Here is a 144,179-nt window from a genome sequence, read left to right on the forward strand (position 1 = left end):
CACCACAGTATTAGAAGAAATATTATGGAAGGTGTATACACTCCCTACAATAGTGGCAGTAATATCATCCTCTCTACATTTTGATATTAAAAACGATATTACAGATAAGTTGTACACTTGCTGCCATATTGGGAGTAATATCATCCTCTTGTCAACTGGGTATTAGAAACAACATCACAGAAGGGTGTACACTCCCTCACTCTCAATGATATAGAGATTAATAGCATTTTCTCCCTCCCTGGATATTAGAAACAATATAACATGTAAGGTGTACAGCCCCTGCGATATTGGGAGTAATCTTATTTGCCCACCCCCTGGATATTAGGAACAATGTCACAGGGAGTTGTACACCCTCTGCGATATTGAAAGTAATATCATCGTCTCCCTTCCTGGATTTTAGAAACAATATCACAAGAAGGGTGTACAAGCTTTGCAATATTTGGAATAATATCATTCTCTTCCTCTCTGGATATTAGGAACCATATTACAAGGGGGTGTACAATTCCTACGAAATTGGGAGTAATATCATCTTCTCCCCGCCTGGATATAAGAACAATATCACAGCGGGGTGTACCCAGTCTGCGATGTTGGGAGTAATATCATCCTGTCACCACCCCCCGATATTAAAAACAATATCACAAGAGGGAGCACACTACTTGAGATATTGGGAGTAATGTCATCCTCTCTCTCCCTGGATATTAAGAGCAATATCACAGGTGGTGTGTAGAGTTTCTGCGATAATGGGAGTAATGTCATCCTCTCCCATCCTGGATATTAGAAACAATATCAAAGGATGGATGTACGCTTTCTGCGATATTCAAAATAGTATCATCATTTTTTTCCCCCTGGATATTATGAACAATATCACAAGGGGTGTACATCCCCGGTGATATTGGGAGTAAGATCATATTCTCCCTCTCTGAATATTAGGAAGAATATCACAGGAAGGGTGTACACTTCCTGCGATATTGGGAGTTATATCACCCTCCTCTCTTCTGGTTATTAAGAACAATATCACAGTAGGAGTGTACACTCCCTGCGATATTGGAAGTAACGCCATCCTTTTTCCCACTAGATATTAGAAACAATATCACCAAAGGGGTGTACACCTTCTGTGATATTGAGAGTGACAGCATTTATTTCCCTCTTGATATTAGGAACACTATCACAGGGGGTTGTGCACCCCCTAAGATATTGAGAGTGATATCATTTTCTGCCCCTCCTCATATTAGGAATAATATCACAATGATTTGTACACCCCATGCAATATTGCAAGTAATATCATCCTCTCCCAAACTGGATATTAAGAACAATATCACAGTAGAGTGTACACGCTCTGCGATATTGGGAGTAATGTCATTCTCTCCTCTCCTGGATATTAGAAACAATATCACAGGGGGAGCGTACACCCTCTGCGATATTGAGATTAATATTATTTTCTCTCCCCAGATATTAAAAACAATGTAAAAGAGGGGGGTATACAGCCGTTGCGATATTGGGAGTAGTATTATCTTCTCCCCCCACCCCGGATTTTAGAAACAGTATTACAGGGGGGTGTACACCCCCTGAGAAATTGAAAGTAATGTTATCCTTTCCTTCACTGGAAATTGAGAACAGTATCACAGGGATTGTGTAAACCTCCTCAGATGTTGGAAGTATTGTCATCCTCTTGTTGGGATTCACTCCGGATGGTGGCAGAAATATTAAAGAGAAACATTAGGGGAGGTTATAGGGAATAGGCACAAACCTATTTGGAAGGCTGAAAGGTTACATAGCTTGTAATAATTGAACAGGCTGAAGGCGCCAGTTCTTACCTTAGAACATTAGGTCACAGGGTAAAGACAAGAGACAATAGAGGCTTCCCCAGTTAAGTCTGTTTACCCTACCTCTATAAAGTAATCTTTAAGCCAGATGGCCCTCTTGAGGGAAGGCCGACCAGGGAAATTGCCCCCTAATGGTATTTACTTTAGGCTGCCGTACCTGAGCTTTAATCATTTGTAGAACTACTCTCTTAACCATGTTAATTATCCTGAAGTGTGTTTACCCAAAGCTTCTGTTGTTAATTCTATACTAAATAAATGCCTGGAGTACCAGCTGAACGGGGCTGGCCAGCAGTGACAAACCTCTTTTGGTGTGTAGGCGGTCGGACACTCAGCAGGACCGGTAAAACAGAATATCTGTGTGTCGGTGTACGTTTATTCATCCGTCGCCAGTTTAGGAGTCTGCAAGGGACAGACTCCCCGCCGCTAGTGCCACCGTGAAAGGAGTGCTACCTCATCCTGTCTCCCCATGGATATTAGGAATAATATTACGGGGAGGGGAGTACAACCAATGCAATATTAGGAGTAATATCAGCCTCTCCTCCCCTGGATATTAAAAACAGTATCAAAGGAAAGCTGTACACCTGCTGCGATATTGAGTAATATAATCTCTTCCCTCCTTGATATTAGATACAATATCACAGGTGGGATGTACAACCTCTATTATAGTGAGAGTAACACCCTCTCAACCCCTCGATATTGGAAACAATATCACCGGGGGTGGTGTACTTTCCCTGCGATATGGAGAGGAATATAATTTTCTCCCAATCTAAATATTAAGAATAATATCACAGAGGAGGTTCCCCCCCGCCCCGACTTGGGATATTGAGATTAATATCATCCTATCCACCACTGTGTATTAGGAAAAATAACAAAGGGTGGGTGTACAACCTCTGGGAAAATAGAAGTAATATTCTCTCTCCACCTAAATATTTGGAAAAATATCAAAGGAAGGGTGTACAACACTTCGATATTTGGAGCAATATCGCTCCCTGTATATTAGGAAAAATATCATACAGTGAGCGTACACTTCCTGCAATATTAAGAGTAGTATAATCCTCTATTCCCCTGGATATTAGGAAAAGTATCACTGGGAAGGTGTACAACCCCTGCGATATTGAAAATAATATAATCCTCACCCTCCCTTCATACTATAAAAAAAAAATCACAAGGAGAGTGTAAACTCCCTGTAATATTGGGAATAATATAATCCTCTCCCCCACCCCCTTATACTAGGAACAATATCACAGGGGTGTGTACAACCCATGCGATATTGCAAGTAATATCATCTTCCCCCAACCTGGATATTAAAAACAATATCACCAGAGGGTGTAAAAGTCCTGCGATATTAAGAGTAATATAACCTCTCCTCTCCTGGATATTAGAAATAATATCACAGAGGGAGTGTACACCACCTGTGGCATTAAGAGTAATGTAACTTTCTCTTCCCCTAGGCATTAGAAACAATATCAGAAGGTGGGTGTACAGCCCTTGTGATACTGGGAGTAATATTATCTTCTCATCGCCCTCCTCGGATATTAGGAACAGCAGGGGGATGTACACTCCCTGCGATATTGAAAGTAATATCATCCTCTTCTTCACTGAAATTAAGAACAGTATCACAGGGGGTGAGTGGTGATTAATATTACCCTCTCTTCCCCTGGATATTAGGAACAATATTACAAGGTGGGATGTGTTCAGACCCTGTCATATTGGAAGTAATATCATCCTCTCTGCCACTGGATATTAAAAACAGTATCACAGAAAAGTTGTACACCTGCTGCATTATAGGGAGTAATATCATTCTCTCCCACCTGGATACAAGGAACAATATCACAGGTGGAGTGTACACTCCCTGCGATATTGAGAGTGATATCATCCTCTTTCCCGCTGGATATTAGAAACAGTATCACAACAAGCAATATCACACTTCCTGCGATGTTGGTAATAATATTGTCTCCTCCGCTGTATATTAGGAAAAATATCACAAAGTAGTTTACACCAGCTTCGATATTGAGAGTAATATCATCTCCTTTTTTTAACTGGATATTTCAAATATCCTCATAACCTGAATATTAGAAATAATGTCACAGAGGGAGTGTACACTCCCTACGATACTGAGAGTAATATTACTTACTCCCTTTCTGGATTTAGAAACAATATCACACGGGGTGCATACAGCCCCAGCGATAATAGGAGTAATATTCTTCCCACCCCTGGATATTTTAAAAAAATCACAGAGGTGTGTACACCCCCTGCGATATTGAAAGTAATATCATCCTCTCCTTCACTGGAAGTTAAGAACAATATCACAAGGGGTGTGTAAACTCCCTGCTATATTGAAAGAAATATTATCGCCTCCTTCCTGGCATATTAAAAACAAAATTACAGGAGAGTTGTACACCTTCTGCAATATAGAGAGTAATATTATTTTCCTTCTCCCTGGATATTAAGAACAATATCAAAAGAGGTGTGTGCATCCCCTGGGACATTGGGAGTAATGTCATTCTTTCTCTCCTGGATATTAGGAAAAATGTTACAAGTTGTTGGTAGAACAACTGCGATATTGGGAGTAATATCATCCACTTTCCCCCTGAATGTTAGAAAAAAGTAGCTCCCCCACCCCTGGATATTAGCAACAATATCACGGGGGGGTATTGGGAGTAAATATCAACCTCCTCCTCCTGGATATTAGGAACAATATCAAATTTGGTGTACACACTCTCTGAGATATTGGGAGTAATATCATCCTCTCCCCCGCCCCCCGGTTATTAGGAACAACATCACAGGATGGGTGTGCACCCCCTGCGATATTGAAAGTAATATCATCCTCTTCCCCACTGGATATTGGAAACCATATCTCAGTGGAGGGTGTACACTCTCTGTGATATTGAGGGTAATATCATCTTCTCCCCACCCCCACTCTGGATATTAGGAATAATATTACAGAGAAATTTACACCACCTGCAATATTGGAAGTAATAGCCCTTCTTTCTTAGAAACAATCTCACAGGGAGTGCGTACAACCCCTGCGGTATTGGAAGTAATATCATCCTCTTCCCCCTGGATATTAGGAACAATATCACAGGGCTGGTGTACACCCCTTGCATTATGGAGAGCAACATCATCCTGTCTTTTCCTAGATATTAGAACAATATCACAAGGGGGTGTATACACCCTGCGATATTGGGACTAATATCATCCTCTCTTTCCTTTGCTATTAGGAACAAAATCACAAGGGGGTTGAACACTTTCTGCGATGTTTGGAGTAATATCATTCTTTTCCTTCCTGGATATTAGAAATAACGTCACAAATGGTGTTTTCATCACCTGCGGTTTTGGGAGTAATATCAACCTCTTAGTCTTTGGATATTAGAAACAATATAACAGCGGGGAGCCGGGGATGTACACCCTCTGCAATATTGAGAGTAACATCATCCTCTTTCCCCCAGGATATTAGAAATAATATCACAAGAGAAGTTCTACACCCCCTGCGATATTGGGAGTAATATCAACCTCTCCTCCCTGGATATTAGGAACAATATCACAGAATTGGTGTACACCCCCTATGACATTGAAAATAATATCATCCTGTCTATCCATTCATATTGGGAACAATATCTTGGGGTGGGGTGTAAATTCCTGTGATATTGGGAGTAATATCATCCTCTTACCTCCTGGATATTAGGAACAATATCACAGAGGGAGCGTACACCCACTGCGATATTGATAGTAAAATCATTTACTACCCTTCTGGATATTAGAAACAATATCACAAGGGGTGCGCACAGCCCCTGCAATATTGGGAGTAATATTATTTTCTCCCCCTCCTGGATATTAGAAAAAAAAATCACAAGTGTTGTACACACCCTGTGATATAGAAAGTAATATCATCCTCTTCTTTACTGGACACTAAGAACAATATTACTGGGAGTGTGTAAACCCCCTGAGATATTTAAAGTAATATTCTCCTCTCCTCCCTGGGATATTAAAAACAATATTACAGGAAAGTTCACACTTTCTGTGATATTGGGAGAAATGTCATTTCCTTCCTCCCTGAACATTAAGAACAATATTAAAAGAGGGTGTACACCCCCTGCAATATTTGAAGTAATCTTTTCCTCTCCTGGATATTAGGAACAACATTACAGGTGTTTTGTACATCCCTTGCGATATTGGGGTTAATATCATCCTCTTCTCCCCTGGATATTAGAAAAAATATCTCAAAGGGAAGGTGTACACCTGCGATATTGGGAGTAATATCAGCCTCTTGCTCCCTGTGTATTAGAAAATATATCATAGGGGGGCTTGCACTGATGCAATATTGGAAGTCATATTAGCCTTTCTTCCACTGGATAGTAGAAACAATCTCACAGGAGGAGTGTACACCCCCTGCAATATTGGGAGTAGTATAATCTCTTCCCCCCACTTTACATTAAAAGCAATACCACAGGGCGTGTAACCTCCCTGTGATATTGACAGTAATATCATCCTCTCCTTATATCACTGGATATAAGGAATAATATCACAAGAGGGATGTACACCTCATGCGATATTAGGAATAGTATCATCTTTTCTCCTGAATATTAGGAACAGTATCACAAGGCGGTGTACACTCCCTGAAATATCGGGAGTAATATCATCCTCTCTTCCTCCAGGTATTAGGAACAATATCACACGGGGAGTGTCCACCCGTGGTATTGGGAGTAATATCATCATCTTTTTCCGTGGATATTAGAAACAATATCATGGAGTGGGACTTACACCCCCTATGATATTTGTGGTAATATCATTCTGTTCCATCCTGGATATTAGAAACAATATCACAAGAAGGTTGTACATCCTTTGCAATATTGGGGTAATATCATCCTCTCTCCCCCTGGAAATTAGGAACAATATTACAGGAAGCCTGTACACCTCCTGTCATATTGGGAGTAATATCAGTTTCTCCCTCCCCCCCCCCCCCACGGATATTTAACGCAATATCCCACGGGTGGTGTATACCCACTGAGAAATAGGGAGTAATATCATCCTTTTCTCCCTTGATATTAGAAACAATATCAAAAGGGAGTGTACATCCCTTGCGATATTGGGAGTAATATCTTTCTTTGGAAATTATGAACAATATCACAGAGGGTGTGCACAGTTTCTGCAATGATGGGAGTAATTTCATTCTCTCCACCTGGATATTAAAAACAATATCACATGGTGGTTTTACACTCCCTGCTATATTGAAAGCAGTATCATCCTCTTTTCTCCTGGACATTAAAAACAATATCACAGGGGGCTGTATACCCCCTGCAATATTGGCAGTAATATCCTCTCCCCTTCTGAATATTAAAAACAATGTATCACAGAAAGGGTTTACACCTTCTGCGATATTAGGAGTAATATCATCCTCTTCTCTTCTGGATATTAGGAACATTATCACAGTGGGAGACTACACTCCCTGCGACACTGGAAGTAGCATCATCCTCTTTCCTCCTCAATATTAGAAACAATATCACGGGAGATTTACACCCGCTGTGATATTGGAGTGATATCATTTATTCCCCTTCTGGATATTAGTAATGATATCACAGGGTGGGTGTACACCTCCTGCCGTGTTAAGAATGATATCATCCTCTCCCTTTCTTGATATTAGGAACAATATTACAGGGGAAGTGAACACCCCCTGATATATTGAGTGTAATATCTAATTGGGTATATTATAACAATTTATGCTAGAACAATATACCCTAAGGAATATAAATTGTTCTACCACAAAGACACATGCACACATATGTTCACAACAGAAAAAACATGGAAGCAACCTAAATGCTTATCAATGGTAGACTGGATAAAGAAAATGTGGTACATATACACCATGGAATACTCTACAGGCATAAAAAAGAATGAGGTCATGTTCTCTGCAGTAACATGTATGGAGCTGGAGGCCATTGTCTTAGGGAAACCAACACAGGAACAGAAAAAACAACATGTGTTCTCCCTTTGAAGTGGAAACTAAACAACAAGAATACATGGACACAAAAAGGGGAACAGCAAACACAGGGGCCTACTTGAGGGTGAAGAATAAGAAGAAGGAGAGGATTAGCAAGAACACTTATTGGGTATTATGCTTATTACCTGGGTGCTGAAATAAACGGTACAACAAACCCTCATGACACACACTTTATCTATATAAGAAACCTACACATTTGCCACTGAACCTAAAATAGAAGTTCAAAGAAAAGGAAAATGAGAGTGCTAGAAGAGAATATTTTCAAAATTCTTTTTCATGCAATAGAACTCATGACCTTATTATAGATTTTACTGAGACCACAGAATATTTATGGGGCACTGCACTACAAAGAGAATATATCTCTCCTCATTTTTACTGTGCAAATTTTGTATATTTTTCTATATGTTGTGGATATGGACTAAAACAAGGGAGAAATACTTTAATATCAGGAAAAACACAAAATATATTCCAACTAAACTTTGGAAATCAGATTTGCGATTCCATTCATGCTATGATCTGCACTAAATTGTATATCAGGTGCTGGGTCAAATATGAAGATCCAAATTACTCTACTTTTAACTTCAAGGAGCTTGCAATTTACCACTAGGCCCTGTGGCAGGAGGGGAAGATAACTTGAGTCTGGAAGGGCTGAGAAAATTCTACTATCTGATTGTAGTTAGAATCTTACCTCTGGTTCCACTGGCTTCACTTTATTTTACTTAAAATTACTCATCCCAACTCTGAAGTTAATGATGTATGTCTAACACCAAACATCAATTGTTCTTATTCATCTACAGCTTGATAGTGAACATTGACATATGTGGGCAAAAATAAACAAGACTTAATGAATGTTAAAATTGAACCGTGACCTTGAAGGGCTTGCACAATGTTGACAATTTATCATTTTTAAGTTGAGCAGTATTGTAATATAAGCAAGAGGATCTGTACATGGAAGATAACCTGCCATTCCTAAAATACATCATTTGATAGTAACAACACTTAGTAGACACCCACACCAACCTAATGACAACCATTTGTTACCTTGAAGACAAGAATGTTCTTTTATGGGAATACTTGTTACTATGAAATTAGTTTTCTCTAAATTGTTGTTATTCACTTTTTTATTAGTAGCTGACATTTATTGCATGATGATCTATTCGTTCATGAATTGCATGCTGATTTATTTAGACATGATGAATTGAAAGCCTTGAGTGTAGTCTCTGTCCTTAATGCTCCAAGTTTCCTCCTCATTGCATGCAACATACATTTAGAATTACCCAAAAAGTAAAATTCATGTATAGTATTCTTTATGCTATGAGGCACTTCAAAGCAAAATCAATTAAACTCAGTAAATTATTATTTAAAAGTGACTTTGAACTCAGGATTATATCAGGCAAGAGGGCCTGAATATAAAAACAGGTTAAAAGAATTTACCTGCCATTTGGAGTTTACTCTTATATTGGAAAATAAATTATATATATATATATATATATATATATATAAAACATATATTCACATCTTTGAATTTACATGTGAAAACATATATGTGTGCACATCTATATGTGTTATATTTTCTAACATATACATATGCATGTACACATATGCTGAACATTTCAAGATACTGAAAATGTCTTTATTCCAAAATCAGTAAAACAGGTTTGTTTTATTTTTCCCCTTGTACTGTATTTTGAAAGGGATTGCCATGCCAAGGTTATAGCAATGCAATTGTTTGCTTCTAGTAGAGTCTTCAAATGTATGTCTTTCATCTCTCACCACTGAAAATCTGAATAAAATACTCTAATTATAAATTTTATGAAAATGTTTTTTAAACCAAAAATACACAGAAAAATGTTTTCATTATTGTAATACTTTCTCTTTTGCTGAATTTTCTCCACCATAAGGGTGATGTGTGAATCTTATACTTTTCACTTTGAATGCTAACATGTCTTAGGCAAAACGTCCCATCAGACTTAGAACTCATTAATCATTCATAGCGCAACTAGCTTTCTTCACCTCCTCCACAAATCCAGGATACTGGTATGGAAACATACATTGAAAGATGTCCAGGTCATAAATTAAAAGCTTAAACTAATGATATATTTCTAATGATTTCATTAATCATAACATTTCCACATTGGAAGAGAATTTTAATCTAGTCTCAGCCCCCATCCAAAGCAATAATTATTTTCAGAACATTTCAGATATATTGCTATTTAGCTTTTGCCTGAATTGCTTCACAAAATAATCCTTTCCAATATTAGATATCTCAAATTGTTAGGAATTGTTTAAGATCTATCTTGAAATTTCTTCCCGTATGTCCTAACCCTAACATCCATATAATGTCCCTCAAATGCTAAGTCAATAATTATATTCCCTTTTGCGCCTCTCAGGCTAAACATATCCTGTATCCTTAACCATTCATTGTGTGAAGCAAGAGCTTTACAAATCCTTTCAATGTCTCTCTTAGTTAGCTTCCTGGGGTTATATTTTAACTGCCTAATATCTTTATAACATGGAACTTGTAACTCGACCTAATACATTGTTTTTTGTGGAGTGTGACTTTAGATCACAAAGAAACTATTACTTCCCCTTTTTGGTACTTGTATTTGTTCAATATAAGCTTTCACTGTTTTTTAATGAGTATTTTATATTGCTGATTCTTAGTGTGCTTTGTGTCAAAATAAACCCTTTCACATAAACTTATGCTAAGCCAAGATTCTGCCCTACTATGGTTAAGAGATGAGAAGTGAACAAAGAAAGAACAAGAACAATACAATAGAGTTTAAAGAAGGAAGGGTGGTTCACAGCATTCAGTATAGCAGGGAGAGTGAGGAAGGTGAGGACTGGAGAGAAAGAGAAGACTGAGCCCATGGCGGTCAGTATTCACTCAACCTTAAGATAGTAACTTTAGTATGAATGAGGTAATAAAATATGGATATTAAAAGATTAAGAAGTGAGTAGAGTAAGTATAAGAAAGTCCTTCGAGGATTTGGAATATGAAAGTGTGAAAGAAAGCAGTTCTGAGGGGAAAAATGCTCAAGTGGTTTGTTTTTGTTTTGTTTTGCTTTTTTTAGGATAGAAGAAATAGGGAATAAGTTTTGGCTAAGGAAAAGGAGCTAGGGATTATTCCCTCTTCTTTTACAGTTAGAGTTATTTGTGTACTGACATTCTCTGTGCACTGTCATAAGCATCTTGAGAGCAGGACTGATTCCCATTAGGCTTTTTAGCACTCCGTTATTCACATCACAGGCACTACAAAGATATTTGTTGAATTGAATTGTGTCATTTCTCCCAATAGGCATATTTCTTCAGAGGTTACTCTAAGTAATTCTGCAATCACAGCGCAACTTTGTTTCATTTTCTTGTTTGGTTTCTTCCTTTGTCTGTGAAAGGTTAAAAAAAAAAAAAAAAAAAAAAGAAGAAGAAAAATTTTAGATACATATTAGCAATTTTTTTGGTATATCTGGTTAACATATAAAGACAAGAGACAGTAAAGATTACCAAAGGAATGGTTGTAAATAGAGAAGACAAGAGGAAAAAGGATTAGGCCTAGAGCACTACAATATTTCATTATTATTATTATTATCATCATACTTTAAGTTCTGGGTTACATGTGTGGAATGTGCAGTTTTGTTACATAGGTATACACGTGCCCTGGTGGTTTGCTGCATCCATCAACCCGTCACCTACATTAGGTATTTATCCTAATGTTATCCCTCTCCTAGTCCCCAACCCCCTGACAGATCACGGTGTTTGATGTTCCCCTCCCTGTGTTCATATGTTCTCATTGTTCAACTCCCACTTATAAGTGAGATGCGGTGTTTGGTTTTCTGATCTTGTGATAGCTTGCTGAGAATGATGGTTTCCAGCTTCATAAATGTCCCTGCAAAGGACATGAACTCATCCTTTTTTATGGCTACATAGTATTCCATGATGTATATGTGCCACATTTTTTGAATCCAGTCAATTACTGATGGACATTTGTGTTGGTTCCAAGTCTTTGCTATTGTGAATAGTGTGGCAATAAACATACACGTGCATGTGTCTTTATCGTAGAATGATTTATAGTCCTTTGGGTATATGCCCAGTAATGGAATTGCTGGATCAAATGATATTTCCAGTTCTAGATCCTTGAGGAATCACCACATTGTCTTCCACAATAGTTGAACTAATTTACACTCCTACCAACAGTGTAAAAGTGTTGCTATTTCTCCACCTCTCCAGCACCTGTTGTTTCCTGACTTTTTAATGATCACCATTCTAATTGGCATGAGATGGTATCTCATTGTGCTTTTGATTTGCATTTCTCTAATTACCATTGATGAGCATATTTTCATATGTCTGTTGGCTGAATAATGTCTTCTTTTGCGAAGTGCCTTTTGCCAGTTTTTGATGGGGTTGTTTGTTTTTTTCTTGTACATTTCTTTAAGTTATTTGTAGATTCTGTATGCCATCTCAAGAGAGTGTTAGCCCTTTGTCAAATGGATAGATTGCAAAAATTTTCTCCCATTCTGTAGGTTGCCTGTTCACTCTGATGATAGTTTCTTTTGCTGTGCAGAGGCTCTTTAGTTTAATTAGATCCCATTGCCAATTTTAACTTTTGTTGCCATTGCTTTTGGTGCTTTAGACATGAAGTGTTTGCCCATGTCTGTGTCCTGAATGATATTGCTCAGGTTTTCTTCTAAGATTTTTATGGTCCTATGTCTTACATTTAAGTCTTTGACCCATTTTGAGTTGATTTTTGTATAAGGTGTGAGGAAGGGGTCCAATTTCAGTTTTCCGCATATGGCTACCCAGTTTTCCCAACACCATTTATTAAATAGGGAATCTTTTCCCCATTGCTTGTGTGTGTCAAGTTTGTCAAAGATCAGATATTTGTAGCTGTGTGGTGTTATTTCTGAGGCCTCCTTTCTGTTCCATTGGTCTATACCTCTGTTTTGGTACCAGTACCATGCTGTTTTGGTTACTGTAGTCTTGTAATACAGTTTGAAGTCAGGTAGCATGATGTTCCAGCTTTGTTCTTCTGGCCCAGGATTGTCTTGGTATGTGGGCTCTTTTTGGGTCCCATATGAAGTTTAAAGTAGTTTTTCTCCAATTCTGTAAAGAAAGTCAGTGGTGGCTTGATGGAGATAGCATTGAATCTATAAATTGTTTTGGGAAGAATGGCCATTTTCATAATATGGATTCTTCCTATCCATGAGCATGGAATGTTTTTCAATTTGTTTGAGTCCTCTCTTATTTCCTTGAGCAGTGGTTTCTAGTTCTCCTTGAAGAGGTCCTTCACATCCCCTGTATGTTTTATTCCCAGGTATTTTATTCTCCTTGTAGCAATTGTGAATGGGAGTTCACTCATGATTTGGCTCTCTGTTTGTCTATTATTTGTGTATAGGAATGCTTGTGATTTTTGCACATTGATTTTGTATCCTGAGACTTTGCTGAAGTTGCTTATCAGCTTAAGGAGATTTTGGGCTAAAACAATGGGGTTTTCTAAATATACAATCATGTCATCTGTAAACAGAGACAATTTGACTTCCTCTCTTCCTATTTGAATATCCTTTATTGCTTTCTCTTGCCTGATTGCCATGGCCAGAACTTCCAGTACTATGTTGAATAGGAGTGGTGAGAGAGGGCATCCTTGTCTTGAGAGCACTCCAATATTAAGAAGTGAAAGAGAGAACAATTAAAGTAGCTTGAAAGTAAATCGCCAATGAGAGAGAAAGCAAACAAGAGAGTGTAATACCCTGAAAGTCAAAAGGAGAAAGTGTGTAGGGAGAAGGAAATGATCTAAAGTATCATACACTATTCATGATTCAAGTAACACGACTGGAAACTGATCATTAGATTCAGCAACTTTGAACACATGAGTGACCTCAAAATAAAGTTCCTGAATATCTAGCTCTTACATACCCTTTGTGTTTATTCCCATTTGTTGTTGTTGTTGTTGCTGCTGCTGCTGTTGTTGTTGTTTTAGACAGGGTCTCAATCTGCCACCTGGACTGGAGTGCAGTGGCGCGATCTTGATCTCAGCTCGTTACAGTCTCGACCTCCTAGGTTCAAGGGATCCTCCTTCCTCAGCCAACCAGTAGTAGAGCTGGGACCACAGGCCCACTACGTCCCTGTAATTTTAATATATTTAGTAGAGGCATGGATTCTCCATGTTGTCCAGGTTGGTCCGGAACTTCTGGGCTGAGGTGATCAGCCACCTCCATCACCCAAAGTGCTCAGATTACAGCTGTGAGCCAGGGTGCCTGGCTAACTTTGTGTTTACTCTGTGAACCCTAAATATGTGAGACAGGTCTCAGTCAATTTTGGAAATTTATTCTGCTAAAGTTAAGGACATGCACCTGAGACACAGCCTTAGGAGGTCTCCAAGATGTGCAGGGTACAACAATATATGTAAGATGTACGTTGGTTCTTTTTGGAAAGGTGGGAGAACTCGAAGTGGGGATGGGGCTTCCAGGTAATAGGTAGAGAAGAGACAAATGATTGCATTCTTTTGAGTTGCTCATTAGCCTTTTTAAAGAAGGCAATCAGATACACATTTATCTCAATGAACAGAAGGATGACGTTGGGTTCTGTCTGTCCTTTGTCCACAAGGAAATTCCTTGTGAGGGAGGTACATAGCATTTTAATTTGTGTAGTTATCTTTAGGAATAGAAGGGGAGGCAACTTTGCCCTAAGCAGTGTCCAGCTTGGCTTTTCCCTTTGGCTTAGTGATTTGGGAGTTCCACGATTTATTTTTCTTTCACATTTCTTATAGTCTCTTAGAAATTGTGGTTATATGGCTTCTATTCTGCCTTCAAGGACTATAAATTAGTATTCTCATAAATATTAGTATTTGCATTATTCAGAAATTTATTTCACAAATCTGATGAGCACCAACTGTATTCCAGGCTCTGTATTAAGCCTTTTACATACTGCACTCAATAAGAAATGTATGAGATTACCTTCATGGAGCTTAAAGTCTGTGGCAGAAATTGCTAATTTATTGCCTATCCCAATGCCATTTTCCTCATATTCCTTGCACATAGAATCTTTTTTACAGATATTGGGCAGCCTTGTGTTGGACTTCTTCTAAATTACCAGAAGAGAATGCTGAATAGTTATTGCTCACTATAGTATTCCTTTAGCCAGCAACTGTTTGAAGAATGGCGTACCATCCAACTGTGATCATGAGACTTAAGGAGAAGTCTAGGAATAGACTTCTGTTTTTAAATGGCCTCATTGTCTGTGATAGTACCTGAGGTTCGTTGTCTCACAGCCATCATGGAAAAGTAGGATGCAAACACACCAGGAGTAAGATTAAGAGTGGAAGTTTAATAGGTGATGGAAAGGGACTAGCTCTCTCTGCCGCAGAGAGAAGGGTCCCAAATGGGTTTTCTGCTTCCGTGGTGAAATGAAGGGGATTTTATAGATGAGCTTGAGGAGGCAGTGTCTGATGTACACAGGATGCAAAAGATTGGTTGGATCAGGTGTGTTATTTGCATAAGGTGCAAAATACTTGTTAGGGCTACATATGCCATTTGCATAGAGCACAAAATTCTGGCCACCCTCACCCTAATCTTTTATTCTGCAGATGGGTTCTCTGCCCGGCCTGCACCATGTTGCCTGTTTCTTTACTGTACATGTGGTGACAAAGAAAAGGGAAGATGGAGCCTCCATGTTGAACATACACGGTCCCCAGGTAGCCTTCTTCTATTGGTACAGCTGCCGGCATTCACCTGTGCAAGCTTTCAGCTTGCTTATCTGTTGGCAACTCGATTTTTTAGGCTGCTCTTTGTTAGAAAAAAACATAATTTCTTGTGCTGCTTTTTGTTAGAAAGGAAGACTTGCAGAGGACTTTTTTAACCTCATTATCTTCCTAAATATTTATTTTTTATATCTCCTGTATCAATATGAGAAAATGGTGAAACTTGTTCTAAAAGCAAGGTATAAGCACATATCATTTATGACAGTTTATACAACTCACCTGCTGGTCATCTTACCTCAAAGAAGAAATCATATATGGGGATTCTTGTCACACATGCAGCCTCCATTTGAATAATAAATGCTAGTATTAACCTGGAAATATAAAAGTTAGATTAAAGTTTATGTAACTTTAAAAGCTAGTTTAAATAATAAATTTATGCTGTTATCCTCAGTTAAGGTAAGTAATAACATAAAGGAAGATTTGTTCATTCAAAATTAACATCTGAAAAATCTATTTTGGACCTGCAAGACAAAGTGAATGTATTGGGAAAGGCCACATACCAAAAGTAAATAAACATCGAAAGAGGAAAAGAAAACATAAGGAAGAAGTAGAATAGCAAGAGAATGCTGAAAAGAACTACAAACTTAACATGCCATTTTTTCGATGTTCGTATTATATATTCATTCTTTAGATGTAAAATAGCCCAGATTGAGATCCTTGTCATGGGAAGTGACTTTTTTTTTTTTTTTTTTTTTTTTAAATACATACCATTCAAGTTCGAGTTTCAACAAGAAAGCTTTCTCATTTGTAAAACAGCTTATCACTTTTAGGAAGCCTACAAAGTCATGTGATGATCTTTTCTTAGTGTAACATCAGTAGTAGGATAAAAAAAGTTAAAGAAAATTTATTATTTAGTTTCACTCTCCAGAAATTTCCATCTTGATTATGTTAAATGTAAATATATTTTTAGATTTTAAGGTAAATATTTTTAATCTTCAGCTCTTTCTGAATGACTTGTAGTAAACATCAAGCTAACAGCAATGGATCACAGTGTATAATTGCTTATAAGAACAAATTCACTATCTGAATGTATGGAATCAGATAGAAAGAACCGAGTAATTCGTAAGGTGATATACCTAAAATCACAAAATTTAGTAGGGAAAAAGAACAGAAATTTTGAAATACTCTATTTTAAATAGGAAAAGGATATGTTTACATTCAGTCTCTGTCCTTTTAAAACGATTTCATAGGCTGGGCGCGGTGGCTCACGTCTGTAATCCCAGCACTTTGGGAGGCCGAGGTGGGTGGATCACGAGGTCAAGAGATCAAGACCATCCTGCCCAACATGGTGAAATCCCGTCTCTACTAACAATACAAAAATTAGCTGGGTGTGGTGGCACACCACTGTAGTCCCAGTTTCTCGGGAGGCTGACACAGGAGAATGGCTTGAGCCTGGGAGGTGGAGATTGCAGTGAGCCCAGATCACGCCACTGCACTCCAGTCTGGCAGCAGAGCGAGACTTCATCTCAAAAAACAAAAACAAAAACGAAAATTAATAGTTCTCATTCTCATTTCAAAACTTTATTGATATTAGAAGTCTTTACAGAAATTTGAAAGAGAAAAGCAAAAGCATTCTAGAGTATCTCCTACTTAAACACGACCTAAACTAATTACCATTCTGCCTTGCACCCAACTTCTTGACTACTCAAGTCGACAGTGGCAGAATACAGGAAAAAACAGGATGAAGTAGAAATAATGATCTTACCTAGTTCTTTCTCAGGGACAAGATAAATGACATTTCGTATGTTATTTACTTGCTATGTATTTCCAATTATCACACAAAAATCACTCACATTTTATAAACACATTTTTAATGTAGGCCTATTTATGTTAAACAAATTGTGTTACTGAAAATTGCACAAGAAACTATAAAAATTTTTGTGAAAAGACTATTCCATGTAGAAAGAGGTGCCTCTCAGGTAGATATCCTAATTAAATATTTTTGACTAATTCTGAAAAGGCATCCAAACTGAATGCAGTCAAATTGATTTGGTGAATTTCCCGGCATGTAGGAAGTCATTTATTCAATATCTCACAAAGGAACTGACTGATGTATTCAATTTAAGTGAAAGGTGGAAATGAGTCTGGATTTTTTTTTTTTTTTTTTTTTTAACGGAGCTTTGGTTAGCTCTTGTTGCACAGGCTAGAGTGCAATGGTGCAATCTTGGCTCACTGCAATCTCCGCCTCCCAGGTTCAAGTGATTTTCCTGCCTCAGCCTCCTGAGTAGCTGGGATTACAGGCATGCGCCACCATGCCTGGCTAATTTTGTATTTTTAGTAGAGACACAGTTTCTCCATGTTGGCCAGGCTGGTCTCGAACTCCCGACCTCAGGTGATCCACCAGCCTCAGGCTCCCAAAATGCTGGGATTACAGGTGTGAGCCACCATGCCTGGCCATGAGTCTGGAATTAATGGGTTCTTAGAGACTAAGAAGTTTGATCAACTCAATGAGCACTTTGATGACCATTGCAGTTTGATTGACAAGCAAATGAATGAGTTATTTTGGTCAAAACTTTGCACTAATTACATCACTTTCTGTTTCATTTTGCATCTATGTGAATTAATACTAAATAATTAATTTTCAGTGGAAATACATTAGCAACACTTAGAGAAATATCCTTCAGTGTACCTAGGGAATCCCACAGTCTTCCTGACCAAAAAAAGAAAAGAAAAGAAAAAAAAAGAATTTAAATGAAGAACAACAAATATAATAATGTATATTTATAAACAGAAAAGGAGTCCTGAGTGTCTTTTGAAATATAAATACCAGAAATTCTAGTTTTGCAGAAAATTTAATGCCTATCTGGTTTGAAAGATTTAACAACTGTTAAAGTAACCAGTATTTCAGAGGATATGGGGGAAAGTAAACCAGCTTTTTCATTGTGCTGCTTCAGGAGGACTAATAAAATAGAAACAACAAAAGCACTTTTAGAATATGATTCCAATGCAGTGGTAGTACATGACTCATTTTATTGAACAATTTAAGTGTGATAGCCAGAAGGCAGACTGAAAATTTCTGTTTAAATGGTCAGTCCTAAAGGAGAGTATAAAAGGAAAACAGGGAAGAAAACTCAGAGATAGGTCAGAGGATAGATATTTAGGACTTTTTTCTTTTATCTGCCAAGACTATATACATAGTAATTTTATTTAATTGTTCTTTAATGTTTATAAGAATCTTGGTCACAACACATCAACAATAAAGACAATGGAAAAGAGTATTTGTCTACAGATACACACACAGATGCACACACATACATATACACACATATAACTGAATTAGTATTTGTTATAAATTGAATGTTTGCATTGTCCCCAAATTCATATATTGAAGCTGTAATTCCAGGTGGAATGGTACTTGGAGATGAGGCTTTGGGAGGTAATTATGTTATATGAGGTCAAGTGGGTGGAGTCCCTATAAGACGACTAGTGCCCTGTGAAAAGAGAACATCAAAGAAGACAGTTGTCTAGAAGCCAGGAGGAGGGGATTCACCAAGAACCAAATATGGTCTTGAACTTTTCAGCATCCAGAACTGTAAGAAATAAACGTCTGATATTTAAGCTCCTCAGTCTATTGCATTTTGTTACAGCAGGCCACACTAAGTCAGTAATACAAAACTTGAGTTTCTCCTCCACATAATTTGTTCTCGTGGAGTGAAATAAGTTTTTAGAGGTGATATAAACAACACAACTAAAGTGCTTTAGACCTCAGTTCTAGGACTAGCATTGATCTGTCCATATAATTTAACATTATTTATTTATATTTTTATTTCGCTTATCTGTAAAACATATTGTACTTAGATAAATTTTAAAGTACCTTCTTGCTTTTAAAAATTGTTTGATATTATGGGAACCATTGATAGAAGATGAATTAGTTTTTTTTTTTTAATTCCTAGGTACAATAGAATATGCTGGCTTGAGTTTGAACAAAATAGTTTCACAAATTTTGAAAAAATTTTCTCACCAAAAATCATAGTTAGTTATAATTTGCTTCTTTTTTTCCTTTTATTCTGCTTTGTACATATAACTATATATGGCAAGTATTAAGGTATTAAGGGGGTTAATAAATGATGTATGTATGTATACTTTTCAAGTTTGCAGCTATTGAACTTCATTAATGATAAAGCTGCTTAAAACAAAAGGCTTTGATCTCTGGCCAAACTAGCTTTCTGTTATAACCTGCCCATGCCAACATCCTGACCCCTTACCCTTCTTATGTTATTCAGTTACATAATACGCCTGAGATTAAAAAAAAAATCTGTTTGTAGATAAGACACATGCTGCCTCCCAGAGTCTATGGAAATGAGGGCAGCAAATTAAGTGCATATCTTCTGCAGAGTTTTACTAAATTACCTCCAGCAAGAAATGTGTTTCAATAGATGTCACTAAACAAGAAGCAAACTCTTTTAATAAGGGAGTGAGTGAGTCAAGTGGCCAGTAATGTTCCTCTAGTAGATATCACTTGGCATGAAAACATGAGGAGTGAAAAGTATTCCATATCTTTTGCAAGCAATAGGAACTCTTACATTGGGATCCACCTTTAATATGCTCATGAGCATCCTGTGCGTGTGTGTGCACATGAGTGCATGCATTTTTCTGGAAGTGGGTGCAGAGCCTTTGTTATAGTCTCAGTGGAATCAGTGGCCTGAAAATATACCATCCATGGATATGGACAGTTGAATTGGGCTATTTATCTTGTCATCCAGTAAAATAAATAGTGGGAATGAATTTATTTCCTCACTGAATCAAAATGTAAAGGTCAAAATTTTCAGTTATTTTGATATAAACTAGTAAGAGAGTCAGTATACATCTAAGTACTTGTCTTTACATTCCTTTAGTTGATTTCAGGAACACGTACATCTTATGCTATATGTTAACCCTTTCCCTAAATTGATAATGTACCCTGCATCTCACACACATAGAGTGGAGCACCATTATTACAGTAGAAGATGTTCAGCTAGATCTACCCATAAACATTAACATGAGTTCATCTTTATAGTAAGTTTAAACCAATAATCCTTGATAATTCTTTAAGTGGATAATAAATAACATGTATAAGAGGTGACACAGAAGGGATCTGGGAAGAATAATGGAAGTTGAAGTCATGCCAATGATTACCACGTTGAAATAGTGGCTTGCTGTTGCTTTCCTCTCTCTTCCCCTATTGCTTTCTCCTTTAGCTATCATTCCTCTGTTTGCCCCCTTCAATATGTCAGTACAAAAACGTATTACAAAAAGAGACATATTGAAGACTTTTTTATTACATGAAAAAGTGTACTTTTCCATTTCACATTCAAGTAATACATTATTTACATAATTGCAGATGTCATAAGTCAGGTCATTTTGCCCATTAATTCATTGAATGAACATTTGTTAAACACCTTCTAAGTTACAGATGCTGAACTATGTTCAGGGAATACAGAAGTGAATAAAAGATCATACCTTTGGATAAATCTATGGTTTTGTCATCTCTATGTGTATACATATATACACATTTATTTTACAATTATATATAAAATATCTAAAAATAAAAAGGTAAATTAATAAATACATATAATAAAATAAATATAAGTATAGTATATATAAAATATTATCTGGAAATACCCATGCTTTTGTTAATATTCAAGTTAATGTAGTCAATCTTATTTAAATTTAAGTTTAAATGTAATATTCAGCTTTTTAAAACAAATTAGGTATGAGAAAATGCCTTACTAAAGATAAGGCAATGGATACTTAGTGAAGCAGATATGTTGTTCCATCATTGTCAAATTTTTGCATAGCAAAAGAAAACTATGTATAATTTCTTTGTGATATATTCAGCCATGATACAACATTGAGCTATGAGCAAAATCCTCCTTTTGCCGAATTATCCAGTCAGACTGAGGTACAAAGAAGGCCAGCTTACTTTCCAAGGTCAAATTATGAGTCAGAAGCTGGTTAGTCAATAGAAAAGAAGACACTTCTGATTTGTAAATCCTTTACTGTAACTACTTGATAATCCACTTATACTTGACAAGCATTCAGTACTACAGCTACTAGTCTTTTTACATTTTTCATCCAAAAATATAGTAAATAGCAGTGACTACATTGCTGTGAAATCCTGTAAACAGGATTATCCTCAAGTACTCTTTCTGCAAACCTCAACCCATATAAAATTTCCAAAAGGAACAATTTAAATTTGGTGAAATATATAGCTTTTAGTGAAAAAAAAAAAAAAAAGAGTAACAAAGGCTCCCATAAATCACAAGTTAAGGCAATTTAGGAAGAATACAATGACCATATGGAGCCTTATTGTATTATGTAGATGGAATAAAAAATATCAAGAACAAAATTTGACACCATAAACAGGACATAAAATTAATTATTTACTAATTGAAAGAATCTGGGAGGTCTAGTGGCATAGGTAGTAAATATTATATTTTATCTTCTTTACTAAAGGCCAATAACGTGTACCTATAGTGATGTTTTATTCTGTGCAATATGAAGTAGAGTCCAACAGACCTAATGTTTTCAATGAGAGAAAAGAGTTGTCAAACTTGGAACAGCCTGCTGTTCCATTATGATGTGGACTAGAAATAATGGTTACTTCTATATATAGATAAAAGATCATTTAATTTTCTAGTTTTATGAACTATTTAATATTTACAAATTATTAAAATATTCAGAACACTACCAGAAACAAAAAGAACTAATTAACATAGACTTGGAGAATTGGATTGGGGAGACTCTGAATGTTTCCTTGGTGAGGTGATGATGACCTGGCATTATATTTCCTTTCCAATACTCCAGCTTGGTTGGGGGAGGGGCATCCACTATGACTGAGGCTTGAGTAGGCTATTTTCCCCTCATGGTGTAAACTAGGCTGACAGGAAATTTGGACTGGTGGAGTCCACCACAGCTCAGCAAAACCACTGTAGCCAGACTGCCTCTCTGTATTCCTCCTCTCTGGGCAGGGCATCTCTAAAAGAAAGGCAGCAGCTCCAGTCGGGGGTTTATAGGTAAAACTCCCATCTCCCTGGGACAGAGTACCTCAGGGAAGGGGTGGTTGGTGCAGCTTCAGCAGACTTAAACGTTCCTGCCTGCCAGCTCTGAAGGGAGCAGCAGATCTCCTAGCACAGGGCTCCAGCTCTGCTAAGAGACAGACTGCCTCCTCAAGTGAGTCCCTGACTCCCGTGCCTCCTGAGAAGGAGACACCTCCCAGCAAGGGTCGACAGACACCTCATACAGGATAGCTCCAGCTGGCATCTGGTGGGTGCCTCTCAAGGATGAAGCTTACAGTGGAAGGAACAGGAAGCAACCTTTGCTGTTTTGAAGCCTCTGCTGATGATACCCAGGCAAACAGGGTCTGGAGTGAACACCCAGCAAACTCCAGCAGACCTACAGAAGAGGGGCCTGACTGTTAGAAGGAAAACTAACAAACAGAAAGGATTAGCATCAACATCAATAAAAAGGACATCCACACGGAAACTCCATCTGAAGGTCACCAACATCAAAGACTGAAGGTAGATAAATCCACAAAGATGAGGAAAAACAAGTGCAGCAAGGCTGAAAATTCCAAAAACCAAAATACCTCTTCTCCGCCAAAGGATCACAACTTCTTGCCAGCAAGGGAACAAAACTGGATGGAGAATGAGTTTGACAAATTGACAGAAATAGGCTTCCGAGGATGGGTAATAAACTCCTCTGAGCTAAAGAAGCATGTTCTAACCCAATGCAAGGGAGTTAAGAACCTTGAAAAAAGGTTAGAGGAATTGATAACTAGAATAACCAGTTTAGAGAAGAACATAAATGACCTAATGAAGCTGAAAAACACAGCACAAGAACTTCGTGAAGCATATACAAGTATCAATAGCCAAATCGATCAAATGGAAGAAAGGATATCAGAGACTGAAGATCAACTTAATGAAATAAAGTGTGAAGGCAAGATTACAGAAAAAAGAATGAAAAGGAATGAACAAAGCCTCCAAGAAATATGGGACTGTGTGAAAAGACCAAACTTATGTTTGATTGGTGTACCTGAAAGTGACAGGGAGAATAGAACCAAGTTGGAAAACACTCTTCAGGATATTATCCAGGAGAACTTCCCCAACCTAGCAAGACAGGCCAACATTCAAATTCAGGAAATACAGAGAACACCACAAAGATACTCCTTGAGAAGGGCTTCCCCAAGACACAAAATTGTCAGATTCACCAAGGTCAAAATGAAGGAAAAATTGTTAAGGGCAGCCAGAGAGTAATGTCAGGCTACCCACAAAGGGAAGCCCATCAGACTAACAGTGAATCTCTCTGCAGAAACCCTATAAGCCAGAAGAGAGTGAGGGCCAATATTCAACTCTCTTAAAGAAAATAATTTTAAACTCAGAATTTCATATCCAGCCAAACTAAGCTTCATTAGCAAAGGAGAAATAAAATCCTTTACAAGCAAGCAAATACTGAGGGATTTTGTCACCACCAGGCCTGCCTTATAGAGCTCCTGAAGGAAGCACTAAATGTGGAAAGGACAAATGGTACCAGCCACTGCAAAAACATACCAAATTGTAAAGACCATTGACACTATGAAGAAAGCGCATCAACTAATGGGCAAAATGACCAGCTAGCATCACAATGGCAGGATCAAATTCACACATAGCAATATTAACCTTCAATGTAAATGGGCTAAATGCCCCAATTAAAAGGTACAGACTGGCAAATTGGATAAAGAGTCGAGACCCATCAGCGTGCTATATTCAAGAGACCAATGTCATGTGCAAAGACACACACAGGCTCAAAATAAAGGGATGGAGGAATATTTACCAAGCAAATGGAAAGCAAAAAAAAAAGCAGGGGTTGTGATCCTAGTCTCTGATAAAACAGACTTTAAACCAACAAAGATTAAAAAAAAAAAAAAAAGAAGAAGGGCATTACATAATGGTAAAAGGATTAACGCAACAAGAAGAGCTAACTATCCTAAATATACATGCACCCAATACAGGAGTACCCAGATTCAAAAAGCAAGTTCTCAGAGACCTACAAAGATACTTAGACTCCCACACAATAATAGTAGGAGACTTTAATATCCCACTGTCAATATTAGAGAGATCAATGAGACAGCAAATTAAGAAGGATATTCAGGACTTGAATTCAGCTCTGGACTAAACAGACCTAATAGACATCTACAGAAATCTCTACCCTAAATCAACAGAATATACATTCTTCTCAGCACCACATTGCACTTATTCTATAATTGATCACATAATTGCAAATAAAATACTCCTTAGCAAATACAAAAGAACTGAAATCATAACAAACAATCTCTCAGACCACAGTGCAATTCAATTAGAACTCAGCATTAAGAAACTCACTCAAAATCACACAACTACATGGAAACTGAGCAACCTGCTCCTGAATGACTACTGGGTACATAACGAAATGAAGGCAGAAATAAAGACCTTCTTTGGAAACAATGAGAATAAAGACACAACGTACTAGAATCTCTGGGTCACATTTAAAGCAGTGAGTAGAGGGAAATTTATAGCACTAAATGCCCACAAGAGAAAGGAGGAAAGATCTAAAATTGACACTCTAACATAAAAATTAAAAGAACTATATAAGCAACAGCAAACAAACTCAAAAGCTAGAAGAAGACAAGAAATAACTAAGATCAGAGCAGAACTGAAGGATATAGAGACAGGAGAAATCTTTCAAAAAATCCATGAATCCAGCAGCTGGTTTTTTGAAAAGATCAACAAAATAGACAGACTGCTAGCCAGACTAATAAAGAAGAAAAAATAGAAGAATCAAATAGATGCAATAAAAAAGATATAGGGGCTATCACCACTGATCCCACAGAAATATAAACTACCATCCAAGAATACTATAAACACCTCTATGCAAATAAACTAGAAAATCTAGAAGAAATTGATACATTTTTTAAAGCCCAGTAGTTATCCAGGTAAATTTTTGGTTTGAATTAAAAGTCCTGAACCTTAAAGAAGCTTTGAAAATTAATTTCCTAGGAGTTGCATTTCTTTATTTATAGTAAAGTTCACATTCCATAAAGTCCAGGTGATTGAAACTAATGGTGTAAAATTGTCCAATTGCCTCTATCTTATTTTTTCAGATGTTTACTGCATTCTTTTGTTCATGACATTGTGTAAAAATTATAGTAAGGGATTCTAAGACTATCAGAAAGAGACTTTGATTTCAAAGGTCAATAATCTAGGGGTGATAAGATCTTAATATTGAAATGAGGGGGAGACTTTTGCTGTAATAAAGGGTAGGATTTGAACAGATGAAAGGGAAAAATGGTAATCAAGAGCACAAAATTAGGACACTTTGCAGTATATTCAGAAAACCTTATACAGGAATTGTTTGTCTGACATGTGAGTCATGTAAAGGATATTGTGGACAGGAGATAAAGTAGGAAAGACTGGTTGAGGCAAGACCACAAAGAGCCTTAAAGATCATACTTAGAGGAATTTGAATTATATAGTACAAGAGAGTACTAGCTCTCAGTCTCTTCAATAGCCTTTCTCTACTCTGCCTTCCTGGGCTACAGCGGCTGCAAAGTTAGATATCATGTTTCCTATACTGCTATGTAGCTAGGATTCTCATTGAAAATTACATTCTACCAATTTGATAGACTTGAGTGAAATTTGAAATTAGAATTTTTTTTTTTTTTTGCAATCATGTTCATCTTTCCAGGTTCTTGCTTCATGGATGCCAAGCAGCCAACAGTATGCCAAGGAGAGAATAGCGATGATTTCATTGCTAGGTGATGTGTTCTATGGGCATATCTCAATTCCCCATCATCCTGAGTAGGCAGACTCCCCTGGTTAGTCAATTTGCTAGTGTTGTTATGGAGATTATTTCTCAAGGCCCTGCCTGTAATCTGTTCAACCATTTTGTAAGCACCCAATTCTTCATCTTAAGTAAATTTGAGATAGAGACATTTATGTGTCAGGCAACTGAATCCTGACAGAAACACTGAATTTACTAGACAATGAGGAGACCCTGTATGTTTAAAGGATTTTGAATGAATTATATGTAATACCTTACACCTTACTGACTTTCTCAGTTATGTTTCATTTAAGCCAATTAAGACTAAGTTACATTTTATGCTGGATCTATAAGATGAAGAATAACCACTATTGAAGTTAAAAACAGATGAAGCTCCAAATGCAATGTGCACCCTAGTAGTAGAGAATTGATTGTGACTTTGAAATTTCACAGGCATTGTCTTCCTAATGTAGCAGCCCATTAATGCAAGGAGGACAATGTACAAGTCCTCCTGGCATAGGAACAAAGTAGTTGAAAAAAACAGTTTTGTATCTCCATTTTTGCCTAGAGAATTCTAAGCCATTTATTTTTGCATGGGGAAGCAGAAATAAAACATAGTGCAAATCTGTGCATGTGAGTCTTTCTGGTTTTTAATTGTTTTCTTTGGCTGAGAAATAATACACATCAATGGGAAGAAACAATAATGATGAGCTGGTGAGTTACTTTTTTACTGTTTTGAACCACTGAGAACAACACTGTCTGAAAGAAACAATCAGTTGTGGATTATCAATTTTAACTCTTCTTAGCCATTAAATAGAAACTGGTAAAAAGGAAACACATGAGTGAGGTTTTCTTTTTGTTTGTTTGTTTTCTTTCTTTTTCTTTTTCTTTCTTTTTTTTTTTTTTTTTTTTTTTTTTTTTTTTTTTTTGAGATGGAGTCTCACTCTGTCGCTTGGGCTGGAGTGCAATGGTGGGATCTCGGCTCACTGCAACCTCTGCCTCTCAGGTTCAAGCGATTCTCCTGCCTCAGACTCCCGAGTAGCTGGGATTATAGGTGCCCGCCACATGCCCGGCTAATTTTTGTAGTTTTAGTAGAGACAGGGTTTCACCACGTTGTCCAGGCTGGTCTAGAACTGCTGACCTCAGGTGATCCACCCACCTGGGCCTTCCAAAGTTCTGGGATTACAGGTGTGAGCCACCGCACCCAGCCTTGAGTGAGGTTTTCAATCCATCACTTTTTAAGCTTCTAGGTTGGAAAAAAAAAAAATTGAATCTAGTCCGTGGCCATCATATCAAAAGAACATCAGATTGCTGGTGCTAATAAAACTATGAACAGAAAAATGGAGAAAGCCAGCATTCATCTTAAAGAGGCTTATTTTCTCCATTCCAGCCTGTTTTATGTCAGCAAAATAGAGCTGCCAGGAGACAGCCTCTACCTCCAGCTGCCTGGACACTGTGACTGAAGCTGCCATATACTTGCTCTCCTGATGTGACCTAGATCAGGGGCCACACTTCACCAGAAGACCCAACTATTTCTGGGATGGAAGACTTTCGGTCTCCCATCACTCTCCCTCCCTATACGATTCATAAGGCCTAGAACACTTGCTTAGGGTCTTAGTTCACACAGGTGGAAAGGAGAGAAGTCCTCATTTATGTAATGGAAGGTTTGCAGGGACGTTAAATTATAACATTCTGTTTTCAGAGTAGGTGAGGAGCCCAGGAGACTAGAACTCATTATGTTTCTGTGTTCCTATTAAAAGGTTATATTCTCTAGAGCAGAAAATGGAAACCTTCACATTTCAGGATAAATACTTTATAAGAACCAAAATTACTTCAGACTAAGAAGAAGGGAATTATACATTAGTTATGATGGTTTTCACAATTAAAAACAACCAGCCAAGATAAAACAAGCTGGATGAGGAAAAAAGGAACATACACTTCACAAAAGTATATTGATATTCATTATTTGGTTGAAGGACATTCTTAGTAAAAAATGATGTACCAGAGATTTAGAATATAAATAAAGAACATCTACATTAATCTATTAACACATGCTCCTTTGGAAATTAGAAATAAAACAAAAGGAAATTTAAAAAAAAACGGTAAAATTACTTTTCTAGCAACATAAAGAGTTAGTAACAAGCACAAGAGTCTAAACTTTGTGAATGAATGGGCTTTGAGGCCAACACTAGCTTTGGCATTTGCTAGCTGTATGTCTTCATGCATATTGTGCAATCTCTCCATGCCTCAATTTTTTAATCTACCTTATATTCCCCATTTTCTTTTCTCCTCCAGAGATAAGCACATAAGGGTAGAGAAAATATATCTTATTATTAATGGGTAAACTTAGACACATTTATTTCAAATTTTGTAATTTTCTCAAACATAAAAATTTAATATGGCTACTTTAAAATTAAATTATTTAATATTGCTTGTTTTAAATAATGGAAAAGTATTGACTTACAGTTATTAGAGTCTTTTCTTCTTAATAATCAAGGAAATAATTACCCTACTCTAACTATGCTAACCAAAATAAAAGCAACTGATATTAATATCAGTGCCTTTTTACTTTTTCCATTCTGTAATAATTTTATAAATCAGGTTTTTAAAATTTATTTTAATTATACAAAAAATATACCTTCATCACAAAAATTCAAATAATAACAGTGTCTATTCCGCATGTAATGGTAAAGATTCTAAAATTTTAGCATTAATTTCTCTGTCTGCTAAGGCTTTTGTTAGGTACCCTTTATCAAGCTAAAGAATTTTCCTTAGCCAAGCCTTAGTGAATAGTGTGTTCTTTAAAATGTACTTTAAACTTTATTAGTCTTTTTGAAATACTTTTCTCTTTTATTTGTAAGTCTTATTAATTACATTAACAACTTTTTTGATGTTCAACAATTGTTACATTTCTAATATAAAACCCACAGTTCATGATGTATCATTCCTTCATTACACGTATTATAGCTGGATCGAATCTGTTCGTATTTTATCATAGTTCAGTTAGAATATTCTGTCTTTTCAAGTGAGATTAGCCTATAACTTTTGCTTTTATGTCATTCTTGGAACCATAGTCATGTTGATCTTAATGAACTGGGGACATTTTCCCCTTTTTCCTGCTCCAATGCAGTTTATTGGAACGCAAAGGACTGATTGGTAATCCTCACTGTTGAACACCTCGGGCTAATGCTCCTATTTTAGGTGAATGCAGCAATGTTTTCACTTTCTTCTATGTTATTGCTCAGAGTTTCCAATTTTTCTTGAGCTTTTATGAATATTTTTAAAAATCTTATTTCTCATTTAGACATTCAAATTTATTGGTATAAAATTCCATACCATGTAGGGTACAATTAAAAATAAATGAAAACAAAACAAAATTCTGTTCTATAAGCATTTATGCTCTTCTCATTCTTAATAGTGTATATTCATCTTAATAGTATCTTTTTTTCTTGATAAACTTTGCCAAACTATTGATTTTTATATATTATTTAAGATCAGCTTTTTATTTTTTAATCAACTCTAATAAGTTATTCTTTCTGATTCATTAATTTCTGTCCACATTTTTATTTACAGCTTGTATTATACCATCTTTGTGTTTCTTTCATTGATATTTTCCTAGTTTATTAAGTGAGAAATTTTTGTTCAATTATTTTAAAGCATTCTTGCATTTCCACCAATATACTGATGCTCTAGCTTTACCTTTTTTCCCTGTGTTTATTGGATTCAATATGTAGGGAAGTCATAGAAATTTGTTTTCAATTTTAATTTCTACTTTGATTGACTCTTGAACACAAGAGCTATTTAAAAGAGAATTTAAAATTTTTCGAGTGAATAAAGTTTTTAAAAATTTCCTTTTGTTTTATTTCTAAATGTATGGTTTGTGGGAAGTAAATGTGATTTTTGTGAATTTTGCATTTTGAAAATTTTAGAAATATTTTTCTGGTGTACTAAGTGGTCACATTTAGTGAATAGCTCAAGTGAATTTTAAAACAATGTATACTTTATATTTAAGGCTTATAAGGTATAAGGAAATATGTATCTCTATATCTCCATCTGGCTCTACTTTTACTTCTATATCTATGCATTGTAACTTAAGTTCTGTCTCATCATCATGATTTCCTGAAATAATATTTTTAAATCTTCTATTATTTTGAATCATAAAATTTCACCTCTTGTTTCATTCAGTTTTTGCTTTAAATATTTAAGCTGTGTTTTAGGTGATACTTTGTTAGGTTATATAAAGATTTGCTTTACCAGATCTTTGTGAATCAACGTGAAATATTCTACTACTTGTAAATAAGCACAAGTTAACATTAGGCGAACATCACTCCAGACACTCTCTATGAATAACTAGAAAAGTAAAATGTATATGGGTGGTAAATACATAAACAGACAGAAACAGATAATTAACTTTTATCTGAGTGATATATTATACTGTATTTACTTTAACACATTTGGTCTTGAAGTTTATTTTTCTATCTTTTAATATTCTGAAACATGAATAACTTCTCATTACCTTTTTCCTGGTATATCTTTTTGAAAATCCTAGATGATTAGTCTCACTCTGTTGATGTATATTATGAATGTCGTGATGTAGTTGATGTATAGTTGCACTTGTAGATTGTGTCTTGGTCTTATTAGATGTTTTGTCTTGCTAATAACATATTGCGGGGTATTTTTCCAAACCAATGTGAAAATGTTTCTCTCTTTTTTTTTTTTTTTTTTAATAAATCTGCTTTGGCATTTGAAAAAGCTATTCCAAGTTTTAGTAATTAAAAAAAATTTTTTTTATTATTATACTTTAAGTTCTAGGGTACATGTGCATAACGTGCAGGTTTGTTAAATACGTATACTTGTGCCATGTTGGTGTGCTGCACCCGTCAACTCGTCAGCACCCATCAACTCATCATTTACATCAGGTATACTCATTTACATCAGGTATGTTTCTCTTTTACCCATCAACTTGTCATTTACATCAGGTGTGTTTCTCTTTTAATAGTAAAATTTAATACGTTCACATGAGCATATTTACATTATTTTGATTGCTAATGTGTTTTCACTATTCCTACAATTTTATTTTATTTTACATTATAATGGTAAGTTTGAGTTCCCTTATTTTCTTTCCTTCCTTTCATCTTTCCTTCTTTTCTTCCAGAGTTTTACCTGTCTCATAATTATACAGTTAAATAATTCTAATTTTTATATAATTATGGCCTATAAAATGTATCATCTTTGTTGTGCTACAGTTCCCATTTCTACAATTCTATTTTTATATTCTAATGTATTTTATGTTTTCCTCTAGTTCTTTTACCATAGTTGTCTTTTTCTTTCATGAATTATTTAATTCATTTTTTATTGGTTGTATTTTGCCTTTTGTAATTTTTTTTTCTTTTTTTCTTTCTTTTTTTTTTAATTATTATTATACTTTAAGTTCTAGGGTACATGTGCATAACGTGCAGGTTTGTTACATATGTATACCTGTGCCATGTTGGTGTGCTGCACCCATCAACTCGTCAGCACCCATCAACTCGTCATTTACATCAGGTTTAACTCCCAATGCAATCCCTCCCCCCTCCCCCCTCCCCCCTCCCCATGATAGGCCCCGCTGTGTTTACAGGGCCTGAGGTTTGAGGTTGAGACACTTATATCTGTTGTCCTTATTAATAATTCTGAAATTCAAAAAGAAAATTAAAAGGTGTGTTTGTGTTTGTGTTTCTATAATTTTGAACCAATATTATTAGGCAGCAAATTCTGACGTAAGCTGATGAAAACCTATTTCTAATCTATATTTACTCTCTTAGGTGTGAATATTAATAAATTTTTCTGAAGAAACATTAATGCATGTGATAAGTCATTATGTGATCTTAGCCTGCTGACAAGCTTATGTAATAACAATATATGTGTCATAAGATTATATCATATAATCTTTCTGGAATCTAGCAAATTTTGAATTACAGAACATTCATTTTGGAAAACAAATTGTGGACCTATACACAAAGCAAGACCTATACACATTTAGGGGCTAAAAAAAAAGAAGACAAAGTAGAGTTTTTTTCTCTCAGAATTTTGTAGATACTGTTTTAATGACTTTTGTTACTCAACTTTGGTATATCAAAGACTTAAGCAACGTATTCTAATTTATTTTTATCTTCTATGTAATTTACATTTTCCTGCCTGAATTTATGAATAATTTTTTTAATCACTGGAATCCAGTAACTTAAAGAAAGCATGTGTCAGTGTGTATCTTTCCATATTAGCATTATAACAGTTAGCATTAGCTATATTAGAGTTACCTGTTAGCAGTGAGCCTATTTGATTCATACTTTCAGCTTTTTTTCCCTCATTTTACAGAAATTTTTATTTTCTAAATATGATTCAGTGATTCTGGAGTTTTTATGATCTATTTTTTGGTTTCTCAAATTTAGGAACAATAATCTTTATGCTGGATCATTTTTACCCTTTTTAACTTATTTATTGTAATTATTTCATATTTCTTTTATTCCAGAAATTATTTGACTTTGTCTATAATCAGTATATTTTGTCAATTTACATTTACTTATTATTTTTGTAAGGGTACACTGATTAACTCAACAGTTTCTATTTTCATTGCTTTCTGTTACCTAATTAACTCACCTATGAGGTCTTCATAAAATTCATTGATATTGTAAGTGCTTATCTAGAATAAATATCTACACAGGATTCCACTTTCCCATTTTTGTGACTGTTCTTTTAGAATGGCTTCTTGACAGGTCTTTTGCATGTTATATATTCTTTTCTCAAATTGTTTCGGTAAGTGTGGTTTCAATGTCTTTTTTTTTTTTTCTTCATTTTGCTCATACTTCATGGGAAAGATTCATTCACTCATTTTTTCTGATTTAATGATGATAAAGTCTCAGTGATATGCTCTCTACTTTTTGTTCTCTTGTCTTCCTAACTAAGCTAGGGATTGAGGATTGTGTTCTATCTACTTTTTGGGAGCCTGAGGGTAAAGATACTGAGTAGAAAAATCTCAGCAGTCTTTGGCATTCTTACTTGAAGAATCTACTCTCTGTTTTAGATTTTTCCTTTTCAGGTCCACTTTCTTGTCTAAGTAATCTACCTCTGGAGGACTCTCCTCACATGTCACATTGCCTTCCTGGGAAAACGGGAGCTCTGAACTATGGCCAGATCTCGTCTTATGTTTGTTGTTGTTGTTATCTTCTGAGATTCTTGGTGACAGAGGTCAGAAAATTTGTTTTTAATCCCTAGTCCTTTCTTCATTCCTTAGTTGCACGATTTGGGGCAACTGTTTTTGCCTTCCCTTGACTGTTTCTTCATCTGTAAAATTAGAATAATATAGCATTTATTCATTTTCATAAGAAAGTTGATCATGTCAATATAGGAAATACAAAGTGAGAATTAGCTATTTTATCAGTTGAGGAAATAAAAGTCCTACCAACAAAGACAGATCTTTTTGTAATCAATACGGGATGAAAGAAAAATCAGTGTATTTGTATGCGGCCTACAGGAGTCTAAAATGTCAGGATGAAATTTCACATTTCATTTATTCAATGATATGGTTTAACTTTGTGTTCCCACCCTAATCTCATCTTGAATTGTAATCCTCATAATCCCCATGTATTGAGGGAGAGACCTGGTGGGAGGTGAATGTATCATGGGCGCAGTTTCCCCCATGCTGTTCTTGTGATAGTGAGTGAGTTCTCATGAGATCGGATGCCATTATAAGTATTTTACAATTCCTCCTACATGAACAATCTCTCTCTCATGCTGCCATGTACAATGTGCCTGCTTCCCCTTCTGACACGATTGTAAGTTTTCTGAGGCCTCCCCAGCCATGTGGAACTGTGAGTCAATTAAACCTCTTTCCTTTATAAATAACTCAGTCTCAGGGAAGTTCTTTATAGCAGTGTGAGAACAAACTAATACGTACAGCAAACCAAACAAAAGAGGCATAAAACTCATCTCTGTAGGAAACACATGATTATTTCAGGAGATAGACTCCCAGGTTAACTGCAGAGGTATGTGATTACATTTTCAGGGCTGATGAAGTCCATGATTTTGGAGATATCTCTGCATTGTATAACTGGAGACTGGGTTTATCTGGGTCCTGAAGAGACTGATTTACATTCTATAATGTCAATTAAGACTTAAGACCATTATGTTTTCAAGGAAACCCTTACAGTCACCACATTATAATTATTCAACCCTGAATCTGTTCCTATTGAAATAGTGCTAGAGTGATAAAGTGGGATTATTTTCTACTTCTGCACTGCTTCTAGGATTTGGGAGTAGGAATAGAAGTCACACTAAGCCATATCACAGATTATGTATAAGATTTTGCACCATTCCTAATTTGTTGTTGATGAATTGTTTGTTCATTATTAAAATTCGTTTTTTATTTCTTGCTTTTTATTTTTGGCATTGAGAAAGAGTTTTGTGATCCATCTTCACTCTGCCATTTTGCCTAGAAATGCAACCTTTAATTTTTTTCTACTAAGAAAAATATAACCCTTAGATTCATATTTAAAAGAGGTTTCAATGGGCTGAAAAGTATGTTCAAGAGAAATCAAATTAAGAGATCTTACTAAGCACATGTACTGACATTTATATGTAAACAATTTGTTTTAAAGGAAACTGCAACTGAAAATTGTTGCTCTTGGCAGCATGTAGCCCTTCACTGCTTTCATAGCTTTGTGCTGACATCTAAGTGTTATTTAAAATGACCAGACCAAAACTGGTGACTCTCTGTTGAAGGGCACGAGCTCATCAGCCCGCATTAATACAGAGGGCAATTGAGCAACCAGTGTTCTGTATTCAGTCACCTGTAACTTCTTATACCAACACATTTCTCACAATGGTGCCATCTCCAGTGAAATTTAGGAGGGAAGAAAATCTGCAAATTAGCAATGCGTCACTTAAAACTTCCTGCTTGCTCTTTTTATAGCTTCCCTCTAGAAGCTCATCTTTCTTTCTGTAATCATCAACAGAATGAATCACTTGCTCATTGTTAACCTTTTATCTCCATGAAGTGAAGGTGACGATGAAACACTTCTCTGTAAGACTTCCTTGGCAGCTGTCCCACAATGCCTGCTGGCCTGTTTTGATCCCATTCCATATGTCCACAATTTAAGTGGCAATACAACTCTCTCTGAATTGTATCATACAGCACTGCAGGGCCCAATGCTGTGTTACCTGCTTTTGGAAATAATCTTTTCAGCTTATTTCAATTTTCACATTAAAGAACTGGCTGCCTGAAACTTGATGATTACAGACTTGTAAGGACAGGATCAAACAGAAGAAGATGCTAGCAGGAAGTCAAATGTGAGAGCATTATTCTGCATGCATAATAGAGTCTTTGTCCGCTTTTAATAAATTTGAAGCCATTGGTAGTATTATTGACTCAGACATATCACTGCAGTTAGCTATTCTTACAAACTAATTCTAATGAAATGCTTAAGTGTAATACCTTACAGAGAAGTAATTTCAAAGGAGTATTATCAAATATTTATTAATTGTTGAAGAGCTTAAAGAGTTAATATATAAATGGATTCTTCTCTAGAAAACTTCCTATTTAATGAATCAAAAAGAAAAAAAAAGTAGTCAATTATTTGTCTCTTGATTAAAGACTCTGAGTAATGATTTTCTTCTAGGAAGAATTTCGTTTTCTTTAAATGAAATTAATGTTAGTGAACAGACATTGTTATCTTTTTGCTTAATCTGTTGTGTGTTTATTTTGTTTTTATCTGTAACTTTCTAGAATGACTGTTTGTTAATTTAGTAATTAATCAGTGATGAAACAATTTTTCCTGTCAGTGTATTTATAAATGAGGAAGTAAAGATCCATTACTATTGTTAAGGATTTATTTTTCTGTTCGGTGAAAAACAATTTACTTGAAAGCCTGTTTATTCTTAGTCACCACAGGTTAATAAACATAAATTTTGACACTCAAAGCTGGTAAATTAAAAGACTTGTTAGTTTAATATTTAAAGCAACCATTTCACAGTGTATTTCCCTGTAAATACTTTGAATATATTTTAGTGTGCTAGTGATTGAAGAAGAAAATTATTCATTTAATGATCATATATTTTTTTCATGAACACAGCAGCAATTCATTTTAAATTTTGTCACTACAATATTTTAGTTCATTTGTTATTAATTCTTTTTCCATGGTTGCTATCAAACTCCATTTGAAAAGTTACCTTAACTTCAAAGTTAATCAAAATGGTATTAACATACAGCTGAATACCTCTTTACAAACAAATCTTAATACTTTCTTTGGGCCCATGAGTACATATAGGTATGATAAAACTGCGTATCTATATATATTACTTTAAACATAGGATGCCCATCTTTTTTATCCTCACAACTTGTATCAAGTTGAATTTCCTTAGTAGAGACCTGTCTTAGTCTGTTTATCCTATTATAATAAATTGCCACAGACTGGGTAATTTATAAGTAACAGAAATTTATTTCTCACAGTTCTGAAGGCTAGGAAGTATACCAAGGCACTGGTATCTAATGAGTGCTTTCGTGCTCTGTCCTCACATGGTAGAAGAGCAGAGGAGAGCAAACCCACTCCTCCAAGCCCTTTTTATAATGGCATTATTCCATTTCTGAGGATGGAACGTTCCTCACCAAAGCACTTCCCAAAGGCCCCACCTCCCAAAAGTGTTGCCTTGGGGATACCTTTTCTAATAGATGAATTTTGGGTGACACTTTCAGTCCATAACAAAACCATTTAATTCAGTTGTTTTACAAGTGGTAGGCATTCAATAAGTTCTGGTTAAGTTATTGACTTGAACATGTGTGACAACATTGCCAAAGAGGCACTGAGCATAAATTCATTTGAAGACTTTTCCAAAAGTCATAACTAAGTTGAGTGTGCTATATTAACATAAACTTAGTGTTTGCCTATCAGTTTCTTACACTCAATTATCTTATCTCTAAAAATTTGTCATTGCATACTTATCCTCATACCCGACAAATGATGATATGAAGGCCTTCCCTGAAAACTTTCGCTTTGTCTCTTCTAAATTTCATCAGTGTACCATCTTCTTTTATGATATATTGGAGCAATCAAGTGAAAGGCTTACATTGTAATTTGACTTGCATATTTTCATGGAGCTTTTCATTACTTTTTAATAATTTACCCCAAATCCATTATTTCTCTGCAATATAGTGGGTCATGAATAAAGCAACCTCCCTGATCTCATAAAACTTGCTTTTTACTCCTATGTTTTCTTAAACACTCACAAAAAATAGTAAGTAGTAAAACATAAAACTTATGAATGAAATAGAGAATGGAAGACAACTAAAACTTACCCTTTCATTAAACATTAAACATTAACAGGTAACATTAAAATATTATAGAAACCATAAAATAATAATAATAATAATGGCTGACATTCATTGGAAACTTATATACAGATTTACTATATACAAAATAAACCATACCTAGATATTGATTGCTATTGCCACTTAAGAGATACAAAAATCTGGGACCCAGAGAAAAGTGTGTTTGAGATTCTTGGATATTAAAAACTATGATTACAAAACTGAATTATTACTTGAGTAAAATTCAATACGAAGTTTTAAGCCTGACATTCAAATCTTTTTATAATCTACTTTTTAAGTTATTATTAATTTTCTACTTGATATCTCACATGATGGTCATTTTCTTCATCGCACTGAGCTAGTGTGTGATAGGCAGTGGGAAACCGATTTAGTAGTAAAAAGACTTGGAGTCTAGTTTCTATGTGACCTTGTGAAAGTTTCTAGGTTTCTAAATACTCCTTTGTGAAATGAGAAGATTGTACCATTCTCTGATGCTATTACCAAATCTTATCATCTGTACATTTTCTTTCTCCTTTTTTTGTTGTTTTTTATTTGTTTTGTTCTTCTTTAGCCTAAAACTTCACCTTAAAGTTTATCTCAATTTCTCAGATTTCCAAATCACCATAGCATAAGATAACTACTTTGATTTGTAGTGGTATGAGCTTATATACTTTATTGTCATTTCAAGTTTCCCCTACTGTATGACCTGTGGCAGAGGAAAAGTAGTGGAGTGAGAAGTCAAACCGAAGCCAATGCTTATGTATTTGGAGTGGGAAGTGAAGCATAAACTGTGAGATGAAAAAGATAGTATATATAAAGTAGCAATAAAAGCAAGTCAAAAATCATGGAATAGCAAGCAGGAAATAATGAGATATGACTTTGGAGATTTTGAAGGACAGGATGGTGATTATGAAGGAGAATATGTTGTTGCGGGCCAGGTTCATGCTTATTGTAGAATTCCATTAGTTCTTAGAGTGATTCTGTGTGGTCTTCAATAGAAATTGAAGGTAATTTTGGTGAGGAGTCTTGTGTTACAGATAGTTAACCGGTTAGCTCTCAGCTGCCTATAGGTCAGAGTCTCCAAGAAGCTTCTTAAAAATACTCAGTTTAAATTATTTTGTAAATGCTATTTTTTATACTTTTCAGTCTAATGAAATTTTTACTACTTTTTTTAGGGATTTCTTTAAACTTCTAATATTGGAATAATTCCAGACTTACAGAAAAATTGCATGAGTTTTGCAGACAGCTGCCTTACAGCCTTCACCCAGCATCCCCCAATGTTAACATTCCACATGACTGTGGGAAAATTAATAGAGGAGTTAATATTGGTACAACCATACTGAAGAAACTATAGATCTTTAGCAGGTTTTGCCCATCTTCTCTATCAACATCATTTTCTGTTTGAGAATCTGATGCAGGTCATGTCTTTAGTTGTCATGTCTCCTTAGTATCCTTTAATCTTTGTACATTCCTCAGTCTTTCCTTGCTTTCATGCTTTTAAAGAGAACTGGCCAATTATTTTACAGATGTCCTCAGTTTGGGTTTGTCTGATGTACTTTCACGATTAGGTTGAGATTGTGAATTTTTGACAGGTACACCACAGAAGAGTTATGCCATTCTAACAGTGCTATACCAAGAGTACATGAAGTTAATATATCATAACACTGGTGATGTTAACTTTGATTAGTTGGTTAAGATAATGTCAACTCAGTTTCTCTACTGTGCAGTTACTAGATTTGTCTGTAATTAATAATTATGTTGAGTGAGATACTTTGAGACTGTGCAAACATCCTGTTTCTCTTCAAATTTTCACCATAAATATTAATATTCATAGCTGGACCTTGCCTACAACAATTAATACGGTGGTTTTCTAATGATGGTTTTATATTTCCCTTATTCATTCTAGATTTAACCATTGAAATTTTTCTGTAAGGAATTACTCTCCCATATCCCCCATTTATTTATTTATTAAAAAGTTTATTGATATCACTATGATCTCATGGACATTTATTTTATGGAATTTAATCCAATACTTTTATGATTTATTGTGTTGTCGAAATTATTCTACCTTTAGCTAATAGATACTCTTTCAGAATAGCTTCTGTGCCTTTTTCACATGCTCTCATCCTTTACTGTGCATATATTTATTCCTGATGCCACATAATATTCCAGGTTTCATCTTGCATTTTGCCTGCTCATAGTCTGGTATCAAACACTTCACAAAGGAGATCTGGTTATTTATATTGGAGAATAATGTTTGGAAGCCAAGATATAGGTGTCAGTATGCTTGTGGCAACTGTGTCATTTTTTTCAGGCCCTCTAGATGAACAGAGCTCACAAATATCTGCATGCATACTAATCCATGCGTACACACACATAAATATGGATCTATGTAATTGTACATATGTATCTATCTGTCAAAGCATGAATTTACTCTGATTCTAATCCAACACAACAGAGTTAAGGCTTTATATTTAAAGTAGACTTCTTGGAGGGGAAAAATGGTGGTTGAGAGGCAGGGCTAACTTGCAGCTCCCACTCAGACAGGCAGAACAGCACATGAAGGCTTGTATCATAAACTTTTGCTCCAAGAACTACTGCAGGAACATATCAGAAAAACTGAAGTAATTCACAGATCCTTTGAAAGAAGCCACTTGCCACTGTAAACTCTGTGTGACAGTTAAAAAACTATGAGTGCTCAAAGTGTGAAACATGGGGAAAGTTCACTTCTGAACACACATCCTCACTGGGGAACCTGAAAATTCAGATCATGGGAGAAGGATTTAACCATATGTAGGGTTGAAACAAATTTAGAGAGCTGAGCAAAATATAAAAGTAAAAGCAGCAGGAAGAGCCCTGTAGGCACTCCTGGTCCCCAGGGATGCCTAGGGAAGCCATTCCTGACTTTATGTCACAGAGATCCTTGGGGAGGACTGACAGTGGAATTGTCAGTAGAAAGACTACAGGTAAAATAAAGCTTCCATCTGAGCTTTGTAATAGTTTGACCCAGCACAAATTTTCCAGGGCAGAATTGGCATGGGGGAAGTGAGGGCAGGCATGCAAATAGGAAGTGCAGGCAGGCAGGAAGGGGCAGGGCCTGAGAGTCCTGCTTACTTTCTCAGCAGAGAGACTTGTAGCCTGCGGTAAGATCTCAGCCCTCCTCATCAGCTGTCTGGATGTAAACTTGGTGCTACTGGGGAGGCATGGTGGGAGTGAGACAGACTGGCTGCATGGGAGCAGGGTAAAGTCCGTCTCTGCCAGCTTTCCCACATTTTCCTAGCAACCAGTATGATGCAACAGAGGCAGCCATAATCCTGCTGGGAACACAACTTCATTGGCCTCAGAACTCACTCCCATCCCCACAGCAGCTGCAGCAAGCCCTGCCCAAAAGGAGTCTTAGCTCAGACACACCTAACACTGCCCCCACCCGATGGTCTTTCTTTACCTGCCCAGGTAGCCAAAGACAAAAGACATAATCTCCTGGGAGCTCTATGACCTCACCCATCACATGAGAAACGCGAATACTTATCCAGGTGACCTTAGGGCAAGTTTGTATACCCCCTATACTACCACAGCTCATGCTTTCTTGAAAGTGCCACCTCCTGGCTGGAGACCAATCAACTCAAGTCGTTACAAAACTCGTAAAAGAACAAACCCTGCTCCAAGAAAAGAGAAAACATCTAATTTTACCACGTGTAACATCCTGGCTAACCAGTGGTCCTGAGTCTGTTCACATGACAACTTCACTGCTTCACAGGATTCCAGAAAACCAAGGAATCACCCTTAGTCCGGTTTACTCTGCTGCTACCTCCACCAGAGCAGGTGCTGGTATCCATGACTGAGAGACCTGAAGAGGCATCATATCACAGGACTTTTTGCAGACACTCCTCAGTACCAGCCAAGAGCCTAGTAGCTCTGCTGGATGGCTAAACCCAGAAGACCAATAACAATCACTGCAGTCCAGCCCTCAGGAAGCCACATCGCTAGGGAAAGGGGGACAGTACCACATCAAGGGATCATCCCATTGATAAAATTACCTGAACAATATCCCTTGAGCCACAGATCTTTCCTCTGACATAGTCTACCCAAATGAGAAAGAACTAGTTAAACAATTCTGGTAATATGACAGAACAAGATTCTTCAACCACTCCCAAAAGATTCCACTAGCTCACCAGTGATGGATCCAAACCAATAATAAATCTCTGAATTGCCAGAAAAAGAATTCAGAAGGTCGATTATTAAGCTATTCAAGGAGGCACCAGAAAAAGGTGAAAACCAACTTAAAGAAATTAAAAAAAAAATGGACTAAAAATTCTCCAGAGAAAAATATAGCATAAATAAAAAGCAATCACATCTTCTGGAAGTAAAACACACAATTAGAGAAATGTAAAATACTCTGGAAAGTTTTGACAGAAGAATTGAACAAGTAGAAAAAAACTTTCAGACCTCTAAGACAAGACTTTGGAATTAACCCAATCAGACAAAGACAAAGAAAAAAATTTAAAATAAATGAACAAAGCCTCCATGAAGTTTGGGATTCTGTTAAGCAACCGAACCTAAGAATAATTTGTGTTGCCAAGGAAGAAGAGCAATCAAAAGTTTGGAAAACTTATCTGAGAAAATATTCATGAAAAACTTCCCTAGCCTTGCTAGAGATCTACATATCCAAATACAAGAAATTCGAAGAACAACTGAGAAATCCATTACAAAAAGATAATCACCTAGGCACATAGTCATCAGGTTATCTAAAATCTAGATGAAGAAAAGAATCTTAAGAGCTGTGAGGTGAAAGCCTCAGGTAACTTATAAAGGAAAACCTACCAGATTAACAACAGATTTGTCAGCAGAAATCCCAAAAGCTATAAGGGATTGGGGTCTTACACATAGCCTCTTTAAACAAAACAGTTAACAGCAAAGAATTTTGTATCTAGCAAAACTAACCTTCATAAATGAAAGAAAGATAAAGTATTTTCAGACAAATCCTGAGAATCTGCCACTACCAAGCTAGCATTAAAAGAACTACTAAAAGAAGTTCTAAATGTTAAATAAATAAATAAATAAACTTCATAAACACACCAAAATTGAACCTTCCTAAAGCATAAATCTCACAGGGCCTGTAAAATAACAATACAATAAAAAAGGACAAGGTATTCAGGCAACAGATAACACAATGCATCTCAATACTAATGGTTAATGTAAATGGCTTAAATACTCCACTTAAAAGATATAGAACGACAGAATGGATAAGCCATCATCAACCAAGTATCTCCTGTCTTCAAGAGACAAGCTTGACACATAAAGACTCACATAAACTTAAGGTAAAGGGGTGAAAAAATATTTTCCATGCAAATGGACACCAATAGTGAGCAGGAGTAGCTATTCTTATGTCAGATAAAACAGACTGTAAAGCAACACCTGTTAAAAAAGAAAAAAAGGGACATTACATAATGATAAAATATGCAGTTCAACAAGAAATTTTCACAATCCTAAATGTATATGCACCTAATGCTGGAGCTCCCAAATTTATAAAACAATTACTACTAGACCTAAGGAATGAGAGAGACAGCAACACAATAATAGTGGGGGATGGTCAGTACTCCACTGACAGCACTACATAAGTCATCAAGTCATCAACAAAGAAACAATGGACTTAAACTATACTCTAGAAGAAATGGACTTAACAGACACTTACAGAACATTCCATCCAACAACTGTAGAATATACATTCTGTTCCTCATTACATGAAACATTATCCAGGATAGACTGTATCATAGGCCACAATAGAAGTCTCAATAAATTTAAGAATATCAAAATTATATCAAGTACTCTCTCAGACCACAGTGGGATAAAATTGGAAATCAGCTCCAAGGGGAACCCTCAAAACCACATGAACACATGAAAATTAAATAACCCACTCCCGAGTAACAGTTAAGTCAAAAATGAAATCAAGGCTGGAGTATGGTGGCTCAGGCCTGTAATCCTAGCACTTTGGGAGACTGAGGCATGTGGATCACTTGAGGTCAGGAGTTTAAGATCAGCCTAGCCAACATGGTGAAACCCTGTCTCTACTAAAAATACAAAAACATAGTGGGGCATTGTGGCACATGCCTGTAATTTCAGCTCTTGGGAGACTGAGACAGGAGAATTGCTTAAATTCAGGCGGCGGAGTTTGCAGTGAGCCAAGATCTTGCCATTGCACTCCAACCTGGAAGGCAGAGCAAAACTTCATCTCAAAAAAAAAAAAGAAAAAGAAAAAGAAAAAAAAAATAGTAGAAATCAAGATGGGAATTTCAAAAATCTTTGGACTGAATGATAATAGTGACACAGCCTGTCAAAACCTTTTGGATACAACAAAAGTGTTGCTAAGAGGAAAGTTCATGGCATTAAATGCCTACATCAAAAAGTCTGAAAGAACACACATAGACAATCTAAGGTCATACTTCAAGGAACTAGAGAAACAAGAATTAAACGAACCCAAACCCAGCAGAGGGAAATAAATAATGAATATCGAGCATAACTAAAGAAAAATGAAAAAATATATATATATAAAAGATCAATGAAACAAAAATCTGCATCTTTGAAAAGATAAAAAAAAAATTGATAGACCATTAGTGAGATTAACCAAGAAGATAGAAGATCCAAATAAGCTTGATTAGAAATAAAACTGGAGATAGTACATCTGATACTACAGAACTACAAAAGATTATTCAAGGCTACTATGAACACCTTTATACCCACAAACTAGCAAACCTAGAGAAGATGGATAAATTCCTGGAAATATGCAACCCTTGTAGAATAAACCAGGAATAAATAGAAACTGTAAACAGACCAATAACAAGCCACAAGATTGAAAGGATAATTTAAAAATTGCCAAAAAAAAAAAAAATCCAGGACCAGATGGATTCAGAGCTGATTTCTATCAGACATTCAAAGAAGATTTGGTACCAACCCTATTGAAACTATTATAAAAGATAAAGAATCCTCCTTAAGTAATTCTATGAAGCCATTATTATTCCTATACTAAAATCAAGAAAGGTCATAGCAAACAAACAAACAAACAAACAAAAACTACAGACCATTATCCCTGATAAACATAGATGAAAAATCCTCTACAAAATGCTATCTAATCAAATCCAATAACATAGTAGAAAGGTAATTTGCCATGATCAAGTGTGTTTCATACCAGGGATGCAGGGATAGTTCAACATACACAAGTCAACAAATGTGAAATATCACATAAACAGAATTAAAAGCAAAAATCATATAATGATCTCAATAGATGTAGGAAAAGCATTTGACAAAATACAGCATCCCTTTATGATTAAAACGGTCAGCAAAATTGGCAAGAAGGGACATACCTTAAGGTAAAAAAAGCCATCTATGACAAACCTACAACCAACGTTATACTGAATAGGGAAAAGTTAATAGCATTCCCCCTGAGAACTGGAACAGACAAAGATGCCCAGTTTTACCACGTCTATTCAACATAGTACTGGAAGTGTAGCCAGAGCCTTCAGACAAGAGAAAGAAATGGCATCCAAATCACTAACGAAGAAGTCAAACTGTCACTGTTCACTAATGATATGATGTATACCTAGAAAATTCTAAAGACTCATCTATAAAGCTTCTAGATGGGAAAACTGAATTCAGTAAAGTTTCAGGATACAAATTCAATGCAAACAAATCAGTAGCTCTGCTATACACAAACAGCAATCAAGCTGAGAATCAAACCAAGAACCCAATCCCTTTCACAATAGCTAAAAATAAAATAATAAAATAAAGTGAAATAAAATACTTAGCAATATACCTAACCAAGGAAGTGAAAGACCTATACAAGGAAAACTACAAAAAATAAAAATAAAAACTGCTGAAAGAAATCATAGATGAAGCAAACATATGGAAACATATCCCATGCTCATGGATGGATATAATCAATGTTGTGATAATGATAATGACCATACTTCCAAAAGCAATCTACAAATTCCACACAATTCCAATAAAAATACCATCATCATTCTGTACAGAACTAGAAAAAATAGTCCTATAATTCGCATGGAACCCAAAAAGAGCCCACATAGCCAAAGCAAGACTAAGCAAAAAGAACAAATCTAGAGACATCACCTTCCCTGAATTTAAACTATACTATAAGGCCATAGTCACCAAAACAGCATGGTACTGATATAAAAGTAGACACATAGACTAAGGGAAGAGAATAGAGAACCCAGAAATAAATTCAAATGCTTACAGCCAATTGACAAAAACATAAAGTGGGGAAATGACACCCTATCCAACAAATGATGCTGTGATAATTGGCAAGCCCAGTTAGAAGAATGAAACTAGACCTTTATCTCTCACCTTATACAAAAATCAATTCAAGGTGGATCAAAGACTTAAATTGAAGAATGAAACCATAAACATTCTATTATAGAAGAGAACACTGAAAATACCCTTCTAGGCATTAGCGTAGGCAAAAACTTCATGACCAAGAACTCAAAAGCAAATGCAACAAAAACAAAGATAAATAGATGGGGCTTAATTAAATTAAAAAGCTTCTGCACAGCCAAAGAAATAGTCAGCAAAGTAAACAGGTCACCCACAGACTGGGAGAAAATTTTCACAATCTATCCCTCTAATTATATCCCTCTGGAAATAACTAATATCCAGAATTTACGAGGAACTCAAACAAATCAGTAAGAAAGCAACAAATAACCCAATCAAAAAGTGGGCTAAGGACATGAACAGACAATTCTCAAAGGAAGATATACAAATGGCCAACAAACTTGAAAAAGTGCTTAAAATCACTAATTATCAGGAAAATGCAAATCAAAACCGCAATGTAATACCACCTTGCTCCTGCAAGAATGGCCATAGTTAAAAAATAAAAATAAAAATAAATTAAAAAAAAAAGCGCAACTATAAAAAGGAATCAAGTAATAGCATTCCTAGCAACCTGGATTGACTTTGACTTGCAGTTGGAGACCATTATTCTAAGTGAAGTAACTCAGGAATGAAAAAACAAACATTGTATATTCTCACTTAAAAGTGGGAGCTAAGCTACAAGGACACAAAGGCGTAAGAATGATACGATGGACTTTGGAGACAGACTCAGAGGGAAGGTTGGGAGTGGGGTGAGGAATAAAAGACTACACACTGGGTACGGTGTACACTTCTCGGGTAATGGGCACACCAAAATCTCGGAAATCACCACTGAAGAACTTATTTATGTAACAAAACACCACTTGTTCCCAAAAACCTACTGAAATAAAAATAAATAAATGAATAAAATAAATAAGAATAAAGTAGACTTTTTATAGTCAGTATATAATTGAATATTGTTTATTTATCCCAACTAACAGGTTTAATTCATGTCTTTAGATAATTTACATTTAAGTAATTGATATGGTTTAGGTCTGTGTCCCGACCCAAGTCTCATGTCAAATTGTAATCCCCAGTATTGGAGGCAGAATCTGATGGGAGGTGATTGAATCATGGGAGTGGATTTCTCATGAATGATTTAACACCATCTTCTTGGTGCTGTTATCATGATAATGAGTGAGTTCTCAGGAGATCTGTTTGTTAAAGTGTGTAGCACCTCTCCCCTGTCTCTTGCTCCTACTCCTGCCATGTGAGACACTTGCTCCTTCTTTGCATTACACCATGATTGTAAGTTTCCTGAGGCCTCCCCAGAAGATGAGTATATACCAGCATCAAGCTTCCTGTACAGTCTGTGGAACCATGGACCAATTAAACCTCTTTTTTTGTGGATTACCCAGTCTCAGGTATTTCTTTATAGCAATGTGAAAAATAATTAATAGGGTAATTATTGATATATTTGGATTAAAGGTATATTTTGCTATCTGTATCCTAGTTATTCTCTTTGCCTTTTGTTTCTTTTTCCTTCTTGGTTTGCTTTCTCTAGATTTAGTTAGATACTTTTCTGTTATTCAGATTTATATTCACTCAGCTTATTTATATTATGTTTTGTATACACCTGTGTTTATAAGACACATCTTTAATTAATGAGATGCTACCTTCAATTATTTTTTTATTTCTTCACATGCTATGTAAGAACTTTACAAATTATATTCACAATCTACCCTACCATTTTTGCACTATTGTTGCCATGCATTTTATGCTATAAACACAAAATATATTGCTACCATTTTCACTTTAGTTTTTAAGGATAATTAAAAATAAAAAGGAATATTATTTTTAATGTTTTTATTACATTTATACATATCTTTATTTCCTTGTGTTGATTAGCTTCTCTCTGGTACATGCATTTTTCCAGAACTTCTTTTAAGCATCTTGTAGCATATGTCTGCTGGTGATAAATTCTTCATTGTTGTTTCAGAAATTCTTTGTTTTTCCTGTATTTTTGAAAACTGTTTTTGTTGAGTACAGAATTCTGGTTTGAGAGACGTTTTTCTTTTAATATTTTAAAGATTCTACACCATTTCCTTTTGGTATAAGACAAGAATTCTGCTCTATTGATTATCATTTGTTTTTTCTCTGCCTGTGATGCGTCTTTTTATTCTGGATGCATTTACATGTATACATACATGCATACACATACACATACACATACACATACACACATACACACCTAGGGTTATGATATTTAAACCACAAAAACAAAATAAACAGATAAAATTTTGTTACTATAAGGTATTCATACTTCCTGTGAAATGGTATAATGTTTTTTGAAAGTTAACTTGTTTTAGTTGTAAATCTATATTGCAAACTCTAGAGTAACTACAAAAAAAAGGTAAAAGAAAGAAAAAAATACAACTGATATGTAAAAAGGAAGAGAAAATAAAATCATACAAAATTACTCAACTAAAACCATAAAAGACAGACAAAGAGTGAAAGACAAAAATAAGAACAAAAAACAAGGCCAACAAATATAAAACAGTAATAAATATGATAGATATTGTTTATATTCCACTTTGTAGGATCCTATTATTGAATTATGCTCCAGTGCTATGATTAAGCCTCAAATTTTAGAAAGGGATTGCATTTCCTGCATCTCAGGTGTATAAAATTCACAAGTACCCCTCCTCCTCCTCCACCTTTAGTTTGGGGCCCATCACATGCTCTAATCCCTCTCCCAGTAGGGAACTTTTATTTTGTTTTTTCCCTCTGTTCTTATGCACTGAATGCAAATGAATTATCAGCAATATCCTAAAGGTGAGGTTTTTTTTTAGTTGCTTTTTCATCACAGATTAAGAAGTTTATCCCATGAAAGAGAAAAGGGAGAAAGGTCTGGACAGTTTCATGCACATCTTGTGATGGCTTCTGTTTATTCACCTGGTCTGTATCTAGAGGCAATTTTTCCCAGGATTCTCCTTAGGTTTCCTGGTGAGAAACTGGAAAGGTTTGTGGGGGAAAAGGGTTTGACCTGCTCCTTATATTTGGTTCACAGGGACTTTACACTCTCCCATCAGCTTACGCTCAGCCTTTCTCAATATGTTATCTTTTAAAAATCAGTGTACAGAGATATCTCTTCCAATCATTTGCATGTAATCTTGGCCTGTAGGTGCCTGCACTCCTACGATTTTGGGTTACTTGTTTGTCCTACAATTGCAGCTCTCTGAAAGTTTCTAAAAACATCATGAACTTGCATTTTACTCAGATATTTTTTTTTTTTTTGAAGCAAGGATGAAACTAATGAATTTTCAAGCTCTCTACTTCCCTGAGCAAAAACCCAGAAGTCTTCCTTGTTGTTTAAATCCAGTATTTTTCCTGTACTCTGAAACTCATTTCTAATAACCGCCCCTGGGATTTCCCTTTAAACATTACCTTATTTTTACTTGCAGATCCACCACCTCTCTTTACAGGCTATCCTCCTACCATTTAAAAATATTCCTGGGGCTCCCTTTTCCTAATAACAACCAATTTTGAAACTACCTGCTTTATTTTCCTGATATTATTGAATCTCTTCATTCATTATGAATTACTAACATCTGATTTCTACCCTATTCACTCCTTTATGGATACTAATATCTGGTTTATTTATGTTTACTGGCCAAATGTTTTAAAATATTCTTCTTTTGAAATTTCTAGACATGGCACCTACCAGATTAGTCTCTTTTTTCCAACTGTTACTTTTTCTGCCTTACTCCAGACTCTTTGCTTGATTTTCTAATTTTTTTTCTCTCTCAGAAAATTCTTACCTTTGTAGTCTCTATTTTCATCATTATTTGGTGCATGCTAGATTCAGGTGAAATCAGACTTTGAGACTGAGATATACTTTTAGGCATTTATTATGGGAGGGTCTTGAGATCAAAACTCATGGGGGAAGAGTAAAAATTAAGTTTGGACAGAATGAGAAGTTGGGCTGTAGCATAGATTTCACAAAGACATCCGCATTCTATATGGCTCTAGCAAAGATAATTGTTTAGGATTGTCTCTCAATGTGGAAAGTGGAGCCAGGCCTTTGGCACCACCTTTATCTTTTCTCCACCTCACCAAAAACATCCCCAAACCCCACAGCCTAGGCAAATTCATTAACCAGTCATTTTATTTTATATGCTCCAGAGAAGAAGCTATGACCCTGTGTATGGCAGTTCTCTTTAGCCAAAGGCAATCTGTGACTGAGGTCATTTTTCTATAATCTCTTAGTTGTCAATAGCCTCAGAAGCTGGAGGTATTAACGTTTTACTCTGAAAATAGAATTTGGATGCACACCACATTGTCCATTCAGGTGGATGACCTCAAATCTACATAACAAAGACTTATCCCTCACCTGATTTCTTGTTTCATGCTTTCTATATGTTACATGGAACAACTACAGAAGGTATAATATACACATAATGAAAATATTAGAAGAGAGAAAGTAACATAAAAAAATTGGAACAATTATGACTGAAAATTTCCCCCATATAATATGAGACACCAAACCACAGATCAAAAAAGCTCAGAGAATCTCAGGGTGGATAAATGCCAAGAAAACTACAACTAGGCATGTCATTTCAAATTACACAAAACCAAAAATAAAGAAAACCATAATGAAAGCCAGAGGAAAAAACACCTTACCCATAGAGGAGCAAAAATAAACATAGCATCCAACTTCTCTTCAAAAACTATGTACGCAAAAAGTATGTCGAGTGACATATTTTGAAGCATTGAGAAAGAGAAAAAAATCGAACTTAAATTCATGTTACTAAGTAAAAGCAGCTAATCTGAAAAGAACACATACCCTGTGACTACAACTCTATGACATACTGGAAAATGTAAAATTATGGAGACAGTTAAAAGATCAGTGGTTAAGGGTTAGGGGAAGGATAAATAGATGGAGCATAGAGGATTTTCGAGCTAATGAAACTATTCTGCATGATACTGTTATGGTAGGTACATGTCATTGCACATTTTTCAAAACCCATAGAATGTACAATACCATGATTGAACCCTAATGTAAACTACGGACTTTGTATAATGACATGTCAATGTTGATTAGTCAATTGTAACACATGTATCATTCTAGTGGAAGACTCTGATAATTGTGAAGGCTATACATGTGTTGGGTATATATGGGTATATAGGAAATCTCTGTAACTTCTGCTCAAATTTGCTGTGAAACTGAACTGCTCTAAAAATATAACCTATTAAAATATATATAGATATATTTACTATAAAGCAACAGTATTCAACACAATTTGTACAATGTGAAATCGACAACAGAATGCATGAATCTTTTTCTCACTTTCTCTTTCAGATTAGAAAATTTTTCAGATGAGATTTGATCAATATTATTAAGTTTACTCTAGAGTCATATTCCTGATTTTAAAGTATTTAATCCTTTAAATATTCTCGGTAATTTGTTTTGGTTTAATAAATAAAGAAAGCACCTAAATTGCAACTCAGTAGTTTTTCGTTGCTTCAATGCCATTAATTTCATAATTCTCACCATCTTCATACATTTATAATGTTTAGTTAATGATATAAAAATTATATACACAAGTGTAGAAAACTGAACTGCTAGTGATATATGTCTTGGTCATATCCTTGTCAGAAAGAATAGCCCACTGAGACATACTGATATTTCTGACATCCACCTGCTTCCAGGATGAACTATATTTGTGAAGTATGTTTAACTATGTTTCTTTTTTCTTTTTCTTTTTCTTTTTTTTTTTTTTTTGAGAAGGAGTCTGGCTCTGTAGCCCAGGCTGGAGTGCAGTGGCGCTATCTCGGCTCACTGCAAGCTCCATCTCCCAGGTTCATGCCATTCTCCTGCCTCAGCCTCCTGAATAGCTGGGACTACAGGCGCCCGCCACCATGCTCGGCTAATTTTTCGTATTTTGGTAGAGACAGGGTTTCACCGTGTTAGCCAGGATGGTCTCGATCATCTGACCTCATGATCCGCCCGCCTCAGCCTCCCAAAGTGCTGGGATTACAGGCGTGAGCCACCCTGCCCGGCCTAACTATGTTTCTTAAAGAAAGTTTTCATTGTTGAAGCACAAATGTTTAATAAAACTTATCCTATTTGTTTACAGGATCAAAAAAGGAAAGTCTTAAACTGCAGTATGGAATACTAGATACTCACTGTCTTCCGTTCCTGCAGGAGAGTAAGATAAATTCTGATGTATGTGTATGTAGACTTGGGAGTGTTATGGGCTGAATTGCATTCCCTCAAAAATTTGCATGTGGAGACCCTAACTCCAGTACCTCAGAATATGACTTTCATTTGGAGAAAAGGCCTTTGAATAAGTAATTAAGTTAAAATCATGTTGTTAGGATCAGCTTTAAACTGGTATGACTGGTGTCCTTATAAGAAGATATTAGCACACAGAGAGACACCAGGTCTGAGCATGCACAGACCAAGGGACCACCATGTGAGGTTACAGCAAGAAAATGGATATTGGATATTTCCGGGACAACAAGAGAGACATCAGAACAAATTAAGCCTGCCAATATCTTGATCTTGGACTTCTAGCCTCAAGCATTATGAGAAAATTAATTTCTATTGTTTAAGCCACTCAATCTGTGGTGTTTTGTTATAGCAGCACTAGAAACTAACAGGGAGTCTGAATGAATATATTATTAACATAATTCAGGAGAAGTACTTACTTGTTCTAAATCATCTGGTATTAGGCAAGGTGAGATAAAATAGGTGCTATACTTATAATCATGCCTGGCACATAAAAACATTCAATAAAATTGTTTCTATCATTACAATTAATATTACCTTCATTTCAAAGGTGATTAGTGAGCTGTGTTGTTAATCTCAACAAGGAAGGCAGCTGTGTTTAGTGAGCTAGCATTGTCCAAAGGACAATAACAGACCATTCAAAACAGTGAATCTGAATGGAAGCAAAAGGTAATATCTACAATGGCCTGTTGCTTTCCTCTGTAGCATTTATCAGACAATCTCCCCTTTGCTTTGTGAAACCTCACCTGCATAGGATTCTCAGAGAGTATATGTATAGGGCAGACAAATGGAGATGTCATTGGACTTGTTTCATCATGTGGGCCTTGAGAGGGTTTTAAATAATTTGGAGAAATAAGTCATGTAACTGAGGGCATCTCTGAGCCTTAGGTAGGTTCATATTAGTTTGACTGATGTCTATTTGGGAGCCATTTTTAATAGATTTTTATTGATCTTTTATTAATATATAATTCCTTGGTGGGTTACTGATAAAATTAATAAATCTTAACTTACATCAAGGACTGAAAGAACATTTGGTGGATATTTTAAATAATATATTAAACTGTAGACAGAAAAATGTGATTCCTTATAATTTATAATGCTTTCATTATGAATCAGAACTGCTGATATCAGAACATTTCTTTGTATTATGTATCACTAAAATTAAACTTCTGTTAAATAAATACTAGCAAAATGAAAGCATGTTATATTGAAACTTATTTTGGTTATTTTCTTCTGAAATATTATACATAAAATGGACATTACTAAGCTAATGTGATGATTCCATATGTTCAGAAAAAATAAGCTTTTCATTCCTTTTCTTAGTAGAAAGGGTCTAGAAATGCCAGGTTTAATCTAATATAACTAACTTTTATTATTAAAGGAGCTTAAACTTCAAAGAAATGAAACAATTAAATAGATTAAGAAACAATATGTGAATTGAATCTCATTTGAGGTTAAACAACTGCTTTGGGTTACATACATTAGCTATTTCACCTATTTCTTACTTAGGAATGGGCTTGCCTAATTCATTTTTTTTTTTTTTTTTTTTTTTTTTTGCAATCGCCAAAAATGTGACAGGAAAACAATTAATTTTACTTTAATGTCTCTTCATTACTGTCGATCCTATCAAAGCATTATGCAACATTTGGAAATATTTCAAATGCCCATGGATATTGTAGAATCTATTTGCGTTTTATCATGAGACAAAAGTAATTGACTAAAATACTCGGCTAAGGGAATTATTAACTTTTTCTCTCAACACTTATTTAATTTCATTTGGTTATTCATGACTCAACTGTTAAACAGCTACATAACTCTAAAGCTTTCTGACCCTGGATCTAGATCATTTGTTAACAGGTAAAATAGGAAAGAAGAAATATCTATGACTGGCCAGTGGCCTGGAAGAATTAGCCAATCACATCATTTTCTGGGGTTGCATTTCTAAGTGAAAGGTGGCATGTCTATAATGGCTAGGATGTATCGTACACAGGATGATGTCTCCAAAGCACTTCTGCCACAACTCTAATACTTGGTTTGACTGTCATCTTCAGGAGTTGCTATGACTTTAGAGAGCAACAGTAATACAAAAATAATAACCCGAGCTAAGATTTATAATTGTCATTTCCTGTCACTGCCATTTTGAAGAACTGATGTCACAATAAAGAATGAAACATTATCTAAATGACATATTTCTCAGTATAGGTGAATATATAATAATCACAGATATTGATTGGGCACCTAACACCAATTTTATGATTATTAATGGAAACTTTTTATGTAAACTCAGCAAACAGTTTGAAAAGAAAAATAAAGGATTTTAACATTCAATTTCTGGTATCAATTTTAGCTTGCTCCTAGGTCTGTTTGTATGCGATCATCTTTATTTTACCCTTGGTCTAAGAAAAACTTAGAGCTTTTCATATAGAAGCTTTTATATACATAAATGAAATGGCATTTAACATAGTAGCTGCAACTTTTTTTGTCCTGGAAGAAAATTTGTATAAATAAGTAGAATAAACCATTTGGTTAACCTCCCTGAAAATCATAGCTACTCCAGGAATGTTCACTGTGCACAATGGTGCCAGAAAAACAAGTTGTTTGCACAAAAGTGTGACAGCATCATCCAATTCTCCATAACAAAGCAAACTATTTGCTTTCAAGCAAACATTAAATAAAGAGAATGTCGAATTTTCCATTTCAAGAATAAAGGTTTGAAAGTTACAACAAATTATTCCATGTCAAGATAGAATTTTAACATTTCTCCCTAATTTGTATATATAAAAGGAATTTTGGAGTGTATCTTGACAAAATATGGCTTAAAAAGTGAAGAATTCATTACCTGACAAAAGTGTCAATTTAGAGACATCATACATTAAGATTTTTGTGTATTTTAGATTTGCTTTCTGTATTTTTATCTTATTCCACTCGTTTTCTCCTCATTTCTTTCATTTAACAAAATATTTTGAGAGCCTAGAACTAAGGTAATATTTTTGGAGAAGATATATAAAACCATGGTGTACTGGATATTATTGCCGTGTAATAAATTACCCCGAAACCTAGCAGCTTAGCACATATTTATCATTTTCCTGTTTCTGTGTGTCAGGAATCTGGGCATGGCCTAGGTGAGTGCCTCTGTTACAGTTCTGTCATATGATTGCAGTCAAGCTATGGGCTGAGGCTGTAAACCCCAGAAAATGATGTGATTGGCTAATTCTTCCAGGCCACTGGCCAGTCATAGATATTTCTTCTTTCCTATTTTACCTGTTAACAAATGATCCTTTCTTCTGAAGGCTCAACTTCAGGAAAGACTCATTTCCAACTTCACCATATGTTTGTTGCCAGGTCTTAATTCCTGACCTAGTGGTCTTCTTTGGTAGTTGGAGTCTCCTAGGGCAGGTGACCCAAGACAGAGTGAGATAGATTATAGTGTGCCTGTGAGAGAAGGCACAGTTTTCTTGTAATCTATCGATGGAGTGACATTCTATATAACTTTTATTGTTTTCTGTTATTTGAAACAAGTCCTTAAACCCGGAGACCACGGTAAGGGCAAGGTACTACGTAAGGGCATGAATACCAATAGGTGGGGATCACTCACAGCCGTTTTAGCATCTGCCTGACTATAACGAGCTTATCCATTAGATATTTTCAGCTTTAGGTTCCTTGGTACCTAAATTACCATGTACACAGGATAATATTAATAAGTAAATTAATGAACATATATAAAATATATAATAATAATATATTATATAATATATCTATATATTTTGCCCAGACCTCTCAGGGATGAACAAATAAATGTTTTATACTGCAGCATTTTTAAAAAGTAGGCATTAAATATGTCTTAAGATATTTATTTCCTGCAATATCATACTCAAAATTCCTTATCATCTTTCCATTTCCAAGTCTTGCTTGGGGTTCAAATGTCACACTGCACTAGCTACACGGAAGAGAAAGGAGAGGAGTACTACACAGAGTGCTTTAGGAAAAAAATTTGTTCTCTTTCATTTGTGTTGAAGCTTTCCATTCTATTCTACTATGGTTGATGTTAGAGAATAATAGTTTGTCTTCATGCTCCTGACATTTTCCTTCCTTCCATTGAACACAATAATCACTCCAGTGTCGGTTTATTATCTTGGTACTTTGGGAAAAATGGGTTTTGTAATTGGAAGGAAGTTGGATAGGTGTGTTGAGAGGATATGTTGGGGTTAGGACTGATATTAATTTCTCTTCTGTGTGGAAGGTCATGGACTTATACTGTGATCTGCCTTGACTAAAAAAGTAAAGAAAAGTGGTATTTTTGCACATTCTGAGCTTGTGGTTTAATGTTCATACTCACGATACAGCCTTAAACCTGGCCCCCCTTAGCTTTCCAAGAATGAGACTGCAACACAAATAAGAGAAAATTCTAGACATTTGTTCTATAACATCAGATACCTTGGAAGAATGGAAAGTTTCAGCTACGAAAATAGTTGAAAAACATAAAGTTGCCTTCTCCAGTTCTCTTTTTTATAAAACTGTCCTTCCTTCTAATAAAATTCCACTTATTTATTATAATAAGTAGTATGCTATCTTTGTGACTTGAGGATAATAATTATGTTATATGAAGAAAATACATGTTGCTTTCTTCTAGAAATTAATTGAATAAAAAAGTCAAGCAATGTTTTTTTCCACACAATTACATCAATTGTATTTTTTATGGTTGCACAGTAATCCAATAATTTTAAGTGCTATATTTACTTAAAAATCTCTCCTACTGCTGAGCATTTTAGGTTATGGGATTTATTTTGAAAGAGCTGACTGATACATAAGAAAGAATAAGTGTGGGTTTGCATGGTGGGGAGATATCAATCTTTAAAATTTTTTAGAACAATTCAAATGTCATATGTTTCTGCTGATGAGTGTTCATTTCCTTAAATGATTTTTCTATGACTATGTGGATTTAATTTGCCTGATACATTTCTTTGATAAACTCAAAGGAGTATAAGTTAAGGTGAAGAGACCTGAAATCTCAAGCAAAAAGAAAATAAAAAATAATGTAAGTTTTTTCTTTGTACCCAGTCTAAATTTAGGTGAAATGTGTCATTGGGGGGTTAAAAAATAACTTGGTATTAAAATAAAAACAGATATATATCAAAGGCAAAAATTTGAATACAGATCTCCACAAGGTTTCCAGAAAAAGCTGCTTAAACTTAGTTAAGCATGAAACAAGCACATGTCCAAACATAAGATGGTCTTAGCTGTTATAAGACTTTGTCCAACCAAGGACTGTGCAATGAGTATTCTGTTCTGAATGTATTAGTGTAATCAAAGGAATGACAAATATTATTGATTCTGTTCACTTTTTCCAAAAATCACAAGCATTCTTATACACCAGTAACAGACAAACAGAGAGCCAAATCAGGAATGAACTTCCATTCACAATTGCTTCAAAGAGAATAAAATACCTAGGAATCCAACTTACAAGGGATGTAAAGGACCTCTTCAAGGAGAACTACAAACCACTGCTCAGTGAAATAAAAGAGGACACAAACAAATGGAAGAACATACCATGCTCATGGATAGGAAGAATCAATATTGTGAAAATGGCCATACTGCCCAAGGTTATTTATAGATTCAATGCCATCCCCATCAAGCTACCAATGAGTTTCTTCACAGAATTGGAAAAAAAACTGCTTTAAAGTTCATATGGAACCAAAAAAGAGCCCGCATCGCCAAGACAATCCTAAGTCAAAAGAACAAAGCTGGAGGCATCACGCTACCTGACGTCAAACTATACTACAAGGCTACAGTAACCAAAACAGCATGGTACTGGTACCAAAACAGAGATATAGACCAATGGAACAGAACAGAGTCCTCAGAAATAATACCACACATCTACAGCCATCTGATCTTTGACAAACCTGAGAGAAACAAGAAATGGGGAAAGGATTCCCTATTTAATAAATGGTGCTGGGAAAATTGGCTAGCCATAAGTAGAAAGCTGAAACTGGATCCTTTCCTTACTCCTTATACGAAAATTAATTCAAGATGGATTAGAGACTTAAATGTTAGACCTAATACCATAAAAACCCTAGAAGAAAACCTAGGTAATACCATTCAGGACATAGGCATGGGCAAGGACTTCATGTCTAAAACACCAAAAGCAACGGCAACAGAAGCCAAAATTGACAAATGGGATCTAATTAAACTAAAGAGCTTCTGCACAGCAAAAGAAACTACCATCAGAGTGAACAGGCAACCTACAGAATGGGAGAAAAGTTTTGCAGTCTACTTATCTGACAAAGGGCTAATATCCAGAACCTACAAAGAACTCAAACAAATTTACAAGAAAAAAACAAACAACCCCATCAAAAAGTGGGCAAAGGATATGAACAGACATTTCTCAAAAGAAGACATTCATACAGCCAACAGACACATGAAAAAATGCTCATCATCACTGGCCATCAGAGAAATGCAAATCAAAACCACAATGAGATATCATCTCACACCAGTTAGAATGGCGATCATTAAAAAGTCAGGAAACAACAGGTGCTGGAGAGGATGTGGAGAAATAGGAACACTTTTACACTATTGGTGGGATTGTAAACTAGTTCAACCATTATGGAAAACAGTATGGCAATTCCTCAAGGATCTAGAACTAGATGTACCATATGACCCAGCCATTCCATTACTGGGTATATACCCAAAGGATTATAAATCATGCTGCTATAAAGACACATGCACACGTGTGTTTACTGCGGCACTATTCACAATAGCAAAGACTTGGAATCAACCCAAATGTCCATCAGTGACAGACTGGATTAAGAAAATGTGGCACATCTACACCATGGAATACTATGCAGCCATAAAAAAGAATGAGTTTGTGTCCTTTGTAGGGACATGGATGCAGCCGGAAACCATCATTCTTAGCAAACTATCACAGGAACAGAAAACCAAACACCGCATGTTCTCACTCACAGGTGGGAATGAACAATGAGATCACTTGGACTCGGGAGGGGGAACATCACACACCGGGGCCTATCATGGGGAGGGGGGAGGGGGGAATGATTGCATTGGGAGTTATACCTGATATAAATGACGAGTTGATGGGTGCTGACGAGTTGATGGGTGCAGCACACCAACATGGCACAAGTATACATATGTAACAAACCTGCACGTTATGCACATGTACCCTAGAACTTAAAGTATAATAATAATAAATAAATAAAATGACTAATTCAGAATATTAGAAAAATACCATTTAATAAAATTAAAATTACAAATATGATTTTGAAAAATGTAAATCAAATTATAAAACATACAATGTACAACACTTAACAATTGCTCACTAGGTAGTCCTCAAGAACCAGACACATACTACATTCTCTTTGTATTCCCTGCATAAAGTAAATACAGGACATAAAACAAGCATCAGATAAATATTTAGTGAAATCAAGAGTAAGATGGCATTCAGAAGATCCAAAGATGTATAAATTGTAATAGTCACAACTGCCATTTAAGAGATCATTCTGATTACAGTGACTGCGCTCTGCATTTTAGAGGTTTCATCCCATTTCATCATCATCCCAATTAGAGTAGGCATTATTATTCCTATTTTAATAATAGAAAAGTTGAGCCTCGAATAGATAAAGTAACTCAACAGGGTGATGTAATAAGTTTAGGTACAGAGATTCAAATGTAGGTATCTGAGTCGAAGCCAGCACACTGGAGTATGCCATGTGGCCCAATATGTAGGGTCCTTATCCTGTAGGCAGTATAGTCTTGCAGATGACCAGTTTTTTCAGTTCTTGCTTCTAGTTTCTAAGTTATGAAAAATTTTCTCTATGCAATTTGTTATAACCCTTTATAGGTTTATTAGAAAGCTGAGAGTGGAATATTATGTCATTTTAGTATATAAATAAATCAAACATAGATGAATTCAGAGTAAATAATACTGAATAGGCAGCAGAAGCAAATTATTTAACCTAGTACAAAAACTTTTGCTATTTAGGAATTTCTTCCCTTCATTTAGATTTGGTTAAACCAAATTAGGACTAAACTCATTTTGAATTGTGTTTAATCTGCCCCTGAAAAGTTGACATGTATGTGAGTAGATAGGCCATGACAAACGGTCAAGAACTAAGTTTCCAGGTACCCATTCCAAACACTAAATCTCATTAACTTGAAAACGTCTATACAAAAGTGTGGTCCTTGTTTCTGAGTCTCAAATAAAAAAATATGAATGGGAAAAAGCTATAAAAGGATCTTTTAACACAGACATTTATAATTTCAGAATTTAAATTTCAGTTTCATTTTTAAATACTTGTTTTGCAAAACATGGTCCTAACATAGGAGTCCTGTCACTGTAATTATTAATATAGTAGTACAAAAAGAGAATCTTAGAATAACAAGAATATTTGTGTGCATGGAACTAATGCCTAATTTCATGGGTTGATCTTTCCTTTAAACATTTGTAAAAATTTCCAAAAATTATGTCTTCTTCATTATAAAAATATAAAGACCCCTCTTCTTCATATCATATTTAGCTGAGTTAGTTATGTAAATTGATGAACTCTCAGTTAACTGTCTTTGGTTGGCTTAATGATTCCAGTTTATATCAGAACACATTTAATTAAAACTAATTATAACCACTGCAACACTATTACAAAGGTTCTGAGGCAGTCTTATCAGTTTCTTTCCTGAATTATTCCTTGGATCATAAAATAGGAATTCCTCTTAAACGTATGCAGATTATCTAAATTTAAATAGATACCTTTTAATAAAGCATATCCATGTAAAGATTGTCCTATATTGGGCTGCACACATTTTTTTAAACCATATTCATTGTCCTCCACATTAAATATGGGGAAGACAAGGGAAAAGAGATTGAATTTTTTCTCTTCATCTTTTCAAATCCCTTCTTCAAGGAAAATAATGGACATACTGCGTTAGGTGTGTATTATTCCCTCTGCACTGGAAGAAACATTTTTCACAGATGCAAGAAAGGCTTTTTTCTAAAACTGCACATCCCTGAAACCATACTGAAGCCTAATTTTGGAGCTGCAAAAATGGGCCTACCATACATTTGGCAGTATTGCCTAAAGCCTATTAACCTTAAAACCTGTGTTCAGGTGACTACACATCTCCACTTTCCAAACATTCAGTAGTCCCCTACTGATAAGATATTTGAAAGAGGGTAATGAAAATTAACTTCATAATAATGACCTGGAGACTAACATATGCCTGAAGAAGAGGGCTTTAAAAAAATTATACACATGCCAGGTGCGGTGGCTCACGCCTATAATCCCAGCACTTTGGGAGGCCGAGGTGGGCGGATCACGAGGTCAGGAGATCCAGACCATCCTGGCTAACACGGTGAAACCCCGTCTCTACTAAAAAAAAAAAAAAATACAAAAAACTAGCTGGGCATGGTGGCGGGCGCCTGTGGTCCCAGCTATTCAGGAGGCTGAGGCAGGAGAATGGCGTAAACCCGGGAGGCGGAGCTTGCAGTGAGCTGAGATCCGGCCACTGCACTCCAGCCTGGGTGACAGAGTGAGATTCCGTCTCAAAACAACAACAACAACAACAACAAATAATTAGCCAGGCGTGGTGGCGGGCACCTGTAGTCCCAGCTGCTCGGGAGGCTGAGGCAGGAGAATGGCACGAACCCGGGAGGCGGAACTTGCAGTGAGCCGAGATCATGCCACTGCACTCCAGCCTGGGCAACAGAGCAAGACTCTGTCTCAAAAATAAATAAATAATAAAATAAAATTATACGCAAACATTTGTACATTTTATGTTTACTGGACAGAAGAAATAGTCTTAAATAATTATCAGGGTTTTACTTCCTCATTGCCTTTCTCAAACACTAGCAGCCAAGGGTTGATTAGGCTACTGCTAAGTATGGCTAGAAGTGTTAAACATGAGCATGGACGTTTGTTGAAGACTTGTTGCTACTCTGAAGCATTTCTAGAATCTACTTATTTTAATGAAGAATTATTCAGAATGTGTCTTAAAGACTATGCCATCATTTATTTGCTTTCAACAATGTATTATTTGTGTGAGTAGGGAGGAAAATTGTTCAAATAACTCCTGCTGAAGAGTAGGAAACATCTCCAGGGACTTTGAAATGTCTGTAGCTTTAACTTTGATTTTACTCCAGCCATTCTGAAAATGAGCGAACTTCTTAACTGAAAGAAAAGAACATAATAACAATCGTTTATGTTTATCCAGATACACTTTTAACCAAGGAAGAGAGACTCCAAAGTAGTAATTGGCTTACTAAACAGTAATGTTGAGCGATAATTCAGCTTCACATGCCAGATACAGACTGCTTTTGCTTAAGTCTTGACTTTTCCACTTATTTGGCTCTGTGCCCTGGTGATTTATTTTATTGCTATATCTCTATTTCTCAAATGAATACTTAGTGTGGATTTCTCATGTTTCAGGCTATTGCTTTAAGCACTTTATCTCAAGTAATTTAACTGACAAAACAATGCAAGAATAGAGGTAGTATATTTATGCTGGCTTTACAGACGGGGAACTCAAACTCGGAAGTTGTAAGTAACTTGTGAGAGTCACATAGCTGTGAAATAGGAAAGTAGAGATTCTAACTCTAGAAACTAAGGTGCTAGGGCAAAGTCTGTGATCTTAACATTTTCATAGAGTACCTATCAAGCTCTTAGCTTAGATCTGACACAAAATGTATGCCCAATCAATTTCTTATAAGGACAATATTTTTAAAAAATTCATTGGAAATAGCATAGGCTGCCTTATTCTATATTTTGTTCCAAGATGAAACTGTTTACAAACCAACAAAATGACAAAGTATAATAAAATATCAAGAAAAGGTTAGCAATTTTTTTTCACTAGATTATGCAGTTTAAGATAGATTGGGGGGGTAATAAAAATTCCCAGCAACTAAGTCACAATTGTTAAAAAATTTCATGTATGAATCCCTTAATTTGAAGGAGAAAGGATTGTATGCTGGAAATAAGATGGGTTCTGGTATTAAACCTATTTAGGCTCCAATCTCTCTCTCTCTTTTTTTTTTTTTCTTTCTGAGACAGAGTCTTTCACTGCCACCCAGGCTGGAGTGCAATGGCACAATCTTGGCTCACTGCAACCTCTGCCTCCCGGGTTCAAGCTATTCTGATTCTCCTGCCTCAGCCTCCCAAGTAGCTGAAATTACAGGCACCTGCCACTACACCTGGCTATTTTTTTGTAATTTTAGTAGAGATGGGGTTTCACTATGTTAGCCAGGCTGGTCTCAAACTCCTGACCTCGTGTTCTGCCCACCTTGGCCTCCCAAAGTATTGGGATTATAGGCGTGAGCCACCATGCCCAGCCTAGGCTCCAATCTTAATTTACTAATTGTGTGACTTGGGAAAGTTATGCAGTCTACATGAGACTTGGTTTCATCGTCTGAAAAATGGGATTAATAACACTTAACTAATGGACTGGTTAAGTGATCTAATGCATAGTATGGAAGATAATGTATACAGAATCGATCCTAAGTATGTCCTAAGGGGCAGAGAAATAAACACTCTAGCAGGGCCATACATTTTCATAAACACAAAGTGAATTTTATGATCTGTGTTACAATGTTTAATTTGAAAGACAAAATGAAAAGCAAAAACAGAAAGAATCTTCACATGGAAGCCCTGTATATCTCTTCCCAAATTCTTTTTTAGAGTTTCCTTTGTTTAATTTCCGCTTTCATAATTTGTCATCTTTCCAGCTCTTTTATCTCCTCTTTAAATGTAATTAGGACACCACAGAGCTTGGACTACATAGCCGTGGAGTTAATTTGATTGCGGCTCACATAGGCCTACTGGAGTTCACTCAGCGCACCTCCAACTGGTAGCAAAATGCCCACTGCAAGCTAAGAGGCCCTTAGTGGTTTCCAGGAAAGACAGAGATTTTCAATAATAACGTCCTTAATATAATTCAATTACTAAGATATTTTAATGGAGAAACAATCTCAGTTATAGCTATCTTCAAATTTGTGGCACAGACATTTTTTCCTTGTTTACTTTCTTGACTACTTGTCTCCTTCCAAATTAATGAGAGTTTTCAAGTGTTAACCACCAGAGGGAGCCATGCATTGTTATCAATATATTTCAAACTTATTTATGCTGACAAGGAAAATGAAATCAGTTGAATGTTTTATTTACAGTACTATATAGTCCTATATCCAAAATAAAGTCACTGCTAATTTATTTCAAACACTAAATTCATGCAAAATTGAACAATTAACATGAAGTCTTTTTATTGTTCCATGTTTACCGTTTCATCCAAAAGAGAAAGTCCCCTAAGGTACTATTTTGTGCTTGAATAAATGAAATATTTCTGGAAAGAAGATACAAGAGAATATTACTTTCCATTTATAAATTCATTGAAAAAACATTCACATGTAAGAGAATAAACTCTAATGAAAGGGAACCTAGGATGACTGTTAGCAGGAAGTCAGATATTTGTGTCTGTCCTGTTAGAGCAAAGTCATTTATTTGGAGCTACAAAAGAAATAAAAGAATGTGGTTCACTACCATTATTTACAGCGTCCATGAAAGAAGGGAAATTGGGCAGATATAAAGCCACTTAGGGAAACATTCCATGTTTTTACGAGGGAGGAAAAGAGGATACATAACTCTCTCCCAACCCCCTATCTCTACCTTATGCTCTCTATCATCCAACCTTTCCCCTTCCTCTCACCTTGCACAGAAACACTTTAGGGATGTTGTGCAGAAAGGTCTGATGTTTTTCTTTGCCATCGACATATAGCACCAAAAAGTATGTGAACAGCAGATGCCTCCATGTAAACTCATTTTTTCTGTCACTCACAAAATGCTCTTTGACTCCCTGAGTTGAAGCTTAGACCTAATAATTGTGAAACTTGTATAATGGAGTTTATCCATCAGTCACCCCATAGGCTCCTGCAGCAATGCATCCCTTCAATTCTTTTCTGCCAGCAGTAAGAAAGACATAGATGGAGGACTATATTTTTCTGTTTACAGAGCTCTTATCATTATGAAGAACTGGAGACAATTAGGAATAATTTAACACACAAATATAAATTTTCATATTTATTAAAAACAATGTTTTGGTGGGGTGTGATGGCTCATGTCTGTAATCCCAGCACTTTGGGAGGCCAAGGTCGGGGGATCACGAGGTCAGGAGATCAAGACCATCCTGGCTAACACGGTAAAACCCAGTCTCTACTAAAAAAATACAAAAAAATTAGCCGGGCGAGGTGGCGGGCACCTGTAGTCCCAGCTACTCAGGAGGCTGAGGCAGGAGAATGGTGCGAACCTGGGAGGCGGAGCTTGCAGTGAGCCGAGATCGTGCCACTGCACTCCAGCCTGGGCGACAGAGCGAGACTCTGTCTCAAAAATAAATAAATAAAAATAAAATAAATAAATAAATAAACAAACAAACAATGTTTCAACCAAAAATAGATGTTAAATAATTTCTTAAAAGTGAACTGAATTGAAATTGCATTATCAAAGTTAAGGGAACATGTTACATGGACTAGGTAAGTATTATCTCACTAAAGAGGAATACATAATTTAAACAATTATTTTTGGAATGTTAACTCAACCGAAGAGAAAATATATTTAGAGTACTCTCATCTTGTTTGGCAGGGGTGGAGCAGTATTTAATCTAAATATCTTCTCTTGGACTAAGTATACAAGTTTAATTACTTATTAAAATTATCAGCTATACTGATTATGTAAGTCTGTAGGTACAAGTGAATCACAATATTGCATCTTATAAAACCTTCCAAGCTGATCATCCTTCGGTTTAATTCATGAATAATTAGCTGAAACTTGTAAGTAAAATAAAATGCAACTTATAACAAGAAAACCAGTTTCTGTTTCCTAAAATAAGTAGAGCAGTATATAAGTTTTGTTTTCTCTCTCAGGTAAAGTAGCAATTGAAGTGCATAACTATTAAATGGGGACTCTCTATTTCTCTTTAGGGGTGTCTGTATAGCCATATTAGCTATTTGTGTTATCTTGCATAGTAAATTATAAAAATAGCTTTTATTGTTGAGCTCAACTTGGAAGACATTTACTTACAAACTTGTGAAATTTCCTCTTTCCATAAAAAAGTCATTTTGGTTAGATATTTGTCAAAGTTATCTTTTCCTAACCTGCCTGGTATTAGTTCTGTTACCCCCTCATTTAAAAAATCAAAACAAAAACAAAAACAGAGATTGTGTTTTGTTAAAATTAACTTGTGGTTGGTGTTGACTTGTGGAACAACTTGTGAAAGGTGTCAGCACACCTTCGAGTCCGGATAAGACAATATAAATAAAATACATACATTGAATAGTTATTTTTCCCAGTTGGAATAATTTTTTAAAATCTTATTTTTTTCACTTAGGATTTGTTATTACACTTTATTTCTTTTATCTTTTATATTTATTTTGAATGAGAACATATACCATTATTTCCTTGTTCTGTTATCTGAGGAGCAGATTGTCATATACTTGTTTTGGAGGAAAGGATACTAACAGATTACTTCGGGGAATAGATATCACAGACAACAAAGATGGGCTCTTTGACAAGAAAGTCTACATATTTTTAAAAAACAGCCCATTTTTAAAAACTCAGTAAATAAAAGTTTATGAAGTATCATCTTAGATTGGATTTCAAACTTAAAGCCTCATCTCCCGCCTGATAGATATTTTAAGTGTTGTTTAGATTTCAACAGTTTAACAATTTTGGCTATGAGGAAAATGCATACATTAAAGTTACAGTTCTCCCTTATAAATTAGTGGAAAACACTGAGATAGGAAATTAACATAGAAAGCCACAATTACCTGAAAAATTATAACTGAAGAAACATCCTTGTCTGTTTTAGAAGTCTGTCATTGTTTTATAAATCCAATTCATAGCTTCCAAAGGAATTAAAATGCAGTCTTGGAGATGAGAAAAAATGCTTTCATATAAACCTGAACCCTGATATTCAATGAGATGGAGATGTAGTAGTCAGATTATATACATATTCAGTACTAATAAATATGTGGGACATAGGTTTCTGTTAATTTATAAAAAACTATCTTTTTATTAATATTATTTTTAATTGATAAATCATAATTGTATGCATTTATGGGGTGCAATGTGGTATGTTGAATTTCTATATAATGTGCAATGATTATCAACAGATGACTGGATTTTAAAAAGTCATATACACATATATGTATACAATGGAATACTATTCTGCCTTACAAAAGAGGAAAATTCTGTCATTTCAGACAACATGAATGAACCTAGAAGATATTATGCTAAGTGAAACAAGCCAGGCACAGAAAGACAAATACGTCATGATCTCACTTATATGTGGACTCTAGTAAAGTCAAACTCATGGAAGTAGAGAGTAGAACAGTGATTACCAGAGACTGGGGATGGAGGAGAGTGAAGGATTGAGGAAATGTTGTTCAAAGGGTATAGATTTCCAGTTAGATAAATATTTTCTCAAAAGCATTATTGATAGGCGATTTTCAGGTTACACGGAGGCTAAAGGGAAAAGTGAATAGTTGGAGAAGTAAAATTTCAGTAAATTCTGCATTGACAGGGAGTTGGCACTGGTTGGAATCTTGTTATAGATGAACAGTAGATCAAATAACCTAAAATGAGTGTCCTAATTGGTGTGACTAGTAGTAGCTTGATATCAGACAGAATGAGATTGGGAAAAGTGAGTATTTCTTTGGGAATGTAGCAGAGAATTCATGTCCAGATAATCAATACCTCATAGAGTATCTATCTATCTATTTATCTGTCTATCTATCTATCTATCATCTATCTATCTAATATTTATATATATGAAAGACTTAGCAAAAAGTCTGACACACACTAAATTATAAATATTAAAAGAATAGTAATAAAATACAGGTATTTTTATCATGGGTATTATTATTTAAAGAGCCTCTCTCTCTCTCTCTCTCTCTCTCTCTCTCTGCCACCCAGGCTAGAGTGTGGTGGCTTGATCATAGCTCACCGTAACCTCAAACTGCTGACCTCAAGCAATCCTCACACTTCAGCCTCCTGAGTAACTGGGACTACATGCATGCACCACTATGCCCAGCTAATTTTACTTTATTTTATTTTTGTAGAAACAGGGTCTTGCCATCTTGCCCAAGCTGATCTTGAATTCCTAGGTTCAAGCAATCCTCTTGCCTCAGCCTCCCAAAGGACTTGGATTACAGTTGTGAGCCACCATGCCTGGCCTATTATGGATATTATTTAATGGTAAGTTCAAAACTAAATATAGAAGTCCAAAGTACCTTCCTTCAAGAGAATAAATACTTTGATAACTGTTCAAGTACTGGGGAATAAAGAATAAAGAGGTAAAGTTTAGGTTTAGGTACTAACTCTGAAATTTACTAGATCTATGGTTGGTCATTAATTTGCAAAAATCCTCTGAACCTCACGTTCTTCATTTGTGAATTGTAAATAGAATTTCACAAAATAATTCACCAAGAAAGCAGTTTATTGTGAGAACTCAATGACATATCATTTGTGAAAGGCCTCAATACAAGTTAAAGCTCTGTACAAATGATCTTCTTCATTTTTATAACTATACAAAAGTGCCATCTTGACATAAATTAGCTGATATAAGCACTGTGGTCCTTTTCTGAGAGTCTTGAAAATCTGTTGTTCAACATGGTCAGGATCATATCCATTTTTTATTCTTTCCTTCATTCCATGTAAGGCCATATGAATCCATAAAAAGGCCAAGTAAGTAATTTCACACTTAGAACATTTCTTTGTGTTGCTGTATAAATATGGCACCATCTGAAGAGAAGACAGGAAATAAGAAAAGTAGATATTCTTCCTATGGAAGTAACATTGTAATGTTTTATGAAAAAATGTACCTCTTAACAATTGCCTGCATTGTTTATTTCAATCATGATTCCTATCAGAAATACCTTACCTTTCATTCCTCCTTGATATCACTGATTTAAAACTTGCCTTATCAGTTCTCTGCCATCTTCCTCTTTAAATGTAATTAAATATACAGGGTATGTTAGTGAACACTATCTTCAGTTATCTTTGAGATGTTTCCTGTATTGTTTATTCCTGGGGAAGGACATCACATCTGTTTTAGTTAGCTTGAGCTGCCATAACGAAACACCATAAATTAGGTGACTTCAACAACAGAAATTTACTTTTCACAGTTCTGAAGGATGGAAGTCTGGGATGAGGGTGCCAGGATGCCTGGGTTCTGATGAGAGCTCTTTTTGACTTGCATATGGACACCTTCTTGCTGTATCCTCACATGGCAGAGAGAGAATGAGCAAGCTGTCTTGTGTCTCTTCTTATAAGGAAACTAATCCTATCATGTAGGTCTCCTACTCATAACCTCATCGAAACCTGATTACCTTCCAAAGGTCCCATCTCCAAATATAATCACATAGAAGGTTAGGTCTTCAACATATGAATTTGAGGAATTCAGTCAATAGCATTCTGTTTTGGGCCCCAAATTCATGTCCTTCTCACATGCAAAGTCTATTAATTCCACCACGACGTCACTAAAACTCTTAACTTGTTTCAGCATCAACTCTAAAGTCTAAAGTCCAAAGATTCATCCAAATATCATCTAAATCAGACATGAGTGAGACTCAAGGTAAATTCATTCTGAGGCAAGATTTCTCTCCAGCTGTGAACCTGTGAAACTAGATAAATTATGTGCTTCCAAACTTCCATGGTAGGAAAGGCATAGAGAAGACATTTCCAGTCCAAATGAGAGAAATATGGAAGAAGGAAGAGGTGACGTCTCAAGCAAACCCAAAACTTAGTAAGACAAGTTTCATTAGCTCTTAAGGTTGCATAATACCCTTTTTTGGTTAGATGCTCTGCACTCCAGTCCAGCTAGGTTGGCATAATTATCCCCTTGGCTCTTCTGAGGCAGACCCACCCCTTAGCCTTGGTGGGGAAACTCCATCCACAGCATTGGTCCTGCTCTTTTAAAACCAAGATGGAGGATGAAGCCTTGCTCCTGGGATCTGTATACTCTGGTTTGTGGTGGAATCAGTAGTCGTGATGATTTCTAAATGACCATTGGGGTACTACTTCCTTTGACTGAATTCAGTCCATAGTACCATATTCCATACCTTCTTCTCCTGATCACAACTCCTTACTTCAGATCAGTATCTGGGTTAAAATTTTTATTAAATTTCTGATTAAAATATTTTTATTCTTTTAGGAGTGTGCCACATTATCACTGTTAAAAATGCTATTTGTTCTAATCAAGGACTCATGAAGAATCTATGAAAGAAGTTAACTATGAATAACCTCTTCCCACCTATAGGGAAAGCAAGTCAAGCCAACCTACAACAAGATGATGTGGTAGGTTTTTTTAATTTAAAATTCTAATATTATTTTTAGAGAGATTAAATATATGTTGTATAGTATAAGCAATACAATATGATCACCATACCATGGTATATATTGTTTCAGTTGTAAAATTAAATCTGAAGTCTAAATTTTTTTTTAATGACACATTGTAATCCCAGTAGTGAGCTGGGGTTGATGGGTCATATGATAGCCCTGTTTTTAATTTTTTGAGGAAATTCCTTAGTATTTTCCATAATGGCTGTACTAATTTACAATCCCACCAACAGTGTGCAAGTGTTCCCTTTTCTCCACATCCTCACCAATGCTTGCTTTCTTTTTTCCCTATGGTAATTACCATTCTAACTAGAGCAAGGTATTATCTGATTGTAGTTTTGATTTGCATTTTCCTGATGACTAGTAATGTTGAGCAATTTTTAATATATCTGTTGGTCATTTTTATGCCTTCCTTTGAGAAATGTCTGTTAAGCCCTTTTGATCATTTTTTTAATATTTGTCTTTTTGTTGTTGAGTTGTTAAAATTCTTATATATTCCAAAAATTAAACCCTTATCAAATGTAAAGTTTGCAACTATTTTCTCGCATTCCGTAGGTTGCCTGTTTATTCTGTTAATTGTTTCCTTTGCTGTGCAAAAGCTTTTTATTTTGAGGTAACCCTATTTGTCTATTTTTTCTTTTAATTGTCTGTGCTTTTGAGGTCTTATTTTAAAAATCCTTGCACATGAACAACACTTCAAGGCCATGAAGCATTTCCCCTGTAATTTCTTCTTGTGTTTTCATAGATTTTTGGTTTTACATTCAAGTTTTTAACCCATTTTTAGTTGAGTTTTTTATATGGTAAGAGTAAGGATCTAAACTCATTCTTCTGCATGTCAATATCTGATTTTCTCATAACCTTTTACCGAAGAGACTATCTTTCCTTCACTGTGTATTCATGGCATCTCTGTTGAAAATCAGTTGGCTGTATGTATGTTGATTTATTTCTGGGATCTGTATTCTGCTCTACTGGTCTATGTGTCTGTTTTATGCCTGTACCATGATATTTTGGTTACTGTGTCTTTGCAGCATATTTTGAAGTCAGGTAGTGTGATGTCTTCAGCTTTGTTCTATTTTCTCAGGATTGTTTGGCCTTTGGGGGTCTTTGTACTTTTGTAAGAATTTTAGGATTTCTTTTTATATTTCTGTGAAGAATGTCATTGGTATTTTAATCCAGATTGCATTAAATCTGTAGATAACTTAGGGTAGCCTGGTCATTTTAACAATATTAATTCTTCTAATCTATGAACATGGATTATTTTTCCATTTATCTGTGTCTTCTTCAATTTTTTTATCAACATTTTACAATTTTCAGTGTAGAGATCTTTTACCTCCTTCGTTAACTATATTTTTAGATATCTTATTTTCTTTGTAGCTATTGTAAATTGAATTTTTTTCTTGATTTTTTTCAGATAGTTTACTATTAGCATATAGATAAGCAACTAATTTTTGTATTTTTTGTATCTTGCAACATTACTGAATTTGTTTAATAGTTCTAATAGTTTTTTTGCAAAGTTGAAATCTAAACTTTTATTATCTATTTATAGATTTTCCTTTTCTTTCATCACTTTTTTTCCATGCTTTCAACAATTCAAAACAAGGAATTTAAATACAATTCAACTTTTTTGTTGTTTGAACATTAAGTTATTTTTAAGTTTGGTCTCCTGAGCTAACTTTCAATAAATGAAAAAAAGGGCTTAAAAATATTTAGAGAGGAAAAATTATAGGCAATTGAACAAGAGATACTAATGTGGGGAAGGAAAAAAAATATGGGAACACTTTCCTCCTTAAGTTTGCATTTTTTTCTATATATTCTAAATTTTATATAGCTTTTTCTTTCATTTTCCACCATTGAATCACCAACAGGGAAGAAAAGTGATTGTTAAAAATGAGCACAAAAAAGAAGTGTGGCTGGGAAAATAAAGATGTTAGGAAAAAACAGAAAATGGAAGAAAAAGAGTTAAATCAGGTGAAAGGCTTACAGAAAAGCATGTAAGCTAATAAATTCATCATAACATAAAATTTAGAGGAAAAGTCAGATAAAAATTTATTCCTATTTGTCTGAAAACAAATGTGGGAGAGTTAAGGGTTTATGGAAAACACTTCCCATATAGAATATTTTATTAGTTTGTCCATTCATTCTTTTATCTCTTTACCTATCATTTATTCATTAGTTTATTTTCCTGTCTCTTATTTCGTGAATCAACTACACAGATGCTTCTCAACCAAGGGTGGGGTTACAACCCAAGAAACTCATTATAACCTGAAAAAATTGTAAGTCAAAAGTACATCATCAACTTAAAATATTTTTAACATTTGATAGGTTTATCCAGGCTTAACCCCATTGTAAGTTGAAGAGCATGCTGAATGCCTATCACTTTTTGTACCATTGTGAAGTTAGTCAAACCCATCATAAGTCAGGGACTATCTGTACTAAAAAGAAGTATTGATTTATAAAAAAAATTGTGCTTCATTGGAAAATTATACACTGCCTAGAGCATATCCTTCCAGGTCATCTGATTCTATAGGATTTATTTCACAACTTTCTAAGTTTTAGATAACTGATGGCAATGCAAAATAATTCTTACCTATAGACATGTAAATTTTGTCTATTGGAGGTTCAGTCATCCCCAATTGTGGACATCCACCCATTCATTTTAATATTCTTGATTTATAATATATCTGTTCTTTGGATTCTCCTTTGACTTGATTGTAGCATCTTAGTAGTTCACTTATTATTAAGTTAAATGAAATTTTTTTAACAGATGTTCATTTATCACAGTATTAGGTTGGTGCAAACATAATTGCAACTTTTGCCATTACTTTTAAAAAGTTCAAATTTTTTTTTGCCATCACTCTTAATGGCAAAAACCTCAATTTCTTTTGCACTAACCTAATATATGACAATCATGATTTACTCATCTTATGAAAATTTTCTTTTAATAGTCATCTTATTTTATAAATATTACCTTTTCAGATTTTCTTTTGGTGACCAAAGGAGAGGTTAGTAGGGTGCGAATTTGTTATTTCAGTTGTAACCTCATGCTTTATTATTACTAAGGAGATACTGCTTTGGATTTATCCGTTGACAGTGTCTTTAACGTTCAAAATGTAAAGCAGTGGATTAGCATTAATTTATCAGAATATATATGGAAACAAGTGGGTTTCACAGTACAGAGACTTCATATCTTATTTCTTAAAGCCAGGAGACATCTTTCAACTAGACAATTCCCTGTGGTCCTCAATCTCTCTTCCACTCTTTGTGATTTCTTTAGTGTTACTATAATTTTAAGCCAGCTGATAAAACCACTGAGTTAAATCCATCTACATACTATCAAACCACCTGATTGTCCCCTAACACTTTACCTACTGGGGTAGGATAGTATTATCCTTCCCAGTTTTCTCCTTTATCCTTTATTAATGAGGACAAAGCTCTGATTTTTTTTTTTTTTAATCTTGCCCAAATTCCTGTTTAAAGGTTCTGGGGAGCCATGCCCTAAAAACCATAAATTCTCATCAGATGGATTTTATTTGACCCTATATATTGTGACTTACTTTCCAGTCTGACTCTGGCATAACATTATGAGACAAGGAAAGAAATCAAAATATTTAACCCCTAAACATGTTTCTCTGCTATATCTTCATCCTTTGTGGGGAAAAAACCTACATCTGTAAAGACTCTCTAATAACATAATTAGATTTTTTTTTTCTGGGCTCTCCCGGTCTTGGAGAGATTAACTAAACGTCTAGCACCTTTTAACTATCTGAAGAAGAAATATTTGCCATCTGTTGTCTCTAAGGGCAGCCACTGTAAGACTTTAAAGGAACCTTGGTCTCTGCTATCTTTTATCTTAATCTGAACATTTCTTTCTATAGATCCCAGGTCTTTCGACAAACTCAACCAATTGTCAACCAGAAAATGTTTAAATTTACCGATAGCCGGAAAGTCCCCACCCCCACTACTCACCCCCACACCCCGCCTGCTTTGAGTTGTCTTGCCTTTCTGAACCAAACCAATGTATTTCTTGAATGTATTTGATTGATATCTCATGTCTCCCTAAAATATATACAATGAAGCTGTACCCTGACCACCTTGGGCACATATTCCTGGGACCTCCTGAAGACTGTCATGGGCCATGGTCACTCATATTTGGCTCAGAATAAACTCTTAAAATATTTTACAGTTTGACTCTTTTCATTGACACTAAAAATCACATAACATTTAAAGCAACTCCTAGAGACATTCATATTTTTCTAAAATATTAAAAATCCATATTTACATTTAAATATGGCAATTGTAGTCTTTCACTTTACTGTATGCTACATGTAGACTCAATCACAGTTTTATAGTTACATTTGAGGAAGGGGGAATGCATATTTTGGTAATATGCCCTCTGTGCTGACTTCATTATAAAATTAATTTTGTCATAATGTCAGCAGAGTTAACAAAAAAGTAGAAAGGAGATTTAAAATAAAACAGAAAAAAAAAGGAAGAAGAAGAAAAGTAAACATTCTGCAGCTCCATGAATAAATGAAGACAGATCCTCTCATCATTTTAAATCCAGAGGGGATTTCCTCCTGGTAATTTACAACTGCATCAAAGAATTAGTTGTTATTTTAAAAATTACCTTAGGCAGAGAAGCATAATACCTTAAATTAATATCATTAGAATTGCTATAACAATGGAGCATTTTAGAGAAATCTTTATTAATTTATAATAAATAAGACCTTACTTGCTTGTGATCTGCAGAATCAAACATTGATTTCTGATTTAAAAATGTTATTTTGTTGTTTCATTTCAAAACTGCTAAAGAAAGAAAGGAGAACAAAAGTATATTCAGAAGTATATTCTGAATGTTGTATTATTGATTCAGATACTCCTGTACCTAACTGGCTTTCATTCTGTTCAATAATCCTGGAGCATCCTGGTCATGTTTTTCAAAACCGTACTGAAGGAATGCTAACCTGTCCATTAAGATAAAAGGCCCCAAATGTCGTTCCTAACACAAAAGGATTAGGGTCTTTCTGTGTAGCATCACAACTCCTCTCGGCTAAGCAAGGAAGCTGACACTGAAGTGATGGATGACCCCAATGTCTATTATGCATGGCAGCACAGTCCATAACCTCTGAGTCACAGCTTGAAATAACTTTTAACTGCATATATGAATTTTCTTAATAAGACTACTTCTCAGGATATCAGTTTTAAAACAAGTTCCCACATTTTAATTTCAGCACTCAGACTCCTATTTATGCATAATATGGCATTTTGATTTTTACCAAAGAGCAAATTCAGATTCAGGAGGTGAGAGAAGGTCAGTCAAAAAATCAGTGTGAAAATAAAAGGCCTACTTGAGAAGTACTTTAATAAATCTGTAGTTTTTTTGTTTAACCTCTTCATATCTTAAATAGCTTAATATCTCATTTTAAGTGTTCTTACCACCAAAACACAAAAGAAAATCAAACAAACTGTATTAGTCTGTTTTTACATTGCTATAAAGAGCTACCTGAGACTGGGTTATTTATGAAAAAAAAGAGGTTTAATTGACTCACAGTTCTGTATGCTTAACAGGAAGCATGATTGGGAGTCCTCAGGAAACTTACAATCACAGCACAAAGTGAAGGGGAAGTAAGCACTTCTTCACAGGGTGGCAGGAGAGAGAGAATGGCAAAGTTCCACACACTTTAAAAGCACCACATCTCATGAGAACCCACCCACTATCATGAAAACAGCATGGGGGAAATCCACCCCTATGATCCATTCACCTTCCACAGGACCCACGTTCAACACATGAGGATTACAATCCCACATGAGATTTGGGTGGGGACATAGAACCAAACTATATCAAAAACAAAACAAACAAAAACCAAAAGGACACAAAGAAAATTTCAGACGTGTCAGACATGTCTTTTACTTTAACTGCGGTGGTAGTGTTCATGGTGTATGTATATGTAGGTACAAACTCATCAAATTGAATACATTATATATGCAGGTTTGTGTTATCAATTATACCTCAATAAAGCTGTTAAAAATGTTATCCTTAAAAATTAAAATATTTTAGCCAGATTCATTTTCAAAAGGCCAATAATTCTGATATGTGTCTCTTTTACGTTAACATGGCATGTTGAAACTGGTTTGAAGCTTGTGTTACTAAATTTTGTTAAGTTTTTCATTAAATTACAACAACAACAAAAACTTCAAGGAAGGATCATGAACCAGCTTTTCCACAGTTTGGCTAAAACCAGCTGATCCTGATAGCTTAAGCCCTAATCAGTGGGTGCTCAATAACCAAGAAAATTAATGAGACTTACAATCTGAGAAGACTAGTCGAATAATTTAAAAAAAAAAAAAACTATTTCTAGAAAATGCCACCACCCTAATGCAATTGGTAGTAGTAGCAATCTGAAAGGTTATTTAGAAAGAATTGGCATATCCAAATTGATTGACAATATATCACATTGATTTTTGGTTAATTTGTATGCCTGGACCTAGACGACAACAACCAGAAAGATTAAATGCTTCATAAGCTAGAAATAATAAACTAGAAAACTATTTGGAAATAAGAATTATGTCGCTAGTAAAAACCATGTGAACTATAAATACACCCACATGCATTGAAACCATGTATTTAAGATAAAAACAGTATAGAAAAAATTTATAATTTATACTTGTCATAATAGCATACACTATTAAAATAAAAAGATAATTTTAATATGTTTCTAATTTGTAGGCTGTATTTCAAGAAATCAAACACTGTTTCACTGCTAAAGACAAGCATTATTTTGCTAATATGGGAAAATCACTAATGTAATTACATTCATGCATCATTATGATCCATAAAAATAATATACTTCTATGCTGAGACAATTAGATCAAACTTCATGAATAAGAAATTTGGTAATGTAATAAATTGATCTTCTGGGAGATGCTGATTTTTCCTTGTATGCTTTATGGCTTTGGTCTGTGTTGCAGGAATATTTTCATATTCCTCCTGAGATTGAGTAGAATGACAATGAGAAGAATAAAAAAAGAATACAACATTACATTGGCATTCTGTGTTGCATTTGTTAGTTGTCTATATCGGGACACATATTGTTTTGACTTTTTCTACATTTATATATTTGTTTTATATTGCACGATACATGTTTGGACACCATGCTACACATCCCATTATTTGATATTAAAATGATCAACTCTGACAGTGACCAACAGATACATTCTTTAATCTTTCTCTCACCTTTGTTAATGCATGCAATTATACTAGTCAATATTTTCATGAAATGTGAACAGTACAATTGCAACATCATTCTACAAAGACCTCAGAGAAAAACTACCAAACCCAAGATATCAGTTAAAATTCAAATCTTTTGGTTTCCAACTAAAATTTATAATTTACTTGTGTAAAAAATAAGAATAAAAATTCTCACTACACACAATGTGTAAGAATACAAAAGACTTTGATAGTTTGGTGCATTACTGCTAGGTTTGATAGCAGAGTAGACTTGTTATTTTGTGGATGTTTATTCCCAAGTGGGTTGGATGATTGCTTGTAAGTCATTTCATTCCTTGTAAAAGCCCTAGGCTGCTGAGCACCAGGCCTCACCTTCTGTTGGCCTCTTGCTTCTGCATACTTATTGACAGTAAGTTAGAAATCTTTTCTTTATACCACAAACTATATTAGTGGTATAAATAAAATAGGTTATTTTAAAGAATAAAATTTATAATAGAATTATAAAAATGCACAAAATGTGTTTGATATGTTTACTCCATATACTTGTAACTAAAGATAAAAATGCCACAGAAGATATAAATGTGGAATATTATCTAGTTATCTGTAGTTACATTTTAATTCAATTTAAAGAAGAAAGCTTTAGTTTTAGAAACCTGGAAATGAGTTATGAGTTTCAAAATTTAAAATACTTTTATGGCCTTCAAATTCCATTTCCACAGTCTGACTGCTCCCTTCCTGATTTTATCATTTCAATAATCTTTCACCTGCTCTACCTGCATATAAAATCCTAGCTCTCCATCTTTAGGCTGTTGCTGGAGTTATTTTATTAAAATCCAAATCATGTCTAATTTCTACTCTCTTTAAAAGGTTTGGTGGTTCTCAAATGCTGATATAATGAAAGCCAGATTTCTTAGTTGGCTTCAGAGTCTTAAGGAACTAGTTTCAACCTGCCTATTCACCTGTTGTGACTTTCAATAAAGCACCAACCACATCAGACCCTTTTCCTTCCTTAATAGACCATTATGCTCTTAGTCCCCAATTCAAGCCATTACCTTCATCTGGAATAACCTCACCCAGCTTTTCCCTTCTCTAATTTGCTCATCTTCCTATGCCCGGTTCAAATGTGCCTCCACCCTTATGCCCCCTTCTTCTCTACAAAATGCAACAATAGTTCTTTACATATGGAATGCTAGGAGCATATGCCACATCCTTTAATTGTCACATCTAGTAATTGAGAAAAATAGAGTATTTTCTACTTGCATGAACTCTACAGTCTGGGAGAATTAGGAATAAACTCATGACTGCTCCCAAGAGGGTGACCTTGGGAACTTAATCTCTAATCTTAAATTTTCTTATCAGGAAAACCAAGGATAATATGAGAAACCATTTTATTGGGATTTTCTAAGTATTAAATTAGTTCATGAATGTAAAATATTTTGCATAGTGCCTAGTATAAATATCCATTTTTTATTTATTTACAATTATTATCATCCCAGGAATAAAATAAGCCATTGACATGCCTATCTCCTGAATCACACCTGTAAGTATTGTTGACTCAAGGAACATAAATTATTCTGCACACATGATGTGCTCTGTTTTATAAAGTGTGATTCAAGAAATATTTATTGAATGAATCAATTAATCATTGAATGGCTTATAGAAGGCAAAGCATTTCTGATTTTTTCCCAAAAATAATTCAGTGTAATCATTTTTATATTATATAAATTATTTTATTAAAATAACCAATAATTTATAAAAACCTTGAATAAAATGCTTTTAGTATTTCTTGAATTTCACATAAAATAAAATATGTCATAGCATTTATAGTCTAGTAGGATGCAAATAAAATGCCTGGATTGCATTTGATCCATCAAAATAAAATAAATTCTTGAAATATTGACATCTATTAGATAAGTTCTGAATTTTAATTTTAGGTATCATATAATATGAGTAATATATATGATTAATTTCAATACTAATAATGATAAAATTGTCATTTATTAAATACATGTTATTTTGCAAGAACTAACTCAAATAATCTTCATAGTATTTGCCCAGGATTGTTATCTTTATGTTAAGGATATAAGTTAATTCAAATCATAAACTTAAAAATAATTAGATTAAAAATATAACAACACTTCTGCTTTTGTCAGTCTGGCAAATGAAAAGTCTCACTATGAAAAAGCTTCTTATGCAAAACAATTAGTTTCTGGATAAAACTTACTTTTAAGACGTTTCTGGGCTGGCAGGAGCATGGAAAACTGCAGAGGCTTCTTCTGTGTAAACACAGGCAAACAGAGCTGGAGCAAAAAGCCTTTAGTGTTAACGAAATGCTAACAGCCCCACCCAAGAGCAAATGCCAATGCCTGCACTGTATTTTGGATTCCTAGGCTTGGGCCAGGAACAAGTTGTTAGAGCTGAACCTGATACTGCTTTAAATTTGAATCCTGTAAAAGAATTAAGAAATCCAAGGTTGGAAACATCTCCAGGTTTCTGACAAAAGCAATTGCATAGTCATTCTTAAGTAAGGGCCTCAGGATTACCACTGATAAAAACTAATGGCATCTGAGCTTAGAGGCAAAAATCACCAAGCACAGAAGAAAACTTTCATTATGAGTGAAAATCATCAAGAAAAAAAGGAGATTTAAATCTCTCAGAAGACTTCAGGAATTAGAAATACCCAGAGCAGAATAGAATATAACTATGTATAGACTTTTTAAGTTTTCTTTTGACATATATATATATTTGTCATGTACAGTATGATGTTTTGAAATAAGTATATATTGTGGAATTAATAAATTGGAAAGCTGGGATCACAGAAATGAGCAATAGAGACTATCCACAATGACTAGGCAAATTTGAAAGAGAATGAAATGAAATCTTAAGAAATAAGAAATAAGGCATTTGAAATTAAGAACAAAACAAAACAAGATAGGGTGCTTAGCTATCAGCTAAGACACAACTTAAAGGAAACTGATAAATGGAATATCGGGAAAAAAAATCTATAGGGTAACATTTAGATAAAGGAGGTTGAAAGTATTTTTTTTAAAGGTTCAAAGATAAGAAAGAAAATTATGAATGCCTAGCATTTGTCTAATGAGTGTCTTCAGAAAGTAAGATAGAATAAAGGCAAAGTTACATTTATAATTATAATGTTAAGAATTTTCTAGAACTGAAGGAAGATAAAAGTCTATAAATACTGAATGACAATGTATAACAAACAGGATAAACTAAAGCAAAAAGAAATGGAAACTCCGCAAAACTATAAGAAAAAAGTGGTTTGAAATTAAAAAAGAGAAAAAAGTTCATGTATAAAAGAATGAGTATTAAACTGACAGATTTCTCAACAAAATCAAAGGATGTTCAAAGAGTGAAATAATAAACTCATGAGAGAAAATAAATGCCAACCTAGAATTCTGTACTTAGCACATTTGTTTTTTCACCCTTCAACCTATGCCAGAAGTATTGTCATCTTAACAGTAAGTCATTCTGATCCACCAGTATAAAATCTTTTTTATTTAAGTCTCATTTAATTTTTAAACAATTTTAATGTTTATTCCTGGGTATTTTAATCTTTTTGACACAATTGTATGTGGAATTATTTTCTTAATTTTATTTTGTTTGTTCATGGCTAGTACACAGAAACACAATTCTTTCACACAACTGATCTGCAGATTTAAGTCAATCCCTCTCAACATCCCAGAAGACATTTTTTTGGGCAGCGATTGACAGGTTGATCCTAAAATTCATTTGGAAATATAAAAGAACCATAATAACAAAAAGAATCTTTAAAAAAATCAAAGTTGAAAGATTAATACTTTTCAGTTTAGAAACTTACTACAATGTTCAGTAATCAAAACAGAACAGTATTGGCATAAGAGTAGACATCGAGAATTATGAAATAGAATTGAGAGTCCAGAAATAAACCTTCACATTTATGGTCAACTGAATTTTGAATTTTGACAAGAGTACCAAGAAAATGAAGAAATAATAGTTTTTTCAACAAATTGTATTGAAACACCCGGGTATCCGCATGCAAAAAAATGAGGCTGGATTAATACCTCACACCATACAAAAAATATTAGGTGAGAATGAACCATATTCCTAAAAGTAAGGACTAATTCAATAAAATAAAACATACAGAAGAAAATCTAGGAGTAAAATGTCATAACCTTGAATTATTATGGTTTCCTAGTTATGACATCAAAAGCACCAGCAACAAAAGAAAATAGAAGATAAATTTGATGCTATCAAAAATATTACACTTCAAAGAACACTATCAAGAAAGTGAAAAGTAACCCAGAAAGACAATATTTTAAAATTATATGTCTGACATGATACTTAGATTTAGAATATATAAAGAATTCCTACAACTCAACAGTAAAAAGACAAATAACTGAATTTTAAAATTGAGAAAGGTTTTGAATAGACATTCCTCAAATGAAGATATACAAATGGTCAATAAGCACATGAAGAACTGCTCAACACCACTAGTCTTTAGGAAAATACAAATCGAAACCATGAGATATCAATCACACCTACTAGTTTAGCTAGAATAAAAAAGATAGACAATAACATATTAATGAGGATGTAAAGAAATAGGAATGCTTATACGTTGCCAGTGGCACTGTAAAATGGTATAGAGACTTGGGAAAACAGCCTGGAAGTTACTCAAAATGTTCAACACTGTTATATGACCCTGCAAGTCCACTCTTTTTTCTTTTTTTTTTTTTTTGTTTTGTTTTGTTTTTTGTTTTGTTTTGTTTTGTTTTTTGAGACGGAGTCTCGCTCTGTCGCCCAGGCTGGAGTGCAGTGGCGCGATCTCGGCTCACTGCAAGCTCCGCCTCCTGGGTTTACGCCATTCTCCTGCCTCAGCCTCCTGAGTAGCTGGAACTACAGGCGCCCACCGCCGCGCCCGGCTAATTTTTTGTATTTTTAGTAGAGACGGGGTTTCACCGTGGTCTCGATCTCCTGACCTTGTGATCCGCCCGCCTCGGCCTCCCAAAGTGCTGGGATTACAGGCGTGAGCCACCACGCCCGGCCTTTTTTCTTTTTTTGAGACGGAGTCTCGCTCTGTCACCCAGGCTGGAGTGCAGTGGCGCCATCTTGGCTCACTGCAAGCTCCGCCTCCCGGGTTCAAGCCATTCTCCTGCCTCAGTCTCCGGAGTAGCTGGGACTACAGGCGCCTGCCACAAGTCCACTCAAAATATATGCCCAAGTGAGTTGAAACATGTCCACACAAAAACTTGCACATGAATCTTCATAGCAGCATTATTTATAACAGCCATAAAGTGGAACTAACCCAAATGGCCACCAACAGATGACTGAATATAGAAATGTGATATAGCCACAAAATTGATTTTTTTTTTTTTCTTTTTGAGACAGAGTCTCGCTCTGTCGCCCAGGGTGGAGCGCAGTGGCACAATCTCGGCTTACTGCTACCTCCGTCTCCTGTGTTCAAGCACTCTCCTACCTCAGCCTCCCAAGTAGCTGGGATTACAGGCGCCTGCCACACACTGCCACCACATCCAGCTAAGTTTTGCATTTTTAGTAGAGATGGGGTGTCATCACTTTGGCCAGGCTGGTCTCAAACTCCTGACCACAGGCTATCCACCCACCTTGGCCTCCCAAAGTGCTGGGATTACAGGCATGACCCACAGAGCCCAACCAATGGAATATTATCTAACCATACAAAGGGGTGAAGCATTGATAGCAATACAGTGTGAATGCACCTTAAATATATATGTTAAGTCGAATATATAGAACATTACTTTTTAATACAGAGGCTAAAATATAGTGTGAAACTTAGGGTAATAATTTAGGTGTAATATTTTGGCCAAAACAGATTTTAAAAGAACCGATAGCTTCTTGATTGGGTCACAAAGCTGCCTTAGGTTTTTAATGTACAGAATTGACCACTAAGTAATGAAGTTACTTCATTGTGATATAAAATTCATGATAGAAAGTGAAAAGTTGTCCCCTTTGTGGGAAAGTTAGCATGAATGCCAAATAATGTACAAGAAGATCTATATTCAATATTCAAACACTTACCCTTCTGAGCCAAGAAACTCAAACAAAAAGATACACTCAGATGTGAGTATTTGTAATCTAATTACCACTTTATCTCTTTTATGATTAGTAGTTCTGGTTAAAAAATGTTTTCTGTTAAACAACTCTGCATTATAACATTACATTTTCAGTCTGACTTAGGGATGGGGTATTTATTTAAGAGATATAAGCCAGATTTGTTTAAAAAAAAAAAACAAAACAGGAAAACATCTCTTTTTTTTTTTTTTTTTTTTTTTTTTTTTTTTTTTTTGAGACGGAGTCTCGCTCTGTCGCCCAGGCCGGAGTGCAGTGGCCAGATCTCAGCTCACTGCAAGTTCCGCCTCCCGCGTTCGCACCATTCTCCTGCCTCAGCCTCCCGAGTAGCTGGGACTACAGGCGCCTGCCACCTCGCCCGGCTAGTTTTTTTGTATTTTTTAGTAGAGACGGGGTTTCACCGTGTTAACCAGGATGATCTCGATCTCCTGACCTCGTGATCCACCCATCTCGGCCTCCCAAAGTGCTGGGATTACAGGCTTGAGCCACCGCGCCGGGCCACATCTCTTAAGTCATATTGACTGAAACCAAAATTTTTTTAAATTTCCACATATGAATTTATACCTTAATTCTATAAAAATTGTTGTGTGTTAGCCATTCAGAAAAATGTACCAGCGCACAGTCAGTAATATAATCTCTGCCACCATAACCTAGAGAACACATACCAGTCAAACAAGGCATAATATCTAACTGAAAATAGCAACTCGATGCTGGCATTTTGCAATTCCGGATGGTGTCTGCGGATCCCGATTTTAGTGGAGAATTGTCAGTTTTCATGTGAGAGGCTCTTGAATGATTGCATCAATATTTCATTTCTAACTATTCACCATATAACCTTTGAAAAAAAGTAGTTATATATTCTGCAATGAAAAATGAATGGTTAACAGGATTCATCTAGTTCTTTGAGTGACTCTATGCAATATTTCTTTTGAGAAAATTAAATAATATATTTATTTTCTATAAAAACCTATTAGTAGAGAAGTTTTCTTTCTCAGAGCTAAAATATCAAAGGCAGTTTAAGATTATGTAATTCATAAATACAAAAATATCAATAAAATTTATAGAAAATCTTAAGTAATTATTACATAATCTTAAGTATTATTACATAAGCTATGGTGAATCTGATGATGGAGACAGGAAACTTGAGAAATATTCAAAGTCATGGAAATCTTCAATTCAGTGGTTAAATTTATAATGCATTCTGCCTACACTATGTAACATTAATAAATCTATTATTAAAATGTTAAGCCAAATTTTCAGTGTTTGTTGAGACAAGAATAGAAAAAGCAGGATAGAATGTCATTTAACATGCACTGTTTTGTAAAGATCAGTACAGGCCCCTTACATTGGAATGGGTGCTTTGGTTCCACACTAGACTTTCTGACTCCAAATATTTGGGCATAGTAACCAAAGAAAACTTCAACAAACTTCCCTGGTGATTATTTTGAACCCTTATATTTGAGAGTAATGGGTATAGGGAGATATTCCTTCATTGCTTTAAGGAATTAAAGCAATATTCTTTCATAGTTGATATTCCTTCATAGTTGATATTCCTTCATTGTTTTAAGGAATCTTTATGCACAGTTAGCTATCAAACCATGAAAGTACCTTATAATGCAAAAGAATAAAATGAAAGATTTTATTGACCTTGGACAAATCACTTTCCTTCTTTAGGCTTTAGTTCCCTCAACTATTGAACGAGGCATTAAGCTAGGTGACTTCTGGTGAGCCTTTCCATTTTATCATTTTACTGAAATCTGGTGCTAAAAGGTATGTAAGCTTGTCATATGTTATGTTCAAGGGATACAAAGCTTCTATCACGCATATAGGCATATTCAATTCATAATCTTATTTCAAATGAAAATTTAATAAGCCCTAAATTTATAGAAATCAGAAAATGACATATGTAAAGATATATGAAAGGAAATAGCACTGTCATTAATCAGTACAGAGATTTCACTTCTGCTCCCTCTAGAATAATGTAATCTGGTTGCTTCTCCAGAAATATTGCACCTGAACTTTGGAGCAGTCACTAAGAAATGGTAAAATTTCTTCATTAAGGATCACTGCTTACTGTGGGCTCTTTCTCTCTAGAAGCAGTTATCTGAAAACACTGGATTAATTTTTTACTCAAAATCTATTAAAAAATAACTTTATGTTAAAGCATCCACTTAAAACTTATTGCATGCTACGAACAGGATGACTTGGAAATAAAAATATACAAATATTAAAACAAACAAAAAACACTCCTACATAATTTCTCCGACTATGTCATTAGATTTCACCTTGCACTGATGAAGAAAGTGATGCTTTATGCAGTTACCACAAGAAATTGCTCAAAAACATGAAACAACTGTTATGGCCTAGGTAATACATGACCAGAATGACACTTGCCTTATTACATAATTCATAAGCAAAGAAGATTCCTTCTACAGCTGAGATCTATAATAACTCAAATCTCTCCTTTGGTTTAAAAGGCTTGCTGAAATTTACACACATGGAACCAAAGCGCTACTAAAGTGACTACTTTGGTCTCTGTATGGAAACTGGATCATTCACTCATTAAAATTTCCTGCTTTTTTCATAAAGAGACCTTTGAGAGTCTTTGCTATGTGTTGGAGACCAATAGTATTTCTTGCCATTTCACTTGTTTCCGTTTATATGATAATATTAAATTCCCACTTCTAGGCTTGTGAGAGCATATTCTGAATTCCAATGTATTGATTCAGGTTTACAATTTCCCAAATAGCCTTTGTGGAGCTCTGGAAATATTCCACTCACAACTCTGAGCTCTCTATTTCCGTATTTGTTTTCTTTTACTGGATTTCAACATTACACAGGTGTGCCAGGAAAGAATAATAATGCCCTAATCTATTTTCATTTTGACAATATAGACTGGGTATATTTTTTCCTCTTTGATGGTAGATTTGTAAATTTTCATCTTGAAAACATTAAATTGATTAGTGTCATATGGGTCTGTCATTTAGAAGCCTCTGATCTTTCTCTTTCTCTCCATGTATTTCTCACTGACCCATTGGAACTACCTTATCAAATTTCTAAACTTTTTCAAATTTCTTTTTTTTAATTTATTTTTATTTTTATTTTTTATTTTTATTTTTGGAGATGGAGTCTCACTCTGTCTCCCAGGGTGGAGTGTGGTGGCGCAATCTCGGCTCACTGCAACCTCTGCCTCCCGGGTTCAAGCTATTCTCCTGCTTCAGCCTCCTGAATAGCTGGGATCACAGGCGCCTGCCACCACACCAGGCTAATTTTTGAATTTTTAGTACAGATGGAGTTATACCATGTTGGCCAGGCTGGTCTCGAACTCCTGACTTCGTGATCCACCCTCCTCAGCCTCCCAAAGTGTTGGGATTACAGGCATGAGCCACTGCACCCAGCCACTTTTTGTAATTTCTTTTGATTTTTTTTAGTACTCTTCACTTTTTTGTTCTTCCCTTATGTTGAATAATTATCAATGACTCATAATTCAACTCTAAACAATAAAACTAATAAAAACGAACAAATAAGTCCTTTATATATGTCAAAGATCAAAAGACAAGGCTTGCAGTGAAAGCATCTTGTATTAGGAAACTACGTAATAGCTCTTATAACTAACACATCTTAAAATCTTAGTACCTTTCATAATAAACATGTATCTCTTTCTCATACAACCATGCCAAGAAAGGGTTCTTCATCAGGGTATGGGAAAGTTTTTTTTCATAAGCTATCAGACATCAAACCAAGAGATTCACTTTTTGCCAGACAGCACATAGAGGAAGAGATGGTGGAGAAAGCACATCTGCCTCTTATTCATTTTGAGACAGTGATATATGTCCCTTCTCTTATTCCATTGGTGAAGACTAGTCAACTGGCTTGATCTAGCTGCAAAGGAGTCTGGGAATTATACTTCCTCTCTAGACAGATGAGTCTTAGCAGCAATGAATGATGCTATGGAAAAGAAGCATGAATCTTTGGTAGACAGATACTTTTCCTATTTGGCAGAAATGAATGGGAGATTCATAGCAAATGCATCAATTCACATTTCATTTCCACTATTCTAAGGTATATTTAATCATAGTCACCTTTTTGAAGTCAAACACTTATTCTCCATTGTAAAGAGGGATGTGCTATTCAAAATTCATGTAACTCAGAGCATTAGTTTTATTTTGAATATTTTATACCTCTCAAAATTTAGAAATATAGTAAGATATATTTAGACATTTTGGAAACACTGAGTATTGTGGGGCTTTATTATTTTACTTATGAGCATTAATTAACTACCTAAATGTATATTACTCTGTGTGATCCTTTCATTATGGTATGGTGAAACAGAAAAATTAGTCTGTTTACCGTGTGAAGATTTTACCCCTTTTGGTTTCATTTACTCAATTATAAAATGACACTAATAATGGCTCATCCAACACAGTTGTGCTGATACTATAGTACACAGCTTCAAAGTTTACATTATGGTTTCTTGCACAAGAAAAAATGTCCCATAAGTTTATGTCCTATTTAAAAGCTTACATTTTAAACGACAAAAACAAGAAAGCTATAAAGGAAAAGAGAGAGAAAAAGAAAAGAGAAGTAAAACAAATAAGTTAACTGCAATCTTGAGCAGAGAGCTTCTATTGTACATTATGGCCCTTGAGATGAGGAACCTTTGTCATTCATTTGCACCTTGGATTCTGCTGCAGTGCCTCAATAGTGCCACAATACTTAATAAGGAATTGTGAACTGTTTATTGAATTATATTATTTATATCATATTCACAATGAGAAAATGTATAATAAGAATGCTGGTCAAGTGTATAATTTATGTGTTTTTATATACTCATAAAGTATTGTAGAGAGTTTTGCTGCCTGATCAAGTAAATCTTCTGAGAGAAGATCGTAGTTCAGAAATGATTTTTTTTTTTTTTTTAAATAGGGTCTCCCTCTGTCACCCAGGCTGGAGTGCAGTGGTGCAATTAGCTCAGCTGTGACCTTGCAGGCTCAAATGATTCTGCCACCTCAGCCTCCCAAGTAGCTGGGGTACAGGTGTGCACCACCATGTCTGGTTAATTTTTTTGTATGAAACACGGGGTTTCATCATATTGCCCAGGCTGATCTTGAACTCCTGGGCTCAAGTTATCCACCCTCCTTGATCTCCCAAAGTGCTGAGATTACAGTGGCTTGAGCCACTGTGCCCAGAAATTCTTTAAGCTATACAAATAATTCTACAAATTTACATTCAGATTACAACATAAACATTGCTATAAATACATTTCAGCAGAGCCAAGAAGCAATTAATAAAGTTATAAGCAAAACTGGTTTTTGTACTCCTTGATCATCTTAGGCAAATTTGATGTTGAAAGTAAAATTTCTCAAATATAAAGTTACTTTGTATTGAGGAAACAATCTGATCACTATCATAAGCCCTGTTACTTACATGCAATTAAGTCTTTCAATCTTGCAAATGATGGATAATCTTAAATATTTCATAATTTAAAAGTTGTTCATATATAAGGTTTAGTGAACTGCAGAAATCACGAGCATATTCTTGTGTGAATGTTACTGCATTCTTCCCTAAAAATAGGAATATTTCCTTTTTATTTAGAGTAAAATAAAGTGGAATTTTACAATATATTGCATTAATTTTATAAAGGTGGACAGAAACTTTAGTTACTTTGCATTAAAAACATTTTCTTAGGAATATATTTAAAGGTATAATCCATATAATATTTACATATTCAGTTTTCGAAGGTAACCATTGTTCACTCAAAATTTTCTTTCAAATATTAGAAATATAATTATTATATTCTTTCAGTTGCAACCAAATGAGTGCTTTTTCTTTTGGAAATACACTTTTTATCACTCTGTAAGAAAACCTGATGAATAAAATTTTTTTCCAGTTAATTTAAATTCTCTGTCAAGATTACGCTTTCTTTTGCACACACATACACACACAGAGAGACAAGCACAAATGCATTTATTGTTTTATGTAAAATAATTATATTATCAGACTAATACAATGAATATAGTTAGTTACACCCCTCCCTATTATACCCGAATCACCCAAACAATTGCTTTTGCACAAAAACACAGAGCCTGTTTAACAAACACATAGGCAGAATAGTGTATGTTTTAACATCTCTGTACGTATTTTTTTCTCTTCAGATTTACCAGGATATGTGATTCACTAGCTATAGATTTCAGGACTATTGACATTGCTTTAGAGATTTTCTGAGAAAGACATTTAGTCTTCAAGTGTTAAATGCAAACATTTAACACAGAAAGATGAAGTATCATCCTGAGAAAAGCAAAAAACTCATCTATCTTTATTTATATAAGATTCTGATATTTTCTTATGATAAGCAACTACAAGCCTCAAGGTTTCATTAGATAAGTAATTTATATTCAATGATAAGGATGTTACCTTTTAATACTATTCTCAATTATAGCTCTATCAATTTAGATGACAGTTAGTAATGTGTCATTTAAAATTAATGGCTTTGTCAGTGTTTCTCAATTATTCTGAGATTAATATTTCCCAAGGTAATAGTAGGAGGAGAAAAATATATTTTGAGACATTTTATGGGTACAGCTGAAAGCAAATTATGTCAAACAGGATTTGGATAGACATTTAATGTCTCCTTTCTATGTTAAGAACATGGCGTCAGGCCGGGCGCGGTGGCTAATGCCTGTAATTGCAGCACTTTGGGAGGCTGTGGTGGGCAGATCACTTGTGGCCAGGAGTTCAAGACAAGCCTGGCCAACATGGCAAAACCCCGTCTCTACTAAAAATACAAAAATTAGCGATTTAATAGTGAACCCACCTGTAATCTCAGCTACTTGGGAGGGTGAGGCAGGAGAATCGCTTGAACCTGGGAGGCAGAGGTTTCAGTGAGCCGAGATCACACCACTGCATTCCAGCCTGGGCAACAGAGTGAGACTTCGTCTCAAAAACAAAACAAAACAAACAAACAAACAAACAAAACATGCCGTCTCCAGTTAGTCAATGTTGAGATAAATTAATAAAAATTAACATAAACTTTTAGAAAAGAAAAATATATTCACAATTATACAATTATAATGAGTTTGAAATTGAAATTGTCAGTGGAAAGAAGAAATAACGATTGTTGTGAGTTAGTTTTAAATATATTATGTATACCAGATTTTCTTCACACAAGAAAAGATGCACTGTACAAATATTGATGACTAAGAAAATAAGTGCATGGAAAGTTCTTATTTAAGAGAAGATGGCAAAACAGGAAATGCTTCCCTCACTGAACAATCAAGAGATGCCACAGAACAAAAAGATGTTTTATGAATAATTTCTCAAACTATGAGAAAGGCTTGTGGAAGCAGAAATGTGCAAGAAGTAGAGAGGGAAATGGCAAAGAAAATACCTGAGTGACACTGAAGGAAGATAGGTATTGAAGGAGTTTCCACATATTCTTGGAATCATTTTTAGGATCATTGCTTTCACTATACCATCTTAGTGCAAAAAGCTGAAAGTTAATGTCAATTACCTCTGCCAAAAAAATTAGAAATAAGTAAAGAAAATCAAAGAATGAGACAAATATGTAGAGATATGGGTGACAAAAGTAGACATAGTAGAGCACCAGAAAAAGATAAAATGATATGGTGAAAGTAATAATTGTGATAACAAATAATAAGCAAGAATTTTCCAAATTAAAGACAAATTGAATTATGCCAAATTGAATAATGCCAAGCATGACGGAGAGAACAGAAAAAAAAAGCAAAAATGAAAATAATGACCAAACCACATACATTTTATTAAAACCTATATCAAAGAAAAGTAAAAATTCTAAATTCCTAAGTAGAAAAAGCAGATCACTTAACAAGAAAGAGAAAGTAAATCTGACATCAGACTTTTAAACGACAACACTGGGAAAAAGAAGACAATGGATTTTTGGCTTTAGAGTTGAAGAAAAATAACCTTGATTTCAAACTTAGAATTTTATATGTAGCTAAATATTATTAAATAAGAGATTATATAATCTTAGGTTCTGAAAAACCTCAGAAATATTATTACATAACAATTTTGTTTGAATGCAAAAGACAAGAATTATTCTATGAGGAAGAGTATTTAAACTGAGGCATATTAAAATATATGGGAATGGAAGATGAATATAAAATTAGTCAGATTTTCCATTATCTAACTGAGAAACTTTTTATATATATATGTGTGTGTGTGTATATATATGTATGTGTATATATGTGTGTGTGTGTATATATACACATACATACATATATATATATATATATATTTTTTTTTTTTTTTTTTCTGAGACAGAGTCTCACTCTGTCACTCTGTCGCCCAGGCTGGAGTGCAGTGGCGCGATCTCCACTCACTACAAGCTCCGCCTCTGGGGTTCACGCCATTCTCCTGCCTCAACCTCCTGAGTAGCTGGGACTATAGGCACCTGCCACCACGCCTGGCTAATTTTTTGTATTTTTGGTAGAGACGGGGCTTCACCGTGTTAGCCAGGATGGTCTGGATCTCCTGACTTCGTGATCCACCCGCCTCGGCCTCCCAAAGTGCTGGGATTACAGGTGTGAGCCACCGCGCTCAGCTACAAAATATTATACTTAACAATCTACAAATACCATTTTAGGTAATACTAACATGGCAGGTGTGGGACAGAAATATTAATAAAGGTGGGGACTAATGAGAAAAGGGAGATAAAATTATAGGTATTTGCCCTGAGTGCAGATGGAGGTAGAGAAGATAGAGTGGGATAAATAGTTAAATTTAAAACATTTTAAAGTAAAAAACAGAAATAACTGTGAGTTATGATAATTTAAGAATAACTATAATGTGTCTAAAAACATAATATATAGCTCTTAAATGAGAAAAATATTTGATTGATCTAATGAAAGGCAGGCATGCAAGTGGTGAACCCTTGCTTCTGGAGACAGCCACAAAACATTCCTTCTGCCATAAAAGCAAAATGAGGGAAAACCTCTTTGATATTGCAGAAAAGTGGGAAACCTTTTCATGTTCAACATTTTGCACTGATGTAAAGAAGTTTGCTATTTCTGAAAGAGGGACAAAAATACCCTAATGCACAAATGCCATCCCAACTTCCATTCACCAAAATATAGGGGAATGTTTGGCTACCAAGTCTGGGAGGAAAAGTCATTCTGAGAAAACCCTGCCCTTGATGCTAAAGTACACAAGTTTTTCGTGTGACTCAACCTTAGGAGAAATTAAAAACACTTTTTAACTTCACCACAAGCCTTGCACTGCACAATAAGCAGCAGCAGTCTGTTGTTGTGGGAGACAAATGCGGAGAGAGACTGCCATCTATGGCACAGTCAGGGAGAGCAATTGGAAGCCTTTTGGTGGCAGAGTAAAACCACTTAAAAAAACTCTGTAATATCCAAGGCCTCAAGCCTTACATAAGCACCTGTGCTCCATCTGTGGAGAAATCTGAAGTCTGTTGTTCACTGTAGGAAACTATAACAACAATAAAACTAACCATAATTCAAGTACTGCCAAGGTTGATTCAACCATCCACACTAATTATCTAACAGAAGAAGTGCCATTTCTATTTATGAGGAAAAATACTATTCACTTGTTTCCACTTTTTTTTTTACACAAAATATCCGAAAGTCAAGAAAGATTTATAAGATGAACAGAAGAGCAAGAAAAAAGATATCAGAACAGACACAGAGACTGTCCAGATATCAGCATCTAAATAACTGTGATTAATACATTTAGTGTAAAATGTGAGCAAAATAAATCAATAAACAGGAAACTTAAGTAGAGAAAAGGAAACACACACACACAAAAATAAACCATTTTAACTGATGCTCAAAAAATATAATATCAGAGATGAAGAAATTCCTGCCATGGGATTTTTCAGTAGATTCGGTCTAGCAGAAGAAAAAATCAAAGAACTTGAACTTAGGGCAATAGAAATCATCTATGTCAAAGCACAAAGTAGAAGGGAAAAAAGAAAAGAGAATAGCAGGAACAACACAGAACGTTCACGACCTGTGGGACACAGGCAAGTGAGCTAACGTGTAATTCAAATTTCAAAAGTAGAAAATAATGAGAACAATGAAGAAGTATTTGACTATATAACAGTCACACTTTTTCAAAAATTAACAAAAAACAACAAAAACTACAAATTCAAGATGCTCAGAGATGACCCGAGTAAAAGTACACAGAAAAAAACACATACATTACCATCAAACTTCTGAAAACCAAATAAAGAGATAAGTTTGAAGGTGGCCAGAGGAAAAATGTAATATTGTTTACAAAAGCAAAAAGATAAGAACAATGAGAGGCTTGTGTGCAGAATTATCCAAGTCAGTGACAACAGCCAGCCAATTTTAAAGTAGGAAGAAAATAAAAATAAAACATGGCCTGCAAATATCTACATCCAGTGAAAATGTCCTCCAAAGTGAGTGTGAAATAAAAATATTTCTATATTTAAAAGCAGAATAATTAATGGCTAGAAAGCTTGCCCTAGAAGCATGTTAAATTTTTATAGGAAGAATGAAAATGACATCAAATGAAAATTTGAATATACACAAAAAATTGGAAACTGCCAGAAATGATAACAATATTGATAAAAATAAAAGTCAATTTTTACATTTTTAATTTATTTGCAGCCAATAAATATAAATGTTTTGTGCAGCTTCTAATAACTGTAGAAATACAATAATACAAAGGCTAGAGGGAAAATAGACAACACTTTTGTAAGATTCTTATTCTATACATGAAGTATATGTACACGAAGGGACAAAAATTCAACCAGATAACAAACTGGCAATTTAACATTACCTAATGATGAAAGGGCTAATTTCTCAAGAAGAAACAGTAATCTTTGCACCTAAGAACAGAAGTTCCAAAACATAAAGCAAAACAGATAGAAATAAAAGGACAAATAGATGACTCTACAGTAACTGATAGAAAGTAGACAAAAAGTTCGTTAAAGGTAAAGAAACACTATAAAATCAACTTGCCCTTCTATAGACAACTCTGCCCCAAACAGTAGAATTTATGTTCTTTTCAATAGCTTTAAAATTATTGAAATAATGCAGAGTATGTTATTTTACCACAAAAAGTAAAACTAACAATTGATAGTATTTCAATTAGGTCAATTTTGTTAATCATATTTCTAAAATCTTCCACATTAGAACAGACTGCTTCTTCTATTAGTTGCTAAAATGTGTCATAAACATTTCACATTATAGGAGCGATTTTGTCTATTTTTCTCTTTGTGTCTATTATATCCTGCTTTATGTATTTCAAGATCATGTTAGCAGGTGAAAACAAATTTAGGACTGTAATATTTCCTGATGGATTGATTTCATTTTGAGGAAATATTCCTCTTTATCTTCAATAATGCTTTCTTATCTTAAAGACTGCATAGTAACTATACAAGTACAAAACTAATTAATTTTTGCATAGCATAACCTTTTCTGTTCTTTTACTTGCAATAGTTTTGTGTCTTTATGTGTAAAGTCTATCTTTTGTAAACAGCAATCTTGTTTCTCTTTAATTTCAAAATGTTGGTCTTTTAATTTAATAATTATTAGATTTTTAAATGTACTGTCTTATTATGTTTTTCATCACACTGTTTTATGCTCTTTTTTCTTTCTTGCTTTCTTTTAGCAAAACTCTAAGTTTCTCTTTTTTTTTTCTTGTGTTAGTTTGTCAGTATTACATGCTTTTATTATTCTTTTGGTCACTAGTCTAATGATTAAAATCTGCATTCATGATTTACTAAATGATAAGACTTTTTTCCACTTCTTAGATATTGCAAGATCATAAAACACTGTTTGTTTATGTGCTATTACTTTTACTATTATGTATGTGGATTTTACTCCTTTATGTATTTTAAAGCCTAAAGACATTATTTTTTCTTTCAGCTCTTTTAGCTTTTCCCAATTGATACCTAATGCATAATCAGCATTAAGTGCTTGGTAGTCTAAATCTTTGATTTGAACGTTTTCTTCATAGCTGAATATACCTCTTGTGAATGAATGTCCATTATTACATGTTATTTTACACTTCTAGGTTAAACTTGGGGCCAATAGAAGTAGTTCTATTTTTCCAATTCATATTTTTAACAAGAGATACACATATTCCACCAAGCCCATTATCCATTAGTAAAATTTTATTGTGAGATATTCATTGGAAGATACATATAAAGCCATTAAATTAATGAAAAGAAAAAATATCATATTGTAAACAACTTAGAAAAACAAGCTATTAAAATTAATCAATAATTTATAACACTTTTATATGATCAGAGAGAATTCCTACATACAGCTAACCAAGAATCTGCTTTAACTATATGTCACTGATATATTTTCAAAAACTATTCATCTATAGCTAATATCTCTCTTAATTTTGTAATTCATCCTATTATGACATTAATTTTTCTTTCTTATCTAGTTTGGGGTTTCTGGCTATACAGGCAATTAGGAATAGTTTAAAAATATCTTAATGCTGTAATGCAAGTTGTACAGAAAATCTGATACTATGAAATAATATCAAAAGTTGGAATGATTGTGGGAAATTTATTTTAATATAATCTTACTGAGAAATCATCGGGGGAAACCCCACCCCCGATATTCAACATGGGTTCTTTTCTTTTTCCCTAAGTGTCAGCTGGTCTGACAAATAAAGGGGAAGAGTACAAGAGAGAGAACTTTTAAAGCTGGGTATCCAGGGGAGACATCACATGTTGGCAGGTTCCATGAGCTCCCTGAGCCATAAAACCAGCAAGTTTTTATTAGCAATTTTCAAAAGGGGAGGGAGTACACGAATAGGGTGTGGGTCACAGAGATCACATGCTTCACAAGGTAATAAATCATATCACAAAGCAAATGGAGGCAGGGCGAGATCACAAGACCACAAGATGGGGCAAAATTAAAATTGCTGATGAAGTTTCGGGCACACATTGTCATTGATAACATCTTATCAGGAGAGAGGGTTTGAGAGCAGACAACCTGTCTGACCAAAATTTATTAGGCAGGAATTTCCTCATCCTAATAAGCCTGGGAGCACTACAGGAGACTGGGGCTTATTTCATCCCTTTAGCTTTGACCGTAAAAGACAACCACCTCCAAGGGGGCCATTCATAGGCCTACCCTCAGGGATGCATTCTCTTTCTCAGGGATGTTCCTTGCTGAGAAAAAGAATTCAGCGATATTTCTCCTATTTGCTCTTGAAAGAAGAGAAATATGGCTCTGTTCCGCCTGGCTCACCAGCAGTCAGAGTTTAAGGTTATCTCTCTGGTTCCCTGAACATTGCTGCCATCCTGTTCTCTTTTCAAGGTGCCCAGATTTCATATTGTTCAAACACACATGCTCTACAAACAATTTGTGCAGTTAACGCAATCATCACAGGGTCCTGAGGCCACATATATCCTCCTCAGTTTATGAACATGACGGGATTAAGAGATTAAAGTAAAGACAGGCATAGGAAATCACAAGGGGTATTGATTGGGGAAGTGATAAGTGTCCATGAAATCTTCACAATTTATGTTCAGAGATTGCAGTAAAGACAGGCATAAGAAATTATAAAAGTATTAATTTGGGGAACTAATAAACGTCCATGAAATCTTCACAATTTATGTTCTTCTGCCATGGCTTCAGCCAGTCCCTCTGTTCGGGGTCCCTGACTTCCCACAACAGGAATGTTGAAGACTCTGACTAACCACAGGTATATTCAAGCAAATCCACTGTCAGAAGTAACTGCAGGAGATACTGACAATGAATTATAAAAATCAGATGTCAGAATACATTTACTGTAATTATTGATGTCAATGGGATAGCTATTGACTTTATTAATAGTACAATGATATATGACAACTGTAGTTTTAATTTCATTAAAGAGTTGAAAATTCACTGTAGCTTTGTAGCTACTTGTGAGCTATCTACATATATTCTGCTTTTCTTTTTTTTCCTTCCAGTATAAATTTAGTTAATCCATATTTGTGAATTGGCATGCTCTTTGAGTCATGATTTTTAATTTACCAAATATTTCTTAATTTCAAAAAAATGTTAAACCCCCTCTTCAACAGCAAAAATCTAAAAGACATTGTGATCCAAAGGCATAGGAATGGGTCACTGGAATGTTTAAAATGAAAAAAAGGGATTGAGTTTGTTATTAATCTGGTCCCACCCCTTGAGCAACTGAATCTCAATCCTTTTGGGGACTATCTGAAAAAGTTTCATAGACTTTCCACTAAAATTGTCTTCCTGAGAGATAGAAGAGTAAAGTATTTATCAATAGGTTCCTGTGAATTCCCAGTTTTTCAAGGTTTGTCCTATGGGCAGCTAATTCCATTACACTTCTGTTTTCATGCATGTGTCAAAACAGGCTTCCTTTCAGTGGCAGAAGAGAGACCCTAGGTAGAAAGTCAAAAGCAGACAGTTCATCCAAGCTAGAATCTGCCGAATGTTTTCTACACATAGCTAGTTGCTAAAGCTGTAGTGAAAAGGTGGGTTGAGAGAATATGAGAAAGGTCACAACAAGTCTCTGAGCCTTCTCCACCTCCATAAAATTATAATGTACATTTCTACCTTTATTGTATTAATATGAAAGGCACATTAATAAATTATTTCATGTGAAATCATAACTACATTTCTCAAATAAACTTTACTTGAGCATGATGATAATATAGAGCAAGGTATAACTTACTGAGAATTTAAGATATTCATACCGATGACTAACAAGACATTTGTATCTAAATTCTTTGTATGTTTTAAAATTTGTATTGGTGTCCATTTCTTCAAAAATGAGAAAGAATTATTGCTTATACGCTAGAAAAAATTAGATAACATAGATTTTACCTAACTAACGCTTATTTTTTAAAGCATGTGTTTTATACTTAATGGAATTTAGATCTATAGTAAACAATTTTGATTCATAATTGTTGGTCCACTGACACCTGTTACCATGCCATAAGTAAACCTGCATGATTTGATCATTTTTGAATATATCATTTCTATTGAAATATTATAATTTAAAGCAAGTTATATAGAGCATTTTAATTACAATTTTTAATTTACTTTTTCCATTCATTCAAAAATCATACTTTAATATTTATTACCTTACATTTCTAAATTCAAAATTATTGCCTTTATTTCCACTTGTTGAAACTATTTTATCTTAATTTGTATTTACTTGATTTTTAAAAGTTTTCTTTTTTTTTTTTTTCACTTTTATTTTAAGTACAGGGGTACCTTTGCAGATTTGTTATGTAGGCAAATTATGTGTTAAGGGGGTTTGGTGTACAGGTTATTTTATCAACCAGGAAATAGGCATAGATTTATTTAATTCGTTGAAAAATGGCATTACAGATTCTGGATATTAGACTCTTGACATATGTATAGTTTGCAAATATTTTCTCACGTTCTGTAGGTTGTCTGTTTACTGTGTTGGTAGTTTCTTTAGTAGTGCAGAAGCACTTCAGTTTAATAAGGTCCCATTTGTCAATTTTTGTTTTGTTGCAATTGCTTTTGACAGCTTTACTATGAAATCTTTACCAGGGCCTTTGTCCATAATGACATTTCCTATATTTCCTTCAAGAGTTCTCATAGTTTTTGGCTTTACATTTAAGTCTTTAATCCATCTTGAGTGTACTTTTGTATATGGCACCAAGAAGTAGTCCAGTTTCAATCTTCCGCATATGGCTAGCCAGTTATCCCAGCACCACTTACTGAATATGGAGTCTTTTCCCCATTACTTGCTTTTATCAACTTTGTCAAAGATCAGATGGTTGTAGGTGTGCAATATTATTTCTGAGTTCTCTATTCTGTTCCATTGGTCTATATGTCTGTTTTTGTATCAGAAACTACTGTTTTGGTTACTATAGGCTTATAGTATAGTTTCAAGTTAGGTAACATGATGCCTCCAGGTTTTTTTTTTTCCTTAGGATTGCCTTGGCTATTGAGGCTCTTTGTTGATTCAACATGAATTTTAGGACAGTTTTCTTTAATTCTTTGAAAAATGGCATTTGTGGTTTGATAGGAATAGCATTGAGTTTGTAAATTTCTTTGAGGAGTATGATCATTTTAACAATATTGATTCTCCCTATTCATGAGCATGGAATATTTTTCCATTTGTTTGTGTCATCTCTGATTTCTTTGAGCAGTGTTTTGTAATTGTCATTGTAGAGACCTTGCAGCTCTCCAGTAAGCTATATTCCCAGGAATTTTTTGGTGGCTATTATGAATGAAATAATCTTCTTAATTTGGCACTCAGCATGGACATTGTTGGTGTATAGAAATGCTACTGATGTTTATACCATGAATTCACATCCTTAAACTTTGCTGAAGTTGTTTATCAGACCTAAGAGTTTTTAAACGGAGGCTGTGGGGTTTTCCAGGTATAAAATCATATTGTCTGCAATCAGAGACTGTTGGATTTCCTCTCTTCTAATTTGGATGTGTTCTATTTTTTTCTCTTGCCTGATTTCTCTGGATAGTGCTTCCAGTACTATGTTGAATAGGAGTGGTAAGAGTGGGCATCCATATCTTGTTTCATTTTTCAAGGAGAGTGCTGCCAGCTTTTGTCCATTCTGTATGATGTTGGCTGTGGGTTTGTCATAGATGGCTCCCATTATTTTCAGTTATGTTCCTTCAATGCCTAGCTTATTGAAGGTTTTTAATATAAAAGTATGTTGTATTTTATCAAATGCCTTTTCCACATCTTTTGAGATTAACATGTTTTTGTTTTGCTTTTAATTTTGTTTATGTAATGAATCACATTTATTGATTTACATATGTTGAAACAAATTTGTATCCCAGGGAGAAAGCCTACTTGATCATGATGGATTAGCTTTTAGATGTGCTGTTGGATTGAGTTTGCTAGTATTTTACTAAGGATTTTCGCATCTATGGTCATCAAAGATATTGGTCTGAAGTTTTCTTTATTTGCTGTGTCTGTGCCAGGATTATTCTGGCTTCATAGAATGAGTTAGGGAAGATTCCCTCCTCCTCAAATTTTCAAATAGTTTCAGGAGAAACAGTACCACCTCTTTTTTATACATCTGGTAGAATTTGGCTATGAATCCATCTGTTCTGAGCTTTTTTGGGTTGGTAGGCTTTTTATTACTAATTCAATTTTGGAACTCATTATTAGTCTGTTCAGGAATTCAATTTCTTCCTGATTCAGTCTTGAGAGTTTGTATATGTCCAGGAGTTTATCCATTTCTTCTAGATTTTCTAGTTTGTATGCATGCAGGTGTTTATAATAGTCTCTGAGTGTTTTTTGTATTTCTGTGACAGAAGCAGTAATGTCCCATGTGTCATTTCTGATTGTATGCATTTGGATTTTATTTTATTATTATTATTATTATTCTAGCTAGTAGTCTACAAATTTTATTTACCTTTTGTATGGTTTCTAACATCTCAGTTTTATTCAATTCAGCTCTGATTTTTTTTTTCTTGTCTTCTGCTACCTTTGGGGTTAGTTTGCTCTTGTTTTTACTAATTCCTCAAGGTATGATATTAAGTTGTTCATTTGAGATCTTTTTAGCTTTTTTGATGTAGTTGTTTAGTGCTATAAACTTTCCTCTTAACATTGCTTTATCTGTGTTTCACAGATTCCATAGGAATTGGGGCATCAATCCCATTTAAATTCATGGTTACTATTGATATGTGTGGATTTGATCCTGTCATCATGTTTCTAGCTGGTTATTATGCAGACTTGATTGTTTAGTTGCTTTGTAGTGTCAATTGTGCACATTGTTAAGTGTGTTTTTGTGGTGATCAGTAATAGTGATGGTAACGAATTTCCTTAGCATTTGCTTGTCTGAAAAGAATCTTATTTCTCTTTTGTTTATGAAACTTAGTATGTCTGGATACAAAATTCTTGACTGGAATTTCTTTGTTTTAAGAATGCTAAATATAGGCCAACAATCTCTTCTGGCTTGTAAGGTTTCTGCTGAAAGGTCCACTGTGGCCTGATAGGGTCTCCTTTGTAGGTGACCTGTCCCTTCTCTCTAGGTACATTTAATATATTTTCTTTCATCTCAATCTTGGAGAATCTGATATCTATGTGTCTTAGGGATGGTCATCTAGTATAGTATTTCGCAGGGGATCTCTGGCATTTCCTGAATTTGAATGCTGGCCTCTCTTAGCAAGGTTGGGGAAATTTTCATGGACAATCTCCTGAAATATGTTTTCAAAGTTCCTTGCTTTTTGTCTCTCTTTCTTTTTCAATGGTTCCAATGAGTCATAGATTTGATTTCTTTACATAATCCTGTCTCTCTCAGAGGTTTTATTCATTCTTTTTAATTCTTGTTGCTTTTCTTTTTGTCTGACTGAGTTAATTTGGAGAAACAGTTTGAGCTCTGAGAGTCATTCCTCAGTTTGGTCCATTCTACTGTTAATACTTGCAATTGTATTATAAAATTACTGTAGTAAGTATTGCAGCTGGTATCAGTTCACTTTGAATTTTTCTTTAAATGCCTATTTCTTCCTTTAGCTCCTGTATATTTTGTTGTATTCTTTAGATTCCTTTGATTGGGTTTCAACTCTCTCTTGAATCTCAATGATCGTCATTCCTATGCATATTCTGAGTTCTATTTCTGTGATTTCAACGATTTCAGGCTAGTTAAGAACCATTGCTGGGAAATTACTGTGGTCACATTGAGACAGGAGAACACTCTGGCTTTTTGAGATGCCAGAGCTCTTATGCTGGTTCATTCTTATCTGTGCAGGCAGATGTTCCTTTAATCATTGAAGTTGCTATCCTTTGGATGCTTTTTATTTTTCTTTCATCTTCTGATGCCATCAAGAGTTTAATTGTGTTATATGGTGAATTCAGTCAACTAGTTTCCTTTCTGGAAGATTTCATGGGATCAAGATTCAGCTTCGCAATCCTTGGCTGCATGCTTTAATTCTGAGGTGCTGGTTCCAGTTTTCTAACTTTGTTCTTTGAGCTCTCGAGGTTAGCAACCTCCTGTGGTAGAGGGGCAAATGTGTTCCTGGTCTGCTGTCCGTAACACTCTGAAGGGGAGTTCTGACCAAAGTGTTTCCTTGGGGCTATGGCAGCAGGATCTGTACTTGCTCATGAATGCCAGCATTAATGGTGGCATGGTGTGGTGTCTGAATGTCATCTAGGGTGGGGAGCTGGTAGAAGTAGGAGAGTGGAGTCCATATGCATGCTGGCACTTCTGGTGGCAACTGCAGAGGCTCAGTGGAGGCAGGGTGCTGATAGGGGCAAGGTGCAGGCATCTGTGCACACACTCTCTCCGATAGAGGCAGTGGCACAGCAGGGGCGGGGCGCCAGTGGGAGCAGGGTGCCAGCATATGTACTGGCAGTGGCAGTGCAGCAGGCTGCCCCAGCATAAGCAAGGCGGGATGCTGGTAAGGGGCAGGGCAGCAGGGTGCACTCACCACAGCAGTAGTGGGACAGTGGGCTGTGTGTGCACACAAGCACCAGCAGGGCAGAAGAGACAAGGTCCACTCATGCTCAAAGCATTTGGAGGAGGCTATGGGCTAATGCATGTTGGCAGAATGACAGGGGGGAGGATGCAGATGGGTGGGTCCATGTTGGCAGTGGTCAATCTGTTGGTGCTCTCCCATGATATTATGTATAGTCTTCTGGCAAAGGAGGTATGATGAGAGCTGCCAGCAAGCATCCTAGTTGGGCATCTGAGGCTGTACTGAAAGCAGGCATGGCCAGACTGGGGCCCCAGACAGGGGAGCACTCAGATTAGACTGGTCCCATCCATTGGGCTAGACCACCCTTCTCTGTTCAGGTCTGACATTCACTTGAAGGCTAAAGCCACCTAGAGGAGTATGGTGAGCCTTGGGGAGTAGGCATCCCTGAGTGTGCTCCACTGCAGCCATACCCACATCAAACACTCTGGTTTCTGCAGAAGCTGGAGTCCTGCCCTTGCCACCACTTGAAGCAGCTCTCCCTGCCAGGGGTCTCCCTGAAGATCCAGGGTTCTCCTGAAGCTAGGATTCTGGAATTCCATGGCAAGAATGAGCTATTCTTCACCTGTTCACCTCACACCTTCCCCAAGAGCCACTGGGCACCAGGAATGAGTCATGGTGCTCAGCAGCCCAGTGCAGGGTACCCAGTCTTCTCCCACTTCAGTCCAGTGTCTCCATCCACTTTCAATGCCTTCCTTCTGAAGGTCTGCTCAGAGTGTGCCAGGCTCCCCAGTGTCCCAGACTCTCAGTGAGATATATTCCTTCCAGTTGCATCTATTCAGCCATCTTGGCTCCCCCACAAAAAATCGTTTTGAATAAGTAGTTAAAATTTCTTAATTATATCTTATGTTATGAATATGCTTTTCCTATTGCCCATTATTCTGCCTCATTTAGAATTGTCACATATTTGTTTATTAGGATTTTTTAAAAAATTCATGTTTTTTCATGGTACTGGTACCAAAATAGATATATAGGCCAGTGGAACAGAACAGAGGCCTTAGAAATAACACCACACATCTACAACCATCTGATCTTTGACAAACCTGACAAAGACAAGCAATGGGGAAAGGATTCCCTATTTAATAAATGGTGTTGGGAAAACTGCCTAGCCATATGCAGAAGGCTGAAACTGAATCCCTTCCTTACACCTTATACAAAAATTAACTCAAGATGGATTAAGTCTTAAACATAAGACCTAAAACCATAAAAACCCTGGAAGAAAACCTGGGTAATACCATTCAGAACATAGACATGGCCAAAGACTTCATGACTAAAACACCAAAAGCAATGACAACAAAAACCAAAATTGACAAATGGGATCTAATTAAACTAAAGAACTTCTGCACAGCAAAAGAAACTTTCATCAGAGTGAACAGGCAACCCACCGAATGGGAGAAATTTTTGCCGTCTATTCATCTGACAAAGGGCTAATATCCAGAATCTACAAAGAACTTAAACAAATTTACAAGAAAAAAACAACCCCATCAAAAAGTGGGCAAAGGATAGGAACAGATACATCTCAAAAAAAAGATATTTATGCAGACAATAAACATATGAAAAAATGCTCATCATCACTGGTAATTAGAGAAATGCCAATCAAAACCACAATGAGGTTCCATCTCACACCAGGTAGAATGGTGATCATTAAAAAGTCAGGAAACAACAGATGCTAGAGAGGATGTGGAGAAATAGGAGTGCTTTAACACTGTTGCTGGGAGTGTAAATTCATTCAATCATTGTGGAAGACAATGTGGCTATTCCTCAAGGATCTAGAACTAAAAATACCATTTGACCCAGCAATCTCATTACTGGGTATATACCCAAAGGATTATAAATCATTCTACTATAAAGACACATGTATGTTTATTGTGGCACTGTTCACAATAGCAGACTTGGAACGAACCTAAATGCCCATCAATGATAGACTGGGTAAAGAAAATGTGGCACATATACACCATGAAAACTATGCAGCCATAAAAAAGGATGAGTTCATGTCCTTTGCAGGGACATGGATGAAACTGCGAACAACCATTCTCAGCAAACTAACACAGGAACGGAAAACCAAACACCTTATGTTCTCATTCATAGGTGGGAGTTGAACAATGAGAACACATGGACACAGGGAGGGGACATCACACACGGGAGGTGGGGGCAGGGTGAGGGATAGAATTAGGAGGAATAACTAATGTAGATGACGGGTTGATGGGTACAGCAAACCACCAGAGCACATGTATACCTGTGTAACAAACCTACACATTCTGTAGATGTACCCCAGAACTTAAAGTATAATTTAAAAACTTCATATTTTGATTAATTTTGCTGATTTTTTATCTGATTAGTAAATAGCTGCTATTATTAGCAACTTATAACAACTCTGCCTACTTTTTTTTGAAAATCAACATATTCTGACACCAACTCACAAAAATATATACAATTGATCTTTTGATTTCATAAACATAAACATTTATTACTGTAAATTGTCAGAAATATAGCTTTGATCACATTTTATAAGTTCTGGTATGTAAGATTTTTGTTAATTTTAAAATAGTTAATGTAAACAATTTATTATTGGCATTTTTTAACAACTTCTGCCTACTTTTCTTTGAAAATCAACATGTTCTGCCACCAACTTGCATAGCTATATAAAACTGATTTTTTGATTTCATAAATATAAACATTTATTGCTGTAAATTACCAGATATATAGCTTTGGCCACATTTTATAAGTTCTGATATGTAAGTCTTTGTTAATTTTAAAATGGTTTATATAAACAATTTTATTCTCCTTTTTGAAATAAGAGTTATTTAAAAGAGGAAAACTTTTACATAAATAGAAATCATTGTCACTAAACTTGTTAAAGCCACTGACTCTTCAACATAAACACACAATCACTTCATGCTTTACAAGTAATGTCAGAATATCCATCAATCACTGGAAATCACCAGTTAGGATCTTCCAATTACAATGGCTTTTAAAATTTCCACATAATTGTAATTTATTTGACTGTTTTTAATTATTCATATTTATTTGATTTTTGTTAAAGGGCTTCATTTTTTAAATTTATCTTTGGGGGATTATATTACAGTGTTTACTGGAAAAGGGATCTAAAATTTTCAATATATTTAAATGTATATATCAAGTATGTAATACATAGGCTTATATTTTTAAGAAGAGTTACTCATTGAACCTTCATGAATTATATTATTTAGATAATTTGTATGTTTTCATGTTTATTATACTTGAAACTATTCTCAAAAATCCATGTTAAAATCAACTCCAATAACTATATATGAATATTTTTAGTTTCCAAGATTTTCTATTCTAGACATTTTGAAATGAAAAATTTCTGATTTCATGCTTTCATTTTTACCTGTCATCAATTTAAAATTATTGATTTTGTTTCTTGTAATTTTTTAATTTCTGTTCTTATGATATTATCACTATCCTGCCTTCTTTTAGATTGAATTTGTTTTAGTATTTATTTTTGGATTTTTATGGGTCATTTTGTTTAAAGTGTCCCTAATGTAAATAATTTATAACTGGCAGTTAGGGCAATGTAATCTATTATTATCTACCAAAATAACCAAAAGTTTTGGTTTATTTATTCTAGCTACAAGGTTTTAGAATTTCTGTATGTTTACTTCTATACCTATCTTATGTGTTATAATTTTTTGAAACATTAATCAGGTTGTTTCTGGTCTCTTTTTGCTATTCTTTTGGAATTGATTTATATTTTTGTTTTAATAGTTGTTACTTCAATATATAAAGGAAATTGGAGTAAATTGAATCTTTATACCATTAAGATTAAAAATGAAATAATGTATAGATATTGAAATAATGTCTTGATAACATAATTTTCTAGTTATCTTGTTTTTTCCTTCTCTACTTCCCACACTTTGTTGAAATCATATAATGTTTTAAATCCAGAGTGATACTATTTTCAATACGATCAATTTTTAATGCTATTTATTTGATATTTATATTAATTCTGATATCCACGTTAATAATTAATTAATTTTAACTTTGAAGTAGTGCTATGGACTGAACATGTCTCCCCTGAATTCAAATGTTGAAATTCTAACTCAAATGTGATGGTTTTAAGATGTGGGTCCTTTGGATGTATTCAGGTCATGAGGTTGGAGTTTTCATGAAAAGGATTAGTGCCGTTATGGGAGAGACACAGAGTTTGCTTTCCCTCTTTTTTTTTTTTTTTTCTGTGTTCTCTGCCATGTGAGGATATAGCAAGAAGATAGCAATCTGGGAAGAGAGCCCTCAGCAGACCCCAGATCTGCTGACATCTTTATCTTGAACTTCTATGTCTTCAAAACTGTGAGAAATAAATGCTTGTTGTTTAAGCCTCCTAGTCTATGGTATTTCTTGTAATAGTTGCACAAACCAACTAATATAATAAGGATTTCATTGATCATGATTTTCAGAAAGTTATGTTGTTGATATTTGTTGTAAATCTTTAAGTATAGAAAAATGTCATTCTTCTTATTTTACATTTAAAAAATAATTTTGGCTGTATATAGGAACTTTGCTTTTTGATATTGTTGTTCAAATTCTGCTATCATACTTAATTACATTTTATCATTTTATATTATGGAAGAAAAGCCTGAAGCAAGAATTACCTTTTTTTCTTTTGCTTGAATGTTTAGATTTCTGTTTCTTACTAGATACTTCTCTCTTTATCTTTCAAATTCAGATTTGTTTTTAGAATAAATTTATTAATTTTGCTGTGAAAGAATTAAAGTTTCTATGATAAGATAGGCACGTAATGTTTGATATTCTTTCCATTAAGAACTGTCTAATTACCTTTGAATATATTCTGGCCTATAACTTCTTTGAAAAATAGAACATGCAGAAGTGATGTATAAAACTTCTGAGGCTAGGTCTTAAGAAGCTTTGCTGCTTCCATCCAGGCCTCTTATAAAATTCATTTTGGGTAAGGCCAAGCTGCAAATAAAAGTCCAACTATTCTCAGATAACCAAGCCATGAGAAAGCCGAGTTGGTCACAAGGAAATGTCAAGTGAAAAGTGACAGATGCTGGAACAATCCACCCACCTATTCCAGACACCCAGCCCAACATCCAACATGTGAAGCAGCAGCTACTTTGCACGTGCCGGCCCCAAGAGATGCAATGTGAAGAAGAGAGGAACCCTTACAACGTTGAGATTTAGGATCTCAGCCATATGGCCCCAGTCAAGCTTCCAAAACTACCTTTAATCATATAAGCTGCCATAGTTGAGAACCCCATCATGGGCAAAAATAAACTGACTCTGCCTGAATTCTAAACACACAAAATTGTGAGCCCAACAAAATGATTTCTGTTCTATGCAATTAAGTTTTAAGGTAATTTGTTAGTAACAACAAAATACCAGAACAATTTCCAGTGTGAAAACTAAAGGTGTTTTCTTTTATTCCCAAATTCAAATCTATATCGCTATTTTTTGATGATTACTTTCTCTGACAGGTAATTTTTTTCTTTTGGTAATACTCTACAGATTGGATGGCTTATATTTGCTCTCTATATGTATTTCTATGTCTGTTTCATAAATCTTTTCAGTGTATCATTTAATTTTTTTTTTGGCCTGAGAAAATTCCTCTTCTTGACTTTTAATTTAGAATCTGGCCCTTTGCCATATTCAGTTGGGTGCTTAATGCCTGCATTGTAGTAATTAGTTTAATAATTACGTTTTACATCCCCAGTAACTCTTTCTTTCCTCTAAGTTGTTTTTGTGAAAACCTAATCATCATATATTAAAGCAGTGTACTCTTAAGTTTCATAGAAAATGCTGTTTGGATTATTTTATAATGCATTCTCCTTCTTTTAGGAACTTTGTTTTTGCCAATTGTCTGAACATTTATATTGGTTCTTATGAAAGAAAATTGCCAAAGGCTCTTTATTAAGTGAACTCATAAAATGCTTAAACTCCTATTCAGTCTATTCTCCATTGCCCCAATAAAATTGAACTCTATCAGACCTTTTTACTAATGTGCTAAATAATGAAATTCCAGATTCTTCCCTTAAAAAATTCAGGTTTGCGTAACTAATAAAAGAAGCCTAGGAAATAAATGAAGGAGATGTATTCTTTCCCTGCAGATTTGGGTGAGAGATACCATATTGCATCATAAAACTTATTTAAATAATCTCATATGGTAGGGAGTTAAAATGAGAGCTTTCTCATGAATATCCATTTTATTCTGTGTAAAATTGATATGTATGTGAATATTCATAACTATCGTTAACTTGTTCTGTTCTCTGTTAAATATATTTGACTATGATAATACACTCTGAACAAAAGGCACTATGATTTATAAGTTTCCAAAGGCTTTAGAAATTCTTGCAAAGACTTGTGAAAAAAATGTTAGTTTTTTGATGAGTTGCTACTAACCTTAAATTCAAATATTGAAGGATAGAAATACATAGCCATGTTGTGTTTTCTTAATTTTATTTAGCAATCGTTTTTTCAATCAAGTGGGCAGTGCTATGATTTCTCTCATCTTTTGTATCAGGTGGTCTAAGGAGTGAGGTATTGTCAGGGTTATTTAGAGAAACAAAAGCAAGAAGATTGTGTGTGTGTGTGTGTGTGTGTGTGTGTGTGTACTTTTGACCCTTGAAACACACAATTTTTGAACTGTGAAGATCTACTTATATGCAAGTTTTTCTTCAACAAGAAGTCAAAATTACAGTATTGGCAGGATGCTAAACCCACCTATTCAGAGGACAAACTTTTTGTATACACAGGTTTGCGGGGTCAACTGGGCGACTTAAGTATTTGTGAATTTTGGTGTATGTGGGGGTCCTGGAATTAATAGCCTACATATACCAAGAGACAACTATATATATATATGGGCAGCAAGAGAAAGAAAGAGCAAAAGAAAAAGAGAATGAAAAAGGCATGTATATTATAAGAAACTGGCTCAGATGATTATGAGGCTGAGAATCTCCATATCTGCTATCAGCAAGAAATCATGTTGTAGCTCTGGTTTGGGTCCAAAAGCCTGTGAACAAGGAGATCCAACGGCAGAGATTCCAATACAAAAGCTGCAGTCACAAGACTCAAGAAAAATCAATGTTTCAGTTTCAGTCCAAAGGCAGGAAAAAAGTAATGCCCCAGCTCATGCAGTCAGGCAGGAGGAATTGCCTTTTATATGTGGGAGTGGCAGCCTTTTTGTTCCATTCAAGACTTGAATTGATAAAACGAAAACCATCCACATTAGGGAGCACAATCTCTTTTACTCAGTCTACTGATAAAAATGTTACTCTCATCCGAAAACACTATTCCAGACACAGAATAACATTTGACTAAATATCTGGGAAAATGACCCAGTAAAGTTGACATATAACCATCATATGCTCATTAACATGGTTAACATGACAGTTAACCAACACACGGTCATTGGCTAAATGCACCAGCAATTTGAAAAGTGCCATAAAAAATAAATTGAAAGCTTCCTACTTTCTAGTTCTAAGTATGTTTGAAAATTTAAAATTTATATTCTGGCTGATTTCAAGAAGTATAATAATAAGCTTAAATTTATGACTGATGCGGAAAACTAGGGCACGCCAGTCTTGCTTCAACTAACAGTTTGGCTATTTTTAATTTTATTGATTTCAAAAACTTTGAAGATTTTCTGGAATTGATTATGCTTTTGTGTAGTCCTGTGTTCATTTTCTTTCTGTTCAACTGCCATGGCAAAGAATTTTCAGTTATTGGATCTAACAAAAAAAGGAATGCTATAATACAGAACAAGTAAAATAACATTTTGGGATTAGGTTAAAAAAAACTATAGGCATTTCCATACAGTGGAGTTACGATAATTATTTCCTTTTAAGAGGACAACATTTATTTAGTAGCATCAAGGGTTCTCCCTTGTGATTCTAGTGGCTGGGTTGTATTCCTCGATTTAATTTCATCATGAAATGTTTGGTTTGGAGGCTTACTGATTTTGGAACTCTCACTTTACATGTTGAAAACATCGCAAGGCATCTCTATAGATGATTGAAATTTTCTGTATAGAAAGTTTAGTTCTGTGATTAAGTATGTACAGACTAGTTATCTACAACAATGAACCTATAAAGAATGTTTGAAAAATTTGAGGATGTAAGCTTTTATCTAGGAGTCAAAAATTATCAATATCTAGTGACTTAATCTTGACGCATGTTTGACTTAATATTTTAAGTAAAATGTTGGCTGACCCAAGTTTGCATTCTTGACTACTTTCAAGGAAACACTACTTTACTTGATTCTAAAATCTCTTCATGATAAGTATCTGAAGAAGATATAAATGAAGCTCTTCTAAATAACTTAGAGGAATGCTGTGACCTGTTTATGAATATCCCTTGCTCTACTTGCCTCACAATATATACAAGAGCTTTCAAACACGGGCCCAGTCCTGTTGTTTGGAAAACATTGATATTTTCTCTGCTTAAAATTCCTTACATAGCCCATGTCAGTTCTCATTCCATTCATTTGCTCATTCTGACATCTCTGCATTTCTCCTTCACTGCCCTGTAATGCCTATTTATCCTTTAAGACTCTGCTAAGGAGTCACTGTCTTCCATATGAAACCTCTCATAGTCATTATCCACAAAGAAAGATAGATGAGATGATGCTCCTCCAGTTCCAGTGCTTCTGGGCAAGCTTTTACAATTCCCTTGGCTTATGTAGTATCATGGTGAGAAAAAAATGTTTGAGATCATTTTCTTCCCTAAAACATTGTAACTGGCTTCAGGCATTACTATAGAAATAGATTCCCATAAGAAAAATTTTGTATATTCTCCAGAGACAATTTCAAAATGTCACACTTCTTGCTATAAAATTATCATGCTCTTAGCAGTAGTAAGAGGAGCTAAAATATTTGTCCATTTCCTTTAAGAGATAAATGAATGAAGGTGAGAAGGGCAGAGAGGGATGATCGTTGAAGGTAAAGAGAACTGGTACTTGATTGGTTTCCCCTCCTTGAAGCTAAGAAAATAAACTTTGGGCACAGACCAGAGGCAAGAAGTTTGAGGTTGCCTTCAGAGGATACTAGCAAAATGAACTTTTTCCTCCAAAGAATACTCCATGCCTAGGGAATCTGCTTGAGGTGGAGTCCTTCATCGGTGAGACTTGTATAGTTTTAAAAATGCACAGTAAATCATAGACCATAAGCTGGAGCAGTAGTGAAGTTACAGAAAGAAGGTGGCAGTCTTTCCAGAGGAAGTCATGCAGGGGGTGCTTTCTCCTCTTCCTTCTCATGGACTCTATCTTAGAGGGTAAGAACCAGGAACACAGAAAGTACAATGTAAGGCAGAGGGCCCTAGACCATGCCCATTCTTTGATTTCAAGACTAAGAAAAGCTGAGGTGAAGGGAAGAGCTTTGAATTAAAGAGGATGACTTTTATTACTCTCTTGAAAATGTACTTTCTTTTGTTTGTTAGTGTAAATCACACATAAAGTTAGAATTAAAGCATTATAAAAAGAATTTTTAAAAAGGGGACAAGTGGTTTATTTGACTCAAGGCAACTGCTAGAGGAATCTATTTGGTCATTCATTTATATGGTAAAATAACTGCAGGTAAATATTTTAAAGGAGAAATTAGCTCAGAACTTAGCTTTTCTTCATTGAAAGCAGAAAGTTCTGTACTATCACATCCACTGGAGACAGAGCAGATAGAAACTTCTTTTGATATGCTATGGTGGCAGATGAATTTAAAGGTAAACATTATATACATGAATATAAAACTCATTTTTTAAAACGTCTACATGTTTTCACTGAAGGTAGAAACATAAATTGTTTAAACTACAAAAATGATGATAACTTAAACTATAATTCTAAGATGATTTTAAATTCTTCACTTATAATAATAACAGACAACTAAGTTCTGTGTTTTTCTTGGCAGTTGACCTGTCTACTCAGATCCTAGGAGCAAATGAGCGAATGCAAATTGGCATAGTACCCAGAAAAGCATAGAAGGTTGATATTTGATAAGGACAACAAAAAAGAAATAAAATCAGGACTGAGACATTTCTATTTGAGGTTCCTAAACTAAAAGACCTCCTATCAGTAGGACTGATATTTCACAACAGAAACATATGGAAATTGGTGCATATATTAATAGCACTTGTAGCTTATATATATTCAACAGATTTTTTGGAAAACTACATAGTTTATTTTCCTTCCTTGTATTCAAGAGATTCTTTGATTTTATTCATTTCTAAGTAAAATAGCTGCTTCTATAATGTACAAAAGGAATCAAAATAGTTTTTAAAGTCCAGACTCTAGCATGCAGAATAGCAAACAAGATATTGTGGCTTCAAGTTCCAAAATAACAAGCACCAGAAGTCAACTGGCTTCTTTTGCATAATAAAACATTTTTGAAAGGATATTAAAGCAAATTTCACCTACCCCCAATAAAGATCGAAATCATAAAATTTTGGAAAGCAAGCTTTGGGTGCATCTACAGGAAACTAAGCTGCATGAGTTTGTGTCATTTTATTTTCTAGAACGTGACTTTTAACATTACTCAGAGATTTTCAGTATTTATGTGTTTATAAGTCTCAAATTCCTGGGAGAGGGAAACCAATTGATCTACGTCAGATTAATCAGGGATGGCCAGGTTGGGAAAGGGCTATACAAAACTGAATAATCCTTGAAGTACTCTTAAGCACAAGAGAGCCACTCAGATTGAGTCTCCTGTACCAGTTAAGCAATAGAACAGGAACCTAATTAGGCCTGAGTAAGGCTATTTTATTTGTATCAAGCATACGATACTTTTTAGTATATACTTGTTAAAGGAATAGAAGAATTTTCCTGTAATATTATTTGTTTAATAAAAGAAGGCATAAAAATAGAACTATGTAGGGAAATTGATCTGAAACAGTCATAGTCTTACTAAGGGTACTTCTCTGTGCCTCTTGTATAAATTTAATATAATAATATTATCTAGTTGACAAAAATTTTGTGAGAATTAAATGAAATAATACTTGTAAACTGCTTCATTTTTTTTCCACCTTTCTCAACTTACTCCTTAGGAGTTAAACAGGCTCACTTGCCCAGCCTCTTTGCTATTTTGAATGGCCATGCAGCTTAGTTTTAGCAATAACCTAAACTGATGTAGAATTCTGAAGAATGTGAAGACTTTTTTGTTAGTTTTAATGATAATGATGGCTCTATATCTGTGTTAGCTGCCTTGCAAGTAAAAAGAAGAGTGTAAGAATTAAAATCCACAATGTCAAGGAGGAAAAATGATTTGTAATCCTAATTATATTTATTACTCAATTGAACAGATCCCAGAAAATATGCAATTTGAGACTACTTGTCATGTTAGAAAAAAAAACTATTTTAATGCAATATTAGTTGAATTATTTATTACATGCAGACAAATGTACTGTTATTGAAACAGACACAATTCCATTCTTTTCCTGATCCTACAGAATGTCAGAGAATTTTTAGACTAGTAAGTTTTTTATATAAAAGACCATTAATTTGATAAATATATTTCCATATCTATGAAATTAGGAAATTACCATCAATATTATCAATAATTCCAAACAGTAATCTTGACAGTTGAATCAATTGCACTGACAATGTTCTGATCCAGAAGTATCTGTTACATTTATTAGCATTTGTCTTCATATTTCTTTAGAAAAAGTTTCTCATAAAATCTTAGCAATAAAACCCCTAAAATAATGCTGTAAACTTCTCAGTGCACCATATGCCACACATTATTATTCAATTACTAGGAATGTTAATCTGATTCATCTTGTTATGTCAATCTATGCCATTGGTGTCTGACAGGTTTTCCATCATATTTTCACTATTTTTATTTCCTTTCAATTGCTTAGTATTTTGTGAGAGGTATTCTATGATAACTCATCAAACTTATATACACCAGCATTAACATCCATTGTTGAATCTTATCTGAAATAACCCTATGTATGATAATTGACCAGGTGAGGAAGTAAAGGGGAAGAAAGATGAGAAGTGAAGAGATGACTTGAGAAGAGCAGAGGGCCATTAAAAAGAAGATGGGCTATTATAGGAAGGTGGGGAGGAAAATAAAAACAGGAAATGAAGGGAAGATGGAAAGTCAAAGCTACAAATGTTGTTTTTAAAGAAAATCATCATGATAGCAAAATACCTCTCTTGCATTTATATGACTGATAAGTCAAAGCCAGTCCCTCTGCTTCCAAATAGAAAATTATATACATAAGTGAAATTAAAATGTTTTAAAAAATGGTGTTTAAATGAGAATGACCAAAGAGGCTGACTAGAGGCATCTCGTAATTGACTTCTCCACAAATAAACATCAAAAGAATGAGTAGATAATCACACTTAAAGTATATCATCTAAGAGAGAACTCTGAAATTCAACATAGATGTGACAGGAAACACTTAATCAAAGACAGAAAGTAAAGCGAGGCAGTCTGCTCAGCTGGGATAGGCTGGGAGTCCAGAGAGGCTCCTAGTACAGGAATAGGGTAAGTGAGAGAGCTCCAGCAGTCCACTTCCCCCCAGGAACCCCAGCAATCCTAGCCATGGGAGAGCCCCTAGACCCTCAGGGACCCTAAGACTAACATAGGGAGCTGGTTGGAGACCTAGTGAAGGCATTGCTTCAGAGAGGAAGCTGACATTGGGTCCCACATCCCATTCCCCAGGTTCTGCCAAGCTACAACCAGGCCCCATATTGACAGCCCAGCCCCAACCAAAATGCATATTTCCCAGGGACCAACAGCCTTTGTATTTCCACATCCCTAGAGCACCACTGATATTCATCTGTTACAGTCATCATTGTGGCCAAACAGTGAGCAAACAGTCCCTAGCTGCTTGCATATGCATACTATCACTGAAAACAACCCCACTCTTCCTAGTATCGGGAAGCATTCCTAGTAGCAGAGCCCTAGCTACCCCAACTTGAGATCTTTGCCAAGGGCCTGGGGATCACCTTGCCCTTCCCCTGGTTCCTGAAGTCCGAGGGATTTTGAAAAATACCTTCAAGCTTCAACAATAGATTAGATCAAGTAGAAGAAAAAATTTCTGAAATTTAAGGCAGATCTTTTGAAATAACCTAGTCAGACAAAAGCAAAGAAGAAAGAATAAGAAGGAATGAATAAAGCCTAGATGACATGTAGGACCTGATAAAGAAACCAAATATCCAAAATTTTGATGTTACAGATGGTAAAGAGATGACCAAAAGGATAGAAAACTTGTCTGATGAAATAATAGCTGAAAATTTCCCAAGTTTAGCAAGAGACTTAGACATTCAGATAAAAAAGGCTAAGGTATCCTCAAAAGATACAATTCAAAAAGGTCTTATGCACAAATATAATACTCAAACTGACTTATTATCTGTTTTTGTCTAAAGACAAAAAGATAAATCTAAAAACCACAAGAGAAAATTGTCTAGTCACTTATAAGTGAATCCACATTGGACTAACACTAGATTTCTCAGCAAAAATCTTACAAGTAAGAAGACAATGGGATGATGTAGTCAAATTGCTGCAAAGAAAAGAAACTGGCAACCAAGAATGCTACACCCAGCAAAGTTATTCTTCATAAATGAAGGAGAAATAAAGTATTTTGCAGACAAACAAAAGATGAGGGAATTCACTACCATTAGAGCAGTCCTACAAGAACTGCTTAAGGTAGTCCTATGCCTAGAAGCAAAAGGGCAATATCTATTAGGTTGGTGCAAAAATAATTGTGGTTTATGCCTTTACGGGTAATGGCAAAAACTGTAATTACTTTTGCACCAACCTAATACCATCATGAAAACATATAAAAGTATAATACCCACTGGTAGAGCAAACGCACAAAGAAGGAAGAGAAAGGATTCAAACTCAAATGTTATTGCTACAGAAAACCACCAAATAGCAGTAATAAACAATAAGAGAGAAAGAAAAAAAGAGGATATTCACAACAATGATAAATCAATTAATAAAATGAGAGAAACAAGTGCTCACATGTAAACAATAACCTTGAATATAAATGAATTAAACTTTCCACTTAAAAGATATAGACTGGCCAAATAGATTTTTTTGAAAAAAAAAAAAGAACCGTATGACCCAACTATATGCTGCCTACAAGAAACTCATCCTACCTGTAAAGACATACATAGACTGAAAGTAAAGGTACGGAAAAAGATATTCCATTCAAATGGAAACCAAAAGTGAGTGGGAGTGCCTTTGCTTATATCAGATAAAACAGATTTTAAGTCAGAAACAGTAAAAAGAGAAAAAGAAAGTCACTATATAATGATAAAGTGATCAATACAGCAAGAGAATATAACAATTCACAACATATGCACCCCACTGGAGCACACAAATATGCAAAGTAAATATTATTAAATCTAAAGAAAGAGATAAACTTCAATACAATAATAGTTGGGGACTTCAACACCCTACTCTCAACATTAGACAGATCATCTAGACAGAAATAACAAAGAAACATTAAATTTAAACAGTATATCAGACTAAATGAACCTAACAGATATTTATAGACCACTTCATGCAACAGGTACAGCGTATACATTTTTCTCATCAGCATATGGAGCATTCTCCAGGCCAGACCCTATGTAATGACATGAAACAAGTACCAACAAATTTTTTAAAATCCAAATCATATCAAGTATCTTCTCAAATGACCATGGAATAAAACTAGAAATCAACAAGACAAACCTGGGAAAGTGTATAAATACATGAAAATTAAACAACATGCATCTGAATGATTACTGGGTCAATGAAGAAATTAAAAAGAAAATTTAAAAAATTATTGAAACAAAAATCAAAACACAACATTAAGAAAACCTATGGGATACAGCAAAAGTAAGGGAATTCTAACAGAGAAGTTTATCACATAAATGCTTGCATCAAAAAAGTTGAAAGATTTCAACAATCTAATAATATACCTCAGGAACTTCAAAAGCAAACTCGATCCAAACAGAAAATTAGTAGAAGTAAAGAAAAATATAAATTAAAAATTAAAGGAGAACAAAACAGAGACTGAAAAATCACTGCAAAAGATAAAAAAAATGAAAAAATTTCTCTTTTATTAAACAAAATTGATAAACTGCTAGCTAGAAGAACCAAGAAAAAAGAAAGAATACCAAAATAAAATCAGAAATGAAATGAAAAAGAAGGCAGTACAACTGATACCACAGGAATACAAAGATCATCAGAGACTATAAAGAATATACAGTGACAAACTGGAAAATAAAGGAAATAGATAAATTCCTGGACACATACAACCTACCAAAATTGAATCAGGAAGAAATAGAAAACCTGAACAGACCAATAATGAGTAATATATTTGAATAATGAATAAAATATCTTGCCCCACTAAAAAAATCCAGGACCATTTAGCTTCACTGCCAATTCAACCAAGCTTTTAAGCAAAAACTAAACTAGTTCTCTTCAAACTATTCTGAAAAATTGGACAGGGGAGAATTCTCCCTAACCATTCCACAATGCCATCATTACTCTGATACTCAATCTATACAAGAATGCACCCAAAAAAGAAAACTACAGATCACTATCCCTGATAAACGTATTAGAAATAATAAAACAGCCATGTTAGAAAACAGTATATTGATTTCTCAAAATACTAAAAATAGAACTGCTATATGATCTAGTAATCTCACTACTCGTTATTTATCCAATGCAAAATAAATTAGTAGATCAAAGAGATGCCTGCACTCATATGTTTATTGTGGCACTATTAACAATAGTAGAGATTTGTAATCACCGTAAGTGGCCATCAGTGGATGAATAAAGAAAATGTGGTCTATATATATACATGAAATACTACATTGGGCTATAAAAAAGAATGAAGTAATGTCGTTTGCAGCAATATGAATAGAACTGGAGGTCGTTATGTTAAGTGAAATAAGCCAGGCACAAAAAGAAAAAAAAATAATCTGTTCTTATATGTGGGAGCTAAAAAATTGATCTCATAGTGGTAGAGAGTGGAATGGTAAATATCAGAGGCCGGCAAGGGTGAGGGTGTGGAGTAGTGATCAATAGAGGCAGGTTAATGGGTACAAACATACAGTTAGGTAGAAGGAATAAATTCTAGTATTTGATAGCAGAATAGGGTGACCATAGTTAACAACAATGCCTATTTCGAAGTAGCTACAAGAGAAGATTTGAACTGTTTCCAACACACAGAAATAATAAATTCTCAAGATGATGGACACCCCTGACTTGGTCATTATACATTCTATGCATGTAAGAAAATAAGATGTGCACTCAATAAATATGTACAAATGTTATGTATCAATAAATTTCTTTAAATGCTTTAAGCAATGATATTCAGACACATGTTTAGTTAAGTGGAGCAAGAATCAAGATGTCAATCTTTTGTTTATACTTCAGATTAGGCATTTATTTTTTGAAATATTGTCTAAACAATTGCTGCAAGGTTTTAGAGATTTAAAAAACAGCATAATTTGTATATTTATTATGAAAAAAATCTAGTCATACTTTATAGAGATACAGGAATGTGAAAATATTGAGGGGCTGTTTAGGAGCAGTTCAGCACGTTATATGTGCTGATTCCTCCATATGAGTCCCCCATTCATGCAGAAAAGTAAGGCATTATTAGTGTTTGTGTCATGCATTTTATGCACCAGGGGCAATGTAGTACGTGGCTGATGGCCCAATGGGTAATGCCACAAGAAAGAGTGACAGTGAAGAAATACTCACTCTTACCCTTCCACAGCAACATATCCAACCTCCAGTCACAGCCACTGCCACCGTGACGCTTTGTTGAACTTCTGGAGCATGAGTTTTCATATCTATTATTTTAGTTCTTTGTGGACAGAAACCTTGTCTTATTCATCTTTACAGGCCTTGTACATAGCACGATGGCTAGCCTATAGTAGAAATTCAATACATAAGTTTTGAAGGAATGAAAAGCTGACTAAAATGTTGCAGTGCCATTCTTAGTTAATACTGAGATCAAGCAGTAACTGTACAGTGCCCCGTGTATTTTTAGTTACAGCAGGCAGGAGTGGTTCTTGGCAATAATCACACTAACAACTGCTAGAGTGCTATTGCTACCTTTCAACTTTAAGAAATATTGTCTGCCTACTCAACAGCTTCTGCTTGGCTAGTTGTTTAGGATTTGAATTTCTTTTGATGGCCTGTGATCAGGTTCTCTCAACAGAAGTTGATAGAGGCACCTTCCATGTCAGAAGCACCTTTTCCAGATAAAGGTTAGAACCCGAAGAGGAATTAAAGAAAATCCCTTTGGGGACTCAGGAATGATTTTTTTCTCCTGAATGTTTTGTAAGGCAAAATCATAGAGACCATAGAGTGGTTAAGGGTGTAACATCAAACAATCTGAGTTGAATACCAACTCTGCCAAATCCTAAATAAGCCCTAATTGAGTTCTGGCAACCCTATTGCCTTAAGACAATTTACTTAATTTTGTTGTGTCAGTCAAGGTCCCAACAGTCAACAATTGTCATATATTAAAGGTCTGATTGAAGAGAACTCAAGGTTGTGCAGAGTTAAGGAAATAACAATGGGTAATAAAGAGTCAGAACTAGCAACAGCAGGAAGCCATTTTCACCCTGAAAGAAAAGAAGAGGGAAAGGTGTTATCACATCGTAGAGACAGCTGGAGACATAGAAGTGAGACCACTGATTTGAACTATGTCACAACGGAAGGCAGTCCCTAGCAGAACCATAGCAGAGTGAATAAATATCCCTATCTCTTCTCCCACAGTCCATCACCAATCAGTTCTTACTACCATCTGAATCCGACCATAAGACAGAGAACCATGAGCCCAGGAAAAGAAGTCCCTAGAGGTTAGCCTCTCAATGTGAGCAACAAGGCAGAAAAGTGCAGAGAATAGATTTGGAGGGAAATAGAGAATAAAAATATTCCCTAATCTTCAGTTTTCCTTTATATAAATTGTGGATTATAATCATATCTTTCTTATACAGTTGCTGTGAAGGTTGAATGAAATAATGGATTCAAAGCTTTGAGCATGCAGTTTAGCACATTTTTATTACTTGTGAAGGTTTAATGTATCCTCTGAAAGTTTCCTAAAGCTCTGAACAGAGGGATCCTAACTTGTGAAAACAATTATTTTCTTTTCTTTCTTTTTTGTTTTTGTTTTGTTTTGTTTTGTTTGTTTTTTGTTTGTTTTCTGAGACGGAGTCTCGCTCTGTCACCCAGGCTGGAGTGCAGTGGCATGATCTCGGCTCATACAATTCTTTTCTACTTAATCTTCTATTTCAAAACAGAATAGAATTTAAGAATGTCTCTTCTATTTTCAGGATATTCCTACACACATAGTTTATACAGTTGCAATCCTTACTGGCTTGAGATTTGTATTCAGAATGATCCAGGCTCCAATCTGGCCTCCAGTTTCTTTACTATTTTGTGTGTCTGGACAATTGTGTGTTTTATATAAGCCACAGTTTTCTCAACTAGAAAAAAATAAGGCAATAATAACCCTGCCTCACAGATGTGTGTCAAAAACAAAACAAGGTCTACCTAACATGATAAGCATTCAAAAGTTAGCAATGTTATGCTTTGATGTTACTATGCAATACATTAATATTTCAGTGTATATTTGAAGCTATTGGGCCAATATCCTAATAACAGAGAATGAGACTCTAAGTAATATACAATCTACCAAAAGAATCTAAGAAATGCAGTAGATCCCGAGAATCTTCAAATATATTTTTGTATTCTGCATTACCAAGTGGTAAAGATGATAATAGGTTGAATCCGAATGTTCTCAATAACATGTCTTCTTGTTCAACCTGACTTTATTTTCCTCTGACCACTGAGCTATGTGGAGTCATTTAGGCAATCACACAATTTTCCTTGCTCTGCCTGGTCAAGAGACACTTCAGGGAAAATGTTTGGGAGAAAATAGAATCACTCTACCTTTTCTTAGAGGGAACCAGCAAATGTCACTGAATGAGAAGTGTTCTTGACGCAGAAGAATGCACCAGTGATGAGCATATTTACCATTGTTGATGACTTCATCAAGTCCACACCACCATCAGCATTCAGTGGAAACCAAGACCTGCAGGAAACCATTCTACTTGTAAAAGGTCAAACATGGGTAGCCCTAAGCTGTTGAAACGAAGCAGAGAAAACAGTTTTAAAGCCATTTACTACCCTGTTCTTTGACAGCTTTTGTCCCGGCTTCCAGTAAGACAGATTTGCTTTTATAGTCACAATCCTTTAAGTAAATATGATGCTTCTGGGTACAAAATGCATTTGATTGCTTTCTTTGAGTCATAAGGCTTTTATCTTCTTTCTAAAATCATAAAGCCTACGAGGCATTGCATTTTTCCAGGAGTACTGACTGATGTCCATCCTATACATTTAGGTAATCAGATAAAGGTATAGATGATGATACAGTAAGTTTGGTAATGCAGGAAGAAATTCATAATACATTAAATCACTTTTACAATGGAAGTAATGTGCCTTTTGTATGGTAGAAAAATTGTTGTTATTGTTTGATTGTAACATGTTGCATTTCTAATACACTTCCCAGCCTCATTGTGTATTAACAGGAATATATTTGGAGGTTCTTCAGCATTATTAACAGAAAAAAAAAAACAAAATATATAAATCATTAAACTTGCTGGCATATTTCTAGAACACTGTGGCAAAATAAGAGGAGTAATAATTATAAAGCAGACAGAAGCTGGTACAAAATCAGGTGTAGTTTTTGTTATAAATTGATGGTTGAAATGCATTCTATGTGTACTTTTATTAAAAGAAAGTCACAGAGAAAATAAATATTTTAGAAAAATGTCACAGTTCAACTTTAAAATTAGTTCTACTTAAATGAATTTTATAACATTTATTTAATGATCTTCTTTAGAAATGTAAACAATTCATAGGGGGATAGAGTCACTATTTTTTAAAAGGTATAATTCCTACTCTCATTTTACAGTTAGAAATTTAAATGATTATGTGATTATGTGACTTTCCTGAGGTTACATACTAGTTAGAAAAAATACTTGCTCTCAAATAATGTGAAACAAGAAGAGAAAAGGAAAGAGAATGATGTGCTCTAAAACTTCTGCTCTAGGCCTGTTTATGTTTTTATGCTACAGTGAATATACTGTAGGGCTTTCTGAAATCCATTCCCTGCTGTGAGGCATTTTAGGTCAACAATTATGTATGTTTCAAAATAGCCACCTTTTTTTCAACATTTATTTTTAGACCTATTAGGTAATAAGCTGTGGTAAGCTATGGGATAGAATTCTCTCCTTCATGGAATTTAAAGTCTTACAAGTAATTTACAAAAGTAGTCAATGCTACTGAAAGAGTAGTAAAGGATGTTCTTACAGCATGTAGACTTAGGTAAGAAAGTCCTCACTAAATAAGTTATATTAAGCTAGAAATTAAAGGATAAATACAGATTAACAGAAAAAGTGAGTAACTTGTTGCTGATGAGAATAGAGGCAGGAGCGAATAAGGAGAAAAGCATTTCAGGTAAGGGAACCGCTTATTCAAAGACTCAGAAAGAGAAAGATACAAGCTAGAGTGCACTCAAGGCATCAAAGTATGTCCAAGTTCAGTGAGGTGGAAGTATAGAATTTATGATAGAGAAAAGAGGCTCAATAATATAAAATAGACCAACTTACGTTAAGATTTACTGAGTTAACACAAAGGGTCTTATTGTCAAGTAAACTCATAGACATAAGCAATCTTACCCAGCACCAAGCTTTACTCATAACATTAGGGATGTAAATAATCTCAAGTCTTAGGCAAAACAGACAGAAGTTTAGTACTATCAATACAACTCCACAGGTCCTTCTTGCCACATTAAAAAGGTTTTCTTTGGCTATAATTAAAAGTGAACTATCTAAGTAATACATTTGGTCACCATTTACACAAAAATAAGTTACTTTGGTCATAACATTTTTCCATTGTATATTCCAGTTGCTACATAATTAATTAAACATAGGTAAGAAAAAGAAAGGAATTAACAGTCACACGTATTTGAGCAACAAGGTAGATGGAACATCAAACTGAGATAAGGAAACACATAAAGTAGTAGACTTGGCCTTGAAAAATCAGTTCACTTTTGGGAAACATGAAAAGGAAGGATGCCTGTGGGCAGTGGGACAAATGGGTTAGCAATGCAGGAGAAAACCCTGGGCTGGAGAGTTGAATGGCACTGGCATAAAAATGTTCATTAAAGCCATGAGAATGAATGAGTTTATCTAAGGAGAACAATTAGGAAGTGGACCAGAAGAAAACCCAGCCAAAATTTAGAGTACAAAATGAATAAACCAAAAAAAAAAACAAACAAACAAACAAACAAAAAAAAACAAAAAAAAAAAGCAAGCATAGTGTGGAATCTGGGAAGCCAAGGGCTGATTTTTAGATAAATAAAGAGAATGTTTGTGTCAAAAGCTTCTGAGTTTCCAAGCAAGTGAAAACTCTTCATTGGATTTAATCATGTGATGGGACATGGAATAAAGCCCAAATACCGAGAAGAGACAGATAGATAAATGACACGCAAAATGTCTAGTTATCAAGTTAAAAGCAAGATACAGCTATAGACAGAAGGAAATATAGGTTCATGGAAAAATTGTAATAGTATAAGAGAGTGAATATCTTTGAATACTGGTAGAAGAGAAATAGCAGAGAGAAATTTAAGGTAGAAAGCTTAACTCCTTCTCTAAACTGCCTTGATTTTAAGACTGGTATCTCTGTATTCCCCAGAACCAATAGAGAGCAGTTAATAATTATTTTATTAACTCAAGGAAAAAATAACTTATTTTTGAAAATAAATAATTTTTTAAAATTAACAGAAGATAGACGGGGTCCAGAATAATTATTATGTCCAAGGTACAAATTTCACACAGAACTTTAATATCACTGTCCAGTATACACTTGTAGCACTTTTTCCTTTTTTAAAAAATCTGCTGAATCTAGTGAACATGTGTGTGCTTCAGGCATAAAATGATCCATTCATTTTGGCTTAATCAAAAGAGTTAGAAAATAATATTCACAGGCCGGGCGCGGTGGCTCAAGCCTGTAATCCCAGCACTTTGGGAGGCCGAGACGGGCGGATCACGAGGTCAGGATATTGAGACCATCCTGGCGAACACGGTGAAACCCCGTCTCTACTAAAAAAATACAAAAAACTAGCCGGGCGAGGTGGCGGGCGCCTGTAGTCCCAGCTACACAGGAGGCTGAGGCAGGAGAATGGCGTAAACCCGGGAGGCGGAGCTTGCAGTGAGCTGAGATCCGGCCACTGCGCTCCAGCCCCGGCGACAGAGCGAGACTCCGTCTCAAAAAAAAAAAAAAATAATAATAATAATAATATTCACTGCACAAGTTATTATATAATACAATCCCAATACAGAGAGAAATTTTATTGACTTGCTATTGAATTATCCATACAACTCTCCTGTTCCATTCTCATGAATAATGGAAAGTTGACTATATTTCAAGTGAAAAAAGACTGATGTGCATTGACATGTTGATATACTCATATATCTCCTTAGTATTTAAATATGAAAATGTTGGTAGGATTGAAAAATCTTTTTTAGCTTGAAGTAATAATAATAATAATAGAAACAATTCAAATCTCTTGCTTTTCAGAGATTATATTACTGATTCATCACTGTTAAGATTTTTTTTGGTTAGAAGTGTATGCATTTATATTAATGTATCTCTTCGTAAACAATGGCACTCTGTTTAGAGATTGCTTATAGAATTTAGGGACCAATATTTTAGCAGGGAAGAGATGAAAAACATTTGAGTGTGAAGAGGATCACCACTTACCTCCCTTTTTTTTTTTTTTTTGAAACAGAATCTCGCTCTGTCCCACAGGCTAGAGTGCAATGGTGTGGTCTCAGCTCACTGCCACCAGGTTCAAGCGATTCTCCTGCCTCAGCCTCCTGAGCAGCTGGGACTACAGGCAAGTGCCACCACACCAGACTAATTTTTGTAATTTTAGTAGAGACGGGGTTTCACTGTGTTGACCACACTGGTCTCGAACTCCTGACTTAGTGATCTGCCTGCCTCGGCCTCCCAAAATGCTGGGATTACAGTTATGAGCCATTGTGCCCGGCCCACCACTTATCTCTTATACTGTTACATTTTATCAGTTGAACTCACTAACTCAGTATAGGACTTTTAAGAATCACTCCTAAGTGTAAAGAAAAAAAAAAAAAAAAAAAGCTATTTTACCATTTGATTGAGAGTTAAGTAGTTTAAGATTTTTAAGCTCATCTAATCATCAAGGGCTATGTAGTATTTAAACGCAGGATATCCATAATAACCCTGCCTTTCCATGAACTCAATAAAATATTAAAGAGAAAAACCCCTCAAGCTTCTAAAATATAAAACAATTGCTAGGCAAGATATATTTCTATTTGTTAAAATTATACTGATGATTCTCGTTGCTCTCCATTGTGAACATCCCTAAAATGTCATCAGGTTTATGACTCCATAAATTTGGAAAATGCCTTACAGTATAATACTGATCATCTGTTTCTAAATTAAAATTGTATCACAATACTGGGGACTGATATCTACAAAGTTGTTCACTCTTACAAGTAAAGCATTAAACAAAGGAAAAATTCTTCTTAGATCGGATATTTCTAACACATGTAGGCACTTGAAGAATGACATCAAGAGAGATTGTTTTCTCTTTTCACATTAAAAAATAAATTAAAATGTTGAAGACTTCTTGATCCAGTCTAGACTGCAAATGTGGCTAGAGATTCAGTTAACACAAAGGGGAAAGTATAAATAATTCCGACATTATTTTAATTAATATATGAATATTTTGGAGTAGGCATTCCTGAGCAGGGTATACATAAAATAAATATGTGTGAAACAAGTAGATTCTCTGGCCAAGACCATGTTAGAAAAGAATTGTATTACACCAACTGGACCAGAGAGTCCTGGTCTTTGTTCACTAAAGGAAAGAATGTGAACCAGCAGAAAGATATCCATACACATTCTTTGCTCCAGGCAAATGCGACATAAATGTAGTTTCTGAAGATGTGCTTCTAAAGTATAATCTGAGCCAATATAATAGCTTCTCCACAGGAAAATAGCTCAATTACCCACTTATCCCTTGCCTCCAATTCACCTTGGTGTGATAGCTGGAAGTACCTCTATCACTATCACTCTAGAGGTTAGGTATACTACGCTGCCTTTGAGAAGAAATACATTAATGGGGGATAGTTTATTTGATTAACTCTTTCGTAGACAAAATGGAACAGATATCATAGAACCTAGAACATTTGAATGTGTTCAAAGAATTCAGTACATATTCATACGTATTCAAGAAATGAGTTGCCAACACAGAACAGAAAAAGGGAGAAAAATGCATATTGTATGCAATTTAATCTTACTGTGTCTAAGATTAAGTTTTAGCTACACATTCTGCCTCTATTAATTCTTTTCTTGCTTGTGGTTTCCTTGGCAAGGTTTTCAAGTCCTGCAAGTCAGCTCTTTATGAAACTATTTATTACTAAAATTAACTTCTCTGGTATACTGTAAGGGGTTCAGTGCTATCAAATCAGGGTTCAATGCTTGGACCCCTTAATAATTAGGCGAATCTAAGGCAGAACACTTCACTCAGGACAGAACACATCTATTTCCCTGTCATGTCTTTGTTGTTTTTTTTTTTTTTCTTTTTCTCTTCATCATTGTACTTTATGTTACAATACTCTCTTATACATACCTTTTTAGACATTGTGTGAGAGTTCCTCCAGTAGGTAAGTATTCCTCTACCTTTTCAAGATACAAATGCTGGATAATGGATTATTTGCAGCTTCAACTTTACTAAGCATTGCTGGATGTTTTCTAAAATGTACTTATTAACACTTAATAAGAAGTGTATATGAGTTTTTATTCCATAATACTAATATATGGTATTATGTTACCCTTTACTGTTTTTCAATTTAAGCAAAGGAATAGTTTTAATGATGTTTCATTTTTTATTTTTTTAATTACAAATTAGATTGAGCAAATTTTCTTTATTTTTGTCATCACACTTCCAGAAACTGCCTGTATTTATCCCATGCCATTTTATGCAGTTATTCATTTCTTGAAATATTAATGTGTAAGAGATATTTATAACTTCCAGGTATTATTTTCTATTGCTTAAATACTTGCAAAAGGATCATGCAAATCAAAAGTTGGACTTTTAATTTTTGTTATATTGCCATTTGAAATTATTTTAAATGTACTTACATTTATTTTCTTTCTCTTACATATCTGCTTTTGGGGCCTGATTTAGAAAATCAATACCTGCTTTGATATTGTATTTTCTTCTAAAGTACTTTAATGTTTACTTTTCACATTTTTTAATCAATGAGGAGCTTCTTGATTCATTGCTTTAACCTTCAAACATAATATAGAAAATTCAGGGAGGGAAGGAAAATCTATTGTATTTGCTCATGTTTTTGCTTTTTCTGTTGTTCTTCATGATGTGTCGAAGCTTGTTTGTTTATTATTTCCATCTTGCTTAAATCACTTACTTTAACCATTATTATAGAGTAGTTTTGCCAGTGACAAATGCTTAGTTTTTCTTCATTTGAAAGTGTATTTCCCCTTCATTCTTGAAAGACTAATGCTAGATATAAAATTCTGAGTTGATAGTTTTTTGTTTTGTTTTGTTTTGTTTTCTTTCAGGACTTGATAAATGTTTCATTTCCCTCTGGCTCTTCCTGATTTTTATTGAGAAATTCACTGTCTTTTCAATATTTTTCCCCTATACGTGTTTCTCTCTGCTGCTTCTGAGATATATCTTCTCTGTCTTTGGCTCACAGTAGTTTGACTATAATGTGGTTTGGTTCGGATTCCTTTGGGTGTATCTTGGTTAAGGCTTGCTCAGCTTTAACAGTCTATAGGTTTATGTCTTTTACCAATTTAGGATAATTTCAGCTATTATTTATTCGAGCACTTTTTTGACCTCACCCCTTTTCTTCTTTCTTTTTATTTTTCCTGGACTCTGATGACATTAATGTTAGTTCTTTTTGTTATAGTCCCAAGGATCCCTAATATTTTTCCAATTTTGTGTTTAATTCCATTTTTTCTCTGTTGTTTAGATTGATCAATTTCTACTGTTTTATCATCAAGTTCCCTCATTCATTCGTGTAAGGTCTCCCCTACGTTGTTGAGCCCATTGATTTAGGGTTTGTTTTTCGTTTTTGTTTTCCACTTTCATTATTGTATTTTTCTGTTTCAATTTTCTTTTTTTTTAAATATCTTCTACTTTTTCCTAAATTTTCTGTTACTTTGCTGAGAATTTATTTTTCCATGTGTTTCAAGGGTGTTTATTATTGCTTCATAATTGTATTTTTATCATAGCTATTTTTAAAGTTTTGACATATAATCCTAACATTTATGTCATCTTGCTTTTGGTGTAGGTTGTTCATTTTTTCTCATTCACGTAACATTTTCCTAGTTCTTGGTATAATGAGGGGTTTTACTGAAAGCTAGACATTTTGAGTATTAGTTGTAAGAATGCAAATATTCTTTAAATATTTCATTTCAGCTGCTTTCCTCTGATGCTGTTCCAGTGGGGGAATGGGAAAGAATGTCACCTTCTACTTTCATGTAGATATAGAGTAGAGTTTCCCACCTAAGCTCCACTGACATGAGGAAAAGTGAAGGTTTTTTGTTATTGCCCATTGAGGTGGGAGTCCTGACTCCCCTTAGGCCACTTCTTATAAGGAGCAGGGTACCCTACAAGGAGCAGGAGCGCCTTGCTTTTACTGCTCTTGTGGCCTCCATGACCTCATGGGGGTATGGCTTGTTAACAGGTTGGTGGTGAAGGTTTTTACTCCAACTTCTCCTTCAGCTGCATCGCACTGACTGCAATTGGAGAAAATACTCTGCTTTTAATAGCTTATATGATTAGACATGGCCTACTTGCACAATATAGGATAAACTCTCATGTCATGGTTTGCACCCTTTATAACAACTGCAAAATCCATTTGGTCGTGTGACATGACAAATTCTCAGGTTTCAGGCATTAGGATAGGGACATTTAGGGTCATTCTGCTTACCACACTGCAAAATAACATAGAACAACCCTATTCAATAGAAATAAAATCTGAGTCACTAATGTGAGTATCCATTATAATTAAAATTAACATAGTAAAATAATTTTTAAAATTGGAGAAATTTAGTTTTACTAGCGTATTTTATTTAATCCAATACATCCAAATTATCATTTTAATAGTTAATATAAAATTCTTATTCAGATATTTTACATTCATTTTCTCATACTAAGTATTTTGTACATACATCTTTATTTAGTCTAGTCACATTCCAAGTGCTCAAAAGCTAAAAGTGGGTTGTGGCTACCATCTTGAACACTTTTGGTTCAGCCTATATTGGTTAATACAATTTAAGATTTTATTTTCTTTATTGGCTTGGTTCAATGTTAATTGTAGTGTCAAATTTTTATTGGTCTGATAAGCTACATTTGATTGCTTTGTACTACTCTGAATGATTGCATGAATAAAAATCATATGCTTCTTTAAGAATGGTTATAACCAATTGGGCATAGTGTTTTGGGCTGGGAAGGAGAAAATTTTTTATTATTAATTCAATTACATTATAGGGTTCTATTTTCTTCAGACATTACCTTTATTCAGTCAATTTTGACAATTCATAATTTTCTGGAGTATACCAATTAGTTTTTATTTTCAATTATTAAAAATGTCTTATAAATGTATTATTTTATATAGTCTGATTTTGTTGATCACATTTTTATCTCTATTGCCTTTTGAATCAACTTTTTGTGGAGGTAAAAATTATGTAATATAAAATATACCATTTTTAGTATACAGTTTTACATTTTGACAAATGTATTTATCAGTGTAAACAATACCACAATCAGAATATAGAACATTTCTATTATTCCAAAAAGTTTTCTTATACCCCATCACACTTAATTGTTTCTTCTTCCCTCTAGTCTCTGGCAACCACTGGTTTTCCATTACTAAGGAAGCAGTATACATAGAATTTCATGTAAGTTGAATAAGACAGTATCCTAGTCTTTTGTGTACAACTGTTTACCCTCAGCATCATGCTTTTCAAATTTATCCTTTTTAAACAACAGAAGAGGATACAATGCAATTTTTATTATATGGATATATTGTATAGTGATGAGGTCTGGACTTTTAGTGTAACCATTACCTGAATAGTGAACACTGTACCCCACATGTATTTTTTTCAACCCTCATCACCCTTCCACCCTCCTACCTTTTTGAGTCTTCATGTCTCTTATTCCAATTTATGTGTCCATGTGTAACCAACCATTGTTTAGCTCCCACTTATAAGTGAGAACATGCAGGATTTGACTTTCTGTTTCTGAGTTTACAGACATACGTATATATATGTATATATAAATACACACATGCACACAGACATACACACACACACACATATTCATTGATCATTCATTGATACATACTTAACTTGATTCCATGGCTTTGCTGTGCTGAATAGCACTGTAATAAACACATAAGTGTAGGTAGTGTAGGTGTCTTTCTTATAAAACAACTTTTATCATTGTTTTGGGCAGACACCCAGTAGTGGGATTGCTGGATTGAATGGTAGTTCTATTTTTAGTTTCTTGAGAAATTTCTGTACTGTTTCCCATACAGGTTGTACTAATCTGCATTCCCACCAACAGTGTATAAGCATTCGCTTTTCTCCATACCCTGGCCAAAATCTGTTGTTTTTGACTTTTTAGTAATAGCTATTCTGACTGGTGTAAGATGGTATCTTATTGTGGTTTTAATTTGCATTTCTGATGATTAGTGATGTTGAATCTTTTTTCATGTTCGTTGGCTTCTTGTATGTCTTCTTTTGAAAAGTGTCTGTTTGTGTCCTTTTGCCAAGTTTATAATAGTGTTGTTTTTCTCTTATTGCATTATTTGAATACCTTATATACTTTGGATATTAGTCTTTTCTTGGACGCATAGTTTGAAAATATTTTCTCTCATTCTGTAGGTTGTTTTAATAAATGTATCAGAAATTCAGTCTTTCTGTTGTTGAGTCGTATTTCATTATGTAGGTATGCCACAATTAGCTTACCTATTCACTTTTTTAGTTGCAAAGATTTTTACCTATATCTTTTTTAGGAAAGTATAAAATTTTACATTTTCTGTTTGGTCTATGGTTTATTTTGAAATATTTTTGTATGCTCTAAGGGTCAATGTTAATTTTTCAAAAAAAAATCCTCTTATTTCATAATTTGTTGAAAAGATCAGCCTATTTTCTCCATTTTGAATGAAGTGCAAATCTAGTTCTAGACTTTCTGGACTTTTAATAATAAGTTGTTATAAACCCAATAACTTCGTTTCACTCTTTTAGTACTATCTATTATAGCACCATTGGATTTTCCTATAAATTTCAGAATTAGCTTGTCAATTGTCACAATTTATTGGCATTGCACAGAATCGATAAATATTTGTTAACACCTTAATAATATTGTGTTTCAATGTATAAATCTGCAAATATTTTTATTAATTTAGGTCATCTTTATTTTCTCTCAGCAATTTATCATTTTTAATATCTTCTGCATATTTTGTTAAATTTATCTCTAAGTATTTTGTGTTTTCAGATTCTACTGTAAATGCTTTTCTTTAAATTTTAGTTTTCATTTTGTCATTTCTAGGATATAAAAATAAAATTCATTTTGATGTAATAACCCTGATTAACTCATTTGTCAGTTCTGAGTTTTTTCTTTCTTTCTTTCTTTTTTGGTAGATATTAGAATTTTATACAACGGTTCAAGTGGGTCGATAGTGTTATTAGTCTTTTCACTTTTAAACATTTCTGTCTAATTGTTCTATCATTTAGTGACAGAAGAGTGGCACTTGTTTATTTCTCCTTTAAGTTCAACCAATTTTTTGTTCATGTATTTGAAGCTTAGTTATTGAGTGTATACACATTTAGGATTACTATGTTTCAATGTTGATTGACTGATGTTCTCCTTTATACTTAATAATATTCCTTGCTTGAAATTTATGTTGTGTGATATTAATAGTGCCACTTAATCTTCATTATGATTAGCGATTTATTTTTCACAAATATTTCACTATTAATCTAGTTTTTTTTTTTTTCTTTTTGAGAGAGAGTCTTGCTCTGTCACCCAGGCTGGAGAGTGCAGTGGTGTGATCTCGGCTCACTGCAACCTCCGCCTGCTGGGTTCAAGCGATTCTCTACCTCAGTCTCCCAAGTAGCTGGGACTACAGGCACTTGCCACCATGCCTGGCTAAGTTTTGTATTTTTAGTAGAGACAGAGTTTCATCATGTTGGCAAGGCTGGTGTCAAAATGCCTGACCTCATGATCTGCCCTCCTCAGCCTCCTGGAGTGCTGGGATTACAGGTGTGAGCCACCATGCCTGGGCACTTTTCGTTTACATTAAAGACATTTAGAAAAAAGCAGAGTAAGATGCAGAATAGAAGGCCCCACTAAACATTTTTCCCTGTAGGAACACCAAATTCAGCAACTATCTATCTATCTATCTATCTATCTATCTATCTATCTATCTATCATCTATCTATCTATCTATCTATCTATCTATCTATCTATCTATCTATCTATATCTATCTATCTATCCATCTAAAGCATCATTGTAAGAATGAAAAACCAGTGAGCACTCATGGTACCAGATTTTAACGTCATATCACTGAGAGGGGCACTGAAGAGAGTGCAAAAGACAGTCTTGAATTGCTGCTGCCACCCTTCCCTCAACCCCCTCTCACTACTCTTGCCCACAGTGGTCATGTGGCATGGAGAAATCTGCACTTAGAAGAGGGAAAGCACAGCAATTGTAAGACTTCACATTAAATTCAGTGCTTCCCTGTCACAGTGGACAGAAAAACCAGGCTAAACTCAGCTGACGCTTACCCATGGAGGAAACATTCAGACCAATCCTACATAGAGAGGAATCGCCCATCCCAGTGGTCAGAACTTGAGTTCCAGCAAGCCTCACCACCATATAATAAAATGCTCCAGGACCTTAAAAAAAACTTGAAAGACAGCTGAGACCAGAAAGCTGTTTCTCACATCTTAAGAAAACTGCTTAGTGTGTGGGTTGAGAAGAGAACAAGAATAAACAGGTCAGTGCTTCAGAATCCCTCCAGAAAAATTAAGCATATATTGGGTTTGGCATCAAAAGTAGTCATGGGGCATGAAAGACAAATATATCTACTTCACTGCTTTACCTTAGCTCAGATTTGCTTACCTGTGATGTCTTGCAAAAGTGCTGTTTGTGTAAAGTTAATGAGTTACATATAAGCATGAAAACATGGTTTAATAGAAGAGTTACTTATCTGATAATCAGAGATTAATATATTTTACCAAAGCTTATATTATGAGCTTTTAATTTAGAAATTGATAAAACCAAAGTCCAACTCATTATAAGGAATTAGCGATAGGTACCCTAAAAAAGTGTTTCCCTAATTATATTTTATCGTTGTTTATTATTCAAAAAATATCTGATTAAAGTCTGGATTTCTACTATAAACATAGTATTAATAATTAACAGAAATTTTATGTGGAACTAATCAGTGTATAAGTTCTTTCTGATTTATATAGATGTATTTTTGAATTATGAACACTAGAAAGCATATTTGGTAACTTTTTCACTATAAGGTATACAATGCTCATACTATTTTATTTTATTTTTTATAGCAGTTATATAAAATTGCTTTATGGAAACTTTTCATCAAAGATATAACTGAAGTCTTCAAAACAACATAGGTTAAATAATTTTATAATATAGATGAAGAAAAACTTAAACAGATAATATGAGTATGTGCAACACCAAAGTTACAGATACAATTCTAAAAAAAATTGTTACTAGCTCTCCCCTATTCAAACTTTAGCCGTAAAATAATTTTATTTCTACACCCTTTTTATAGCATTCTTAAATTTCAACTCCACAAATTTAAGAAAAATACAGTGATGATTTCTATCATGGCAGTCTAGGCTAGCTTTTATATCTTTAATGGTATATGTTTACTTGCTCTATCCATTTCTGAGAAAGAGGTTTTAAAATCTTCAACTACAATTGTGAATTTGTCTTTTTGCAGTTCTATCTGTCATGGCTTCTTATATCATGAAGCTATTTTAGCAGAGACGTAGACATTTAGGGTTATTATGTTTTCTTGTTGAATTCAGTCTTTTATTATTATGAAATGACATTCTTTATCCAACATAAAACTCTTTACTCTAAAACCTTAGTCTGATATTAATATAAGCCATTCCAACTTTCTTTTGACTAGTGTGGTTAACATGGTGTCTTATTCTATACTTTTATTGTAAAGCTCTTAGGTTGTTATGAAGTGGGTTTCTTGTAGGCAGTAAAAAATTGTACATTGTTTATTTATCCAATCTGATAATCTCTTGTAATTTGAATGTTTAAATATTTACATTTAATATGGTTATGGATATATTTGAGTTCTATTTTATCATCTTACTCTTGTTTCCATATGTCTAATCTTTTCTTTATTCTTTTCCCCTGCTTTTTAAAAATTAATTGAATAGTATTCTATGATTTATTTTTGTTTTATTTGTTGGTTCATTAGCTAACACTCTTTTTGTCAATTTAGTGATTGATTGTTGCTTTACAGTATATATCTTTGATTTACTACTGCCTACCTTAAAGTGATATTGTATCACCCAGGTGTGGTATAAGAATCTTGTAATTGTATACATCTATTTCTTCCCTCTAGTCTCTGTGCGAAGGTTGTCATACATTTTTGATAATTGCTATAAATTTCATAATATATTTTTAGTACATTTTTATTATTTTTTTAAACAGTTGATTATCTTTTAAGTAGATGTAATGATGAAAGAAAATACATTTATCCACGTAGTTACTATTCCTATTTGTAGACATATATTCCCATTTTATATTATTTTCCATCATTCTGAAGGTTTTCTTTTGACTTTTCTTGTGTTCAGGTATATTGATGATACTTTTTTCTTTTCTTTTTTCTTTTCCTTTTGTTTTGAAGCAGGCTCTCACTCTGTCACGCAGGCTGGAGTGCAGTGACATGATTATGGCTCACTCCAGCCTTGACCTCCTAAGCTCGACTAATCCTTCCTAACTCAGCCTCCCAAGTAGCTAGGACTACAAGTGTGCACCACCATGCCCAGATAATGTTTGTATCTTTTGTAGAGATGAGGTTTCATCAGGTTGCCTAGGCTGGTCTTGAACTCCTGGGCTCAACTGATCTGCCTGCCTTGGCCTCCCAAAATGGTGGGATTTTTATTATCATTTTTAACTATAGCCATCCTATAGTGGTATAGAACACTAGGACTTTTTCTTCTTATCCAGCTGTAATTTCATATACTTTAACAAATCTCTCTCTATTCCCCCTTTCACCCTACCCTTCCCAGTTACTAGTATCCTCTGTTATGCTTTTTAATTCTAGAGATCAATATTTTATACTTTCATATATGAGTGACAACATGTAGTTTTTAACTTTCTGTTCCTGGCTTAACTTAACATCATGTCCTCTAGTTCTATACATGTTGCCACAAATGACAAATTTCATTTTCTTTGATGGTTGAATAGTATTCATTATGTATCTATACCATATTTTCTTTCTTTTTTATTATACTTTAAGTTCTAGGGTACATGTGCACAACATGCAGGTTTGTTACATATGTATACATGTGCCATGTTGGTGTGCTGCACCCATTAACTCGTCATTTACATTAGGTATATCTACCCCCACCCCCTCCCCACAATAGGACCCGGTGTGTGATGTTCCCCTTCCGGTGTCCAAGTGATCTCATTGTTCAATTCCCACCTATGAGTGAGAACATGCGGTATTTGGTTTTCTGTTCTTGCGATCATTTGCTGAGAATGATGGTTTCCAGCTTCATCCATGTCCCTACAAAGGACACGAACTCATCATTTGTTATTGGAAATTTAGGTTGATTTCATATCTTGACAATTGTAAATAATGCTGTGGTAAACATGGCGATATAGGCATCTCTTCAATATACTGATTTATTTTCTTTTGGATAAATGCCCAGTAATGGAATTACTGGATCATATGGTAGTTCTATTTTTAGTTTTTTGAGGTACCTCCACACTGTTCTTTATAGTGGCTGTGCTAGTTTAAATTTTTACCAACAATTTTTAAGAGTTTATTTTCTCTGAATCTTTGTCAGCATTTGTTATTTTTTGTCTTTTTGATGATAGCCATCCTACCTGGAGTGAGAAGATACCTTATTGTGGTTTTGATTTACATTTCCCTGATGATTAGTGGTGTTAACCATTTATTTAATGTGTTTTTTTGTTATTTGTATGTCTTTATCTGAGAAATGTCTGTTGAGATCATTTGCCCATTTTCAAATCAGATTGTTGTTTTGTTGTTCAGATGTTTGAGTTTGTTCTATATTCTGATATTAATTGCCTGTTGAATGAATAATTTGCCAATGTTTTCTCCCATTTTGTAGTCTTTTGACTCTTTTGTTTCCTTTACTGTGCAAAAGCATTTTTGTTTATTATATAATCTCATTTATTTACTTTTGTCTTTGTTTGCTGTGCTTACAAGGTCTTCATTACAAAAGCATTTCCCAGATCATTGTCATGAACTGCTTTCCTTATGTTTTGTTCCAGTAATATTATAGTTTTGGGTCTTACATTTAGGTCACTAAACCATTTGGGGTTGATTTTTATGTAGGGTAAGAAGTGGGGATCTAGTTTCATTCTTCTGCATATAGATATCCAGCTTTTCTAGCATCATTTATTGAAGAGACTGTCCTTTCCCCAAAGAGGGTTCTTGGTACCTTTGTCAAAAATCAATTGAATGTAGATATATGAATTAATTTCTAGGTTCTCTATTCTGTTCAACCAGTTTATGTGTCTGTTTTCATATCATTACCATGTTGTTTTGGTGACTACAACTTTGTAGTAGATTTTGAAATCTAATAGTGTGATGCTTCTAGCTTTGTTCTTTTTACTCAGGATTTCTTTGATTATTCTTTGTCTTTTGTGGTTTCATACACATTTTAGGATTTTAATCTATTTCTATGAAGAATTTTATTGGTATCTTAATAGGGATATCATCAAATCTATAGATTACTTTGGATAGTAAGGTCATTTTAACAATATTAATTTTTCTAATCCATGAACATAGGATGTTTTTTCATTTATTTGTATCTTCTTCCATTTCTTTCATCAATGTGTTGCAGTTTTACTTGTACAGGTCTTTCACTCCATTGGTTAAATTTTATTCCTAGGTAAATTATTTGTAGATTTTTAAATGGGAGAGCCTTCTTGATATCTTTCTCAGCTAGTTTGTTCTTTGCATACATAAATACTACTAATTTTTTAGTTGATTTTGTATCCTGCAACTTTATTGAATTTATTTATCAGTGTCAAAATTTTTTTGATAGAAACTTTGTTTGTCCATATATAAGCTCACGTCATCTGGCTTCTTTTGTTAACTGGGTTAAATAATTTGATTTTGTTTTTCTTTGATGTGATTTTGTTAATTTTCTTTTGTGATTGGTGTTTGTCCAGCATCTTGGATTTATAGGCTTCTAACTTGCATCAGATTTTGAAAATTATGGCCCTTTATTTTTTAAACATTGTGTTCCTCTCCTTTATTCTCTCCTTCTAGTACCCTGATTTTATATATATAATATATATTGTATATATTTTATATATTTTGTATATATAGAGAGAGAGACACACACACACACACATTAGGCAGCTTGAAGTTGCTCCATAGCTTATTGATGCATGTTTTATTCTTTTTCACTCTTTTCCTTCTCAATTACATTTTGAATGGTTTTGTTACTTTCTTCAGCAATGTCTAAACTCATTTTCTGCAATATTTAGCTCATCGAATACAATTTTTATTTCAGATCTTATAATATTTACTTTTTGAAGTCAATTTAGATCTTTATGTTGACTAAGTCTCTTAAGATGTTCAAATATCTTTTATCTTCTTGAGCATATGGAATACATTACAATTGTTTTAATGTCCTTATCTAATAAATAATCATATGTGCTATTTCTGACATGGCTTAATTAAATGATTTTTTCTCTTAATTTTGGGTAGTATTTTTCTTTTCTCTGAAGGCCAGATAAATTTTAACTGGACACCAAACATTATAAACTTTACATTTTTAGGTGTCTGATCATTTGTATTCATATTTATTTATTTATTTATTTTGTTTTGAGATGGAGTCTCGGTCTGTCTCCCAGCCTGGAGTGCAGTGGTGCACAATAGTGGCTCGCTGCAACCTCTGCCTCCCGGGAGTTCAAGCGATTCTCCTGTCTCAGCCTCCGGAGTAGCTGGGATTATAGGCACCCGCCACCATGCCTAGCTGATTTTTGTATTTTTAGTAGAGATGGGGTTTTACCATGTTAGCCAGGCTGGTCTTGAACCCCTGACCTGGAGTGACCCACCCTCCTCGGCCTCCCAAAATGCTGGGATTACAGGCGTGAGCCACCACGCCTGGCCCCTGTAAAGATTTTTAAATGTTGTTCTGTACATGGTTAAGTTACTTATAAATAACTTGCTCCTTTAGAGTCTTGCTTTAATAAGTTAGGCACTTCAACAGCAGGTTAAGTATTCCCCACTTTGAGGTGAAACCTTTCTAAGTACTCTTCCAATGCCCTCCTGAATACTGCCCCATGGGGGTAGTCATTAAACAGTTATTGAACATTCAGGTATCATTTCTTCTAATCTGTTTAGATGATTCTTTACTTGGCTTTGGGTAGTTTCCTCACAAAGGAGCGTTGATCAAGATTCAGCTGAATACTGCAGTAGGAACCTTGCTGGTATCTAGAATTGTCTCTTTCCACTGCTCTTTTTACTCTGGAAACTCTGGATATTGGGCCTGCCCGGACACCCAGGTTAGCCTATTCAACTCAGGTAGACTATCCAGCTCACCTTTATCTTCACTTTCTGCACTGCTGCCTGGAAACTTTATCCAGGAATTACACTGAGGAAATCTTAGAGTTCACCTCATTTCCCACATTTCAGGAAGCACTATCCTTTATTGCCTCTGTGCAATGACTTGAGACTTTTTTTTCATGTATTTTGTCAGTTTTTTTTTTTTTTTCCTCCAGTTAGATGGGTAGATAGAGTCTCTGTTTCTCTATCTCGTCGGGAAGATTATGGCTGTTTTTATTCATTATGATGGTTTGGACTCAGTAAGACTCACTGAGTCATCTTGACTTCATATATTTTCCTGATTTCCTTTCCTTCTTAAAATATTGCATTTTTGTCCAATCTCTTTCTTATTAACTAGAGTAAGAAAAACTTTATATAGTTTTTAATGGTGTGGAGTTAGAAATATGACCACTTTTGTCAGAGTCATTTTTCTTAAAAATTTTATGAACTGATAAAAGGTTTAGAGACTATGAGTCAGATGCTCAGTTTGGCCATTTGACACATGTGATTTTATTTAATGCAATCTTTATAGACTGAATTACGTCAGTCTCACTGTTCTTTGCATGTTGCACAAGCTGCCCAGGTTATTTGTTTTCATTTTCACCTCTTGATCTATTTTTTGTTTTAAATTTTTAAAATTATATGTAAGAAAATGCTAAAGTATGCCTAAATATTACTTTAGATAGGACTATTTCCTTGTCTTGTGACTCCTTGGAGCCTTCAATGTGTACTTTTCCAATAAGGAATTTTATTTTATTTATATGTGTGTGTGTGTGTATATATATATATATATATATAGAGAGAGAGAGAGAGAGAGAGAGAGAGATGGTCTCGATCCATCACTTAGGATGTAGTGCAGTGGTGCAATCTAAGCTCACTGCATCCTCCACCTTCCGGGTTCAAGAGATTTTCATCCCTCATCTCTTGAGTAGCTTGGATTAGAGGCAGGCACCAGCATGCCTGGCTAATTTTTTTGTATTTTTAGTAGAGACGGGGTTTCACCAAGTTGTCCAGGCTGGTCTCGAATTCCCGACCTCAAGTGATCCACCCATCTCAACCTCCCAAAGTGCTAGGATTACAAGTGTGCGCCACCATGCCTGGTTAATTTTTGTATTTTTAGTAGAGGCAAGGTTTTGCCATGTTGGCCAGGCTAGTCTCAAACTCCTGACCTCAAGTGATTTACCCTCCTTGACCTCCCAATGTGGTGGAATTACACGTGTGAGCCACTGCACCTGGCCAAGAATTTTATATTTGATACTTTCCAGATTTGTTTGACCGTGAATTTTTTGTTATTGTTTATACATATTTAAGTAATATATGTTGGAAAATATGTCCTTCGACAATATTTTTTAAATTACAAAGAAGCATTCTTCTGACACTTATTCGGAAAGAATTACCTTAAATAACATGTCATCATCAGACACTAAGGTGGTAGCATTTTTTAAATTAACCCAGAAGCATCATCTAAACTAGAATGCAAAAAGATTGAAAAATGACTTATACCTGTTTGCTTTGTCATTTGTGCCATTTGTAAAATGTTTTTCAAATTATTATCAATAACATAATTATACTAATGAAATTAGAAATATTAGCATAAGAATCATAGATATCAAGAAATAGGAGTTTTATTTTGTTAGAGGGAAGCCAAGTTTTTCCATTTCGTTTTTTTTTTATGCTAGCCCTAGATATAAAAATTATAGTACTTATATTTGAATAAAATTATTTATAATACAAATAACTGTCCATCCTTTGATAGCTTTTACCTTTATATAGTTAATATTTCAAAAAATTATATACTAATAATTTTAGTAATTCATATTTTGTTTGATTTTTTTGTGACTTTCCTTGAATATTGCCATCTGTTATTACTAATGTTGATGTTAGAAACTGTAAGGTTGTAGGAATTCCATTGTCCTTGGTTTGATTTATCCACTGAATGCAGAAAGTGCCTACTATTGTTACATTTGTAGTAATATAACTAAAATACTTAATCAATGGGTTTGTGGCTAACTTAGCATTGTCAATAAAAGTTTTAAAATGTTTTTTACTCAGAAAATCAGATATTTGGTAAAAAAATGCATTTTACTTATCTTAATTAAATCTTTTGTTGATGATTAAGGGACCTGTCCAGTTTTAGGATCATCTTTCTGAATATCAGTGAACTCTGGGCAGTATTTTATATGAAGTAATAAAATATTGGATGAATCTATTCTAATTATCTGGCAAAACCTAGAAATGTATTTGCTTGTGGGTCCTGTGATTGAACTCTTACCTCTAAAATTAAACATGGAGAAAAAATAAGAAAGAGATTTTGGCTGATTTATGATTCTCTATTATGGTTTTCTCCTGGAAGTGTTATTTTCTGTTCTTTTAGTCATATTTTAAAAATATTGCATAAAGAAAAGACTAAATGATGTATTTTAGTGTTAAATCTTAGTATATAACGAGAGCTGGATAATTTTCTAGCTGCTATAGAGAAACATCTTGACTGTATCACTTCATATATATATGACAGAAGAAAAAATAATGGGGATTATAGCACCTCTGCATAGCAAACAGAAAAATACATTACATAAAACTGATTTTAAACCCCTTCCTTACTCATAGAAGGAAATAATTGGAAGAGTTGATATTTGATCATGGAAACCATATTATTTTTGTAGTTTTTTGCACCTTCATCGTTTGCTTCATTGTCACGGAAAGCCCACAAAATGGAAATCTATGTTAAAATTGATCATATCTTTCAGTAGTTGGTTGTCTTAATGCTCATAGAATAGTACAAATTATAAAAATCTGCCTCACTAAAAATTAATCTTAACTTCTTTTACTTATATGTACAGAAAATTACACATCTAAAATTTTAACCTACATTATAAAATATTTCATTTAAGTTATATTTTTAAGTCATTACTTTTTAAGAAAATTTGGAAAATTATTGGACACTTTTCTTCTGTACTTCTGAGGCCACACAAAAAATTAAATAAGAATGATCAATTTTTTTAACTTCTCCTCCTGTTCTTTCAAATTTCCACAAATCAGGTTTGCTACCCTGCTTCACTGCTCAATGTGGTCTCAGATTAATCTACAGAGTGTCAAAAAATCAAAAACTCCTTTTTTCATGCACAAAGTACATTAAATCAATTTTACTTACTGCTGAATTTCTGGTACTATCAAATTTCTGATCTATCTTTGTGCATTTAATAAATAATTTAAGCATATGATATTGACTGAGTATTCATTGTTTTAAAGTGCTCATGGATTATAGTAATATTAAAATATTTTGAACTGTAATAAATATTACCTCTAGTTGTTATTAGAGCACAATGTCTTAGAAATAATTTGTTTTTCTATGGTACGAAGTTATAATATCTACTAGGGATAATATATTTAAATTGGATGTGGTGTATATAATCATATTTGTTTTTATCTACTTTATTATGTAAAATAATGAACTATTTTATTATGTATATATTTTGTTGTTACTTTTATCCTACTCATTTTTTCTTAAATTTTTATATTGAAATAACTTGAACTTGCAGAAAAGTTGAAAGAAAATTAGAAAAGATTCCCATATGCCATTTTGTCTTATTAACTGTATCATTTCTCAGAATATTACATATATTTATATCTAGGTATATATTTATTTTATATTCATATGGTATATATTATGTAGCATATATGTGTAAAAACCTTTTATATTTATATATAATATATAATTACTTTTTCTACCAATTGATAATAAGTTTCGCACATGACACCCATTTAACTAAAAGGCAAGTACACTTTCATATGCTTTCACATTTAATTGATGTGTTGCAACTAGTTGAATGGGCTTG

At 34.6% G+C, this 144,179-nt stretch overlaps 1 long non-coding RNA gene across 1 annotated transcript; it reads right to left on the reverse strand.

The window, feature by feature from the left end:
- Window positions 1-9,438: 9,438 nt before the first annotated feature.
- Window positions 9,439-80,243, reverse strand: LOC144340666 (uncharacterized). The gene is made up of 4 exons (XR_013416911.1): window positions 80,141-80,243; window positions 15,807-15,882; window positions 13,729-13,937; window positions 9,439-11,204 (listed from the first exon to the last, which is right to left on the reverse strand). It is a non-coding gene; the product is annotated as an uncharacterized LOC144340666 (long non-coding RNA).
- Window positions 80,244-144,179: the final 63,936 nt, after the last annotated feature.

Source organism: Macaca mulatta, chromosome 4, assembly GCF_049350105.2.
Source record: "Macaca mulatta isolate MMU2019108-1 chromosome 4, T2T-MMU8v2.0, whole genome shotgun sequence".
Classification (NCBI taxonomy): Eukaryota; Metazoa; Chordata; class Mammalia; order Primates; family Cercopithecidae; genus Macaca; species Macaca mulatta.